At 35.2% G+C, this 144,179-nt stretch overlaps 2 protein-coding genes across 4 annotated transcripts; one reads left to right on the top strand and one right to left on the bottom strand.

Moving 5' to 3' along the window:
• The first annotated feature begins 15,793 nt into the window (after positions 1-15,793).
• LOC106870928 (broad substrate specificity ATP-binding cassette transporter ABCG2) lies at positions 15,794-60,589 on the top strand. Of its 3 annotated transcripts, XM_014917167.3 has the most exons (17): positions 15,796-16,211; positions 21,755-21,814; positions 23,696-23,810; positions 25,270-25,422; positions 27,001-27,158; positions 29,942-30,093; positions 41,434-41,538; positions 41,828-41,885; positions 44,754-44,862; positions 45,667-45,732; positions 49,183-49,265; positions 50,543-50,632; positions 55,972-56,096; positions 57,056-57,210; positions 57,936-58,025; positions 59,788-59,852; positions 60,408-60,589. In XM_014917167.3, the coding sequence occupies exons 1-17, from the start codon at positions 15,940-15,942 to the stop codon at positions 60,568-60,570; spliced, it is 2,019 nt and encodes a 672-aa protein (XP_014772653.2). In that variant the 5' UTR covers positions 15,796-15,939; the 3' UTR covers positions 60,571-60,589. The 3 variants fall into 3 exon arrangements, with proteins under 3 accessions (XP_089204915.1, XP_014772654.2, XP_014772653.2); XM_089348789.1 differs by lacking the exon at positions 41,434-41,538 and having other exon boundaries at positions 15,794-16,211; XM_014917168.3 differs by lacking the exon at positions 45,667-45,732 and having other exon boundaries at positions 15,794-16,211.
• A 13,530-nt stretch (positions 60,590-74,119) lies between these two features.
• On the bottom strand, positions 74,120-132,539 carry LOC106870932 (phosphatidylserine synthase 1). Its single transcript, XM_014917172.2, has 13 exons — positions 132,327-132,539; positions 101,448-101,539; positions 98,381-98,425; positions 94,487-94,605; positions 92,302-92,460; positions 91,536-91,687; positions 91,046-91,105; positions 89,665-89,746; positions 86,731-86,843; positions 84,394-84,459; positions 82,260-82,359; positions 80,785-80,841; positions 74,120-78,716 (listed from the first exon to the last, which is right to left on the bottom strand). The coding sequence occupies exons 1-13, from the start codon at positions 132,515-132,517 to the stop codon at positions 78,516-78,518; spliced, it is 1,437 nt and encodes a 478-aa protein (XP_014772658.1). The 5' UTR covers positions 132,518-132,539; the 3' UTR covers positions 74,120-78,515.
• Positions 132,540-144,179: the final 11,640 nt, after the last annotated feature.

The raw sequence follows: 144,179 nt of genomic DNA, 5'->3' as shown, positions 1-144,179 counted from the left end.
TGTTGTTCATACACCTGTCTTTGTCTTTTGTTTTTCTGTAAATTTCAACTATATATATATAGCCTAGACAAGAAGATACTTTCACACACACATATACACACAATAGACTTTTAGTTTCTGCCAACCAGGCTTTTGACAGCCTAAGGCTGTAGTAGAAGACATTTATCTAAAGTGCCTCACAACCATGCGTAAAACTCTCAGCTCTTGAGTCACTTTGTAACTTCTGCTGATTAAAATAATATATGTATATATATTATTTAAGCTAAAAATGATCAATACTTAATTTCTTATTCCCTTGTCATTCATTTAACTTATTGCCTTTCTGTACTCAACTGATGCTTTTTTTCTGAAGCAGACATTTATTAAGTTCTAACAACAGGTTATTCATATTGCTATGCCTAAAATAATAATAATAATAAAACTAATAATAATAACATCTCAACATCTTAAAAAACGGCAGTAGCCCAACATGTCATGTATGTAAACAACAAAATGAAACCATTGATCATGTTGTCTCCATGTGCAGTCTTCTTCCACCTACAGAGTATTTCAACGGGCATGACAGAGCAGCACAGAATATTCACTGGGTAATTTGCAAAGACTTGGACCTGCCCCATGATAAAAACTGGTGAGAACACAAACTACTGCCAGTGCTTGAAAATGACCACATTTCACACCTTTGGCACTTCACCGTTCAAACTGACAGAAAGATAGATGCAATTAGGCCAGACATTATATTGAAGGACTTCAGACAAAAATCATGCCTCCTCATCGATATGGCTGTCCCAATTGACATAAATGTATCTGTCAAGACCTACCAAAAACTGAAATAGAAATTGGCAAAATGTGGAACCTGAAGACTAAAATGATACCTGTTGTCATAGGTGCCATAGGAATGATAGCAAAAGGGGCTGATTACTACCTAGCTCAGATACCAAGAAATCCCAAAATGGAAAAAATTCAAAAAATAGTGTTCATGGGAACTGCTCATATCCCATGTAAAATATTGCCTATGTAATCCCCAAAGTATTTTAATCCATAGACAGTGTCAAAATACTTTTAAATGTACATCACATCAAACACCTTTTACTGTGATCTTAGCATCAGACTATTATCTTATAAATAAATTATCTTTAAAACAAACTTCTAATTTACATTTTCTGACAGACATTCTCTAGAACAATACTCTGTGCAAAACCAAATATATGGCACCCTAGTCATGACACCAACTTGAACTTCTAGCTTGTTGTCTCTTGAAGCCTCTGGATGAGACTTGGAGTCAACTTGTACAAATACAAAGCAAAAGCCAAACATATAATAATAATACCAAGTCTTATAATTCATGGAGAGTAACTCTGTGAGACCTTTGACAATGGGTTGCTGTCTGTTCTCACAGAATTAACCGGAGCAATTAAGATTGAGAGCTCTGAGAAGTAAAATATGATAATAAAGAAGAAGAAGATGATGATGGTAGTGGTGGTGGTGGATGATGATATAAACATGGCTGTATGGTAAGGAGCTGGCTTTCCAGCTACATGGTTCCAGGTTCAGTCCCACTGTGTAGTACCTTTCAGCAAGTGTTTTCTATTATAGCCATGAGACGACCAAAGATTTGTGAATGGATTTGGCAGATGGAAACTGAAGGAAGCCCATCGTATATATATATATATATATATATATATATATATATCATCATCATCATCATCATCGTTTAACGTCCGCTTTCCATGCTAGCATGGGTTGGACGATTTGACTGAGGACTGGTGAAACCGGATGGCAACACCAGGCTCATATATATATATATATATATGTATGTGTGTGTGTGTATATATATATTTATGTGTGTGTCTGTGTTTGTCCCCTGACCATCACATGACAACCGATGCTGGTGTGTTTATGTCACCGTAACTTAGTAGTTCAGCAAAAAAACTGATAGAATAAGTATTAGGATTACAAAGAATAAGTTCTGGGGTCGATTTCTTTGACTGAAAAACCATTTAAGGCAGTACTCCAGCATGACCACAGTCAAATAACTGAAAAGAATAAAAGAATGTGTATGTGTGTGTGTTTGTCTCCCCCTCCACTGCTTGACAACTTGTCTGCTTGTGTTTTTGTCCCTGTAACTTAGTGGTTCAGCAAAAAAGACTGATAGAATAAGTACCAGACTTGAAAAAGAAGTACTGGAGTTGATTCATTCAACTTAAAATTCAAGGTGGTGCTCCAGCATGGCTGCAGTCTAATGACTGAAACAAGTAAAAGATAAAAGATACACACACATAATGGGCTTCCAAAGAGTTTCTGTTGACCTAATTCTACTCACTAAGTATTGCTCAGCTCAAGGTACCATACAGCCGAATCAAACCCAGAATGATGTGACAGAGAAATAAATTTCTTAAGCATACAGCCATGACTACAGAAATGTTTATTACTGTTTATCTTCTCTATAACCAATGCAGTACACATAGTTTATCCAAAAGAAACTGAAGATTTAAGTTAAAAAAATTTATTTCTTTATTCATGATTTAATCAGTTTGGCATGCTGTTCCAAAAATTCAATTTCTTTTAGGACAGACTGGGTATTTATTGATTTTATTTGACAAGATACAGTTTTATCAATTTTTTTTAATATGATTACTGTGCATTTATTAAGATAAACCACTGAATAAAAGCAATTTTATAGAGTTGGCTTTACTGATCAGTTGATTTAGGATTGAAATAAATGGAAATCAGCTGTTGGGGAGACTTACCCAACCTTGTAATTTCATTAATTTTATTTAAAGCTAATTTAACGAACCACCCAATACTTTTAACATTATACAGTTTTATAAAGTTAATATGCTGTCAGATGTAGCAATACCTTCCTGTCTAACTCATAAATAAACCAAACTGAATTTTAACTCTTTCATATCTAAATTTGCTTTCAATTATATTTTATTCTTCAGAAAGCTAGCACATGAAAAGAGGCTCAAATAAATTTTCAGGTGTATCTGAATTTAAATACAATTTTCTGTCGGTTATCTCAAAATTAAGCTAGTGGTAAGGTTTGTAACAAATAAAAGAAAGAAAGAAAGGAAGGAAGAAAGAAAGAAAGAAAGAAAGAAAGAAAGAAAGAAAGAAAGAAAGAAAGAGAGAGTGAGAGTGAGAAGGAAGGAAGGAAGTAAAGAAAGAAAGAAAGAGAGAGAGAGAGGGAAGGAAGGAAGGAAAGAAAGAAAGAAAGAAAGAAAATATGCGACTTGCAGATTAGAAAGTGAAAGATAAAGTATAAAGTCAAAAAGCTTTGTTGTTGAGTGATATATGAAGCATAGTACAAAATGTTAAATGTAAAATTCCTATAGTCTGAAAGATGAGGGATTAATTAGAACTTTTATGACAAGTTCATTAACCTTTTTAATTTCAGGTTTGCATTTAGTATTTGAAATGTCACAGGTAGCCTAAAAGAGACCAAAGGCCTCAATTAATCCCTTTAAAATCAATTTGTTCTATTGCAATACTATAACATAAGTTACAGATTCTAGATTACAGATTCCAACAGATGTGAATGTGAAATAATCAAATTAACTGGCTAATTAGCACACCTTTCACTTTACTTTTCTTCTGTTTCAATTTTTAATTGCAGTTACTTTAGTAGACTTACATTATTAAAGTCCTTTAGAAATATATCAATTTCACAGTGTTCTTTTTACTCTCTCAAATAAAATCAATATTTTAAACTGTTCTCTAATTTATAGTCTGACACCTAGATCAATAAATTGCATGTTGAATTTTAACTATATTTTCTGCTCACAATCAATAGTACTTTCTAAAAATGTAATCATAATGTATTGTTGTAATGGTTTTATTTTTTAATATGAAAAATTTCAAAAGAAAGTTGTCATTGAATATTACTAAAAAGAAATATCTATTATCTGAAGTGTACAGCCTGCATGTCTCAAATATTAATCTCATAGAAATTTAACCAAGTCCTGCATGATAAATTTAAAAGTAGAATCATTTTTGCATTGTTCTGTGTTAGGTTGAAAGACTTTTGATGTCTTGAATCGATGAGGTTGAATGCATTTAGACTTTCAAATAAATAAAATATTGTTTTGAAGGTCATGTTTATTAAATTATTAAATTTACTTAGTTTGATTGATCAGAGATCTCTAAAAGTTCAAACTAAGTAATTTTATGCAAAAGTACTATTAACATCTTGTAAACAGTTGTATAATCTCATGTATTAGATTATCAGATCATAAGAAAGCGGTTGCCAGCATGCTTGATGCAGTGAGCCAAGAAATGTCAGTATTAGCTGAACTGTTGAGGTCTAATAAAGCTGAAACATGGAGCTGCCATTCTACTGCTAAAGATCCAACTCACTCTTCACTGCATTCCTTATCAAATTTATTAAACATTTTAAAGTTGTTTTTTGTGCTATTTTATTGATTTATTTATTCTGATCAAAATTAATCATTTCAAGAATGATCGTTCCCATTGCTGAGTGTGTATTTTTCATGAATTTCTTGGCTCCTTTCATAAAATATACTAACACTCATTTTACTATCAAGTTTTCATGCAGCAGGTGTTCTTTGGCATTTTCCCCAGTTATTTTAAGTAGTACATTCAAATGTCTAGCCAGAGTATCATAACTTTCCATGTAACGTTCTACTTAGCTAAGACAATAACTACAAGATCTTCTGGAAATGTCATAAAAAGTATATTATCTGAGAAAAACCATTTTATAATTTTTTTTTAATGGCTTAGACAAAGAAGAAAAGGAAGTATCATTGACTCATTTTAGTGCCTCAAAGAAGAAAGTTATTTTCAGCTGGATATCTGGTCCAAATACTTGCAAAGAGTAGACTCCACTAAGACACCTAAAGGTTAAATGGTGATATTAAAACAGATGATAGATAAGGTCTACCAAAATATGTCATTCATTTGCTTAACACTACCAAAAATCAGGGTCAAGTACACACTCAATAAATCATTGTAGTTTCAAACAGTTACTATAAGTACACGCCACCTGAATATTCGGTTAAAAGAAAAATAGTTATTGATCATGACTTTCATAAGTTATGCCAACCTCCTGTATAAGTTACAACAACAGCCATGTATGTTCTCTGTATAATAAACAATAAACATCTAGTCTCAGATGGGACTATTGTAGTGATGTAAAAATTCAATGGAATACCATGTAGGCAGATTCCCAAGAATTCAGTTTGTGAAAACATATTTACATTGATGTCTACCAGTTATTAATATAATTGAAATAGTCAGTCTTGATGTAGAAATAATACTGTTGAGTTACACCATATTTCTGGTAAATGTTTAGCAAACATGCCATATTATGCATCATTTAATTTCATAGAGTTCAAATTTGACAGATCAACACCTCCAAATCATATAAGGGCTACACTTTTGCCTGTAAAGGAAACCAACAAGCACTTGAAACTTGTAAACATATCATTTCATGTCTTACTGAAAATATATGGAATATAATCCCAATATTATTTTTATTGCAAGACTGTTTACAAGCACATTAACTAAACTTTCAGTTCCTCTACATATTGACATGGTCTGGGCGGATTCTTACTTTAAGCCTCTAGTTGACCAATGTCAAATCAAATCAAATTTATTGGTAGAAGAGCACAATGTACTTAAGCCATGTAAAAAAACCCAAAAAAAACCCCCAGTTATTGTTATATACAGTTTTATACATAGTTGCCACAGTTGTTCAGAGCCTCTTTGAACAGAGGAGTGGTGGGCAGTTGAATGACATCTTGTGGTAGCTTGTTCCACGGGGCTGCGATACTTTGTGAGTGGAGTTTGATACATGGAAACTGTGCACAAATTAACTGAATATCATCTTCATAATTATTACTATGCTTGTGTGAACGTATATGCATGCATGTGTATGTGTATACCACTGATTTGTTGAATTGATAGAGTTCAATAAAGCAAATACTTGACTGAAATAAGTACTGGGGGTCGGTAAAACAACTAAAACTCTTAAAGCCTCTGCATAGTCTCAATCCAATCACTGAAACTAGTGAAAGAATAAAAGAATGTCCTGTATGGCAGTGCTACTCAAAGTGGTGGTCCGCGAACTGGTGCCAGTCCGTGAGCCATCAGCTGCTGGTACACGGCCAAGTTTCCAGAAAAGAAAGAAACATTAAAAAATGCTTATAAAATGCTTATGTAATATTGTATTATTTGTTTACAAAATAAATATAAGGTAAAAAAAATTGTCAACTTTTATTATATTCATTATATATATTGTTCCCGGTATAAATTAATATTACTAAGAAATATTACCAGTCCCTGGCACATTGAAAAAAAAAAAAAAACTGCCAGTATGCCATATCAGATAGTTTGAGAAGCACTGATGTATGGAACATATCAGCATTATGAATCTATTCTGTAGACAATACACAGCTCTTGAATGGACAGACAAGTTTCACCTATGAAAATTTCTGCTGATACAATATTCTTAGACTATGTATTCCATACTTAATAAAAACTATGAGTCTTTTTTTTAAAACACACATCGTTGTATGCAATCATGTGGTTTTATATTCAATCCTGCAGTGTAGCTCCTTGGGCAAATGTCTTTTACTATAGCCCAGGATTGATTTATGCTTGAAGTGCATAGTACTTACATGTGTGTGTGTGTGAATGTTTGTGCAGTTGTAGGTGTGGTGGTGTGTGTTTATGTATGTGTATGTGTGCACATGCGCATGTGTCTTTGTGTTTATCCCTCACCCCATCCCCAGTGGTTGATAGCCAATGTTAGTCTGTTAATGCTTCATAACTTAGCAGTTCAGCAAAAGCAGGCTGACATAATAAGTACCAAACTTCAAGATAATCATTTTCAACAAGACTCTTCAAGGCTATGCCCCAGCGTGGTCGTAGTTCAATGTGTGTAGCAGGTAAAAAAGTAAAATTATGTTAGTAATATATTTATTTAAACCAGTATCTCACACTTGTAACAAACTTCACTACAACTTAGCTCATTTACATGGAATGGAAACTGAGGTCAGGGTTTTGTTGTTCTTGTTCCCCCTCCACAAGCACACACACATAATCTCAAGTAGTCAGATGGAACTCATAAATCTTGCAGACTCTGCTACACTACTGAGTTTATGTAGTTGGGATTTAAATTGAATTTCTGCTAGTTCAGTGTTTTGAATTAGAGGAAATCATGAGATGAATAAATTTCCTGTGAAACATTTGTACAAGAAAAACATATGAATGTTGTAATGTTGCAGCATCTTCCACAGTATTTTCATAGAGAATGTGACATGTAGGACTAGCTTAAACTGAGAAATGAAACTGGATTCCATATTGTTTTTCTATATTTTAATGGTGACCTCCACCCCACCTCCTATTTTTGGTCATTCAATACATTTTTCTTGTCTCACAGAAAAATCCCGATTCACAGACCATTTGTTACTTGGTTGATTTAAGGAATAATGGAAAGCTTTAATACAGACACGAAATAATAATGGTACCAGGCTTAGGTACAAGGCCAGCAATTTTAGGAGGTGTTGGTCGACTACATAAACACCAGTACTTGACTGCTTCTTTATTTTATCGATATCGAAAGGATTAAAGGTAAAGTCGATCTCAGCAGGGTTTGAACTCAGAACATAAAGAGTCGGAAAAAATACTACAGGGCTTTTTATCCGATGCTCTAATGGTTCTGCCAACTCGTCACTCTCACACCGAATAATAATGGTGGTTTTAAATTTAGCGCAGCAATCTTGAGGAGAGGGGATTAGATAACACCATCGACTCCGGTACTCGACTTGTACTTTATTTTAATGATCCTGAAATAATGGGAGGCAAAGTTGACTTCAACCTGATTTGAACTTAGAATCAAAAGAAAACGAAATTATGCGCAAGAAAAATGTGAATAAAGGGAGATAATTCTTGTCAAAACAGAAAGAGTTATTTCAAATTATAAGAAGCCATTTTTTTTACAGCCTTCCCGTTTACGTTTAAGTTAACTCTTCTAAATTATTGATAAAAATCTCTTGTTCCAACGATTAACACACATGACTGAATGTTCAAAAGACTCAATATAAACCGATGTGTGGGAAAGCAAACATAAAAATAATTCATTTAAAAGAGGAGCTGCGTGAAAAAAATCAATAATTTTGCTGATGGTCTTTATTTTAAGGTTCATCCGTAAAATTATTGATTAAATTATTGATTGTGTGACGTTTGTGCCTTTCTAAAGAACAATCGAAGCGTTATTGAAACAAAATAGCTACAACTAGGAATAGAGATTTAATCATTGATTTAACCTGCCTGGAGCTACCCTTTTATAAATCTGCATTCACGACAGCAAATCGATATAATAAATATTGATTTCTTACATTGTTGCGGGACCGAAATCTCTAAGAAAGGGATAAGTCAACTTAATCAACCTCAGTTTATGATTGGTACACATCTAATATCCTTCGGAAGGCTGAAATAGAAAGGCTATGCTGGCAAGTTTTGAATTCAAAACACAAAGATGTAACTAAATACCATAAAGAATTTATACTGTCACCCAATAATTTGTCAGCGAACACGCTTGTATTGATATTCATAACGTCTACGTGTTATTGTAACATATTACATTTGGAGAATAAAAACAAAAAGAAAATTATAAGCTAAAATTTTAAACGCATTAAAAGGAAGTTTTTCTCTACTCATTGCTTGAATACTGCTACATATATGAGACCATACCGTATTTGTATTCAGTAAGGAGAACGCTTTCCCGGGGGATTTTCTCTTAGGCATGTTTTTATTGATCACTCTCAGACTTGCCGCCTATGCAGAATTTGCTTTCTCGAGGCCGCTTAATAAGACTGAAACTTGTCTGTTGCTTTCACCAGTTAACTTTGAATATACTCTAATCTAAATGTCTATAAGTGTCCAAAAATTTAGAGTAATTCAGTCTATTGGGGTTACCTCCCTTGTTAATTTTATATTTTGAACACATACAAGGGATTCTTATCAACTAATTACTTGGATAATCTCAGTGATCGAAGTTTTTCAACTCACTATATTACGTATGTGAAACTCTATAATATACACCATTACATCTCGTATATTGATATCACTAATATTGCTACACATTGTTACAATCGATTCCCTGTGCTCAATCTCGGGAAATAGAAAAAAAAACCCTTCACACAAAGCGCTCCAGTATTGGAAATATTTTCCATAAGCATAGTTTTAGGATGCGCATAATTAAAAATAAGTGCAGAGAAACAGTAACTGTCGCACCCTAAATGGGTTCACCCAGTCAACACCAGAACCACCAAGGGATGACACACTAACATCATAACTAAACCTATGTTGTATCCCAAACAAAATACACTTACATACCTCACTAACTACAACCACACTTCTCCAGACTTCACATTCTGCTCCATATATCTATATACCATAATCACACAGTAATCAATTCCCAACCAACTTCTCGTCATGCAGCCAACGAGGGTGTCTTTACGATGTCACTCAATTCACTAAAATAATAGCTAAATTTCCCTAAAATCCCACACCACTGACTTTTTAAAAGGACTCGTGGATCTATTTTAAAACGGGGGTGCCAGTTTTCATTTATGTTTTATGTAGTGTTTTTGGTACCGAAAGACTTTCAAACTTCGTATACTTATCTATTTTATGTTATAGAACAGAAAAAAAATTTTGTATTCGAATTTATTTCATGTAAAAAATTGTCTTATTTCGATAATTTCTACTAATCACTGACGTCTATTCAGTTGAAAACAGTTAGCGCTGTAACGGTGTATATCGTATTAATCCCCTAACCCTAAAACTAACCCTAACTCTAGAATCCGAACTCTAAAATTGTTACACACATAGATACGCACAGCGTAATTTATTATATAAACAATATATGCGTATAAATTACGATTAAACCGGATGAAATATGTCACAGGGAATAACATTTTTATGACCGCCCAGCAGTAACTCTATTCAGCTGAATAGACGTCAGTGATTGGTTGAAATTACAGAAATACGACAACTTTAACATGGAATAACTTGCGAATTCCTTTTTTTTTTTGTTAAGAAGACTAAGAGTAAAATATGTTTTATATGACACATTCTACCAGTGTCCCAAGTTTCAAAGTGTTTCATTAAGAAAATACTGGTGCCCCCGTTTTAAAATAGATCCGAAACCTTAGTCTAAATTTTTCTACCAGATTCTTTCCATTGTGAGGGTCAACCGTCAAACTTAGATATGTTCTATTGTTTAAGTGAACATTCTTGGGTTAAATACAGGCTCACATAGATAAGCTAATTTACTTCCTATTTTCTCCGACTTACATTCAGCCTTCCAATATGAATAAATACGAACCCTCTCGGAATATAAGGGAACAGTCGTTTTCGCTTTGAGACGCAGTTATTACTAAAGGTGTGCAAGCTTTGTCATTGTTATTTTCTTCTTACCACTATAAAACCGCCGACTACTACGACATTTTGTATTACTGACCCTAACGTCAATTTCACAGGAAAATAAAATCTGTAAGAAATAGCATGTTTCTGTTGATTTTTATGGTGCATATTACACTACCTTACGAAGATTAAATGATATAACAGTAATGTAGTTAGTTACAGTTCCCTGCGCATGAGTAAAGGACAGAATGGTTACGTTTGAAATGTTTGCTGGATTAGGCCTGACCCAGAGCGAAACAACAACGATAGCGATGACGATTGAATAAAATCATTTTCATAAACTTAAAAAAGAGAAAAAAAAAAAAATCCCAGTATTTTTTGGTTATCTCACCCCATTAAAAAATTGGGTTACCACCCCCACCCACCCCCGTTTTACGAGAAATATGGTACTTTTGGTTGTCTCCTTCAACTAAAAAAAATTGTTTAACCCTCAATAAAACAAAAAAAAAAAAAAAAAAAAATGAAAAAAATAAACATACAAAGTGAAGAGACGAAACATCGTTTTGAATCTGATAATACTAGCTGACGTACCTGGTAATTCTAATAACACCAATACAAAGTATGTAGCCCTTAAAATGGTTTTTGTGCATTTATAGAGAATACCGAACTGTCTTATACAGGATCTTGTTTTTAGGAATTCCCAATAAGTTATGACTACCCAAATTGTGAAATCAGTTATGTAATAACATGAAATTAGTTACCCGATAGTAAGAATTCAAATAAAGTAACCCCGAAAAGGGCTTTAATGCGTTCCCAGAGTATATAGAACATAGGAGGAAATACTAATAAGGTATGTATAGTAAAATCGTGAAGTATGTTACGTAATAACAGGCTAATCAGAAGATATGAGATAAAGTAAATAACTTTGAAAAGGGCTTTTGTGCGTTCCCAGAGAATATTAGCCCTAGGGGCGCTAGTATTGGTATATTCGTGACTAAGTCACTAACCGAAATAAGTGGATCTATTGTTTAGGAAAATACTACTTACTTATATAAGGGTTATACTGGATAAATTGCGAAAATAACTCTAACAGCTCAAATACTAAGAAATAAGCATACTCAATTTCATTTTTACCAAATAATTTAGGAAAATGAATGGGTTATTTCCCTTGGCTATATATAAGGATCCCTTCCAGGGGCGAATGGATTATTTCCCTTTGTTTTTAAAATAAAATGTATTAGATATATATATAAGGATCCCTTCCAGGGCCCTATTATCGATTTATTTCAGCTATCTGAATATGCTTTGAGGTTTCCAGACATGAGTTCTACTCATGTGTCAAGTTTCATCAAAACCAATAAAACGATGTAGGACGAGTTAGCTAACAACTCCACAAACACACCCACAGACAGAATTTCCCACATATATAGTAGATTTTTATAATAAATCATACCATGCCTATTGAGGAGGCCAAACATCAACAGTGTGTTGAAGTATTGAATCAAAAGGATCTAACTCTTTTAATCTAATCTCTTGGAAGAGACAGAGTGAATTGGGATGAGAGGGTAGCAGGAGAAGGAGCTATGGAAAAGACAGTGTTGGAAGTATTTATGGAAGAAAGACAGTAATAGTAGTGAGTAATGGAACAGTTACGTATTTGCTTGGAGTAGACAGAGAGTTGGAGACAGTATTGGATAGATATCGAGATATGTAATGGCAAGAGACAGTGATGGATGTCAACAAGTGACCTGGAGGAGAGGAAGTGACGTCCTCACCACCTTTCTAGGTGGTGAAGACGCGTTGCCTAATGGTTAGGGTTTTACGGCTCATAACCAGGTTGTGGGCTTAATATCTGAACTGGACGGCAGTTCTGTCTTTGAAAGGGCGCAAAATAATCTTGCCCCTAGAACATTGTTTGGCGTGTTGTCTCAAAAGTAAATGAAATGTAGTTATCAATATTATGGAGGCAAGCATTTTTCTACGTCGATTTAATATTTTTGAAAGCAGTAAATGCCTTTCGAGGATTGGAATGTGGGGATTCGAACCCTAACTGCGAAACAATTAGTTAGGAATCATCAGTATGCCACTAGTTCCACGTGACTGATCTATAAAACGACCAATTAACGTGAAGCTGTAGCGTGATGTGGCTTCTTGGATGATCTGAAATTCGCCCGTTTTACCCTAACTCACGAAGGTAGACCACCTCGAGCAAGAGATGAATTCGGCCACTTACACAATGTACTACAGCTAGCCTTCAACAAGACACAGTCCGGTTCTCTTCTCCCAGCGACGGCTGTTGCATTTGCATCTAATTTTTTTCTTCTCGATAGCCAATATAGCAAATCATGTCCATCAATAAATATGTTAAAAGTTCGTGAGTTTGTTTCATTTATTATGCATGCAGCCAGCTAGACCATACGATGATAGTCTTCAACAATAGAACACACACCAACAATCCTCACGATAAAAAAAAAAAGTATTACGCTTCATTAACTAGAGTTGTCTCACTGTTGGCCCACAAACTCGCTGTCATCTTACCTCTCTCTGCCTTTTCTATCGATCTTTCAATGGCATTGGCTCCTCAGAGCTAGCTGGCCTCATGCCACATTCACTTAAGCTTTTGCGAGCCACTCGTTTCTTTTCTCAAAATGCTTGTTGTACCCATCTCCACAACCCTGCACCAATTACTATTTCCTTCCTCAAATGTCGGCTCTCTGGAACTCTTTCTCTACTCATGTGTTTCCTGCGTGTGTTGATTTGCAAAGATTTAAATAGAACATTAATGACAATCCCACAGGTCTCAGAGGGTTTACGAAAATCATTTGCTTACCTCCAGACCCAGAACATAAAAGTCAACTTTGTATCGTATGAGAGACATATATTTCTATGCGTCTAAATATGATCGGAGTTACCGTCGAATAATTGTCGTCTGATTTATGACACTACACTCTTCAATATTTTACTATTGCACTTACGTAGAAGTTGCGTTGTTACTCTGTAATGTCTTTGATTTGGTAAAATGCTTCTTGTCTTATGAAACTACAACTTCATTAAAAATACTTTCAAGTGAGTCTGACAATAATTTTGTTTTGTGTTTGGAGTTATATTGATGAATGGTTTTGAAACAAGCGAAAGTTGACGACGTAAGTGGAGATTGGACGCTATTTGACTAAGATGCTACTGAAGAATACTGAAAGCAGTGCTGACGCAGTCACAACATCACTTCTGAATTGTTTAGCAATATCAACTTTGATTTGTGAGTGCTTCTGCTGCGAATTAAAGCTTGCATTGATTGATTGATTGATTGATTATTAATTACAATGTTGACAAGTGCATGGAACAAACGATGTTTCAATTAGGCTGAAAAAAAAAAAAGTTTATGCGTTGAGATTGATTGATTTTTTGACCTAATTATCTGAGGATCATTACATGATTTCAACACTCGAGGAAAATAATCTTTTTAATGTCACTTGATGGGCATTTTCTGTGATCACACCTATACTTCTCACATATCACTCCCCACTTCTGCAAAGAATCTACAGAAATAACTTCCTGCTAGGCACGATTCTTTGAAATAACAGTAGTACTCCCAAAATATAACTATAAATGTTAGCATTCTTTACAGCTATACAGTGCTTCAGCTGAGAGTACATCTATTCCCATGTCCGGCGTTTTATTTTCTAGCAGTCATATACCTTTAAACATTATTCCAAAAATGAAAGCATCCATTATTGAATTTTTCACAAACATTCCAGACGACACTGTCTTGAAGTTGTATTTAAGGCTTGATTGTTCCAAAGATTCCCTTCGATGTTTTTGTATTCAGATTATTTCCCGTTCTGTTACGCATTCTGTAGCTAATTAAGTTCATTTTTTATTGACTGCTAGAAGAACGGATGAAAGAAGGAGAGAGAGAGAGAGAGAGAGAGAGAGAGAGAGAGAGAGAGAGAGAGAGAGAGAGAGAGAGAGAGAGAGGGGCAGGCAGACAGACAGAGAATCAGAGAGACAGAGAGAGTAGGGGAGTTTATCTCTCTGCATTGACAAGTAGAGAAGGTGAGATTTGTGTAGTCGCGCGATGACAGACCATACGTGAAGTGTTCCTTTGACCAGATGGGGTGTTGATCAATTTTGGATTTTTTCACAAAAAATTTGAAATTAAAATGTTTTTTCCCCTCATTTCTTAATTTCCGTATTTCTCCAGAAATTTCTTTATAATAGTAATCTTATGCTGTTTGAAAGTTGTTTCTATAAAATTTCATGAAAAGATATTCCTTTTCCTAAAAGTTATGAGGAGGAAAAAACAGATCGTGTGAACTTTCCGACAGTCCTCTCCCCACCCCTTCGGAAAACACTTTCCCCAGAAATTTTTTTATAATCGTAATTTGTACCATTTGAATGGTATTTCTATAAAATTTCATCAATATATATCCATTTTCCTGAAAGTTATGAGGGAAAAAATCGGATCGTGTGAATTTTCCGAAATCCTCTCCCCACCCATTCACCCCATTCGTTTGCGCAAACTTTTTTGTTTTCATATACCTATTAGACTGTCTTTTTTTTCGCTTTGGTGACCGAGCGCTAAACTAGATCCCGAAAGTTATAAGGGAAAAAACGGATCGTGTGAACTTTCCGACGGTCCTTTCTCCACCCCCTCGGAAAACATTTTCCCCACAAATTTCTTTATAATTATAATCCATGCTGTTTAAAAGAAGTTTCTGTAAAATTTCATTGAAAGATATCCATTTTCCTGAAAGTTATGAGGGGAAAAAACGGATTGTATGAATTTTCCGAAATCCTCTCCCTACCCCTTCGGAAAACATTTTCCCCAGAAATTTCTTTATAATCGTAATTTGTGCCATTTGAACGGTATTTCTATAAAATTTCATCAATATATATCCATTTTCCTGAAAGTTATGAGGGAAAAATCGGATCTTGTGAATTTTCCGAAAGTCCTCTCCCCACCCCACGTTTGTTTGCACAAATTCTTTTCCCTATTCGTTTTCTACACACTTTTTTTACACCTATTAGGCAGGGTTTCTTTTTGTTTTCGTTAACGAGTCTTAAACATTATATTGACCCACGAAAGTACTCGTTCCACTTTGTACAATTTTTCTTACAGGCCCTGCATACGTGTATGAATAAAACAAAAATGGTGTCCTAAAGACAATGTTATAAGAACGATTTCATATAATATATATGTTTGTATATGCGCGTACATGTAGTTATACACATAGGTATTACATGATGTTAGATACCGATATAGGCGAGACGAATGGTAGTATTTTGCAACAACACTGCTTCAAAGTTTATTCATGAATCTGAAAAGTTCACTGCTCGCACGCTTAAGCTTGTCATCCTATGAAACGATATTTCGAATATATAAACGTCCAAGGAGAAAAAGAAAGAGAAGAAAGAAAAAAAGACAACCGAAAATTTTTTGATTTGTTTTCGATCGAGGGAAAGAGACATTAAACAGAGAGAAAGAAAGAAAGAGTTAAACAATTGGCTTGTGTAACTCATTCGTTTTCGTGAACGGTACAGGTTTAAATGGACCAAACAGCAGCTAATGACAATAACAATGACCAGGACAATAACAATGACCAGGACAATAACAATGACCAGGGCACAAAGCTATATTTGGAGGATCCATCGGAAACTGTGGAGGATTCAACTTTCGATATAGACAATTTCGATTTCAGGAAATTGAGCCTGAGTCAACAAACTATTATCAGTGTTCACGATGTCAGCTATGTCGTTAAGACCAGAAGCCTACCATTATGTGGGGAGATTAAAGAGAAAACTGTCTTATCGAGTATTACGTAAGTAGAGTTTTGTACTAAAACTGAAGCGATCTCTGTATCTTTTTAGTATTTCTCTTTTCAACCATAGTTATGTTGTTTTTTTTTATCATGTTCATATTAGTGGTGACATAATTAGTGGGGCCGCGATATGGACGTTCTTTTCTTTGTTCCTTCCTTTAGCTGACTCTAAGTGAGTGAGTGAGTGAGAGAGAGAGGGGGGAGGGGGGGAGAAATCGATCTCATTGCTTCAATGGTACTTTATTTGTTGACACTGAATGGATGAAAGGCAATCACATCACTTTCACTTTTATCAAGATGGCGTATCCTAGTGATAACGGCCTAAATCAAACACGTCAAAACTATGAAACGATTGAAAACCACGCGCGTACGCCCACACACACACATATATATTCATGTGTGTGTATATAACACACAGACACACTCATCTCGATTGATTCATACCAAGACACAATGAATTATAGAACTCAATACGTAAATCAGAAGACTGAAAATTGCCATCGTTCTTTCAGCTGACAATCTGACTTGGTTTCCTTTTAAATCGTACGATGTTTGAATATATTTTCAAATGTTATATGAAAGCAATCCAGTTAAACGCTTACCTTAAACTTGAAAAGAAAAAGCCATTTGAGCGATAAAAATATGTGTCATGTTCCTATCACTTGTTTCTTTTTCCAAACACATCCAACGTGTTAAGGATGACGGATATGAAAGTCGCATCTACCTTTGAATCGTTTCGATGTGCTTGATTTAGACTTATCTCCAAGATATGTTATTTTGAGTGACAAAAGTAAAAGGGTTGTACCAAACTCAAAGATCACTCAAAGTTGTCCTTGGTGGGTTTTTAACTCAGAGCGCAGAGAGCCGGAACAAATATTTTAAGGCGTTTTTTGAAACACTCTAACGACTTTCTTGTACGTTCAAGGTTGTTATTAGAAATTTGAACAAATGTGTAATCTAGGTGTTAAACTGGTGTGGAAGTATTTTATCAAATGTTGTCTGCTTTAGAATTGTGAATGAACTAACTGGACAATAAACGTGAATTTTGTTTCAGAGTTTGCCTTCATGTTTGTTTTTCCGAACTATTTCTTTATTATTTATTTCAATTTACAAAGATTTCAGGGGATTTTTCGTCTTATGATTCAGAAAGCGAAACCATTGAATTTAGCAGAGTTTTTGACAAATGGTCGAAAACTCAGTAAAAAGACAATTGTTTTTGAAACAGATTTTTATCTCTAACATCCAGTTTCGTGTTTAGTATGTTTGAGATTGAAATACACATTCGATATCAGTTCGTTTGTTGTGTTAACCCTGCACTTACGAGAGCTGGATTCGTAGCGCTATTACTGCTGGAAAGAAATCTTTCCTTTTCATATTGTAACAGATATTTAGCAAAATGACCTGACAGCTGATCAACAAAAGAATTAATTCTTATATTTTGAGAGTGTTTGTAAAAATTTAACTTTACTCCTAAGTGATGACGCTTTAAAACAAGAGTGGATTTCATAGGCTTTTGTTTCTTTTGAAATCTCTAGCAGAATTTGACAGAAGTCACCTGTCATTACTGTTGCTACTTCTCTCACTGAGATCTGTTGTTGCACAAGTTCTGCTACCTGCTGTCCAGAAACTCCAGAGATTTCTTGTGAGAAATTGTGCATTCATTCTTGACAAACATTTATCAGGCCATCCCATAAGTTCTGTCCGATTTTACTTTTTTTTAAATTGAAAGAAATTTAATAGTATTTTAGAATGTCTAATGGAATTAAAAATTATTTTTATGCATTTGTGTACATTTCAACTAATTAAATATTATTTTACAGACTAACAGAATTAAAATTTCTTTGATTAAAACCCTTTCTAACATGGAAGTATCCAAAGAGCATTTGAGGCACATAATGCTTTATGAGTACAAAAAAGGAAACTCTGCAGCCAAAGCGACTCGAGATATACATTCAGTTTATGGGAAAGAATGCTTGAATGAAAGAAATTGCAGAAGATGGTTTGCAAAATTCAGAAGTGGAGATTTCAGCCTTGAAGATGAAGATAGAACAGGACGTCCAGTTGAGTTTGATGATAAGCTCTTTGAGGCATTACTTGAAGAAAATCCTGCATTATCAGTTGAAGAATTGGCAATAAGGTTTAGTTCAAGCCACACAACTATTCATCATCATCTTCAACAACTTAGAAAATGGGTGCCTCATGAATTGTCCAAAAGCAACTGTAAATCCCAAGTTGACATCTGCTTTTCTCTCCATTCTCGCAAACTCATTTCACCCTTTTTGGATAGACTTGTGACTGTGACAAAAAATGGATCTTCTATTGAAATGTTAAACATCGTAAACAGTGGCTTGGTAAAAGGGAAAAAGCTCAACCACGACCGAGAAAGGAACATCATGCAAAAAAGGTTCTTCTCTCTCTCTGGTGGGATTGCAAAGGAGTAATTCACTTTGAATTGTTACCACTTAATGCAACATTCAATTCTCAAGTCTACTGTCAGCAATTAGAGCGTTTGAACCAAGCTTTGAAGAAAAAAAGACCTGCTTTAGTGAATTGAAAAGGAGTGATGTTTCATCAGGACAATGTGCGACCCCACACTGCAAAGATCACATCACAGAAGATCGAAGAGCTTGGTTGGGAAAAAATTCCTCATCCACCTTATTCTCCCAACCTTGCTCCTTCAGACTACCATTTGTTTCATAGTTTATAGAATCATTTGGGGGACATAACTTTCGCAAGCTAGGAGGAGGTCGAAACTGACATTTCAGAGTTCTTCGCTTTGAAACCAAAAGAGTTTTACATTGATGGGATTAAAAAGTATATAAATAGATGGAAGGAAGTCATAGATAATCAGGGAAAGTACATTGATGATTAAATTTCAATTAAATATAACATTCGGTCACTTGTTTTCTTTATTGAAAATTTGGACAGAACTTATGAGATGACCTGATAGTATCACTTAAAACTCACGTGGTTCTCCAATTCCTCGCAATTTGGTAAACAGGTCCCTAAGTTCAAGAAAAGCTTGAAAGCAAAATGTAATGTACAACCCCAACCATGGAGGAACATGGCAGCAGTGCCTGAAGAAATAACAGCAATAACTATGTAGTTATTTCTTCAGATACTGCAGATATCACGAAAGCAAATGTCAGCTTCTGGTTGCCAAATCAGAATCTTGTCAAAAACACCAGAATTGACTGCCCTTTCATCTGCAGTGGGTTTGGGTTATTCATTGATATATGCTGTTAATATGTTAATATTATATGATGCATCTTTCAAAACTTCTGTTGCTGAGTTATTGACTCCAGTGTAGTTAGGTTTAGAGATGCTGTACTTTTGAAGTTCTTGGCCATTTATATCGCCAAGCTTGTTGAAGAGGGTTGTATTATAGATTTCATTTGTGAACTCTGTTTCCGTACTGGAGTATATCTTGAGCTTGATGAATGAAATCTTTAGCAAAGTCATCATGATACTTGTGCCAAAACAGAAGCAAGCAGTGTTCACAACATTTTGACACTATGCTGAAATGAACCCTAATAAAAGCAGTTTGAAGTAGAGAAGCTTCTAACTATGTTACATCCTGTTGGCCATCACTCTCTAGCAATCCAAGTATTAATTTATGTCTTGCTCTCTAGAGATGGAGCAAACTTTATCATTGGATCTTCAAAGATCTTGAAATGAACTTGAATTTCACACTGTACAGAGGAGTCATAGAAAGAAGCCTTCTGGTTGATTAGTTTGTACAGTATTCTCTCTTTCGATGGCACTGTCAATATTTCTATGAAGTTGGCTTTCAACAGGAACATATTTTTTGACACCATTGCTAGCTGTTCAGTATATAAGTAAAACAGAACTTGATGGTGGAGTGATATTTTTGCAAAGATCATACTGGCATAGCTTGGAAAGGGTTGTAAGCATTGCATACTTTATATTTAGAGTTAGCTGTGTTGCATGTATTCCTCAAGTAAAATAAATTTGTTGGCCATTTTTTAAGTGGATAGCAAGTTATTGAATTTTGGTGTATCTTCATGAATAGAAAAGCAAGAAAGTTCCAGAAGGCCTCATTGCTGCAAATGCATTGTTCATGATAGAATCAGTAAATTTCGCTTCATCAGAACAAACATTGCAGTGCCAGATCCCCTGAAGAGATGTTTCCAGACACATTTGATCAGCTTTATTGAATTACAGAACACCAAATTGATGTGTATATTAAATAACTTGATCAGGTGTTGCTAGTTGGGAACTATCCTTTTGTTGTCTATTTCATGTTGTCTGACCAAGATTTGGAAAGCTCTCATCTTCCACTGTTTGTTTTCTGAAGACAGACACCTATTTTTATGCTTTGATCACCTTACACACTCACACACACACACACACACACACACACACACATGCACGCACACACACATGCATGCACGCACGCACACATGCACGCGCGCACATGCACACACACACACACACACACACACACACACACACACACACACACACACACCACATATCATCATCATTATCATCACTACCAGCACCACCACTACCATCATCATTGTTTTAACGTTCACTTTTCCATGCCTGCATGGATCAAACAGAATTTATTGAGGTACATATTTTATGGCCAGATGCCCTTTCTATTGTCAGTCCTCATCTGTTTCAAGCAAGTTAATATTTCCCTATGATTGGACATATTTTCACAGGAGATTGGAAAACAAAGGACACTGTTTGAAAGATGGTGATGCTTCTCTACAACTATTACACAATGTCAAGTCAAGGAGACACACATACCTACACACACACACACACACACACCAGATAAATGTTGCTATCATGTTTTCCAAGATTAGTCTAAATTTAATTATCCTATCACACACTTTAACTACCTTGATCACTTTATCTACCCATTTTCAACCAAAAGTATTTCTGCACCTCCCACACCATCACCATTGCCTTCCCCAAAAAAACTACATATACATCAACAACAAAAAAGCTAGCTGTGGACTCATTGCTCAATAGGTCTTTTAAACACCAGCGTGCGTTATGTGTTTATAAAATACTGATGTCGGGCAAACAAATGAATATATGTAAATGATATTTCTTCCTTCTTGGTGTTGATTCTTCGAACAGAGTGGTGACATTTAGTAGAGATGACCCGGAAGTTGTTCCTCTTCAATTACTATTGTAAACAGCAGTAGCTTTCTTCAACCGAATACACGTCATTGATTGGCTGAAATTACCCAAATACGACAACTTTAACACAAAATAACTTCTAAAATATGAAATTTTGTCAAAAACATTCAGAGTAAACTGTGTTCTATGTGAGAAATTCTACCAGTGTTTGAAGTTTCAAACTGTTTAGTTAAAAAAAAGTAACTTAAGAATCTGTGACTGAGATGGAATAGGTCCCATTTTTGTGATCTAAAGTTAACAGAATGATTTGCTACAATGGAATTTTCTTATGTCTTCAAATTTTCAAGGATTGTTGTAATTTCATATTACCAGTGTCTTTTGTTCGCATTAAAGTTTCTTTTTTTTTTTACATGTCTGTGCAGTGGAATTTTTCCATCTGGCATGAATGCTATTATGGGACCAACAGGCTGTGGGAAATCCTCGTAAGTATTTATTTCCAAACAGTTGTAGTTTTAGATATTTATTTAGTATGTAGATTAAGGGAAAGAGGGCAGTGTTCATGGCTTTTGCATATTGTATTAAGTAATCACTTATTAGGAAAATGTAGTCAAGAAAGAAACCCCAAAGAAATATAGTTTTGGGGAAAGAGGACTAGGAAACAGTTGAAATGCTAAAGGAATTTGAAGTTCAGAAGAACAGGAAATATAGTCTTTGTGTAAAAGTTAGATAGGATACAGCAGCATGTTAGATTGTCAATCAGTTAGATGGATGTTTGTGTGTGTAGCAATAGCTATTGTGCATTCATTGTTTACACTAGGCACACTTTATAGAATGTCCACCTACTTCTTTTCTGTATACTTAACATAGCATTTTTCCTGATAGTATTAGGGTCTTGTCTTCCTTCTCACTCTCTGAAACTTTTGCTTTTGCTAAATTCACTTTATAGTCATTCAGTTTCAGATTTTGGTTCCCTGTCTGGAATTTTTTCCTCCAAAATGTTCTACAGATCATTTTTATAAGAGTTGCTATCAGCATACAGGAGTTTCCAAGGATAACCACTCTTAAATTACTCTGTTATGGCTTAGAAGACTATTGTAAACATGAATGGTCTGAAAACTGTTATCTGTATGCTAAATTCATCACTGAACTCATCACTTATTTACACATTGCTGATTGCACCTCTGTATAAGGTTTGTATAGCTATCACAAACCATTCATATACCCCCAGCTTCCTTGGTGACCACCATATCACAGAACGATGAATGCTGGCTTATTCCTAGCTAAGCACTTCTCTTGAAAAGTGGCACCGATGGTATCTCATCCTGACACAAAGCTAAATAGCATTTCATTCACATTAATCCTGCTCTTAATTGATTTTGCAATAACTCTATAACTTCTATAACCTGTTCCAACAGTTTGATGCATCTGTGCTTTCCTCTCTCTAGTGCATTTCTTTTGTTTGTTTAGCAATTTATGATACTACTGTGCTAGTCATTAGGTATGATGTCTTCCTGTGTTACTTGATTGGCTATACTGGTGACAGGCGAGCTGGCAGAATTGTTAGCATGCCAGGTGAAATGCTTAGCGGTATTTCATCTGCTGTTACATTCTAAGTTCAAACTCTACCGAGGTCGACTTTGCCTTTCGTCCTTTCAAGATTAAATAAGTACCAGCTACGCACTGGGGTCAATGTAATCGACTTAAATCCTTTGTTTGTCCTTGTTTGACTCCTCTATGTTTAGCCCTCTGTGGGCAATAAAGAAATATATACTGGTGACAGGCTGTACCCTACTTTGCTAGATATTTTAAGCATCTTGGCAACTGTCCATGATGGGCTAGCTGCTTTCCCTACTGTTACATCTTTAATCACTGTATCTACCATACTGCTGTCAACTTGGATAGTTGATCCCTCTGTTGGGTCTACTTCTCTCCCATGGCTGGCCCTCTCTCTCCCACACATTCCCTACATTCAAGAATTACTCAGAGTAGCACCAGAGCTTCCTCTTATAAGTAGCACAAGAGCCTCTCATAATAGGATTTGAGCCTCTCATAGTAGCTTTTGAGCCTCTCATAGTAGCATTTGAGCCTCTCATAGTAGCATTTGAGCCTCTCATAGTAGCATTTGAGCTTCTCACAGTAGCATTTGAGCCTCTTATAGTGCTAGAGCCTCTTATAACGCCTCTCATAGTTGCACTAAAGTATTTCACAGTAGCACTAAATTGTAAGCATATGTGGCTGAGTGTGTCGGTTCCAGCTATAATGTTCTGCTTGAAGTCTTGGATAATTTTTGTGACTGGATTTCTATTTTTGCTAACCACTTTCCATTTGTAAAAACCAATGAAAAGAATACCTTTCTATTCTAGCTTGTTGAATGTTATAAGTGGTCAAAAAAATCCAGCTGGATTGTCAGGTATCTTATTAATCAATGGCCGTTTACCACCAGCCAACTTCAAATGTCAAGTTGGTTACGTAGAACAGGTGAGTTTTTTGTTTTTGGTATATTTTCTAAGATTATCATCATCATTATAATTATGTTAGTTTTCATTGGCCTTGCTCTTGTATAATATTAGCTGCTGCAAGGTTGTCAACATCATTTTCATCTTCCATCATGTATATACACTTGCCAATAAAATTTTCTACCACATTCAGTAATGTTCACAAAGCCTGTAACTGTATACCATTTATTGTTGTGCACCACCATCAAGAATATAGTTTAGATGTTATAGGTTGTGGTGTCATCTAATGAGACTCCGCTCAGAAAGCTGTAATGTTGTTTGGTAGTAGACCTGAATGAAGAATATATAAAACACAATGTGGTTACTTTAAATATGTTTATTGTGGTCACATGTATATATACACAAGCTGAATAGAAGTGGTTGATGTACATTTGTTCATATATCTACATGCCTCTGCATGGGTTATATGTTAGCTGTTAACCCTGGCGAGAAGCTCACAAACAGTGATGTGTTAGAACCAGTGCAGAGTGTTGGTGCTGTGTTGATGTTGACAACGTTGGTGAGAGACATCAGTGGTGGCGACAAAAATGGAGGTCGCTGCAACATGGTCAGTGATTAGACCTTAGAAAGTTTGGAACCAACTGACGTTGAGACAAGTAGGTGGTGAGCTTTTATATATGACGGGTAGGTTCAAATGCAGTTTTGGAACAGACTGTCTCACATGACTTATTTGAAGGCTGTGATTGGTTGGGTTGCATATTGGCGCAAAATAAAGTAAGAGACAAATTGCGCCAATACCAACCAATCAGAGTGGTAGATACAACGGGGTCCAAACAGCACCCAAGGGTTAGCTGTTACCTGCTACGTTCGTATGTCTTTATATATAAGAGAGGAAGCTCACTAGAATTCATTACAATAGCAAACCACCTTTCATCTCACTCCAGCATTATCTCATTTGTGAGCTTCTCTAACTTAATACTTCCTTTCAAGTCTTCAGACTCCTCCATTGGTACATTTATTTTACTTTGCACTCATAATCCATTCACATCACATCCCTCCTGAGTACATCAGCCTGATGCATTTAAAGCTTATTTGCTCTTTCAGTTTACTTGTGCACAACAGTTGAATTAGTGTAGTAAAATAGGCAAACAATGAAATAATTTAGTCTCACATCAGTTGATGTTTTCCTGTTCCAGTAGGTGTTAGGGTGCTCGTAAAGAAAAAAAAAATCAACTGTTTTAACTCAAAACAAATGGAGATCCAGATACCAATGGCTACCAGAAACAAGATGACTCCCTTCCTTTCTATCTAAGCCAAGCACCCTTTTTCCTGTATCTCTTTTTCTCTCCTTCAATCTTAAATTGTCTGTCTCTCTTATTCTTGTTTTCTCTTCTGTTTCTCTTGCTCACTATCTATCACTTTTTCATTCTCTTCCTCCAGCTATCTCTTTTTCCCACTTTTCATTGTCTTTTTCTTTATAGGATGATGTCATTATGCCAACTCTCAGTGTGAAAGAAAACTTGTGGTTTTCTGCAGCCCTTCGTTTGCCTGCCACATTTTCATCAGCAACCCGTGAACAAAGGGTGAATGCATTGATAGAAGAATTAGGGCTCACTGACGTGGCTGACTCCAAAGTAAGTGTTGATGTTACTCATTGTTTAATATATTCCTGTAATTATGATAAAGAGAAAAGAGGGCCAAGGACTGAGTTATACTGAACTTCTGTTTGTAAGCTAAATTCATTGCTTAACTCATTGCTGACTCTCACTTTGCTGACTCTACTTCTCTACATAGCATGTATGACTCTCACAAACTAGTTCTCTTTCCCTGGTTTCCTGAACGACCATTATATTATCTTATCAAAGGCCTTCTCCAGAATGTTAGGTGTCTTCCTCATTAGCAGTAAGGCTAAATGACCTTACTGATATTAATGACACATCTCGAACTGATGAGGAACCCACTATATGATCTGCTAGAAATAGCAGCCAAATCCTCCTCAAACCATACCTTATTTCCTCAAAAATGTAAATATATTTTGCATAATGTAAACCTAGATACACTGTCTGAAGAAAAAAAAGATGGGATGTTCACAACTGGAATATCTTTAATCATAAGTCTGCTTGATTAAAGTTGGCTTGAGGCTAAATCATAAAAAACAACAATGATAACTGATCATGATACCTCTTATATCGTTTGAAAGCAGAGAGTTCTTTCTATCATCTGCTATGGTATTTGTTATTTACATTTCTTCAGTATAGTTTTATGACATTTATATTTATATCATTAGTGATAGGGAAGATTGTATGACATTTGTGTTGCAACTGTCCATAGTTTGTGTGTCATATGGAATTTCTACCTACATCTTTTCTATATTTTCATGCAAAATTTAGATCTATTCTTCACCAGAGAAAACATCTTTTACTCTGCTGAAGTTCAGGATCAGACCAAAATTTGATGTGCAGTAGAGACATACTAATTTATGGCTAATATTATCTTTGGCCAATATCCAATGGTTATTTATGGAATAAGATCAGCAACAAGCATGTTTGTATACTTATTTAGAAAAACTACCTCATACAGGTACATAAACAATAAATAATTCCAAAGATAAACAAGAAGAAAAATATTTTAATCAAATCAACAGTATGATGCAGGCAACCAGAAAAGTTAACCAGTACAACTGTTGACATTAGATAAGCATAAATAACAGTGAAACTTACCCATCTGTAGAAACTCTCTGAAAATCTGTAATGTTTTAATGGAAAATACTTATTGACACCTCTGTCCTGTAACAAACAAACAGTGTTGAAGCAAAGGAAAAAAAAAAATAGATACATACTTTCAAAAGCATGTCATCTATCCACATATTGACAATAGAAATCAAGTGAGTAATATAAAATCTAAAGTAAGCTCTTCAGTCCTTCACAACAGCATCGTACATCAATTTCTATCTGGTTAAGTGATTGCTTAGAGGCTCTCCTATTGGCCTAATTAATCCCTTTTCTATATCTATAGAGAAGCTGTTTGTTCTAAATAGATTAAAAGATTCTCTAAACTTCTAGTCCAGCCTGATTACTTCCCAAAGCAGGTCTAATATATTTTCACATGTCCGCAGTCTACAGGCAGGAAATTTTTTCATATATTTCTCCTAATGAATATATAAAAAGGCAGAATTACATTGGACCTTTTCTCGTATTACTGTTTATCACTAGGTTGGCAGTGAATTAATACGAGGTATTTCGGGTGGTGAACGAAAAAGGACTTGTATTGGTTTGGAACTAATCACTTCTCCACAGATTTTGTTTCTTGATGAACCAACCACTGGTCTTGATTCCAGTACAGCATACAGTGTTATGCATCTTCTAAAAAAGTAATTATGATTTGCTATGTATTTTCTCTTTCTTTCTTTCTTTCTTTCTTTCTTTCTTTCTTTCTTTCTTTCTTTCTTTCTTTCTTTCTTTCTTTCTTTCTTTCTTTCTTTCTTTCTTTCTTTCTTTCTTTCTTCCTTCCTTCCTTCCTTCCTTCCTTTCTTTCTTCCTCTCTCCCTCCTCCCTCTTTCTTTCTTTCTTTCTTTCTTTCTTTCTTTCTTTCTTTCTTTCTTTCTTTCTTTCTTTCTAGCATTTTGTTTTACACAAAGTTACAAGGCAATACATGACTAATTCATATCAGTGTGTATAAAAAAGTATTACATTTGACTGAGAAATCTGAATTCTTGAGAGTTAAAGAGCATCAACAATGAGGGATGAAGCCAAATAGGCAATGGAGAATCTTGTGAAGGCACATGGAAGGTGCCTTCACAACCAAAGAAACTATGGGAGTGGCAGTATTTTATGATTGAAGATGTACATGATAACCTGACTACTGCAGCAAAATATCTACCATTCAAATCCTGACTTGCCTGGACTTGTATTATAGTAAGGATGGACTGTACTGTAAATAAACAGCCTCACCCTCTTGTACTTAACTTCTTGGGTCAGTGCCAAGATGAGCTGAAACAGCTGAAAGTATACCAAGGAAGCAGTGGGATGACCAGGGACATCTACATATCTCACCGTGCTCAGAAATAACATTATTAGACCCAAGTTCTATGGTATGCTGCCAGCAATTCACATCTTTCTGACTGGTGAAAGTTGACTACTGATGGTTGTTTCCTCTAAATGGGGCACTGGAATCCAGTCTTTATATGCGGAGGATGATAAGTCTTGAAAGAATTTCACTGAAAATTTACAACTGATTGGCAGCCTTCCATCTGGTTTAGCTGGCCTACCACCAATGCTGTTGCTCAGAAGTGGTGTACTTTTGCATACAAACAGTCGAGAGCTGGGTGCCAGGTGGGTGTACATGGAAGACAAGCTGTGTTGAAAAGGAATTACCAGAACCTCCTACTATAGACATTGTCTCTCCCTAACATCCCCTACCTTTTCATATAAACATAAACAAAAGTTACAATGATGGTAATATTAAAGAAAAGATAGGCTTAGATGTGAATTGCTGGCAGCATACCATAGAACTTAGGCCTAATTATGGAGTCACTTATGTGTTGTGTTTGACTCAATTAGATTAGTGCAAGTGATATATTACTTGGCTCAGTTTGCTACCTTACATTCATCATACATTATTTATATAGCTAGCCAAGACAGTACTGTTGAAATAGATGTATTATGGGATTTAGATTTGTTTGATTTCAGTTTCTTCAACTTTTCATTTCATCAGTTTGGGACTATATAGAATACACACAAGTATGATATTGGTGTTATTTGATCAGACTGTACTTTTCCTGTAAAAATTATTCTTGTGACTTATCTAAAAGCCTGTGATATCTTTTGTAAAGAAAGAAATTAATTTAGTAAACTAATGAGTATATCAATTACATAACAACATTCTGCTTGCTCAGAAAATTTTTTTCCAAAGAAATAAGAAAAGTAAGTTTAAGTAAACTCTTCTAATGTGGAATCTGTAGCATGACACAAGAAGCCAGCACCATTTTGTGTGAGATCTTGCCGGCATCCATTACCATGTCTGAGACAAGAGCGAGATCTCGCCTACAACCATGTTTGCCATGCGCGAGACCACAGCGAGGCTCTTGTGGGCAACATCTATTTAAGGAGGCGTATTAAGGTGATTCTCTCTCTTGGGTTCGTGCTCACACTGAGCAACACTGCAAACTGGCAGCTCACAGCAGATTCTGGTCCTGCTCTAACTTCACCTGTTACCTCCAGAGGTAATGTATCTCACGTGAATGGAGTTATAATGAGCCGCGCGCTGCGATACAGATGGTCGCCGGGAGTGAACCACATGAATGAGAACTAAATCAACAACCATTGAATTGCACCTGCTTCTTCTTTCAAGTTCTAGATCCTAAGACTACAGAAGATAATTGTAATGGGAGAAGGAGATACTCCGCAGGTATCATGAACCTTCGAGTTCCATTATAATCTAAACTGTAAGAAATCATTGGAGTTCATGAAGTAAGTTAAAAAATTTCTTCAAGTCAAAATTTGATTTCAATAAATTCTAGTATGTAATATCTGTGAAAGCTATATATGACTGAATTGTTTTGATATGTGACTACTTGCAAGACCACTAGTTTGTTTGCTGCCACTGACACTGTTGAATTCATGGCTGGTATACTTAACTCTTGCTACCTCACTACATCTAGCTTACTACCTGAAACAGTGGAAGCATTATTTTAGTTAGTGTTTAGTTAGTTTGTAGTGGCTAATTTAAGTCCTGTTGTAGGTGTAACAATAAAAACCCAATCCCGTGTATTCATCATCATCATCATTTAATGTCTGTCTTCTATGCATAAAAGGATGGTTGACAGAAGCAGGCCAGGTAGAAAACTACTCCAGGCTACTATGTTTGCTTTGGCAGGGTTTTTATGGCTAGATGCCCTTCCCAACACCAAACACTCTGCAGAGGTTCTAGTTACTACTCTTCGGAATTACTTGGTTTCCTGGCGATCCTTGATTATATGTACTTTTTTATGGGGCTTAATATCTATTGAAATGGCATTGAGAAGGACATAATTTACAAAATCTTATTTATTATTCCTATAAATTTGATGTCTCATATTTCAAGAGATGTTTCTTTTATTGTATAGTTATTTATATATGTATCTATAATTTTAAAGTTTGTTTCTTATTTACACAGGTTATCTAAGAAAGGAAAGAATATCATTTTTTCCATCCATCAACCACGTTATTCAATCTATAATTTATTTGATAACATCACATTATTGTACAATGGAATTCTTGCCTTTCAAGGACCAAGAAAGGAGGCACTAAGCTATTTTGAAAGCATAGGTAATTTGAACTTTGTTATTATTCCTATTTGATAGAATATAAGTAGACTGATTAAAATATTTAATTGGTTCTTATTAAGCCAGCTATTATATAGGAACCAAATTCCATTTGGTCAGGATGTTGTGCTGAAGAGAACTTGTCCAATAACCCATAGGAAAATGGATATAAATATGATGATTATGTAATCACACATAACAACCAGCACCCTACTTCAAAAGCATTATGATATATATTATGATATATATTATGATATATATTATGATATATATTATGATATATATTATGATATATATTATGATATGTATTATGATATATATTATGATATATATTATGATATATCTTATGATATGTATTATGATATATATTATGATATGTATTATGATATATATTATGATATATATTATGATATATATTATGATATGTATTATGATATATATTATGATATATATTATGATATATATTATGATATGTATTATGATATATATTATGATATGTATTATGATATATATTATGATATATATTATGATATATATTATGATATGTATTATGATATATATTATGATATGTATTATGATATATATTATGATATGTATTATGATATATATTATGATATATATTATGATATATATTATGATATGTATTATGATATATATTATGATATGTATTATGATATATATTATGATATATATTATGATATATATTATGATATGTATTATGATATATATTATGATATGTATTATGATATATATTATGATATGTATTATGATATATATTATGATATATATTATGATATATATTATGATATATATTATGATATATATTATGATATGTATTATGATATATATTATGATATATATTATGATATGTATTATGATATATATTATGATATATATTATGATATATATTATGATATGTATTATGATATATATTATGATATATATTATGATATATATTATGATATATATTTAACTTCATGTAAATACATTACTGCTGTATCTTTTAGAGTGTGCTTCGTTTTGGATATATGATCCACTGACGATATATATATATACTCTTTACTCTTTTACTTGTTTCAGTCATTTGACTGCGGCCATGCTGGAGCACCGCCATTTGTCGAGCAAATCGACCCCAGGACTTATTCTTTGGAAGCCTAGTACTTATTCTATCGGTCTCTTTTACCAAACCGCTAAGTTACGGGGACGCAAACACACCATCGGTTGTCAAGCGATGTTGGGGAGACAAACACAGATACACAAACACACACACACACACACACAGACACACACACACAGACACACACACATATATATATATATATATATATATATATATATATATATATACATACATATATACAATGGGCTCTTTCAGTTTCCGTCTACCAAATCCACTCACAAGTCTTTGGTCAGCCCGAGGCTATAGTAGAAGACACTTGTCCAAGGTGCCATGCAGTGGGAATGAACCAGTAACCATGTGGTTGGTAAGCAAGCTACTTACCACACAGCCACACCCGCACCTATATAGTTATATTTTGGGGTGGGCAATTTTTTTTTTTTTCTTTCCAAATAAACGCACACACTATATATTCCTTCTTCACTTGTTTATTACTGTCCTTATTTTAATTGATGTCCATTGTCTGGAAATCTTTTGTCACACATCTGTGACCTTTTCAGCAACACTTTCTGTCAGAATGGACTAAGAGAAGCAGGAGGATGGACAGTGTCACTGAAGAGGTCACAAATGTGTGATAAAAGATTTCCGGACAAAGGACATCAGTTAATATAAGAACAGTAATAAACGAGTGAAGAATGAATATATACAGCTTGAGTTTATTTGGGAAAAAAAAAAAATTACCATTAAGGCGCAGGAGTGGCTGTGTGATAAGTAGCTTGCTTACCAACCACATGGTTCCGGGTTCAGTCCCACTGCGTGGCACCTTGGGCAAGTGTCTTCTACTATAGCCTCGGGCCGACCAAAGCCTTGTGAGTGGATTTGGTAGACGGAAACTGAAAGAAGCCCGTCGTATATATGTGTATATATATATATATATATATATATATATATATATATATATATATATATATATATGTGTGTGTGTGTGTGTTTGTGTGTCTGTGTTTGTCCTCCTAGCATTGCTTGACAACCGATGCTGGTGTGTTTATGTCCCCGTCACTTAGCGGCTCAGCAAAAAGAGACCGATAGAATAAGTACTAGGCTTACAAAGAATAAGTCCCGGGGTCGATTTGCTCGACTAAAGGTGGTGCTCCAGCATGGCCGCAGTCAAATGACTGAAACAAGTAAAAGAGTAAAAGAGTAAAAGAGTATCCAAAAATATAACAATATCTATTTCAACAAACGGTTTCATATCAGGAATCTTACAACACACATTCATAAACATATATATATATATATATATATATATATATATATATATATATATATATATATATATATATATATATATATATATATATCAGGTCATCCCATAAGTTCTGTCCGAATTTACCTTTTTTAAAATTGAATGAAATTTGATAGTATTTTAGAATGTCTAATGGAATTAAAAATTATTTTTATGCATTTGTGTACATTTCAACTAATTAAATATTATTTTACAGAATAACAGAATTAAAATTTCTTTGATTAAAACCCTTTTTAACATGGAAGTATCCAAAGAGTATTTAAGGCACATGATGCTTTATGAGTACAAAAAAGGAAACTCTTCAGCCAAAGCGACTCAAGATATACATTCAGTTTATGGGAAATAATACTTGAATGAAAAAACTTGCAGAAGATGGTTTGCAAAATTCAGAAGTGGAGATTTCAGCCTTGAAGATGAAGATAGAACAGGACGTCCAGTTGAGTTTGATGATAAGCTCCTTGAGGCATTACTTGAAGAAAATCCTGCATTATCAATTGAAGAATTGGTAATAAAGCTTAGTTCAAGCCATACAACTGTTCATCATCATCTTCAACAACTTGGAAAGGTTCCTAAACTTGGAAAATGGGTGCCTCATGAATTGTCCAAAAGCAACTGCAAGTCCCGAGTTGACACCTGCTCTTCTCTCCATTCTTGCGAACTCATTTCACCCTTTTTGGATAGAATTGTGACTGGTGACGAAAAATGGATCTTCTATTGAAATGTTAAACATCGTAAACAGTGGCTTGGTAAAAGGGAAAAGCTCAACCACAACCGAGAAGGGAACTTCATGGAAAAAAGGTTCTTTTCTCTATCTGGTGGGATTGCAAACGAGTAATTCACTTTGAATTGTTACCACTTAATGCAACATTCAATTCTCAAGTTCACTGTCAGCAATTAAAGCGTTTGAACCAAGCTTTGAAGAAAAAAAGACCTGCTTTAGTGAATTGAAAAGGAGTGATGTTTCATCAAGACAATGTGCGACCCCACACTGCAAAGATCGAAGAGCTTGGTTGGGAAAAAATTCCTCTTCCACCCTATTCTCCCAACCTTGCTCCTTCAGACTACCCTTTGTTTCATAGTTTACAGAATCATTTGGGGGATATAACTTTCGGAAGCCAAGAGGTCAAAACTGATATTTCAGAGTTCTTCGCTTTGAAACCAAAAGAGTTTTACATTGATGGGATTAAAAAGTATGTAAATAGATGGAAGGAAGTCATAGATAATCGGGGAAAGTACATTGATGATTAAATTTCAATTAAATATAACATTTGATCACTTTTTTCTTCATTCAAAATTCGGACAGAACTTATGGGATGACCTGATAGATATAGATATTGATATAGATATAGATATATATAGATATAGATATACAGATCATCATCATCATCATCGTTTAACATCCACATTCCATGCTGGCATGGGTTGGATAGTTTGACTGATGGCTGGTGAGCCAGAAGGCTGCACCAGTCTCCAATCTGATCTGGCAAAGTTTCTACAGCTGGATGCCCTTCCTAACGCCAACCACTCCGAGAGTGTAGTGGGTGCTTTTATGTGTCACCGGCATGAGGGCCAGTAATACATATATATATACATATATATATATATTTATATACTAGCAGCTAAGCCCAGTTTCACCCGGTCAGTTTGGATGATGTGGCTGTAAAACCTGCTCTGTGTAAGCATTCGACTTGTTTGGGCATGCTTATGTTTAAAAACAATTTTAAAATGACTTTTTTCTGTCAAAACGCTAAAAATAACTAACCAACAAAAAAAAACAACCAAGATTCAACCAAATCAAAAAATAAATCCAAATACTAAGCAAACAAAGGTGAACCATCTCACTTCCATTGTGTGTGCACACGCACACACACACACACAAACACACACACACACACATTCACATACCCCACTTTTACATGCACACACATATATATTCACACAGAGTTGAAATGCTGTTTGATTTATTTTTTCAGCATACAATTTTCATCATCCCACTACCAAGTATGACATCACCCCTTCATTCCCTCCTTATCCATCTATCACCCCTTCCTTCCTTCCTTATTCATCTATCACCCCTTCCGTTCTTATTCATAAACACAAGAGCATTATTATAGTAGATTTATCTCAGTAACCATGGGAGCTATGAAAGAAATACAAAGCCCAGCAACACCACCAGATCATTCTACACATCTGTGTAATTTTTCACACAATTCCACCCAGCTGTTCGACCATGAATCCTAGAACAAGAAAAAATTGCCCATGTCAAATTTATATGTATTGATATCGTTATTCAATGAGAATACAATATACTGAATTTCTAATAAATGCTCTTGGTAGGGAAATGTCTAAAACAGTAAAGGTATTTAGACATTTAATAAGAGCGATTATATATTACATTCTAAAATAAAGGCAAAATATAAAAGGCAAAAATTTAACTACTTTTATTTTCTGCATTTATGGATTTCACATTGAAGAGAACAGAATTATGGGATCTATATTACACCCAACCATTATGGATTACCACAGAGGATTTTACTACGGATTTATATTTTTCTTCAAAATTTTTAGCACAAGGTTGTACCAATGCATATCTACGCCAGTAACTTTTAAACAACATCTTTAAACAATATCATTTTCATATATTTTTAAATAGCAATTGATTGACTACATGGAAATTCACCCTCTTTCTCTTTGATGAGTGGATGTATTACCTAATAATGATTATCAATTTTAGATTCCATTTCTAAGGGTAATACATTCACAAAACGATTGTAAGATATTTTAAACTTTTTAAATAACCATGCTTTATATATTTATACATCTATCTATTAATACAATATTATTTTGGATATATATCTTCTGTGATGATTTTTTGATGTAATTTTCCTGCTCTTATTTTATAATATAATGAGTGTGTGTGTGTGTGTGTATTAATCAAAGTGTACAGTATTATATATCCATTATAGCTGATCTTACCTATCAGTTTCACATTAGGGGTTGAATGAAGTGTTAGGTAACAGTCCAATTATGTAACCCTGCGCTCTTCAGAGATACCCATTATGGAATGAAATATAGCAACTACTCTCTATTGTTGGAGGTGAATAGACACATTTGGTTTGAAACAAATCAAGCAAGGGATTAAGTCAAAAGTTATGTCTCTTGGTATCAAAGACATCAACTCTGGGGGTGGTTTTGTTGCAAGTTGGCAAGGGTTGTCTGGAAAAGGGTTTATGGGAAATGTGTGTCTTTAAGGTTGGTGTTCTTGTGATGAAAATGGAATGTGTGTAATGGTACTATATGTATAGCCTTTGTGGGGGTGGGTGATACAGATCTGTGTTTGTTTGTGTGTTTTCTGTCTTTTATGTTTGATTAAATTCTTGGGGCATTTATGTATGCATGTGGTATGTAGGGATACAATATGTGTTGGGGGCTTATATTGGAGGGGGTGGAAAAATGTCCATTGGGTGGGTGTCTGCTGTGCAGGAGCACAGGGCATGCATGTTTATTTGTGGATGCATTTGTGTATGTTCTGGTCAAACTCTGCTGGACTCCCAGTTATTGGTGGAGAGCTGAAGTAGGAGGACTGGTGATTATAGTCACGATGGGGCATATAGGTATGATAGGATATACTTCCTTTCATGTGGGTAAGGGTTAAAGATTTCACTTCTGCTGTTCAGGTAGATGCCTGGTGCTGAGAGCTTTTAAAAATTACTCTATTCTCAGCTAGGCATAATCTGTACTTCCTACTGCTATTAAAGTATGACTTACATTTCTCTAGAATACTCCACTTTATGCTGTACTCGGTGATGATTTCTTTCGACGACCATATGTACTTGGCCAGGGTTGTGGTGTTACATCTCTCCAGACCTCCAACTTTGGCCCTCCACCAGCAGCTGGGAGTCCAGCAAGGTGTTTGACCAGAACATAAACATACACTTCAGACCCCCCCCCCCCCCCACCCCCACCCAATATAAGCCTCCACATATTATACTACTATGCACACTACATGCATACATAAAGGCCCCAAGAATTTAACCAAAACATAAAAGAAAGAAAACGCACAGATCTGTACCCCCTCCCTCGCAAAGGTTATGCATATAGTACCACTAAAAACCAACCTTAAAAACACACATTTCTCAAACTCTTTTCCAGAAAACTCTTGCCAACTTGCAGCAAAACCACCCCCAGAGTTGATGTGTTTTGATACCAAGGGACATAACTCTTCAGTTAATCCCTTGCTTGATTCGTTTCATCTTTTTCACAGCAACCACAAACCAAATGTCTATTCACCTCCAGCAATAGAGAGCAGTCGCCATATTTCTTTCCATAATGGGTACCTCTGAAGAGCGCAAGGTTACATAGTCAAACTGTTACTTAACACTCTGTTGAACTCCTGGTGCAGAACCAGTCGGTAAGATCAGCCGTAATGGATATATAATACTGTACACTTTGATTAATATATCATTATCATCTTCATCATTTGATGTCCATTGTCCATGCTAGCCTGGGTTGGATGGTTTGACTGGGCTGGCACACTGGAAGGCTGTGCCATGCTCCAGTCTGATTAACATGGTTTTCTATGGCTGGATGCCCTTCCTAATGCCAACCACTCCAAGAGTGTAATGGGTGCTTTTGCCACCAGCACGGGTGCCATTTGCACGACACTGATATCTGCTACGACTGCGATTTTGCTTGGTTTGACATAATGCCAAAGGTCTTGGTCATTGCCTCCGTGAAGCCCAACACTCGGAAAGAGCTCATCCACTTTGCTTCCATGAGGCCCAACACTTGAAAGGAACTTGGCTACCTCACCTCCGTCAGGCTTGCTTGAAAGGAAATCAGCCACCTTACCTCTGTGATACCCAGCACTTGAAAGGAACTCAGCCACTTTCCCTCCATGAGACCCAACGCTTGAAAAATACTCAGCTACTTTGCCTCTCTGAGGCCCAACGTTCAAAGGTTGATTTTTTTACATACCATCAACATGAGTGAAATAGGCTTGATGAGTCCTCTTAAGCAAAGCACATCATCAAAGGTTTCGGTCACTAGTCATTACTTCTGTGAGGTTCAAAGTTTGAAGGTCATGCTTCACCACCTTGTCCCATGTCTTCCTGGGTTACCTCTACCACAGGTTCCCTCTACAGTTAGAGATGGGCACTTCTTTACACAGCTGTCCTCGTCCATACGCATCACATGACCATACCAGTGCAGTCGACTCTCTTGCACACCACATCTAATTCCTGTTATGACTAACTTTTCTCTGAAGATGCCTACACTCTGTCAAACATGCACACTAACATTGCATATCCAGCGAAGCATTCTGGTTTCATTTCTCTCAAGCATACACATGTCCTCAGCTGTTGTAGCCCATGTTTCACTGCTATGCAGCATAGCTGTTTGCACACAGACATCAAACAATCTGCCTTTCACTCTGAGAGAGAGGCCCTTTGTTGCCAGCAAGGGTAGGAGCTCTCTGAACTTTGCCCAGCTTAATCTTATTCTTACAGCTACGCTCTCAGAACAATCACCTCCACTACTAACCTGGTCTCCTAGATACTGGAATCTATCTACTACCTCTAGCTTGTTCCCCTGGCAGTTGATGGAGTCTATTTTCTGCACATGTTTGGTATTTATTATGTCTGTGCACCTTCCACATACAAAAGTTAGTTTCTATGTTAACCTTCCTTTGATGTTGCTGCACCTTTTGTCTGTCCAAAGCTTACACTGGGTGCATCTTATGGAGTTTCTACCTACATCTTTTCTACAGATTGAGCAGGGCCAGCTACCTGCGGGTATTTGTAATTTGTATGCCTTCCTACTTATTATGACTTTAATTTTTGCTAGGTTAACTCTAAGGCCCTTTGATTCTAGACCTTGTTTCCATACCTGGAACTTCTTCTCAGGTAGTGATTCAGCTATAAGAGCAAGGTCATCAGCATAGTGGAGCTCCCAGGGGCAGCCTGTCCTGAATTCCCTGTTCTTACCTGGAGGACTATGAACAAGAGGAGGCTGAGCACTGATCCTTGTTGAACCCCTACTTGTACCCTGAATTCTTCGCTGTACTCGTTGCCCACTCTCACCTAACCGGTAGCATCCCTCTACAAGGCTTGTACAGCTCTCACCAACCACTCGTCTATCCTTAGTTTCCAAATTGATCACCAGCTAATGGATCAGGGGACTCTGTCAAAAGCTTTCTCCAAGTCAACAAAAGCCAAGTACAGAGGTTTATCTTTGGCTATGTATTTCTCCTGAAGTTGCCTTACCAAAAATATGGCATCAGTGGTGCTTCTACTTGGCACAAAGCCAAACTGCATCTCATCTAGACTAACTCTCCCTGATTAGTTGGACTATGACTCTCTCCGCAACTTTCATCACCTGATCCAACAATTTGATACCTCTGTAATTATTTATTTCTATCTAAGGCATATATATATATATATATATATATATATATATATATATATATATATTCAGTGGATCATATGTCTGAAAAAGAGGCACACTCTAAAAGTTAGAGCATTAATATATTTACATGAAGTTAAATATATGTCTGGTCATAGAGTGACCAATGGTTTTGCATCCATAAAATGCTTAGCTTTATAGATGACTCACCATACTCCAATGGCTGGGGGCATATAACTTCTCTTCAAGCTGGAGATAGAAAACTGTTATGGTCAGTTAATTTGTAAACAAATAATAATATACATGTCTGGACCTTAAATAAGATTGATTATTGCCCTTAGATCGGTCCGGTCAGCAAATCTTATGGACCTAAAGGGCAAACAGAAAATTGCCCTTATGTTGTTCTGGTTTGCAAGTACTTTTTATGGCTCTAATCAGCAAACGTAGAATCCCATGCCTGCTATGCAAAGCTTGCATTGTCTGCTCCTGTTTACATAAGATCCTGGTTGTTCTGTGATCCTTCACTTAATTCCATATGGACTCCCTTCATCCTTAAGGCAACACACATGACTGGCCAGGGACGTGACGTCACTTCTTTCCAGGACCCTAAAAGATGACCAGCTTAAATGCAGCTGACGTGATGTATCTCTGAACTTGAGTGCTGGTTGTATATTTTCCATTGTCTCTGTGCCTCTGGTGTATCTTCCATTGGTTCTGGGCCTGAAGTTGTTGTTGCAGCTGCTGTTGTTGGAGCTATCACCAGTGCTGTTATTACAGAGTGTGAGTCCAGCAACACTGCTGGAGCTGTAGTTGTTGTTGCAGTAGTCATCACTGGCCATAGTGTTGATGTTGCTGATGATGTTGTGGTTGCCATCGCTGTTAATTCTGAGTGTGGGACTGGTAGTTCAGCTGGTGTGGTTATCAACTCTGGCTGTAGCACTGATGCTGGTGCTGTGGTCGTTGTTGTCTGTGCTGGTGTTTCTTCCACTTAATGCATTGCTGTTGTTGCTGCCTCTGTTGTTGCCATTGTTATTGTCAATGTTGTTGGATGAGCTGCTTCAGTTGTAGTTGTTGGTGCTGATGTTTCTGCCACTAAATGCATTGTGGTCAATGCTGCCTCCATCATTACCGTTGTTGTCGTTGATGTTGTTGAATGAGCCACTGCTGCTATTGCTCTGATTGTTAGGGCTGGATACCACCATAGCCTCAAATATGACTCTCCCAGCCTCGTATTGCCCCCCCCCCACCTACTTCTCCCAACACACACACATACACATACACACACTCACACTGAGCAGTCAGTGTACTCCCTGCATGAGCTATATTCAACATTCAAACTTGACTAGCTATGTTCAACATTTAACTTTAAGCAGCCTCGTTGAACATTCAGTTTCTACTAACTATTCTTAGTATTTAACTTCTGTTTGCTACAACCAGCATTTAACTTTGGTTAAGGACATGCAATGTTCAGTTAGCTAGATAAATATTCAGACACAGTTGTGGTGTGCAAGAGAGACGATTGCACTGGTATGGACATGTGGCAGGAAAGGACGAGGATAGCTGTGTGAAAAAGTGCCACACCCTAGCAGTTGAGGGAACCCATGGAAGAGGTAGACCCAGGAAGACCTAGGATGAGGTGGTGAAGCATGACCTTCGAACTTTAGGCCTCACCGAGGCAATGACTAGTGACCGGGACCTTTGGAAATATGCAGTGCGTGAGAAGACCCGGCAAGCCAAGTGAGAGCATAATCTGGGGCCTCTGCCAGAAGTGTAGCCAGCTCACTTATTCGTATCTTTACTTCATTGGACACTAAACTCTGCTTGCGAAGTCCTGTTGAGGCAAGTGAATTTGAAATCAAACTAAATTCGACGACTGGCACCCATGTCAACCTCTCCTTCATTGGACACTAAACTCTGCTTGCGAAGACCTGTTGGGGCAAGTGAAATCAAAATCGTAATTGAACTATATTCAATGACTGGCACCTGTGCCAGTGGAGCAGTAACAACACTGTCCGAGCATGATCATTGCCAGAACAGCTGTCTGGCTTCCGTGCTAGTGGCCCGTAAATAGCACCATTTGAGCATGATCGTTACCAGCGTTGCCTAACTGGCATTTGTGCCGGTGGCACGTTAGAAAATCATTCGAGCGAGGTCGTTGTCAGTGCTGCTGGACTGGCTCCGTGCAGGTGGCACATAAAAAACACCATTTTGAGCGTGGTCATTGCCAGTTCTGTGTGACTGGCCCTCGTGCCGGTGGCACATAAAAGCACCCACTACACTCTTGGAGTGGTTGGTGTTAGGAAGAGCATCCAGCACTGTAGAAACTCTGCCAGATCAGATTGGAGCCTGGTGCAGCCATCTGGTTCACCAGCCATCAGTCAAATCGTCCAACCCATGCTAGCATGAAAAGCGGACGTTAAACAATGATGATGATGATGATCTATGTAGATTAAGCCTTTAAAATTCAGCTCAGCTTCATTCTTAGACAACATACCTATAATGGGTGTTTTATTTTGAAGGTTACATTTGTGAAGAACACAACAATCCAACTGATTTCTTTCTAGATGTCATCAATGAAGACAGCATAGAACCTACAACCAGCAATCTATCAGTGGTAGCTCAAGGTTTGGCTTTTCAAACTCGCTAAAATTACCTACACTTACTTCTGATATCCATTCAACCTCTCAACTTGTATACTTGTTTGTTTGTTTGTGTGTGAGTGTGTGTGTGTGTGTGTGTGTGTGTATGTGTGCGCGCATGCGAACGGACGCATGCATGCGTGTAAAGTAACTCCCAGATAAAACACTATATAAGAATGTCTTTACTGTATATATATGTGGTGCAAGCATATGTTGGTTTTGCAAATCCATTTCTTTAATCTATGCTAATTAGTCATAATATTTCCATTTCCAGAGATTTCCAAAACTAAGAAGTTTCAACATTACTTCAGAAAATCTACTTACTACAAATGGTAAGTATATGTGTGTGTGGGTGAGAAAGAAAGAAAGAGAGAGAGAGGGAGAGAAAGAGAAAGACTGTGTGCATCTTCCTCATAGTAAATTTAATTTTTAGTCAGAAGTTAGAAATACATTAGTTAATATTTTATAAGCTGTTAATTTCGATGATGTTTTTTAAGATGAAAGAAGTCTGGACACATGCCTTTCTCAAAAGCAATATAATATTTTGTTAAACACTTGGTGTTAGGAAGGGCATCCAGCTGTAGAAACTCTGCCAAATCAGATTGGAGCCTGGTGTAGCCATCTGGTTTCACCAGTCCTCAGTCAAATCGTCCAACCCATGCTAGCATGGAAAGCGGACGTTAAACGATGACGATGATGATGATGATGATGACTTCTACTTGGGCATCAAAATTGAAGCAGTGATTTTAAACTGCTTGATAGTATTCATCATTATGCATAAAAGAAATATGTTCAGTTTATGTTTTATAAATATGAATAGATTTTTGTAGATTCTAAATGCAGCCTCCATTTGTATACAAGGCAATAAGTTTTCCCCAATATTACTCATTTTGATCAGAAGTGTGCTCTCTGAAACTATAGCTAAGTTCTTGTTTTTATTGTAAAATTTATCTCCGTCAGTGCTTTTTACATTCCCTATCACATCATGTTAAGGCCACACGCAGTTAAAGACCCTCTTTCTATTGCATAAACGTTTGCACGATAAATATGTTGACTGACAGTGTTTCATCAGTGCCAGTGACATGTAAAAGGCACTTGTGCTGGTGACCTGTAAAAGACACCCGGTACACTCTGTAGAGTAATTGGCATTAGGAAGGGCATCCAGTTGTAGAAACTAAGCCAAAACAGATGACTGGGGCCTGGTGTAGCCTTCTGGCTTACCAACTTTGGTCAAACTGTCTAACCTATGCCAACATAGAAAACGGACATTAAATGATGATGATGATGCAATTACTAAATTTGTTGGTATATGCTTCTAATAGAATTGATAATAATTATGTATTACAAATTCTTTTATTAAGTCTGTATAATAATGAGGGTTCTACAATAGATTCTCGTAGAGATGCAGCATGCAAGAGAGAAGACTACGTTGATTTGGACATGTGATACATATGAATGAAGACTTCTGTATAAAGCAGTGTTGATCACATAAGGTGGATAGCATCTGTGGAAGAGGAAGACATTGGATCAAGTAGTGAGGGCTGATCTCAAGATTTTACGCCTCATGGAGGAGATGACATTGGACCAAAATGCTGGTGATATGACATTCTTCACAAGACTTGCCCACCTCAGCAAAACAGAATTCTGGAAGCTCTGTGTGTTCCACCCATATGTGACATTAAATTTTTCACACGCCTTACCCCAGTAAAGCAGATTACATCTCCTCTTCTTCATGTACTATGCTTATTTTTCCCTCTCCACTCATGCAGTCCAGTCTTGTCCTTCCTGCCCTGCCAGCTGTATCATTGCTATCCTGTTGTCCCCCACTATATACCCTTGTTTCACCAATCACTGCATTTCCCCTTCCCCTTCATGTGAACTCCCTACTCATGCACTCTGAGCAATTCTCTACCATCCCATTTATATTCACATTCTTGAGAGTATGTCCTGGCACATCACCACCATTTCTCTCACTCTGACTGGAGTAACCATGTATCTCCTTAACAGCAAGACACCTGTTTCTGTCTCTCTGTCATATTCACATCACCTGGCACAAAGCCACCTCCTTTAATACCCCCACCCTACCCCAAAGGATTTTCATCTTGCAAGTACTTGGTGACCTTGCTGGTGCTATATAAAATACATCCAGTCCATTCTCTAAAGAGGTTTTTGTTTGGAAGAGCATCCAGCTGTCAAAACCATGCCAAAGCAGATCTCACCAGTGCTTGTGACATATAAAAAGTACCCACTTCACTCTATAAAGTGGTTGTCATTAGAAAGGTCATCCAACCATAAAAAACATCCCAAAACAGACAGTGGAACTTAACACAGTCCTCTGGCTTACAGCTCCTGTCAAACTAGTAGATGCTAAATAATGACAAAGGAGGAAGAAAAAGAAGAAGAAGAAGAAGAAGAAGAAGAAAAGGAGGAGGAGGAAGAATAAGAAGCAGAGGAGGAGGAGGAAGAAGAAGAAGAAGAAGAAGAAGAAGAAGAAGAATGCTATTATTTAGTTTGAAGTCAGTACATTGCAATGCTTGTTCCCTGTTACCTTCGCCAGGCATAGAAGACTTGCAGTGTTAACACTGCAAGTTAATAAAACCCTTATCAACTATACAGTGATACCACTACTTATATCAGTTAATTACACCACTAGCAGTATATATTTATAGCTAGATAAACCTGGTCAAGAACAGAATACATCAGTGAAATAGAGACTACCAATCAACCAGCTGTTTGTCTCCATGAAATTATCCCTTCCTGCTTTAAAAAGAGATGATACATTAAGATAATGTTATCCTGAATAAAAGATAAGCCAGTTATGGCTGGGCCACCTTTGATCATAGGTTTGCTTCATCAAGACTGACCTGGGGATTAAACAATAACCATTACTTTTTAAACCTTTTTTTGGAGGGATGTCGAGCAAAGTTATCATTGATGGCAATTAGCAATTACCAACTTCAAATGTAAAGACAAAACCAGTGGTTTTCAAGCTGATACATACCCTCTCCCCCATTTCTGAGGATTCTAATACAAATGAAACATTGACAAATTGTATATTAAATAGTAGAAAACAACATAAATATGTGTCTCTGTGAATGTGTATATTTTTAATTTGTTTCTTTTTTTCAATGAATACTTGAACTCTTTTACTGTTTTGTAGTGGTGTGTTTTACTCTGTTCATTTATATTTTTTGTTTCAGTTTGTCTGAAACTACTGCTGTCATAGAGGAGGAATTTGAAGAATACTGTAAAACTTCTAGTCTTAAAAGACATTCACGAGTGCCCTACAAGGTATCATTTTTAAGACAGGTAATTCAAACTTATTTTATATTATTTCTTCCTACATCTTTCAAGTTGTTATCTGTGAACAGCAACTATATTGTGGTCCTTCACAATCAATGATGTTTCAAGACAATTTCTGGACCCATGATCCCAAAGAGTGTTAGTTGAATGATAGCTAAATTGCTATATATCATTCTATCAATCATATTCTAATAGCAATGAATTGACCTGGCTCAAATTTTCTTACTTTACATTAGTGGTACCCAGGCAACCCAACTGAGTCAGTAGAAGTGACAGCATTAGCACAATTATCAAATATTAAATCAATAATTATTTCACTGTAAGTATGTTTACTACCAGTTCTATCTAGAGATATCCACAGAAAGTTGTCCAATCGATGCAATTGTTGAAAGAAAACAATCGCATCACCAAGTAGATGTCAAATTTGTTCACTTTGACTACAGATGACGCACTTACTGTTTGGGGAGATAAAACCAACACCATGTGTAATTTAGCTGCTAGAACATTAACCATATTACCATACATTTAAATTCAGCTATAATATTGCGCCTTGGGTAAATTACATAATTCTGCTTATTTCAATGTACTTTGGTAGCAACAGGGTTTATTTTTATTTCATGACTGAGCTGGGAGAACATCTAGTTATATATTCAATTGCTCCTTTGATGTGCATAGGTTCAGATTATTAAGCAACTATCCCAACCATGTTAACATGAAATCATGGAAATGAAGGAAAAACATAGAGCAACACTTAGTTACAAAATAAGATATGTAAATTTATTTTTCTTTCTTTCTGGGGGTTTGTTTCAGTTGGAAATTGTTAGTGTACGGGCTTTGAAGAATTTGTGGCGTAATCCTGAAGCATCAAGTTTACTTGTAAGTATCTTCTATTAGCTAACCATCATAGAATAGAAGGTTTCTTATGATTTTCGTAACTGATCTACTTTTAGTTTTCAATTGTTATAACTTTAATTCATTTATATTATTATGTCTTTGGGAAAGGCATGAACATCATTGCACTTAAGTGACACTCCTCTGAAATTAATATGATGTATCGATTATTTACAGATATCATTAACTTATTTGTTAACCATATTCTTTTTGAAAATACTGCCCTTGTTTCAATAAATTTGGAAAATAACGAAGAATTTAGTAGAATACCTTTGTCATTATTAAGTTGGTCTTTTAGAACAGGAATTCATATGAATGAAATTTTGATGGTAGGTTTTAAATCAGATCACTTTAATCCTTTAGACTTTTTAAACTGGTCCTATCCAGCCTAAATTTTCTCCTTGTTTTATGCTCAACCCAGTCAAATCTGGTTTCTCACACCCACCCTCAATGTCATTCTGAAAATAAACAATCACATCAAAATTTCAAAGCTACAAGATAATACATAATTAATGAATGAATAAGTCTTACATCTGGCAGAAAAATCTGAATACAAAAGGGTTAAAATAGGAAGTTTGTATTATAGAAACAAAGGCAGTCTTAGGAAGATTGATATCAAAAGGGTTAAATGCAACTCATCAACCAGAAAACAAATAATTATCATTGAATCTACTAACAAGCTAAGTCTGTAATACAGATTTAATTCTAGCTGGAAGCCATATCATTGAACTTCTTACGTCTGAAATTTTCAACTACAGTTACTCCGGACTGACTTATCACTGAGACTGCATAAAGACATCATCTTTAATGGTGAACTAACAACCAATTAAATATAATGAGACACTTTCATTTGATTTCAAGTAAAAAAATATTTATTTGATGTTTAAATATGTAGTTTAACTACAGGTTTCTCTAAAATAATCTGAACTAGATTGAATGTTGCTCCAGTCGTGACTATATCAACTTATTTGCAGACAGAGGACTACATTATCCAATGAGTCCTTCCTTTTTTTAAACTGGATGAGTGTGATTTGAGGGAAACTTGGCTACTATTTCTAGTAACTTCTAGCAGCCACTTAAAGGCTTCCTTTGGCTTGTAACAGGTCCATAGGCAATGAATGGTTGAGAATCGTTGGCATAGAGGATTTCTTGTTGATATTGTTATTGATGGTGCTAATGATCTTTTCTGCATGTAATTTTTGTGTAGTTTGGATAGGAGATTTCTATTTAAGCTTACAAGTTCAAACTTTACTGAAGTCAGGCCTTTAGTGTACCTTCCTATAAGTTCCTATAACTAGAGTCATGGCAACTTTAGCCAGGAAACAATTATACTTTAACTCTGTAGCATTTAAACCGGCCATGCCCAGCCAGAACATGCTACCTGTTTTATGCTTAAACTGGTCGGATCTGGCCTCTCACATCAACCCTACAACACCATTCTAAAAATTAACAGTTACTTCATCAAAATCTCAAAGCTACAAGATAATGCAAGATTGATTTAAAACAATGAGAATAAATAAGCATTACTTTTGACAGAATTATGTGAATGCTAAAGGGTTAAACAAAATAGACAAAATGCAGCAATCAATTGCTGACTGGTAGCTGAAGATAGCTATAGACAAATGCATCACTATACGTTCTGGGAGAAAAAGCTCAGAATTTACTGTCACTCTCCACAATACAAATCTTATGAAGTCTGCTGGTGAATGTGACTGAGGCATTATGATTGATGATTATCTGCACCAGATAAACCAGGTTTCTAAAATCATTAAAAAGGCCAAAGTTATCTTAACATCACTCAGTAAGATCTTTGTCAGCTACTCACTGGCTACCTATCACTTTAATCACATTTAAAATCTTGTCTTAGGATTATAATTTTCCAGACTTCAAGTATAATTTTTAGAGTGTGTGTATCTGTGTGTGTGTGTATCTGTGTGTGTGTGTGTATGTGTGTGTGTGTGTGTGTGTGTGTGTGTGTGTGTGTGTGTGTGACTGTGAAAGAGGAAGACATGGTAAAGCATGACCTCCAAATGTGAGACCTCATGAAAGTGACAAGTGATTGTGACCTTTGTCAATTTGCTGTGCTTGAAAAGACTTGTCAAACCAAGTGAAATCATAGTTGTGGTTGATGCTGATGGTACATTACAGCACTCGTGCCAGTGACATTCAAAAGGCACCCACTGCACTCTTGGAGTTGTTGACATTAGGAAGGGCATCCAGCCATAGAAACCATGCCAAATTCAAACTGGAACCTGGTGTGGCTCTCTGGTTTACCAGTTCCAAGTTCTTTTACAGGGCTTAGAAAAACTGAAGGATTGCTGTAATAAGTGTGTGAATCTGAGAGGGGAATATGAATGAAATCATAATTAATTGATGCTCCTGTATTTTCTTTTACCCAAAGCCAGGAACTTCCTAGCACTCCCTTGTATTACTATTAAAAATATACAATCTGAAGATATGGTTAATAGATTGTAAAGTTATTATTGTATTTACAACAACTCAGGCATTTTGACACTTGTTAATTATAGTCTCAGTTGATCACAGTTGAGAAACCATCTGTAAAGTGTATTGGTGGTTGCTTCTGACAGGATCCTGTGGAGGTGATTCCTGAGGACTTACAGGACCCTCCCAGGAATAGTGGCTGGAGAAGATGGATGGATGGTTTGTTGATTATATTTATATCAAGCTATATTAATAATTTCGTTTTTGGATTTGGTTTGCAAGATTTTTTATGTGATTTCGTGTGTTGAAGCATATTCTGTTGTGTCTGGGGAGAGTCATTTTCTTATTGTGCCTTAAAATTTAACACACTCACTGTTAAAATTTCCACTTATTTCTTATTTTTATTTTCCTAAAATTTTCGTTGTGTCTTGCAACCTTTTCAATAGTCTTGACTCTCCTATTTACTGCACCATATATTCCAGAGGTGTATTTGTTGTTGTTGTTGATGGTGGTGGTATTGTTTTCCGGTGTCCTGGTGTCAAAGTCCTCTGGTAGTTTACATTCTGACATGACAATCCCGTCGATATTGTTTGGGTATCTGTATTGATTCTTACCATTCTGGGCTCGTTGTTGTTGCTGTTTCATCCACTTCAGTTTATTGTTGAAGTGTTTGTAACAGGCATAGTTAACCCGGTGGTATTCTTGTTGGATGGTTGTCATGAATTTGTCTCTTTCATATGGAGTAGTGGTGGTTTTAAGTTCATGCAGTAGGACTCTCTTTTGTTTTGAGAGTCAAGACTATTGAAAAGGTTGCAAGATGCAACGAAAATTTTAGGAAAATAAAAATAAGAAATAAGTGGAAATTTTAACGGTGAGTATGTTAAATTATAAGGCACAATAAGAAAATGACTCTCCCCAGACACAACAGAATATTAATAATGTTTGTGTTCTATATATATATATATATATGTACATAATTTTTTTTTTTTGTAGATAATAATTACCATCTTATTTGCTGTTGTTATTGGTTTAATCTACTTTCAATTGGATGATTCAAGAATGGGGCTGCAGAATAGGTAGACAAACTACCTTCTTTCAGATTTCTCTTTGATTTCTTCTTAGAAACTTAAGATATTCATTTGTTTAATATTTGGGGAACTCAGTAAGTTTTACTGTCCTGGAAGAAACAAAGTACTGGTTTTATTCTATTAGGCTGAAAAGATAAAGGAATAACTAAATGAAAGCAATTAACCAATTTTGCTGCTTGAAATGTGTACGAGAGCTACAATTCAGCAATGAAACTGAGCTGATAATCTTGTAATGATGATTATGTCAGTATGTATATAACAAAAGAAAAAAAAAATTCTCCTATCTCTTTCCTTAAGTAAGTTAGAGTATAGAGACTATTATTAGTAATAATTTCAAGAGCTAAACAGGACCTCATAAACAGACTAAAAACCTCATTCCACTTGAGGAAGGGAGATTAATCTCAAATTCATGAAGACTCCAAAGTTGACATTCCATTAACAAAAATGACCAGCTTATTGACTGGAGATAAGGAGACAGTCATGGACTCATGTTTCTGGCTCAGTAACCATCATCAGCACAACAGTTGTCTGTTAAAAAATGGAATCCATGGAAACTAGTGGTGGTCTGCATTAACAAAAATTCTATTGTGAAATCATGAGTTTGGATAGATGGGTATGTAGTGGAGAGAAGAAGAATCTGATGTTTTGGAACTGATACTTCATCTGAGAGGAAATTAAATTGTCAAATGAGGGATAGCATTGAGAATATTTACAAGATAAAGGTTGTAAAGGTAGGGAGTGGAGTAAACATAGGAACTGAGTGTGAGCAATGTAAAAAAAATGCAATCAATCCAGTTTTTGTATTGTCAGGACAAACGTTAAATTTGTGTGTGTGTGTGTGTGTGTGTGTGTGTGTGAGAGAGAGAGAGAGAGAGAGATTCTAATTGCATAGTTTGCGTGTGAATGAGTGTGTGTGTGTGTGAGAGAGAGAGAGAGAGAGAGAGATTCTAATTGCATAGTTTGTGTGTGAGTGAGTGTGTGTGTATGTGCGTGTGTGTGTGAGAGAGAGAGAGATTCTAATTGCATAGTTTGTGTGTATGTGTGTGTCTACATGCCTCTTGGAATAATGAAAGTAATTATATGGGTGTGTGTGTGTGTGCATTGCATTTCTTATTGATATGTATGTGGAGATATGCACACATGTGCTTTTGTGTGTGTAGCTACACATTTTAAAATATTCCTTAGAATACATAAAGCAACTTAACTGAAACTATTTCTCACCAGAACCTGTTCAGTAATCTCATAACAATGGTTTTCTGCTGCAGGAATGGTGTCATCTTCTTCATTATTGTGAATCAAATGTTCTCCAGCTTGTCTGCACTTGATCTCTTTCTTAAAGAACGCGTACTTTTCATGTAAGTATTACAGAAATATTCTTTGTTTCCATAGTAACACCCATTTCATTGTTTATCTCTATGCTTCCTATCAAAGGATGTCTTTTTAGCAGAAATTTTTATCCAGGTTATTCTATTAATACATGCTGCATCACTTGTATTGTCGCTCTCTGCACTACAACAAACATCATCATCAAAGAGTTTAGTAATATTGATGGTTACCTGCCACAACTGAAGAACTGATCTTTGAGTAGTTCTATGGTAGATTACAACTGGCATTGTTTGCTCTTACTTTCTCCAGGTTCAAAGACTAAATTGAACTCAACACTGCAAGCAAATGAATCTTCTACATAGCTTCTCTCTCTTTTATATTTTCTACACTTTATATATCATTATTGTTATGCAACAATAAAAAGGCAGCATTTATATAAATCTGAACGATGTTTTACGTGTAGAACACTGAGATTATAATTATCTAATGTGTGCTTTACCATAATGTTCAGCATATTATGTCACTAGGTTATGACTGTATCATGAAAATATATGCTACAGTGTGTGTGTGTGTGTGTGTGTGTGTGCATGCATGTATAACATCATCATTTAATGCTTGTTTCCCATGCTGGCATAGGTTTGACAGGAGCTGTCAAGCTCAACTATCTGGTTTGGCATGGTTTCTATGGCTGAATATCCTTCCTAATGAATAAATGAACAATTTATTTATATATTTATATATATGTATTTGCATGCACATGTAAAGGCATTGATTGGCAAAATCATTAGAATCCATTAAAATCTTAAATAAAATGCATTATCTTTCATTCTTTCAGGCTCCTTAAAATATTAGTCCAGTACTGGTGCAGTCCTTCCCTCTCTGGCTGTCACTTCCAGCATATTCTACTGCTTCAAGAATCGAAAAACTGAGAGGGAGCCTGTGTCTACTTGCAACTGCATGAGCCCCTAAATCAGTTAATGAAAGCATGATTCATTAATTAGTACATGCTACCTTGAGTTTTTTCTGAAATATCCTTGAGAAACCTTGCTAAAAAACAGCAACAGCAGCAGTGCCAGTAGTAACTGTCTGTTAGGCCTAAATTTTTCTAAGATATGGCTAAGGAAAATACCTCAGGAATGTATTCTGCATACTAGATGCACATAAGATAGAATCTCATATCTACATTCTCTGTGCCATCTCATATCCACCATCATTGTCACACCACTCCTTATAACTATTCCTAATATACCTCTGACTGCCATCTTTATCATTGTACATCATCTTGCACATCATCCTTCCACTTTCTCAGCTATCCTACCTCGTGGTTCCACATTTATCTCTTTTGTCTCACCTTTGTCACCCCCTTCAAACCAATATTTCTCATCAACCAAACATCCACATATTCACGTCATTCATGACATTCACCTTTTTTCCCATCTCTAACCATCTGTTACTCTCTTCTGACACTCTTAGGAAACTGCTCCCTTCCTCCTCTTAGTACACTATTCGTATTTTCTCTTATAATCACTTTCTTGTTGTCTTCAGATGTCCTGGTATCTCATCACTACCATCTAAGTTGACATAGTGGGTTTAACATTTCATTTTCTTAAAAACCTTGCTTGCTTGAAAATCTAATCCTCCTCTTTATTTTTCAGGTAAATAGCAAACTGATTTGACAACAGAAAGTCATGAAGCAACAGAATCATTCTACCATTGTTGTTTTGGCATGTGCTGAGCACACTGCCAATAAAATTGCTATGTTGACAAAATTTCCAAAGGCAACAGTTTATTGTATGTATAAACAATTTTAAGAAGAGGGAAAGATTGATGGAAAATATCACAAGACTCAAAGTGATTCCAAGTGCAATCCAAAGTTTCTCGCTGGTCTCAAATGCTCGATTGAAGCCAATGCATCCACATCCATGACAACTCTTGCAAAGAAACGCAATGTGTCCCTTTCCATGGTGTCTAGATTTGTGAACAGGAACCTTGGCATGACTAGCTGTGTTTCACAATGCCGTCACCTCATTACAGGTGAGGCTAAAGCAATCAAAGCCAAGAAATGCCCCAAGCTTCTGTTATTCATCAAACATCAAAGTGAAGGAAAAACTCTTGTGTTTGTAGACGAGAAGTTCCCTGTGGACGCTGAGGTGAATCACAGAAATTCTCAAGATTGCATACAACCCTTCTGATGTCCCTCACCCTGTGTTTGAGACTAAGAATCTTGCTTCTGTGATGGTATTTGGAGCCATAGCAAGTGATGGAAGTGTCATGGATCCACACTTGAGTCTGGCTTGAAGATCAGCACAAAGGAGTATCTGGACATCCTGAAGAACTCCCTGTTACCTTGGATGGAGCAGAAGTTTGGGCTTGACAATGTTGTGCTTATCCAGGATTCTATACCATGCCATGGGTCAAAAGCAACATGGGCCTTCCTTGGTGAGAAGGTGCCATTTTTTGTGAGGGCCAACATCTGGCCCAGTAATAGCCCAGGTCTCAACTTTCTTGATTACTTTTTATGGGGCATACTTCAAGCAAGGACTAATGCTTCACCACACTCAAGTGTCAACAGTTTGAAAACCTGCATCATGCGTGTGACATTCAAAATCAAAACGGTGGAGGTTGCAGCAGCTGCTAAAAAATTTTCTTCTCAAGTGGAGGCAGTAAATTGCCAAGAAGGGCAGTCTTATTGAGTGATAAATGTTTTTGCTGTAATAAATCTTAATAATACTAAAACTCTAAAAGATGTTTGTTTGTACCCAAAATATCTCAGAAATAGTATGTTTTATTAAAATTTTTTTCTTACATATATATTTTCATACTTACTTTATGCAGTGCAGTTTGAGGTTTTGTGATATTTTGAACTTCTATTTATTAATGAAAATGATTAAACACAATTTTTGTTTGTTATTTCTTGACAAAAAAATCATGACTTCTATGATGTCAACATACATACACACATACAGAATACACACACATATAATGAATGTCATGGCATGTGACTCAACACAAACAGACACACGCTATCTGTAACATATACATACACATAGTCTTTGCACTGTCTCTCACTCTCTAACAAAAAAAAAAGAATGTAAACTTTTTGATGTACACAAAATTTTTATCATTTAGAAATATTTTTAAGTGAATGTGATTTCAAAAATGTAAGTTCTTTGTACAGTAAGTATTTATATTTTAGCTTTCTTTAAACAGACAATATTTTAATGTTTTTCTAAAATTATTTTCAAGTGAATACCATTATAAAAATTTGTTTTGGCATATTTAAAAAATATTTTCAAGTGAAAATGACTTTAAAAATATGGTAAATATTTCGTAAAAGACCCGTTCATAACCTCTGTGTGAAATAATTTTTTTCCCATAGGTTTTTTCAAGTGCATTCAATGTATCTCACCTCCAAAGATTTGGCTGGTATTTCTAGCACGCCCTGCTACCACGTAACAACTATGTGTCATAAAGGACCTATTATGTGGTAGCTGGGCATGCAAGAAATAGCAACCAAATCTTTCCTTTTCCGGGGAAAGGAGCCGTTTATGCATGATTTCGATGTCGCATTCATTGAAAGCATGCGAAATAACATGGAAAAGAAAAAATATCCACAAAATAAAACTCTGTTGCTGGGAAACTCAGACTTTGCAGGTGACCCAATGGGTCACAGGTAATCTAGTGTTACATTAAAATTATATCTATCTACTACTATTATTTTAGTATTTATAACCAGTTTTATGCATTGTAAAAATTGTCTCAATTTATCTGCAAGACTCTGTATATCCTCTGTAGCAAGATGCCTGGGTTTGTCCCTCCATCATACTTTAGCCTCTCAGCATCTCACATAAAATCATCTTCCTGTCTCTCAAATACATCTTTTCACTCAGTCAAGGAGGCTTTTCCCTTTCATTCTTTTGTCTTGCAAGTTACTTGGTGACTTCAACAGTGCTAGTGCCCCCCCCCCCCCAAAAAAAAAGTAACCAGTACGCTGTAAAGTTGTTGGTATTAGGAAGGGCATCCAGCTATAGAAACTGTACCAAAGCTAACATGGAGCTTGATGAAGTCTTACAGCTTGTCAGATTTTGTCAAACTGTCCAACCCATGCTAGCATGGAAAATGGACATTTGATGATGGTGATGATGATTATGTTTTATGAATTTATTAATTAACTTTATTTTGTAACTGTATTTGTTAATTAACTTTATTTATACAATAAGTTGAAAGAACTTCCCTCTCAACATACAAGTAAGATAATTCCAATAAATCAGCCACTCAAAATTTTTGGAAAATTTATACAATAATAAAAAGAGCTGTTTATTAATTAGTTTTAAGTATCTAACATTTATTATAAGAAAGTAATTATTAAAGTCTATACTATCTTTAAAATTCCTATAAATTATAATTTGAGTATATTTTAACTACTTGTTTCAATCAGAAATCTAATTTTTCTTCAGTATGACAGCATTTTTTAATGTCTTACATTTGTATCCCTTTTCGTCTACTGTTTCCTTGCAATACTGTCTGTCAGTTTGTCTGTCTGTTTCTGTCACTTGTCTCTCTTTCCATCTCTTTGTTTATTGTTGCCAGTCTTTCTATTTCTCTGTCCTTATAACTTTTTTCTCTCACACTCATTTTTTTATTGATTTTTCTGTCTTTCTCCTTTCAGTCTCTCTCTCTCCCCTCACCCCCTCTCTCTCTTTGTTTGTAACCCTTTTCCCAATTATTAATACTTTACATCTTTCTCTGGCATACTCTGTTACTTTTACTTTCTCTGCAGTGTTGTCTCTCTTTTTCTCTCTTTTGCTCTCTACTTTTATTCAATTGTTTCCATTAAAAATTATTACAAAATTTTTCTATGAGATACTTTGAGAATATTAATGAAAATGTTTACACTATATCTATTTATTATATCCACATTACTTAAGAAGTTTTCCATTTCAAGTTTTATACATATATTGACAGATAATCACCAGGCAGTATTTCTGCTAGTAAAAATAATGAAGATAGGAGATATTTTCTGACATTTTTCTATTTATAATAAACCCCATTTTATTATTATTTTTAGATATCATAAATATAAAAAAAACAGATTTAGGTGCCATTTTAGTGTGCAATCTACCTGGCCATTTACATTATAGTGTACAGTCTAGCCCTAACCCTAACTATAGCCTTAATCCTAAATCTAACCCTTACTCTAACCCTAACCATAACTCTTACTAACCCTAACCCTAACCCTAAACCCAACCCTAATTTTAATGTAGTGTAGCCTACAGAGTCTGTGGGAGAACATATGCTAAAGTAGCTCACAAACTTTTTGATAAATTTTCCACTGATCAGTTTTGATTTCTGTTATGCTTGATTTTAGTCGTGAGAATTCCCGTGGTTTCTATCGTTGTTCATCCTATTTCTTGGCCAAAGTAACATGTGACATTGTACCCATGCGAGTTCTTCCAGTTACAATATTTTGTATCATTACATATTTGATGATTGGTAAGAAATGATTCTGTTAACTTCAAACTGTTAGTTGCATTTGATATACTAATACATTAAGTCTCCATTGAAATATCTCTTTTTGCCAATGTAATATCAAATCGCAGAATATTTGATACGTAATTTTTCATTAGGGTGTCCTACAAACTTGTTGGATTGATAAAAGAGAATCTTCATGTTGGAATTCAAAGTAATATTACAATTAAGTGGTTCTTATGAGTTTTTCTGCCACAGTGAGAAGTTGTGAATTTGGCAACTTCACTAGTCAATTTTACGTTACTGCTGCTTAATGTGGCTTTTTGTCCCTATTTTATGGTACCTAATTACAGCTGGACATACTAGGGTCGTTTGAGAGTCTTGGGCACTGACACATTAACCCTTTCGTTACTGTATTTATTTTGAGATGCTCTGTGTTTCTTTCAATTAATTTTAAATATAACAAAGAATTTAGTAAAATAACTTAGTTATCATTAAGCTAGTGTTAGGAACTTAAATTGTGACTAAGGTTTGGTGGAAGATTTTAATTCAAAACTTATGAAAACAAGACATTTGTACTACAGAGCCAGAGGTGGTTTCAGCCGGGTTGGTATCGAAAGGGTTAATGTTGACAGGAAATGCTGACCTTTAAGTGGGTTGTCCACTACTTTACTGAGATTGTGAGATAAATAAAGGAGGCAGATGGAGTGTCAATGCTGAGATATAACTGTCAACCATTCAGCCTATAAATCTTTAGCTTAGTATTTGATTTGCTTACCCAGTGGTGTCATTTAAGCTGTATGGGATTTTAATTATAGACCATCTTAGAAATACAAATGAGTTTCCTAAATTTTATTATCAGTTGGAGAGAATTGATAGTTGGTGAAATTTAGCAGCCAACTACTTTGGTTTACATTATTTAAACTGCATGACAATTGATTCTGTTTATCTTCCAACCTATTTTATTTTTCTCCATTTAACAGGATTCAAGAAAGATATAGAACACTTTTCTGTATATTACATAACTGTCTTTTTCACCACAATAACAGCTTCCTGTGTTTCCTTTTCTATAAGCTCTGGTGTGAGTGCTTTTGCAGTTGCAAACACTCTTATTGGCCTCGTTTTCGTTTTTATGATGGTAAGTTTTCTCTGAATTATTATACTATTTATGACTATGAGAGAAAATTGCACCATGTAGTTTTTCTTTTTTTTTTTTGTGTTATGTTGTCAGTTGTCAATAAAATAATCATCAATGATATATACAGGGTGGAATCAAGTAGCTATAACTTTTCTTCCATACAAAATAAAGTTTGTGTGTCTAGAAAGTAAGGAATACTTCATTTGTGAAACATAAATTATATAGACAAATTAAAAATGCTGAAGTTATCCAATTTATTATAAATTTAATTGTATAAGATCAATAGTCTGTATCAGCCAGATCTGGTTCAGTAAAAAACAAATTGTAAAATATGTTAGTGTGGTGTGTGGAGAACAACTACAAAGGAAACTAAGAATAATATGTAACATTTTGGATGAGGCAATTAATTGGAGAATAATTAACATTTGATATTCCTTCACATTTTGATTTTTTTTGTTTTGTTTTTTGTTTTTTTAACTTTTTCTGCTTAATTGATTTATCAGTGTGCATATGCCTGCTCCGTATGAGATTTTGAATATGTATGTCAAAGTTATGGAAATAATCAATATATCAATTAGTTTATCAATCAAAGGAGATTTAATAACTGAATAAAATGTTTGAATCACCAACATATATGCTACTATGTTATTTTGATGTATTATTATTGTTGAAGTTGTTGCTATTGTAGTTGTTTTAAACTTTATAATCTGTTTATGTTCATGCAGCTTTTTAGTGGATTCCTTGTGCATATAGATTCTTTACCCAAAAATTTCCAATGGATCAAATATTTAAGTCTCACCCGTTATGGAACTGTTGTAAGTTTAATATTTTTATTATCATATATACTTATAGATATGTCACAGCCTTTACTTAAAGAAAGCAAACAAACATATGTGGTTTGCCTATCAAACTCTGCTTTAGGCTTGCAATTTGCAGCATGTGTTAACATGTTCAGATACAAGCAAATAATTGAGTATGTAGTATGGGATGTCACTTTGCAGTTGATACAGAAACTGGTGTTGTAAACAAATATATACTGATTATGTCCTGCACAAAAACAGACACAATTACTTAAACAGAATTCAGATTAATGATGTTACACCTGAAAACACATTTTAAATAAAATTTGATTCTGCTACAAAATAAACATGCCAATGGTGATGCACAGTCTCATTTGTATATAAGCCTTCCATGTGTGTAAAGTTCTGTAATTTTAATTTTCATTAGATGCTGCATATATTGGCCTATTAGTCTTGGTCACAGATCATAGAAACACATTGCTGTGATGTCTATGGTTCTGTGACTTGGTCTAAAGTGTCTATTTAAATCAGGGTTTCTCAACCAGTTTTTATCTATGGACCCCTTTAATTACTACTTTATTCTGGTGGACCCCCATAGCCATTTAATATTTAAAAACTAGTTTTATAGAAACATCTGTCAGAATTCTTTAGTTTTTTTCACACATTCCCTTGTGTAGGTTGATCTATGTAAATGGTAGAGAAAGAAGCCAAGCTGTTTCTTACAGTATACACCAATAAATACATCTAAAGCAAAATTTTTTTCATGGCTCCTTAAAATATTATTGTGAACCCCAAAAAATCTTATATGGACTCTCAGGGGCCATGTGGACCCTGGTTGAGAACCACTGATTTAAATGCTACCATGAGTGTTGTTGGATTTCCTGTCAACATTAACCCTTTCGATACCAACCCGGCTGAAACCACCTCTGGCTCTGTAGTACAAATGTCTTGTTTTCATAAGTTTTGAATTAAAATCTTCCACCAAACCTTAGTCACAATTTAAGTTCCTAACACTAGCTTAATGATAACTAAGTTATTTTACTAAATTCTTTGTTATATTTAAAATTAATTGAAAGTGTACACAATATTTACAAAAAGCAACTTGCAATACATCATCAGGTCAAGACTGAATCCAAAATATATGATAAATTCAAAGGAGTGTGACTTAAGTATAAGCACTTTGTTTAATGTTTTACTTTCCTTGTTTCTGATCTGTAAATGAGTTAAAAGATAATCAGCCTTCTGATCAAGAGGCTATAGTTTTTATGTTATCAGTAAACAAGTACCATGATGAGGTACAGTTCACTTCTGCAGGAAGAAGGAACTCAGCTTACAGTGTTGGCTTAAAATTCTACTATGGATGTAACTTGAAAAGAAATGGGTTTTATCAAAATGAATTTCCTTTGTCTTAAGTAATTAGATGTGGATATGTCTTTTTACCTGTGTGTATGCGTGTGTGCATGCCTGAGTGCAGGTATGTGCGTGTGTGTGTGTGTAAAAACAATAAAAGTATCCCTGATGCTTTTATTGTGTTTATTATTGTTGTCTGCCTGTGTTTGTAAAAACTATTCCTTGTCATAACTGAATAGTGTATCTGTACATGTATGTTTGTGTGTCAATGGATATGTATATGAGCATTTATCTATATTTTAAACAATGCCATAATTCTACAAACTGCAACAGCCCAGTTATCCATTATTCAAGTTATCTGTGATTAAGTGTTTGACCATAATCCTTTCTGCTACATATTTCGACAATTTGCCATTTATCATTTCAGCTACTATCAATCAATGAACTAAAGGACATGACCTTCTGTCCCATTATCAATGGAGTCAAAAATTGGTAAGTTAATTCATGCATTGGTTTTCTTTCTCTTTTTAGATATAAAATGTATTCTTGCTTTACTTTTAGGTGAATGCTATCCTTGTTGGATTCTTGTTGATGTTTTACTTTTTCTCATCAATTTCATGATTGTTTTAGTGAATTTCCTTTGTTACTTTCATTATCACAAATGTCATTTTTATCAGTGTTGCTATTTACTCTCAAGTCATTCCTAGTTGAAAAGACATGTCAATCAACAGAGTTTTAGCCATGGCCATCCCTTACTTATTGAACAGTGTGCTTAGGACTACAGTTATGTCTTTCTCTATTTTTTTAAATACAGTTGAGGGTGATTTGGCTGCTATTTCTTGCAGTTATTAGTGTCACTGACATCATCATCTACTACTGCCATTCTCTACCACCACCATCTGTTTAACATCTCTGTCGACTTGCCAACACTGATTAATGTAACATTATCAGAACCTCTACTCATCAACATCCTTACTTGTCTTTAAATCATTAATAATTGCTGCCATCATGTGATGTAACCTTATTTATCTTTTTGGACTATTTCAGTAATATAAGTGTCATAAGAGGCAATGACTACCTTGACGAGCAGAATATCGAGTACAGTGAACCTTGGGATCTCTGGCATAATCTTCTTGGTTTCTTCTTTATGATTATAGTCTCTTTGATTATTGCATACATAACATTGCTTCGTATAAACAAAATGAAGTGAATAAATAATAATGATAATATGTGTTTCATTGTATTACAACTCTTAATATAAATTAATATCTTGCAGAAGAGAAACTAATTGTATAATTGATGAATATTTTAAGGGAAGGAATATAGTTATTAGAATTGTCTTCCATCCATGTCCAATGCCCTTGACATTAAAAAGTCCTTGATTTATTGACCCACTTATTCTTATCAGCCTTACTCTTTTATTCCTTTACTTGTTTTAGTCATTGGACTGTGGCCATACTGGGGCATCATCTTGAAGGGTTTTTAGTTGAGCAAATCAACCCTCAATATTTATTTTAAGTCTAGTATTATTCTATCAGTCTCTTTTGCCAAACCAAGTTGCAAGGATGTAAACAAACCAACACCTGTTATCAAGTGGTGGGGAGACAACACAAGCATGCACACACACACACACACACACACACGCATACATGCACATATACACATATATGTATATATGACGGGCTTCCATATTGTTTCCATCATTCAAATTTACTTACAAGGCTATAGCAGAAGATAGTTGCCCAAGGTGCTGTGCAGAGGGATTGAAACAAAAACCATGTGGTTGTGAAACAAACTTCCTACCCACACAGCCAAGCTTGGCCTATGTTTATAACTATTACTTAATTTACCTTGATGGTATTTGGTATCTACAATACCAAAAAAAAAAAAAAAAGTCAGGGAGGGGACACATGTACAATAATATGAAACTATACTATATCAATAAAACTATTGAGATAAATATAGATTTAAAAGAAGGAATGAGTTATTTTTACTCTTGCAAGCATCAAATCCCAGTATTTCTTCTGGAAAAGGAATAAGACTCAAGTTCAATCCCTTGTCTTCTGTCAGGTTTTATGGTCCATATTCACTTTTATGAGGGAAAGATATTTTCTCATTCAGGTAAGACTTGATAAAATGTACAAGAATCATCATTGTTGAAGCAGGTTCCCATCCTTAGCATTGTGAATTACCACAAAATATAAGAGTGAATATACATAGTTTACTAAGAACAGTCACAAAGTAATCCATGTCATTAGTTTGGTTGGTAGGTTTCCTAATCAAATCATTTATAAATTTTCAGTAAATTTCACATACATAAATTTTAAGCCTTAGACAAGAATATTCAGAATAGTGTCTTAATTTCCTATATCTTGTATCTCTCATTGGCTTATTCAAGAAATAAAGAGAATTGACTGACAATAAAAACCACTGGATTATCATTATTATTATTATTATATGAAAACTCACAGCTTATTTTGCTGGGTATGATGGAAAGTGTCAGCTGTCCACAGCCAGCAGACTAAGGTGGCACTTGTTTACTGGTCATGCTTCAAGAAGCCTACGAAGAATTCTTGCAGTTCCAAGCAATGCTGATTTTTGTAGGTGTTCTACCTTCACACTTGCACCGATCTTTTTCAGCCATGTTGGTTGTTGAGTGCTGATACTTCCAAGTCTGCTCTCTTCATTGACCACAACCTTCGTATTTCCCACTTTAAATCGTCGTAGTTGCTTATTTTTTCTTCTTCTTTCACATTGATCCTGTTGTCACCAGGGCATGTTATATCGATTTTCATACATGTTCTTTCTTTTTTATTCACCACAACAGTGTCTGGTTTCCGATGTCTGGTCAGGGGATTGCACTGGATCATTACATCCCACAAGATTTTGCAGTTCTCATTTTTGTTGACTCCTTCTGGGATTTGCTCATACCATATCTTTGTTCTTTGTTCTTGTAGTCTGTGATTTCCACAGAGCTTCCAGTGGATCATTTTTCCACATTGTCGTGGTGTTGTTTGTACTCGCGTTGTGCCCCTCTCACCATACATTCTGTATTTGTCGCTATCTGTAGTGTTGTCAATTCTGCTCTTCATATAATTGGTCCTTAACATTTGTTCCTGATCTGTGCATATGAGTGCTTCTGTCTCTATCTTCAGGTCACTCCTCGTCCATAGCCACCAGTCGTCTGTATCTGTCTTGGCATTCACATCTCTTGCAAACTGACCATACATTTTTTCCTTCCATGCTTTTTTCTTTTTTTGTTGTTGTTTATTTCTTGTTTAAATTTTTCTTTAGTTACACAATTTTCAGTTTTGATGATGCAAGCCTTCTTTGTGTGTTTCAACTGTGGTTCCATGTTTTCCTCTACTTCAATACAGTCCTGGCAACTGATCAAACCTCTCCCACCCTTTCTTCTGGACAAGTAGAGCCTATCAGTGTTACTCTTAGGGTGGAAGGCTCCATGTACTGTCAATATTTTTCTGTTCTTGCTATCCATTTTCTTCATTTCTCTCTTTTGCCATTTTATAATTCCTGCTCCATACCAAAGTGATGCTATTGCCCACATATTGACTGCTTGAATTTTATTCCATCCAGTCAATTTTGAGAGTGACACCAACCGCAGTCTTTGGAAATACTTCATCTTCAGTTGCTCTTTCATTTCCTTTTCCATTATCTCGTTGAACTCTAGTACACCAAGGTATTTGTATCCTTCTTTTTCAATTTGTTTAATCAGGTCTCTTTTCAGTAATTCTATCCCTGCTAGAAACTCTACCATGCCTCTTTTTATGTAAATTATTCTGCACTTCTTGAGTTCAAATCCCATTCTAATATCAGTACTAAATCAATGGACCGTGTTCACCAAGGAACTCACTTGTGTCTCATCTTTGCCATACAGTTTCAAATCATCCAAGAAGTGGAGGTGGTTGATTGTTTGGATTTTCCTTTAGTTGGTACCCCAGATTAATTTTCCTGAGTACCAAGGTCAGGGGTATCATGCAGAGAACAAAAAGCAACAGAGATAGGCTGTCACCCTGGGAAATCCCTCTTCTGATACCCAGGGTGCCCAAGCTTTTTCTGTAAGATACTTCTCTGCCATCCATGATTCTCTTACAGTTTTGAGGACTGGGTTGGTATGACTATCATGCATCTCCCCAGGACATTGAATTGAAATAAGAAACAAACCTAAAGCATGAATTTAATGTGACCAAAATAATTTTAAATACAATACACCAAAAAGGAATGATATTGAGTAATGTTAGAGTTTTTAATTCAAGTTATTAGTAATGTACAAAGTTTGCAAAGTGAAATTGATAATTGCTTTCAAGAATAATCTAATGTTTTCAGTAGGACTCTTCAGAGAACATAATTTACCACATTAGGTGTTTCAAAGTATTTATACCTGCTTTCCTGTCTCTTGCACCTGAAAATTAAAATTCATATTTAATGCAAGAATGAAATGAAGACAGGCACTTGCTCCTGTGTATATATATTTGTGTGTGACCTTTATTTTTAACCAAGGTTTACAGATATATATATTGGTAATCAAAATCCAACATTATCCATTTAGTCAAATCATGCATTTTAACATATTTAATAATGATTAGATATACATTGGCTGGTTGAAGTTATCTGGTAGAGTTGATTTTGTTTTGTATAGTGTGTGTGTGTGTGTGTGTTTGAACTGAGATTTAAAAAAAAATCCAACAAATTATTATTCAAAGATGTGGTAAATATGTACATTTTTTTCTTATTGAGGTACACACAAACACATTTGAAATTTTTATCCTATTAAATACTGGTGAGATATTAAAAATACCAAAAATTGGTGTTTGTATGTACGACTAGTCACTTTATACCCTCCCCCAGAACTTTTTCAAGTATCATAATAATCATCTTTAGAAAGAGTTTTAAAATAAATCATAAATAAATTTGACATAAATATGTTTAAATTGTGCAAGTATTGCTAATGAAAGATCCAAATTATTTTCCTTGGCACTTTCTTGATGAGATCAAGGACAAATGTGCTTAGAAAAATAAATTTGAATTAATATTGATTTTAAATTTTGGCACAAGGCCAGCAAGTTCGGGGGAGGGGATAAATTGATTACATCAACCCCAGTGTTCAACTGGTACTTATTTTATTCTTTTCTACTCTAGGCACAAGGCCCAAAATTTTTGGGGAAGGGGGCCAGTCGATTAGATTGATCTCAGTACACAATTGGTACTTATTTTATTGATGCTGAAAGGATGAAAGGCAAAGTCAACCTTGGTGGCATTTGAACCTAGAAATGAACAAAATGCTGCTAGGCATTTTGCCTGGCATGCTAACAGTTCTACCAGCTTGCCGCCTTAAAAATTGGAATTAATATTAGTTAAAGGAAGTTGTAAAAAACAAACATCTACTATATATATACTGGATAAATGTTTGTAAGGAGTGAAATGAGTTTATAAGTCTGGTAATTGGCTGGGAGTCTGTAATGTTATATAAAAGAATCCTCTTCATTTTTTTTGGTCAAGAAACCAAGCTATTGCAGGCCCCCAGAAGAATCAGCACCCACTCCTCATATCTAGGTACTCTCAAGTCCTATAGAGTAACTGATCTGCCAGACAACTAAAAAAAGAGTGCCTGCAGCAGATGTTAAATCACAACCCATTGGTTGTTTATTGTTTACAATATTCACTAGTTTAATTTGTGTCTGTCTTAGATTACTTTTGACAAGGTACATAGTCTTTGTATTTTAGTTGACAAGTAATTGTGAGTTAGTGGCATTCATACCTTTCTTGAGTAACATACATAACTTCACTGATTACAACCATGTAGTTTTATCTTACTGAGCACTTACTTCCATAATACTCACTATTTGCCTTTTATATTAAAATAAAATCTAGTTGCAAAGAAATAACAAAGTAAACATGTTTCTCTTCCCACTCTTAACATTCCAAGGCTAAAAAGGAAATATTAAGTCATTGCTATATTAACTTAAAGTGTATTTATAACAGAGACATATTACTATGCTGTATTGGATTTATGTTTTATAAAAAATAAAACAAACGAAAAAGATTGCTTTAAAATTTTGTTTTGCCCAGAGCAAGTCAGATAAAGCATATTGACACTCAGACCTTGCATTTTTGCTTCTTTATTTTATAAGTGGCATGATGATGTTCCTATGAACTGGTTTAACCTTAGGACTAAATAGATGTATATGTTTTATATATTATATAAGACTCACTCCTAAAAAGACTGGTTTTATTACCACCTCCATAGAATTCTTTAAAAAAGGAAGGCAGACTGGTCTTGTAAGAGTCAATGCTAATTATAAAACATATTTTCTTTTATGCGTTGAATATTTTGCCTTGTATTTTGGTGTTTTCCAAGTTTTTTTTTTCTATTAGAAACATATAATACCAAAAACCATCAAAACTTGGTTTGTATAGAAATTAAGAAGAAAAGGTGGAAAACAACAATAAACAAAAAAGTTTCAAAAAGCCAATATTTAGAGTAGGGGCTTTTCTTTTACGTTCTTATGGTTATGAGATAATGGGTAGAGTACGTCATATAGACTAGGGGGAATAACTTTGCCTGTTTAATTTCTTAGTAAAAATGTATATACATTTTAATTCTATAATTAATCTTAATTTTAAAATATTTATTAAGCATGGCTTAAAACCAGTCTATATTTGAATTTTTATCATACAAACAATACGGATTATCCTGAATCTCATCTATTCTACAAACATACAATGCAATAACTTAGTGGAATTTAGACTTCATATAATTTAAAATATTAAAAAAAAAGATGATTATTAAAGAAGTATATATGTGTGTGTGTATGTATGTAAATACATTCTTTGTTGAGACATATCAGAATGACTTGTCTTATAGATGGTGCTGTATAAAAATTATCAATATTAAGAAAAAATTGATTTTTTTTGTAATTTAAGATATGTCAATATATAACAAATGTTTTAAATAACTGCAGAAAATAATACTTGCTTAATTGTTTATATCAAATTTCCATAAATTATTCATTATACAATATTTAAAGAGGAAATGCTATACATGTATCCAGGTACTGAATATATCTGTATGATTTCAACACCCATCACATCTTGGAATGGAGTATATTGGCTAAAGAAAAGACATTGGTAACAGAATGTTCTGTGACTTATGTATGGATAAAACAATAGAGATTCTATTTGCAAAAAGACCCACTGATAAATAAGAGCTTGCAAATCAGTGCATGTAACGATAAAATATATTGAACATATATGTATTATCAGCCAATTTTGTACCCTGGTGACACAGGCATATGAACTTGAAATTTTCTAGATTCATAACTTGATTACTTTAAGATAATTATTATTATTTTGTTGATTACTTTCATCAGATATTAGCTTGTCAGTAACAATCATAAAAAAACTGAACTTGGCTTAATAACAAACATATAACTTGATTGGTTATTTGTAACTGTTTTAAAGACATAATTATTTTTTTAAGATTACATCTAAATAATAATGGAAATTATACATTTTTTCACAAGGGTTGTTTTACATTATAATTATTTAAAGTTAGGTAATAAGTTAAGAATTACATTATGGAATACTTAGATTGTAAAACATTTCTGCATATAATTGCATAAACAATAGGTTTGGTTTATTTATATTATATAGCGAGTTATACTATAAATTGAGGTTTGAGAGGGAATATGACTGCTAGGAATTTGATCCTACCCACATATACTATATAACAATGTGTAACAAAATGTTTATTTTATTTATTTTTGTCTTTGGTTAGTAAGTGTTATTTCCTATTTGCTTCTATCTACAAATCAAAGGAAATGACTACTATTCCCTTGAAATTTTGCCTTTGTGACCTGGACATCAATGTCTTGAAACTGACCTATTTTCCATTACATTTCAGACAGTTTCAGCACCAAGATGCTGAAGCAGAAATATTATAGAAAATTTTGTGCTTAATACCACAGATTTGCTTGATCTCAACCACTTGAGCCTGTCTCTTAGTGGCTGACAATATGGGCATCTCTGATGATGAGCAGGGGTAGTATCATAGCCATGTGCTGAGGGGGATTCTTTGGGGTTTGAAAAATGAAACAAAAGCAAAATTTGAAGGAAATATTAATCATTTTTCATACTTTCTAGGGATAAGCAAATAGCAAATAACAGTTGCTACCCAAGGATAAAATTCCTGTTACATAATGTAATAAAAGTTATTTCTCTACTACCATTATAACAGGAAAGGTTCACTATAATAGTAAATATCACCTTACCTTTGCTTAGGAAAAATAGCTTCATTGTAGTTTTTAATAGGATGCACTGCAAAAAATATCACTATTAATTTGTGAATGCTTTTTTTTAATGTTAGGTTGTAAACACTAATGACAACTAAATAGAACCAAGAGAAATTTATTTAAAAATGCTATTGTTTCTATTTTTATGCATTTATTTATTCATCTTCATAAGATTAAATGTGTTCAATTATGTCTTTGTTGCATAGTTAAGGTTGTTGAAAGCATAACACTCAAACTTGTTAAAAGTATAACACCACTTGAATACATGAATATTCTAACAAATAGAATAATGTAGATTGTTATTAAATTAGATGTATAAGACAGTTCTGAAGACAATTAATTTTTGTAGTCATGGAAATGGATATTTCCTATAAAACTTGTTGCTGTGTGGTAAGTAGCTTGCTTACCAACCACATGGTTCTGGGTTCAGTCTCACTGCGTGGCACCTTAGGCAAGTGTCTTCTACTATAGCCTTGGGCTGACCAAAGCCTTGTGAGTGGATTTGGTAGATGGAAAGAAGCCTGTCATATATATGTATATATATATGTGTGTGTCTGTGTTTGTCCCCCCAACATCGCTTGACAACCGATACTGGTGTGTTTACATCCTCGTAATTTAGCGGTTCGGCAAAAGAGACTGATAGAATAAGTACTAGGTTTACAAAGAATAAGTCCTGGGGTTTATTTGCTCGACTAAAGGCGGTGCTCCAGCATGGCTGCAGTCAAATGACTGAAACAAGTAAAAAAGCATAAGGTGAATATATATATATATATATATATATTATGATTTTGAGACTGGTTTATTTTTGTAATAATTTTTTTTCTCTTTTAGATATTTTTATAATGAGGAATTACCAAGAATTTACTGTATAAATACTAAATATCCTATATAGTCACACTTTCAATAGTTTTTTTTTTTAGAACATATATATGTAGGTATGCAATTTTTTCTAGAAGTTTTATAAATTTAGAATATTTTATAAGGACACCTCTTATGAAAATAAGTTGCTCAACATGTTAGCTAAAATGTATTTACATACACTTTCTGAAAAATAAGCACTATTCTTCTCAATTGCATTTGCTATTTATTGGCTATAAATAATTATTATTATTCAAGATACTGGTTTGGTATATTTTCGATTATTTATAATCTAGGCTTGATGTCACTTGATTTCGCTTTAGCCTATAAATATTTATTTTTAGCCAATTCAAAGAATTTATTTGCTTTGCAGTAATATTTTATTTCTGATATAAAAACCATAAATCACATGACATAATTTCCTTATGAAGAACAACATAGGAGCAACGCTTATTAATTCACTTGTTGAAATATTTTTTAAAAAAATTTGTTTTGGCTATTTTCTGTTAATTTGAAAATGTGTAAATAAAGCAATTAACATTTGGCTTTGATAGCATTGTGCTCCATGAGGAGAATTCAAGCAAGAATTTGAAATGTTTGATTTATTTGTAGAGCTAATAAAAATAAACTCTATATTACAATATTATTAAGTACTTTATAGAACAGTGGTTGTTTTAGTTATATAACAAATATTTCTATGTATATACATTTAATTAGTATGTATAAGTTTTCATTTATAAGAGTAATATTGTGATGTTCAGGCTTAAACAATGAAGTTGACTACAACCAGGAATTAAAACTTATTTACTGACTCATGAAGAGATTCTCTTTATCATTTTTTATCCCCCAAAATGGCAAAATATATAAAATTTAAAGAAATGAAGCAGTGATATATCAGTTTTAGATTACCTTAAGCACCAGTCTTTTGCATTTACCTAAATACGAGTCATTATCTAATTAAAAACTAATCTTGGTGACTATCTTGACAAAGGAGCTACAATTTGACAATGGTTTCCCTGTTACATTCTTCACACCTAGGAAGACTTGAACTCAGTGCTGCAAGTTAAAAACCATTCATAGTGCTTCTGCTGCATACAGCAATGAGATGTAGCTATACAGCATACACACACCTAGGGGAACAAGATCAGCAAAAGTTAACTGTTTAAAGCATGCACAGTTGGTTTGATGCAATAAAAAAAAAAAATCATTGGCTCCACAGGCTGACCTTACTTACTATCAACTTTTAAGTCCTGAATTTACCTCTTTAAGATTCTTAATTGTCCCTTTCTTATGATCCAATCAACATGTAGCAGAGATGGAAGAATATCAAGAAGAGGCAATATTTTAGAAACTTGACTGAACACAATTAGAATAGATTTTTCACCATCACAGTTTCTTATGTTAACCACCACCGAGAAATGTTTTGTATAAGAGTAAAACAAATGATTTCAAATATAAATTTATGGTACAAGGTTACATCTCATTGCTGTATTTATGAGGTGATTTAATTCAGAACACAGAGATAAATGTAAATGTTTCACCCAATTCTCCCACATCATATCTTGCAAATAAATTAGGGGAAGAGTGACACAATGACAGATGACAAGTGGTGTTAGGAAGGGCATCCAGCTGTAGAAACTCTGCCAAATCAGATTGGAGCCTGGTGTAGCCATCTGGTTCACCAGTCCTCAGTCAAATCGTCCAACCCATGCTAGCATGGAAAGCGGACGTTAAACTATGATGATGATGATGATGATGATGATGATGATGCTAAAAATTCCATGATTGCTTCTCCAACATTAATGAAGGCTATGGTTTGAAAATTGAACAGGAATCAAAGATCCTGGAGTTCTGTGATGCAAATAATTTAACAATTTACAACACAGACAAATCTGTGGATGATGTAATGTTCCAGACAGGCATTTTGTGGAATAGTACTGTAGACAATGATAAAAGCTAAGAGATAGATTTGGAAAGACTTGAAGAAAATGGGGCAGTGAAGAAGAAAATAGAATAGCTTGAAGGCAAGTTAAACATCAAGTATGTTCAGTCAGGAAAGAAGCTGTGAGCTATTAGCACATGATCTGCAATGTAAGAGATCAGAGATATAGGCTGCTCCAGACAGCAAGGTTGTGTGAGAAAATTGTATATAGAATAATAGTGCCCTACTTGCCCTCACTAAAGCCAAAAAGAAACATTCATAAAAAGGCTATTATGAATGAGTAGAATGCATGGGGGAAGGGCATGTCTCAAATAAACCCAACAGAGACACCAGGTGTTCATGCTTACATCAGTAGTCAAAAGTGCAATTAATACTGGTGGTAGGGAAGGAGGATGACCATCAGGAGTACTTAATGAAGTAATCAGGCTTGAGAGAAAGGTGTTGCACCAATGAGTGGCATAGCAGAGCAAGGAAATACTTTAGAAGAAGAAAAAAAAAACTACTTCTGAGAAATCAGATTGATAGAGTAGGTTATGAAAATTACTGATTAGGGTGAGAATTATCTTAATTGCAATGCAGTTTGGGTTTATGCCAACAGTACAACTACCAATGACCTCTTCCAAGTGAAACAGCTACTGAAGTACATAGTTATGAGTATGCAACCTGAAGGCTTTTGTCTGGTAGTCAAACATGGGTTATGAATGTAGGGAATTTGCAAAGGCTGGAAAAAAAAAAAGGCAAGCATGCTCCACTGGATGGAGAATGTTAGTTTATGTGAATGATAGAGCATGTAGAGTACTGGAAGTGAATGGAATCTATGGAAGGAGGCCAGGGAAGATATTAGATAAGGAGCAAAAATTGCTCTCAAGAAAGTGAACTACATGAAAATGATGACCAAAGATGGCAACTTGTGGTGAAGCACTGTGACAGAGAACTATGTAACCATGGAAAAATGGATTTAAAAATGGTGATGAAGACTGGTACATATAATATATACATTTGATGCTCTCTTTACTATTGTTTATATTAAGTCTCCATTATTTGCAACTATCCCTATTACTACTCTTGTATTTACTTGTGTATGAGATGGCATCATATTGGATTCATTTACTAGCTGTTGCTTTTTTTCCTATCATTCTTCATTCCAACTCTCGTTATCACCTGTCTTTATTATTGTCCATCATTCATTCATTATGGATATTACTGTCTTCCATCTTCCCCATCACAAGGCTCGTTTGTAGTGAATCCTCTTGATCAATAATCCTATGTAGCCATCTACCACTCTCTCTCTCTCTTCTGTTGTCTGCCACAGATAAAACAGGTCTCTGATGCTAGAGAACAGAGACTACAGGGCATAGAGGGGATTATTTAGTCTTGCAAAAATAAAGTAACCTCTTCAGTGCTAGTGTTACAATAATGTGACCCTAGTACACTTTGTAATGGTGTTTGGAAGGGCTTATATCTGCAGAAACCATGTCAAAATTACAGTGTATGACTAGGACATGGTCCCTGATGACTTGTCCAATCCCATGCCGGTATGGGAGAGCATACATAAAATAATGAAGAAACTATATATATATCATCATCGTTTAACGTCCACTTTCCATGCTAGCATGGGTTGGACGATTTGACCGAGGACTGGTGAACCAGGTGGCTACACCAGGCTCCAATCTGATTTGGCAGAGTTTCTACAGCTGGATGCCCTTACTAACGCCAACCACTCTGAGAGTGTAGTGGGTGCTTTTACGTGCAACCGGCATGAAGGCCAATCAGGCAGTACTGGCAATGGCCACACTTGAAATGGTTTATTTTATGTGCCACTTGCACAGGAGCCAGTCCAGTGGCACTGGCAACGATCTCGCTCGAATGTCTTTTCATGTGCCAGGAAGGTAACGATCACACTCAAATGGTGCTATTTACATGCCACCGGCACAGAAGCCAGACAGCTGCTCTGGCAACGATCATGCTCGGACGGTGCTTTTAGTGCTTCACTGGTACAGGTGCCATCACGATTTCGTTTTTGCTTGCCCCAACAGGTCTTCGCATTCCATAATGGTTACTCCTAAAGAGCACAAGGTTACATAATCAGACTGTTACTTAACACTCTGTTGAACCCTTAGCGTGAAACCAATTGGTAAGATCAGCTGTAATGGATATATAATACTGTACTCTTCAAGTAATATATAAATTTACAGTGAAGGTGCATGGCTTAATGGTTAGGGTATTTGGCTAAGGATTGTAAGATCACGAGTTCAATTCTTGGCAGCACATTAAGTCCTTGAACAAGATGTTTTATTTTATGTTGCTCCAGTTCACTCAGCTGGCAAAAATGAATTGTACCTGTATTTCAAAGAACCAGCCTCGTCACATTCTGTGTCACAATGAATATCACAGAGAACTATGTAGAGTGCTCAGCCATTTGCATGTTAATTTCAAGACCAGGCTATTCTGTTGATCAGATCAACTGGAACCCTTATCCTCAAAACCAACACAATATCAGTATATATATATATATCATATACATATAAGATGTATATATGCAAGTCAATACAAAGTAGACAATATACACAATACATTATAACTGTCGAGTCAAAATGTATTTTATTAACTAAATTATAGCTGATTTTCCTGCGTCTCTTCAAAGGTAAAAATGATTTTTATTTTGCATTTTGAGGAGAGAAAGAGAAATATTTCAACAACTACAATTATCAGGCATCACCTTGTTATAAAATGTGTGTGATGCTGTATTTGTTCAAGAAAAAAGCATACAGATACAAATTAAGTATTCTTCAGGAAGTGAAGTGTGTTTATTTAGTGACTAGAGTATATATATCTGGTCTGGTTAAAGAATCAGAGGCTAGCTGAGAGCAGATTCAGTAGGAATTGAAACAGAATTTGTTGTAAACTAGTCACCAAATAAGGGACACACAATTTTATATTATTACATGTGGAGCAACTGATAGAAACATTAAAAAAAATTGAATACCTTACAGTATTTGTAATCTAAAGGGGCACTGCTTTACAAATCAATATTACAAGTAGATCACCTGGTTAAACTTATCAAACATGAGTAAGCAAATTCACTACTTTACATTCACATACACACACAAATATATGTATGTATGAAATAAACGTATAAAACACAACCTGGTAGCTTCTATCAGGCTTTCAGTCGTGAGCAGTTCCAGACACTTTCACCTTTGAGAGAAAAACATTGAGGCTTCATCAGTTGTTTGTTGGGACTTGTTTTCTGTTGAGTAGACAAGAGGAATATGGAGTAAAGTACCTTGCTCAAGGACACAATCGAACCCATGAGGTCTGTTCACATACGCTTTTCTGTGCTGGCATGGGTTGGTTAGGTTTTCTAATGTGGGTTTATGGCTAAATGCCCCATCCTCTTCTTTCCAACTTCTTTTTAGTTGCCTCTTAAAACCTGCAGAAACATGGGTGCACCTATTCTAAAATTGGAATTTATATACACAAATACATAAACACTACTGGTTTTAGTCAGTGAACTGTAGCTTACAAATATATATACATATATATATATACATACGCACACACACAGTAATATATTTTGATATCTAATATCAAGGGTGAACTGTTTACTTCGAACTTTTGCTAAAAATAAAGAATATTTTGACAACAACTGGTATTGGGTCTTTTATTCAGTGCATGTTTAGTGTACTCAAGTACACAAACTTACAAAAAGGGTTTTATATATGATTGTATGTATGTAGACACACACACACACAATGTTTATATTTTGCACATTTTTAATAAGTACCAATTTGTTTAAACAAAGAAAAAACAAAGCAAAGCAAAAATATTTGTAGATAACATTCAGTGAATCAAGGACTGTGAATCTTCTATCAGTAATCTTAGTAGAACGCCTCATAAGGAACAGGAACAGAATTGCCAAGGCAAGAATAAGGCAAAATAATTTTATGTTCTAGAACATACTTCTAAAGGAACATTTGTTTTTAGAGAAGAAAAAAGAAAAAGTCGAGGGATGAGATTTTTCTTTGACTTAGATCTAAACCAATTTTCAAGAGAAGTGTAACTGGTAACAATGACATATTTCCCTCAGTATATTACCGATTTTAATAACTGTTAAATTATGAAAGCTAATCTCAGATATTGAATTCAATTCACTGAAGCCTAAGATATTTTATTTAGCTCACTATTTACTAAGAAAATCAAGGAAAAGTATAAAAAAAAACAAACTAAATGAAATTATAATAAGACTGATACGAAAGTTACATTATATGAATGCTTTTTAAAATTTTTGTTTTCTTTTTTAACAACAAGTGTTGTATATTTCTACCATTTTATTTTTTGCATTGGGAAACAAAGGTAGTCATAAGTATTGACTTTTAGATTATCAGTGAAAGCCAACAGTTCATATCCCATTAAGAGCAGCAATGTGTTGTGTTCATAGTGACAACATATGTTCAGTCATTGAATATCATGATCTATCAAGCATAAAATCACTGCTTGAAAAATGGGAAAACTGTTATTAACAGGTGTTTAATTAACTTGCAGTGTTCAGTTCATGTCCTCCACTGATCCGGGAGTAGGAAATGGAGAAACCAACTTCATTTTCTTCTTTAATAGAATCTCACAAATTTCAATCTCACACCTAACACATCTAAGGAAGAAAATAGCAATTGAGATTTGTTGCTCTAAACTAGATCTGGTAAAAACTAACCAGAGTGGTGAGAAAAATAAGTGCCAAATGAGGAATTTCCACTAGTTTAGAAATTGTGCAACTAAAGTTTCTACTTTAAACTTGAAGTTACATTATGATGCTACTGTGTCTGTAGATTTAGCAATGAAAAAAGAAAAGAACAAATATAAATTAGATTAAGGACTTTGTTTTAATGTTTATAAATGACAACAGAAGGGGAACTAAAGAAATTTGAGACAGTCTGTTTACAATCACCATGACATTTCTGTATTTATTAATTTTTTTTTTGTAAAAGACTAACATAAAATTAAAACAAGATATATTTATGTATAAAGTGAAATATTTGCAACCTTCTCCTCCCCAATGCCAGTAATGGATAAATATGCAACAAATACAATCAGTTATGTAAGTGGTTACCCATTTATTTGTAGCCAGCAGTACATTAACTATTAAGTGCACTAGATGCAATTTTTTTCTGAAAGTCTCCAGTCATCGAACCACCATTGGATGGGAGTAAAAAACCCTCAGGTTCCAATGGAACTATATTTCAAATAAAATGCAAATTGCTCTACTAGACATGCCTGAGGCATTGTGCCTCATGGATAACTTCTTAGAAGTTTCAAATCCCAAGTCAATTCAAGTTGAAGCCAGCCTGACATTTCAACCTGAATTGCAACATTGAACTTCTATTGGAGCAACCACAACAACAGAAACTTCCTTTAACAGACAGACAATCATAATTAAGAAGAAATATAAAACTGACATTCTTTAAATATCTTTAATCTTATGTATAAATGTGTGTCTGTATGTCAGCTTCTTGATGTGATAGGATGTTGAACTCAACTGAGGCAACTATTCCAGTCAAGTCATTGTGCTGTGCCTCTGACCAAGAACTTTCAAATGCCATTAAATTCACCAAGTAGTGAAAGAAATGACACAGAAAAGTAAATCTTATGGTTACAGACAGTAGCACTGTATAAATGATGACTGTTTTATTAGTTTTACAGTGCCAAGTTCAAATCTTGCCTTAGGTATTAGCCTGGAATTATGGGCTCTGTGTTGATTTGCCCAAAATACTCTCTACGAAGACAAATGGATTATGGGTTTCACCAATTTATACACACAAATATATACAAGTGTGTTTACTAGAAAAATTACACAGAATCAATTTATGCATTTTTGCTAGTTCACTTTTAGACAGGGGTCCTTTAGATATCTCAGTTGATAAGGTGTCTGACTTTTGGTTGGAAGGTCAACAGTTCATATCCTGTATGTAGACATCTTAGCACAAACCACTTTCAGTGACACATCATAATTCACTGGTGTGGTAGCCAATCATTGTTGCTTTGCCTACAGAACAAACCATACAGAGACATACTATAAGGTTTTTCTAAATGTTGAATATCAGGTTTGGGCTGAAGAATAGTATATTAATAGATTTGTTTCATATGGGTGAATCTAATCAAGTTATGCTTGCCCATGCTAATTAATAGGTGGTGCAGAAACAAATGAACAAGATTACACACACACAACCAGTAAACATTTTCTTTGTCATATTTATAATTAGAAGAAATACAAAATTCAGTTTTAATTAGGTTTTTTTTTTCATTAAATAAACAAAATGTGGAGAAGAGTTAAGTAGCTACTTAGGATTGCTGCAGTATTGTCTCTCTATGATATTAATCTTCTCTCAGCAAAAGTATTAATCTACAGTTTATATAATCAATATATCTAGTTCCTGACAGACAAACAAATCGATAAATAATAAATAAATATAAACACAAAAAAATTTAAGCCTTTGCAGCTTGGGGCTTTTTCAGAGGTAGATGAATTGCTTAGCAGCAAACTTAAAATAGGGTAGATCACATCAGTGTATGTGTCTAAACACATTTAAATAGTACGAGACAAACATAAAGCCAAAGAAATGCTGAGAGAAGTTTCAAAAGCATTTACAGAATGATAACATCTTTGTAAATTTAATTTCTTTATCTATTTCAAACAACTCCAACTCTAGAAGTTTTCAAATTTTCTTGTCTTTATTTACATATATAAGAGACTTCTACTTTTTTTTTTAATATTTGTTCCTATTTTATTATTTAGTGTTGGAACAAATAAAATTAGCAGGTTAACTACATGATTGGAAATAAATTATTTGATTAAAGAGAGGAAAATTAAAGTGAGGCCACTAAAGCTTAGAAAGAAACCCATCAGTTAAGTAATTGTTTCAGTTAAAAGTTAAGTGCAATAGCAACCAGCTCTGTAGTACTTCATCAGTTTGTTTCTTTAGTACTGCTCAATAATTTGTGATAGGATTACAAAGAATTAGTGTATCAAGCCATGACCTAATAATCTAGTAGTCTGAAGATCCTTGATAAACATCAGTCCTGGCAATTCAATAATAGAATTTCTAGGACATTATTTGATATAATCAATGTAATAGTGAAATTTCCACCAATAAACTCCTTTAACATATTTAAAAAGAGTGTATCAGATATTTTAATTCTTAAAAGATGAAATGGTCATAGCTTGAAATACTGATCAAATAAATGCTTCATTCGATCAGCTAACTCCATAGGTTTGCTTAAATAAAGCTAACTTAAATCCTCTTGCAAACTTCAACTAGATAAACCCCTGTTCCTGGATAAATTGCTAGTCTACAACAGATGGTCTTGTACCTGTTCTCTCCAGCTAGGTAAAGAGAGGTAAGTTGAGAAATGTATTTTAATCCAAGATACAATGAACTATCTATTACAACAGGATATGAACTGATGACTCTTGAGACAGGAGGAGTTGAATGGTGTCTCCAATTGACCCATTTAACTTCAACAAACTGCATATAATATATGCAGATTAAAAACTTTATTTTATTTTAATTTTTCAGGAAGCCATCAACTGATTAAAGTCTTTGGTTACAAAGAGGGAGAAATAAATACAGTTCTTTACAATCTTACATAAAGTCAAAATTAAAAAAAAAAAGGCTTTTAAATAAAAGGAGGTTAAATCTCATAAGTTGCTTTGTTTAATCCTTCTTCCTAACCTCACAACATTGTTAGGATAATTAACTGGGCAAAAAATGGAATGTCAATGCCAATGTACAGACTCATTGGGCTTACAGGAATTATAAAACAAAAAAAAAACAAAAACAAAAAAACATTGCCCAATATTTACGTGATTGTCTGTTGTTAAACAGTTACAGCCTGTTGCAGTATATTTTAATTTAATTTCCCAATGAAACCCACTACTGGCTTCCTTGACAGTTACTTCATGATAATATAGCTCCCTTCCCATGTGCTTTTATTATATCTTGTGGAAGGGAGAAATGAAGCAAAATCCAATCTTCAGATTAGCCTGATTGCCTAGAGGCTTCCGTTAGTCACGTTACTCTTTACCCTATGATGTAGCGGACTACGACTGAGACTGCCTGTTTCTTGTGGGGCGCTGTTACCCTCTGATGCTTCTGCAGAATTACTCTGCACATGATGTGCCGAGTAATTTTGATGCACAGGTGTTGTACGATTTGTACTGTCAGAGTCCATCCAATCTGCATTCATTTTGTGCTGCAAGAGAAAATAATTGCATTTAATGTTAAGTGTCTGTGGGTGTATGTGTGTGTGTATATATATATATATATATATATATATATATATATATATAAGTGTGTGTGTGTATATGTATAAAAATTCACACACACACACAGATACTACACACAATTCATTCCTACATACATTATCATCGTCGTTTAACATCCGCTTTCCATGCTGGCATGGGTTGAATGATTTGACTGAGGACTGATGAAACCAGATGGCTACACCAGGCTCCAATCTGATTTGGCAGAGTTTCTACAGCTGGATGCCCTTCCTAACGCCAACCACTCAGAGAGTGTAGTGGGTGCTTTTACGTGTCACCCGCACGAAGGCCAGTCAGGCGGTACTGGCAACGGCCACGCTCAAAATGGTGTATTTTATGTGCCACCCGCACGAGGGCCAGTCCAGGGGCACTATGTGTGTGTGTGTGTGTGTGTGTGTGTGTGTGTGTGTGTGTGTGTGTGTGTGTGTGTGTGTATATGTATAAAAATTCACACACACATATATGCATACACTCAGTCACACATAGATACTATACACACAATTCATTCCTACATACCTATATGTGTATTAGTTCTACACTTTAATCATTAGCCCTGATCACCATTAGCAGGACTTACATCCTCACAGTTCAATTAACATTTTAACTAGGAGTGCCATTTATGCTGACTGTACCACTGAGTCTTTTGCAGCTTGCTACTATGTAACAGAATATGGCATGGGGTTCCATTTCAACCTTGGGTGCAGCATTTATGGTTTGCTCTTAGGCTTACAATTAACTGCCTTCAAGGTATTGCTCTGATCAATTAAACAACCAATGCTATTAACATCAGATATTACCATATTCTATTTATTCTTTTACTTGTTTCAGTCATTTGACTGTGGCCAGGCTAGAGCACCGCTTTCAGTTGACCAAATCGGTCCCAAGACTTATTCTTTGCAAGACTAATACATATTCTATCAGTCTCTTTTACTGAACTGCTAAGTTTTGGGGATGTAAACACACCAACATCGGTTGTCAAGTGATAGTGGGGGGACAAACACAGACACACACACATATACATATATACATATATATATATATATATATATATATATATATATATGACAGGCTTCTTTCAGTTTCCATCTACCAAATCCACAAGGCTTTGGTCAACCTGAGGCTATAGTAAAAGACACTTGCCTTAAGTGCCACTCAGTAGGACCGAACCTGGAATCATGTGGTAGGGAAGCAAGCTTCTTACCATATTAGCCATGCCTACGCCTTACCCAGCCACTATATTTCTCCAAAAGAACATGGGTTGGATGATAATACATGGAATTATAAGTCAAATAACGGAACTATTATGTGTGGCCCAACATTTTTTAAATGTTATTCTAATCACATGGTCACAAACTACCGGCTTTCTCTGTCACAAAAGCATTCTAAACATTTTGAATTGTATTTGCCCTCTTTTCAGGACAATACATTACCTCCACTAAAAACAAAAACTTTTCTTTCACATCACACATTGAATGGTCTTCATTTCTCCCTAGAACAGCATCTTCTTGAAATTCTCTTTCCATGCATATATTACCATTTTCTCAGTCCAATCAATTCAAATGAAACATCCTAAACTCATAATTCTACCCTCCACTATTCTAGCTAAATCTTTGATGAGCAAGTAACATCTATTTCATCTGAATTATATCCCTCAAACAAAGCCAATTGTGAATTCATTTTAAGCATGAACCAACCTGAGACAATACACATTACATCAACTATCAAATTGATTAACCTCAGTCTAAGAAGGACAAAGGAAGTTAGAAACATTGTCATTTCTGCAGGAAAACTACATTCTCCATCTGTCTGTCTGTCTCTGTCTCTCAGACACCCCTATTTTCATTGCAACTAAGAAAATTTAATATCAGCCTACATTGGCCCTCATCTAAGTATTCTAATCAACTCTTAACAGAATCTACATAAGCTACAATCACATATTTTTGAAGTCACGAAAGTAACTAAAATACTCACAGAATCAAAGATCAAAATTATATTTACCTCATTTCTTTTAGCAAACAGTGCACATGAGTAAACACAGGCCAAACTGCCTAGGAGCTGAAAGAAGAGAAAAATATAAAGTAAATAGTCTTGAAAGCAAAATCTAACTAGCTGAGACTGTTTATACTTTTTGATCACAATGTCTCCATATTCTAGTAGAAAAATCTGTAATTAAAAGAATCTTTGGATGGAAACACCAGATTGAATTTGTCAGCAGTATGTACAAACCAAAAATGTCAGTCTTCTGTGAAATAATGTCAAATACATTTATACTGGAGTTTTTTTTTTTATATATGGCGCTTGCAGATTTTTCTTTTTCAAAATTTTGAAAACAAAGTGAAGTGTAAGGACTCCATACTTTCCTTTAATATTTTTTATTTAGAAAAAGGTGATATTTGTTTGAACTACTACAGTTGGTTAATAGCTTATCTTCACCCCTAAAAAATTTCCACCACAACAAAATTATGGGGATATATATATATTTGTTAGTTAGGTAGCTTCTAAAATATAAAGCTCACAACAGATTCTGAAATTGGGACTTATGCATTTTATTTGTGTCACCCATCTTCAAAATCTTGCTCAACAATTCAAACACCTTCTTAGGATCAAAAATAAGGTGCATGTATGTGTGTGTGTGTGTGTGTGTGGATGGAAGGATGGACAGATGGATGGATAGAAACATATACACAAAGCAAAGAGTATCTTCAAAATTATTTCATGATCATGTCATTAGTATTTCTATGTATATATATTGATACAAGAATTTACTATGAATATAAACCTGAATATCAGAGTAATAGTTGAAGATGTCAGAAGATGGATGGAGCACAAAGAAGAGAGCACATTATAGTTCAATAATTTCACATCAAATATCTCAAGATAGAAGCTTTCCAGTATTGTGTATACATGTCTATCATCATTGCTTAACATCCACTTTTCCCTGCTTGCATTGAGCAGATGGAATTTGTTGAGGTAGATTTTCTTTAGTCAGATACTCTTCCTGTCACCAGTTTCAAGCAAGGCAAATGTATGCAACAATTTTTAAAGTAGGAGGCAATGAAATAAGGCAAGTATATTAATAAGAGTTAATTCTAAAAGAAAATTTTAAAAAATAGACACAGCAGTGTGAAAATGGAGTTTGCTAAGTAAGCACATGGTTTCAGGTTTCATCTACTGTATGTGTCTTCTATAACTTTATACTGACCAATGCCTTGTGAGCGAAGTTGCAAGACAGGATACATATGTGTGTGTGTGTGTGTGTGTGTGTGTGTGTGTTTGTGTGTGTGTGTGTGTGTTTGTGTGTGTGTATATGCATGCATGCAGGAATGTTTACCTTGAGGTCAAGTTTCTTATAAACAATACATTCTGCAGCTCAGTCTGAATACTGCCTTGAAGAATCTAGTCCAACTCACACCAGCCTGGGGAAAAGCATACAAAAACACTGATGACAATATTAATAATGGATCTATACTTACTTGAACTCCAAGCCAAAAGAGAAGCCAGATCATGACTGTTTTCTTGAAGAGGTCCATTCCAAATTTGACACATACAATAGCTTCTGTTAAAGTAATGGCACTAAAAGTGGAGAAATTGTTAATAATTCAGAAAAACGTTTTGTAAAATATCCAAAATAGAAGAACATCAATTAAGATTTTGATATATTTTCATTATCATGTCCTATAATCTATTTAAGGATTGAGCACCATTATGACGATTCAAAGTTTCAGAATGGTTTTCTTGTGTTCTTAGGGAAGAAAGTGAGCCTAGTAAAAGAGGATAATAAAAATTTTGTCATTTATATTATGAAACCAAAACTGTAGTGAAATTTACCTCACACAAAGTTTATCTTTATAGATATATGGACAGGGACATTGAGATTTTAAATTATAGAAAAGTCTCTCTATATAAAACACATCATAAAGATATTTCTCATTCAAAATATTTTTTAAAGCTTTAGTGTTATATTTCAAATTTATGTATATTCTGATAAATACTTAGATGACTGTTTGATAAGTCTAAAGTTGTGCTGTTTTATGATGGAGATCCTAGAAATCTCCAACCTGCAGAATCTCCATTATGACTATATGACTAGTTCTTTAATCCATTAAGAGATATTATTGATTACACATTTAGAAAACAAAGTTTTCACAGCAGAGTGACTTGTTTAATAAACACACTATTTGGTTCTTTCACAGAGTTTACTAATAGAAACATTCAAACCAGAACAACAACTCCCTACCCACCCCTGCTTTTCCTGCAGGTACTAATCTAATGATGTTCTAAGTATAGACTATATCAATTTCACCACTCTGGGACAGTTTGTAATGGTCATGAGAACTCTTTCCACCTCCTCTTCCTAACTTAAAAAAATTTTAAATCATAATTTTGGAAAAATACCAGCTTGGACATCTGCCCAAACAATATCTCTGGACAGTTTACTTCAGTCATCTTTTATATTGGACTGATGGACCCAAGCTATGAAAATAAAAGAATGGGTTATAGCACAACTAGTCAGCAAGAAAATTAACTTAGATGAGATGCAGTTTAGCTTGTGACAGGAAGAGCACCACTGATGCCCTCTTCCTAGTGAGATAACATGGTACTACACTATGTAGTCTAGTGGTCGTTAAAGAAATTAAGTGTAGATGAATGGTTTGTGAAAGACAAGTCAGGTACAGAAATGCTGTTAGCAATGATCATACCCCTATTTGTTAACATTCTCTAGACTATAACTGATTTTTAAGACTGGCTGTCCAAGGGGACTTCCTCTAAATGAAATGTATAAGTCTCATAGATTTAGACAAGAAATTCCAAATGTGGAAGGGAAAGCCTAGATTCAAGTAAACCTTACAAAGACAAATGTCTTGGTTATCAAGTAAGACTCCACTGCGGTGTAGGTGATGGCCAAGCTTGATATGTAAGAAAGATATATGTAGAAATGCCATGTGGTGTAAACTTAGGGCATACAAGTGATGCAGCGGGATTGCTGGAAGGCTTAATAGAGAATTATTGTTTATAGCAGATATGCAGGAGTAGTTAGCAGTAATAAAATGAATTCTTTCAAATGCTTGGAAGGTCTCCTAGAAGTAGTTGTTAGCTTCTGTTACCTAGTTAATTAGTAATTAATTAGCAGTGAAAGTGTACGGGCGGGGTGGTAGCATAATAGCCAGAAAAAGAAAATGGCAAGAAAAGTTTATGTATGAATTGAAAAATTGCACAGTAGTAAACATGGATACTAAATGTGGAAGATGTGTGAAGGTTGGAAAGAAATGAAACAAGCATGCTCTGCTGGATATGTAACATTAGAGTGCATGAGGGAAAGACTAGGTACAAGAAGAATCAGATGTGTGCAAGAGAGATGGCTATATGAAACAAATGGAGGATGACAAATAACTAAAGAAGAAGTAATGGGCAATCTGTGGAAGAGAACAGTATGGAAAGAAATGGTGAAACTGATCTCAGGAAGCTGAACTTTGTAAAGGAAATGACAAAGATTGCAACAAGTGGTAAGATGTCTCCAAGCAAAGCAAAAAATGAATACAAAATAATGATATTGGACTAACTGTATGAAAGTGTTACAAAAGAATCAGAATGTTAAAGTACACTTACCAGAAAACCCAGCACTGGGTCCCAACCCGCTTACATTGTGTGTCAGTCACATACATATAATATTGTCTGTAAAAATGAAATGAAATTGGTTTGTTTTGCAATATCAATAAAAATATGTCTCATTTATAGAACAATATCCTATTGAGGATTAAAATGGGACAAGAAATGGTAACTGTAGTATGAATTATCATCTTAACAAAACTATATTTCATAAGGATGATACAGCTAAAATATTTTAGGGAAAATTGTGAGAAAGATTGTGTGTAAGGTGGGAGGGGAGAGAGAGAGAGAAAGGAAAATAAGAATCATAAAAGTACTGAGATAATACTTGAAACATGAAGAGAAAAAAACTAACCACAATAGTGATTCTTAGAGAGTGGAAGACAAAAACCAGGAATTGGGAAATATAAATCTAAAAGCAGGAAAGGAAACATTCTGGAAGCTATACAAAATGGAGAAATTTTAGAGACAGTAGTGCTCAAAGTAGTTTAAGTTACTCAACTGAAAGAAAACTGAATTCTTTTGTATTCCTGAACATTAACAAATTAGCTAACACAGTCTTTCTTGTAATTTTATACTGTAAAGAAGAAAAGCAGCCAATATTTTAAGCAGATCCTTTCATGATGAGTGATAATTGCTTACATATTTTTCTGTCATTTGTTGAAGCAGATCTTCACAACTTTTTTTTTTTTTATTCTACTATTTTACTAAATAGATATTTAGAAATCTTTCTTTTTTAACTGTATCTATTTTGTTTGTGTATTATTAATATGGTTGCAAACCCAGATTTCATCGCATAAGGATCTGAACTTATAAGAAAACCAGAAAAATAGCAAGTATTAAGTAATGCAAAAGGTTTTTTTTTTCTTTTAAAGCTGAACTTCTGTCTAGGTAAAAGAATAATAGACCCACTAAGAAAACTTGAACCACTTATCTATTGTTTACCTTTTGGCTGTGCTAGCAGTTATATAAGAGAATAAGAATGAAATTAATCAGTAAGCTTGGAACCAAACCCATATGTAACTTTCTCAAGGCTTACCACCACTCTACAGTGGTGATGTCACATGACTGAAGAGCCTGCTTTGCTGAACTTATGAAGATTTCTTGCAACTTACTGTTTCGATATTACTGGATAAACTGTACAACATCAGTCTGACACCAGAAACTGGCATCTGAATAACATTAAAAATGATATCCAAATTCCAGGATAAATACCAGCAAGCAAGAAATATTTGACACAATAGCCCTGATCTTTGATTGGAGTAATTTCACTTCCCTTAATTGACTAACCTACTTGGGAAATGTTTGAAGATAACAACATTAATTTCCTTCCCTTAAAACACAGGGTATTTGTGTCTAGAGATAAGAAATAAACTACATCGGATAGACTCAAGTTGTAGAAATGACCTACATCTCTTAGATATTCAAGCTGGAGAGCCAGGAAATGTCATAGAAAGTCAATTCAGACTAAATTTTTTTTTTTTCAGAATTAAAGTGTCCAAAATATTTCCTGAGGATTAACCCCTTGAACAATCTTAGTCACTGACCCAATAATAAAGATGGCACAAACATGTGATATTAATCTCAAAGCAAGGAAAATTTTAAATTTCATAGTTCTGGTTTTGTTAATGTAACTGGTAAACATCAATTATAGTACCACAGAAAGAAACAAAATAAATTAAAATTAAAAAGTGACTAAAAGTAGATCCTCACCACCAATTTTACTTCCTCACTGTCACTTTTTAAAATCAATTTGGTAACTAAGTACCAAATCTGGTTTTAAGATATTTTTCATCAAACATTCACATATATTTCTTCAACATAAGCAGTTTAATCTATTTGGAAAAAACCATACTTAGCCTTGCTATAAAAATTGCTTTCAGTTAAAAAATATAAGTTAATGGGAGTACATGAATAGAACCTAACAATTATGATTTCATGTCTCTTTAAATTCTTCAGGCCCAATATACTCTGAATTAAACTTGGAAGCTTTTTAAACATTCTGCCATGGCGATGATCTGATAAATAGTGCAAAATTCAACTACACAGCCATGAGGTAATTTATTTTGTGCATATATAAACATAATAGAAGACACCATATGCTGTATGATGACAATATAATTAGTATTCTGTAACTGCTACTGGCAAAATGTAAATAAAGCTGTCATGTGACCACAACTGTAAAGAAGGAATAGACAGCATATCATGAAAGTATTGTACCAAAACTGATGTTCATGCACACATATGTGCACATGCACACACTCACTATTACAAACCAGTGTTTAACATCCATAATTGCTGGCTCCATTCTAGTTCTGAGACTCAAAGTAAACTCACCTAATTGCTGGTGCAGAAACAAGTGCAATAAGCACAGTGCGTATCACATTGACTGGATGTGCAGGGGGAATCATAAATATGTGTTTTAGGAAGAACAGATTCAATTCTGCAACCTGAAATTGAATATAAAAATTTTACAAAATATAACCTATACATTCTTGTATGAAGTAAGAGTGTGAGGAGAAGAGTCAGGAAAAATGGAGAAAGCAGAGTTATTCACTTTGTATAAGGTGAACAACGGCAGTTAGATTTGAACTTATAAACACAGTCAATAAACCAGCATCTTAATTTCCCAACCACTATGCATATGTGTATATACATTTATTTCAGCTAAAGGGATTCCTTCAACTTTGGTTGAGAATTCACTTAAGAGTAAGTCAATACTAAATTGAAATCTCTACTGCTCTGTATTAACTTATGGGGAATATTTAGGCTTGAGATAATATCAAATTTATAGCTGATTGTCCAAGACAGTGCAGTATTATTCACAACAAATTTTTGACAACACTAATTTATGCAGATGACTCATACTAGCATGGAACATGGACATTAAATCATCATCATTTAATACCCGCTTTCTATGCTAATATGGGTTGGACAGTTTGATTGAGGACTAGCAAGCAGGGAGGCTGCACCAGGCTCGAATCTGATCTGGCAAGGTTTCTACAGCTGGATGCCATTCCTAATGCCAACCACTCTGAGAGTGTAGTAGGTGCTTTTTACGTGCCACCAGCATGGGAGCCAGTCAGGCAGCACTGGATCAATCATACTCGAATGATGCTTTTTACATGCCACCAGCATGGGAGCCAATCAGACAGCACTGGCATCGACCACGTTGATTATGACAATACACCCCGCCATTCTTTCCTAATCTTTCCCAACCATGCATCTTCCATTAGCAATATAGACAAGCATTTACCAAGCTTTCATTGATTCCATGAACAGACACCACAAAAGTATCTGCTAATAGGGCTATATCAATCTTGTCTCTCTCAACAGAAAGAAAACACAAATACTACTCGTATTAAGAAAACATCATTGCAACCCCACCTTAACACACAGCACACAATTAGAACCCTCACAATTGCACCAAATGTTGAGCTTCACTAAAATCAAGAATCTATCTTGGCAAGCATATCCTTAACGAAGCTTGGACTATATTCTAACAACTGACTCTTCTCTTCAAGGGTCAGAAGCATTTCATCAGTTAAGATCCATTGTCCATGCTTGCATGGGTTGGGCAGGTTGATCAGGGCTGGCAGGCTGGAAGGCTGCACCAGACCCCAGTCTGATTTGGCATGGTTTCTATGGCTGGATGCTGTTCCTAATGCCAACCACTTGGAGACTGTAACAGTTGCTTTTATGTGCCACTGACACGGGTGCCTTTTGTGTAACACCAGTACCTGCCATGACTGTGATTTTACTTGGCTTGTCGTGGCCTTTGCCAGTACCGCCTGACTGGCCTTCGTAGGATTTTCGAGCGAGATCATTGCCAGTGCCCCTGGACTGGCTCTTGTGCGGGTGGCACATAAAATACACCATTTTGAGCGTGGCCGTTGCCAGTACCGCCTGACTGGCCTTTGTGCAGGTGACACGTAAAAGCACCCACTACACTCTCTGAGTGGTTGGCGTTAGGAAGGGCATCCAGCTGTAGAAACTCTGCCAAATCAGATTGGAGCCTGGTGTTGCCATCCGGTTTCACCAGTCCTCAGTCAAATCGTCCAACCCATGCTAGCATGGAAAGCAGACGTTAAACAATGATGATGATGGGTCTTCTCAAGCATGATATAATGTCAAAGGTCTTGGTCATTCGTCATTGCCTCCATGAAGCCCAAAGTTTGAAGATCATACTTTATCACCTTGTCCCATGTCTTCCTGGGTCTACCTCTACCACAGGTTCCCTCCACAATTTGAGATTGGTACTTCTTTACACAGCTGTCCTCATCCCAACAGTTTCCAACAATTATTGGACACTCCACAAAGGTTAGGTAGGGGCTACAATAGAGTATTGCTCACACATCTGGAAAGATGTTGCTGCTGTTACACAGATACCCTAGGCTACATTTAATAAAGGGTTATAAAGCCACTCACAAGCACACTATAGTTCCTTCTCTCTGATCCATGGAGTTGGCTGAGCTCACCTCCAACAAGGCATACATGTCTCCTATCAGTCTTATATCTACCCACCTCACCACAAGCAATGCACTAAACACCACTTCCAGTCCTCCTTAATGTGAACACTGGCCTTCTGAAACTTCCTTTCTTCTCATGTCTTTCTTGCAATTGTTGACATACAATGGTTTAAGAAGAATATTAAGGTCAATCAATCTTACTGATCAAGGAAGGATGGCAAAGATCATGGGAACAGTCCAGATTCAGCAAATTAAAAAAAATATATGTATAGTAAATAATAGCAGAAAAGTAGACAGAAGGTGCTTGAAGTATAGGCAACTTGAATCATCTAACTGACTACCTCTACCTTAACTAGAAGCTTTACAATAATGAAGTCAATTTGACTATCATTTCTCCCATTATAATTAGGAGGTAAATATAATTCTACATTAGCTTTACTAAGTTTCTGTGTGGAACAATAGAAATAATTAACCACTAATGTTTCATTTCTCAGTTACAGCCATTTCACTCCACTTATATCTAATGATCCTGAGAAATACATGTATGTCTTATTTTCAATCCTTCAATCTGTTGCCTTAAGCTGATGTAAGAAAGCAATGTCAATCATTCACTCAAATCAAATGCAATACATGACTTGTACAACTTTTATTAACTCCAGAAAGGTGAAAAGCAAAGAACAACACACTAACAAGGTCTAAACTTAAAATGTAAGAGATACATAAGAAAAATACTGCAAGTCATTAAGCCTGTTACTACCATTTCTTTGACAACATATATGAAAATGTTACAAATACAACTTACCTGCCATATAACAACTAAAATACCTACAGCCAACACTCTCATGTAGGAGGAATTGGGATCAAGCCATCGCACATGAGTCCAGCTGAAAAAAACCAGAATAAATATAAGTATACTGAGAAAAATTTATAGGAAAGTGGTTATACACCATTAGGTGTACACCCACTTTCCTATATTAAATTCTAAATAACAACGAAACGCTGACTCTGAACTATCAACACAACAATATTTATTTATGGTGGAAATAGGCATGGTTGCTGAGACGCCGGAATGTTGTTGTGAGCTGTCCCCAGAGTTGGAATGTTGGAGAGACAGTTTGACCTGACCACGCTCATGTGAGAGAGCTCTGTTGGACCTGTGTTACCTCTTCGCCGGCCGGCGAGAAGAGAGTGAAAAAAGCGGGAACGTTTAGATGTTGAATTCCACGCATGTGCATGGGACTCTTCCTGTGTTCCTTCCGGAACTATTCCCTGCGGATGCATAGATGAAAACGCAGTAATGGCGACTGTATTTTGGCGCCAAATGACGTCACTACAAATTCAAGTAATGGCAATTTTTCAGTTTATCATTACATTAGAATGTAGAAATAGGCCATGTATCTGATAGACAAACTTGCTTTCACCAACACACTCCTATTGGTGGGATATTTCTAAGCTGTGTCTTCCCTATTACAACAGCTTTTTCTTATTGATGATTTCAAATCATCTAAACTAACATTCTACTGTCTCACAATTATACAAATATGTACACATACTTATGAAAGCTGTCTTCAGCTATATTTGGTGTGTTTTAACATTTGCATATTTTAGATGATGCTTGCTGCAGATTAAATTATGACTGGTAAAACTGTTATATAATACCAAATTACTGGCCTTCATAATTGAGAAATAAACCCAACTTTGAGCAATATTTAACTGAGTGCATGCCTCACAAAAATACTTCCCTTATAATGTGGGGTAACCATGTACCTCCTGTATAGCAAGACACCTGTCCTTGTCTCTCTATCATATTTTAGCCTATCAGCACCTGGTATAAAGGTACCTCTCCCACCTCCTAATACAACCCCACCATTTAGTCATGGAGGATTCCACTTTCCTGTTCTTTTCTTGTCTTACAACTTACTTGGCAACCAGTGGAACCAAAAAGAAAGAAAAAAGCACCCAGTATACACTGGAGCTTGGTGCAGCCCTGTGGCATGCTGGGTCTTGTTAAACCATGCAACCTATATCAGCATGGAAAACAGACATTAAAGTGACCATCTAGCTTGAGGGTTGTGCAGTAATTAAAATGACAATGGAAAGATGTTTAAAGCATTTGTCACAAAACTGTCAATAGATGTAGACTTTCAGTATATATATATATATATATAATCAGGTAAACTTACCTGGATGGTGTAAACTGTAGAACTGCTCGGCGTATTTTTCCAGTGGTGGAATGGATATCTCTGTGAAACAAACAATCAGGATATAAATGTGCATGTCTGTAAAATAATCTTTGTGAATGTACATGCAACCTCTACATTACTTTAGCACTGTAATAATTATAGTAATCATTGTTTTGGTATCCATTTTTATATGTTGATACAGGTTAGTTAATTTTACACAACAATACTTTATTGATCATATCAATTGCCTATCATCTTGATTGAGAGGTTTTACTTTTAGACCAACTGTTCACACAGCCAAGTAACTGAGTCAAACAGTTAGTCTTACAAATCATTGTACTTCTTTTAACATTAATTTAAATAATTTTAAAAATGAAACAAAGGACAAAAATAAGGTATCAGTTAAATTCTAAGTAAATTTACATTTCTATATCACATCCTAAATGTGAATGAAATTATAAATAGAATGGGTTGCAATGAAGTTACTTACTTGATACTCTCCCAGTAATATGTTCTCATCTCCAGTTTTTGACAAACCAGCATACCAAGGTAAATACCAAATCCGTTACAAACTAACACATCCAAAACCAGAGCATCCCACCAACATTCAGCGAAATTGGGGAGAAGATGTACAAATGCTGCCTAGTAGGAGAAATGGAAACGTTTCTTTGAAGAATGACAAAATGGTTGACAATTTATTTCATACATACAATGCCATTTTCTGATAAAAGTATTTTACCATTACAACTGTTATAATAACACTTATTTGGTTTTGTCAATAGCTACAGTAATTTACACACCATTATCAATTCCATATAATATTTTCAACTTGTATCATTATCTGATATTCAACAGTTTCAAATCTGACTTTTAACAATGTCCTATAAGGTTTTCCTTCATGGTAGATACTTTCCACCACCATTTCTGGTGTATCATCATCCAGTAAATATCCATTTATACCAGTACAGTCACTTTCAAACGCCCTGCTGCTTTAGTACAGTTAACAGAACATCAATCAACATGATTCATGACTGCTCCTTCAACAACAGCACAAACAGATATTCTATTTAATCAATTGTGTGAGAGGAAGAAGAGGAGAGAGAGAGAGAGATGTAAGCAGACAAAGAAGCAGAAGCAAAAAAGATCTTGCTTAGATAATGTAGAAGTGTCATGACCAGAGAGGTTTACAATGGAAAACAAACAACCAGAAAAAAAAAAAAAAAAAAGAAGCATTTTGTAGTAAATAATCAACTTACCTCAGTAACTTCCCACAAGATGCTGATTGTCCAAAGAATTCCATAATGCCGGATGAGAAGTGCTTTCAGAGCCCAACCAAAAAAATGGGAAAAGGCGAAAAAGTCCACATGCTCATACAGCCGAGACCAACTGATATCCGAACAGTTAACAGCATATTCCTGGTTTTAAAAGAAATAATCTTTGTCAGTATCTACCTTAAGTAATTTCTTTTTAAATATATTTTTATCAAGGTATTTCCCTCCAACTCATATGAGCATGGAAATGTGACAGTACTATACAGGATGACAGCACTATATATATTCATGGATGTTAGGAAGGGCATCCAGCTATAAAAAACCCTGCCAAAACAGAAACAGAAGTCTGGTGCAGGCTCCTGCTAAACCATCCAATCCATGCTAGCATGGAAGGTGGATGTTAAACGATGATGATGTTGAATACATCAGGTATAAGTTACATCCAGCTCTGCAGCCAAAAGGAATTGATCTACATATTGACTGTTGACTTAATAAATGAAACTATACTTTTGCAAGTTCACAAACATATAACACTAAATGTGCACACACACACACACACACTTTGTTTATGATAGATCTTCACAGGACAGCAGGCCTGCAAGGCTAATAAAGACATTTGAATACTAATTATAATTTATTCAGCAATATTATTTTTATATCTGCTTTTCTATGCTAGTATGAACTAGTTTTTCTTGTTTTGTTGGAGTGAGAGAGGCAAGAGAGTTTATAAATGATAAGAAAGCTTGGAGTGTTTGTGGACGGATGAGCGAATTTGATGTTGTTCAAAGGGGTACAGAACCAGCATATGCTATCAGGCCCCACTGCTGATATTGGGGGTTGCATTCTACGCCTTGACCCAAGCATAGAATGGGGCTTGCTTCTTTGAGCTGGGAAATGAATGGAATGCCTGGCGTGTGTCTTGTTGTGGCTACCCACTCTTAAAAAAATGGGGAATAGGCCTGGGTGTATGTATGTGTATATATATATATATATATATGAACTAGTTTCAATATAGCACCTTGCCAATTGCTGCAGTCCCTCATCATCTTTCAGAAGCCTAATATGTTGAGATCAGACCTCACTACTCTTTACATCTTCCTCTTCTGTATGCTCATTTACTTCCATTATTTGATACTTTTTCACACAACTATCATTTTCATATGCATTACATATCTGTAGTAGTCTTCTGTTTTGTATGCTACAGTTATTTTCAATGCTAAGTTTCTCTCAACACACTCATGCTCCCTAACTCATGCATATTGACATTACACTTGGGTGAGCTTGCTTGTCTGATTTCTATCTAGCATTTACAAATCCTTGATATTCAGGGCCTATTTCTGATGACCTTGCAATATCATACTTCATACACAAGCATCATATTACAATCTGACCTTGGAGAGAGAAGTCTTTTGTTGCCAACAGAAGGAATAGTTCCCTGAGCTTGTCTCAGCTACTTTTACATTGGCTTTCACTTTTGATTAAGTCAGAAAAGCCATTAGCTACTTCTAGTTGGCCGCCTGAAAAGTTAGAAAGATTTTATTTCTTAGGTGGCTGTTCCTGCTAACTACTTCTATACATCTGATACAGAGTATAGAATTCCTGCATGTTCAACATGGTTACTTCGAAGACAGTAGCAATGGTTTCTTTCCTGCCCAAACTTTTGTCTACACTGAAGTGACCTTTCAAATCTAGATTACCTCCACAATTAAACGCTTTTCACAGACTCAGATATGAAAACTATGTCTCTGACAGACAATTCCCACAGACAACCAGTGTGTGTGTAAAGAAACTGAAGAGTTTATGTTCAAAGTTACAATCCACTGACTTAACTTAAAAAAAAGAATTAACCAAATTGAATACATTCAATCCTTTAGTATTAAACCAACCATATCGCCCTATCTGACCCAAATATTTCAACCTGTTTCATGATTAAACAGACCAGATCCAGCCTTTCCCACCTATATATACTACAATGACATTCTAAAAAAAAAAAATGAAAAAAAACAAACAAACCCCAATCTCATCATTAATACCTTGAATGATTAATTCAAAACAATGTGAATAAATAAGCATTACATTTGACAGAGTAATCTCAATGCTAAAGGGTTAAGGATCATCTAAGGCTGTACAGTTCCACAAAGCTGAAGAAACCTGCTACTTCTATCCTTACCTTTTCATCAGGTGTACCGTTTTTCAAGTCATGGTAAAGCCAACCTAAAATTACACGTGCATCATGTGGGTTCTGGAACAAGAGGAACACCAACAACATGAAGTAGAGGACACTGAGTCCTAGAAATAGAAATATAATATTTAATCAGTGAAGAATTTGAAGAGGAGAATGAGACAAAGAAAGTAACACAATTCATTGAGTGGAAAGAAGTTGAGTATGTGATATTATGAAACACACCTAGTATATATATATAAATATATATTATGATACTGTTGTCAATAGAGTAATAAATTATGGCAGATTGAGGAAACATTACAGCTGACACATAATGGGAAATAGCCAAAACTACAGTCATAATAGTCTTAGCAAACCAAAGTATATGATTTTTTTTTTATTAGTTGATTTTTAGTTACTAGAAGGTAATACTCACTGGCTATATTACTAATATATTATTGTTCAACAATTAGTTTCACATATCAAAAGATTGTTTGTTGAAAGAAAGAGAGAATATATATGAGGAGAGAGGAATAAGTGGAGAAGCAGGAGGAGAAGGGAGAGAGAGAGAGAGAGAGAGAGAGAAAGAGAGAGAGAGAAAGAGAGAGAGAGAGAGAGAGAGAGAGAGAGAGAGAGAGAGAGAGAGAGAGAGAGAGAAAGAGAGAGAGAGAGAGAGAGAGAGAGAGAGAGAATCACTTCTCCCACCCATTATTCAACTTTAGTAGGTTAGGTCCTATTAAGTAAATAGTTCAATAGTGATTGTATTGTACATCAATAACTATTGATTTAGGCCTTATTTTGGAGCAGTAGTTGGACTGAAGACAGTCAAATTAATGGCAGTATGGGAGCAAAACCTTGTTTTGTTTCACCTCAAATGATATATGCAGAATAAGCACACCTTGCATATAAATATTATACAAATAGGCAGAGTATCATTTGAACTCATGACATAGTAGTTATTCAATATCTTAAGGAGTAGGAGAAGTAATTTTTTAAAAATGAATACAGACAGTATGGTTGCAACAGTAAAGTACTGGACTGCAGAGTACATAGTCACTAGCATTTACAATATGCTTCTAGGTCAGATCTATAATTTAGCTGGGCTCATATTGTCTGACTAACAGGCACCACTCCAACTTGATTAAAAGCTGGAAAATAAATGACAGTTGTTACACAACTTATTATATAAGATTTACACACGAGAAAAATTTCTAAATTCACAAAATCCATCCCACTCATGCCAGTACAGAATGAATAATAAAATGGTTTCAAATTTAGATACATGAAGATAATGATGATGATGACGATAACAAATTTCAGGAGAGATACAACAAATTCAATCAAACCCTACCATCTTACTCATGCTTGTTAGTTGCTTGACTTTAACCAGTTGAGCATGTCCCTCAATAACTGATGATATGTGCATCTCTAATCACAAGCAGGAGTAGTGGGAAAGCATCACAGCCATGTGATGAATGGAATTCTTTAGAGTTTGAATAATTCACTTCTGGAAATATTCATCATCCTTAAACAACCCTTATTCAGGGATCTTTTGAGCGAGATGGGCCACCCGACCTGAAGAAAATTCTAACTGGGCTCTATCTGCAAGGTCACACGCTGTTTATCTTGAAAATGAGATCACCATGTCATGCACATATGGTTGTGATGCATGTGCCTAATGTACTCTTATCAGAGGGGTAGTCATGAGGAGTATATTGGGTTTAGTATATTTGTATCCCATGTCACTTTGATGGCATGCACTGCTCTGTCACTCAATAATAATAATAATAATAATAAGCCTTTCTACTATAGGCACAAGGCCTGAAATTTTGGGGAGGGTGATAGTCGATTACATTGACCCCAGCACTCAACTGGAAAAAACAGCAAGGTAAACTGATCAAAGAGTAGATGACTTGGAATTCCAAGGAGGGAAAAATAATGAAGGAGCTGAACAAAAATGTACATTCTACAAATATCCGAACACAAATGACAAACTATTTGTGTAAAACGTGTCCAAATGAGAATGAAAAATAAATGCATGGCCAATTGAAAGATACTAAAAACTCAACGGCAAGAACATGTTGATGTTGTGTACCATTATCATCAATGTCAGTTACAGTATATAGGTCTGCGGTATTGTACTGAATTACAATAAAACTAATATTCATAAACAGTAATGTGATAAATATATTAAAAAGAAAAAATAATCCCATACTGCACAATAAGTCAGACACCCAGCAACAACACATCACAGGAGATTACTGAGTGTCAAAGAGCAGTCATTTATGTTGTCACTACTTTTCTAACTCACGAGATCTGTTACATGCCCTTGTTGACTATAATGGGAAAGTAGCAAATTGATTCTATTTGTAACAACAAAATCCATGCAAAAAATTGGTTGAAACTTCAAACAACTGAAGCCTGGATCTAACACAGCAGCCAAAACAGTCAAACTAATGGCATCAACCAGGATAAGCCATTTACAGGATACATCATATATAAATAAAAGATTATCTTTGGATGCACTATTACAGCTTGTATGGAACAGCAGAAGTAATAACATTTATAACAGAGGTATAACAATCCCTATTAGATATAGTGAAAGGAAAATATTTTAGTGGTGATGTCATACATATAATGATGATGACAAATGTTACATCCTGGAGTATTTCCTGAAACAATTCATCACATTGCATCAGGATGTTCACAACAGCTTTGACAAAATATAGTTGAAGATACAACATTACAAAACTGCACTATTTGTGCCAAGTTACTAACTGTTGACTACAGAGAAAAACAAAACGATTCTCTGGTTCTCAAATGAACTTTAACTTGCTTCAGAAAATGATGATGCAAAAATACTGAAGAGCTTTAGTAAATATACAGGCTGTTAAATTAGCACATAAACCTGACATCATTCTCCTTGACAAAATGACAATAACATCTAATTAGCATAACTAAATAACCATAATGTTAAACACAAGCAAGCTACAAAACTAAGTAACTACGTTAAAATGAAAAAAAAAAAAAGAAAATTAAAATAGTTAAGAAATGTGCCTGTCATCTGTTTGGTAAAAGGACATGACTAGAGAAATACACACTCATTTCTGTCAGTACATAGACCAATTACCAATAAAGAGAGACATAAGCATGTTCCAGAAAGAAGTAATACTAGGATATATTAACATTGTTAAGGCAATGTATTTATTCACCTTGAACAACATTGCTATTCCAGAATATTTTCTATGCTTTCTATTGAATGTTCTTGCTAATCTTCAGCAGGTTCATTAATCACAAATATAATCTTTTACTCTCTAACACTTTTATGCATTTTTTCTGGAATGTGCCAAATTCTTGTCCCACAAAAGGAAACTCTTGGTGTATCTTTCAAATGAAGAATTAAAAATACAAAATCCACGATTGGTTTCTGATTTAGACACAAAGCCAATAATTTCTAGGGGAAATGATTAGTTGATACCACTGACTTTGAAACTATTTTATTGGCCCTGAAGTAAAGCTGACTTCAGTGGGATTTGAACTCAAAATGCAAACATTTGGAACAAATACTGTAAGGCATTTTATTTAATGTAAAGATTCTATCAATCCACTCTGCAATAATAATAATAATAATAATAATAATAATAATAATAATAATAATCTTTTCTACTAGAAGCACAAGGCCTCAAATTTGGGGGAAGGGATTAACTCGATCACATCAACACCAGTGCATAACTGGTACTTATTTAATCAACCCTGAAAAGATGAAAAGCAAAGTCGACCTCGGTGGAATTTGAACTCAGAACATGAAGACAGACAAAATGCTGCTAAGCATTTTGCCTGGCATGCTAATGATACATTAACAATAACAACAATAATAAAAACAAACATAACATGACTTACCAAAAACAATCCTCCATATTGCAGGGTGAGGTCTTGTAAATGGACCTGGACAAAGAAAGAAAAAGATTATTATGCTTATATATATATAATAAGATTTTATTTTTCTGGCTGATGTTGGTGTCATGTAACTGGCACCTGTGTCAGTGGCATGTAAAAAGCACCCTTTCAATGTTGGGCCTCATGGAGGCAATGACAAGTGACTGCTACCTTTGGCAATATACTGTGTTTGGGAAGACCCATCAAACCAAGTGAAATTGTAGTCTTGGCCAATGCTGGTGTCACATAAAAGCATCCACTATACTCTTGGACTGGTTGGTATTAGGAAGGGCATCCAGCCATAGAAACCATGCCAAATCAGACTGGAACCTGGTGCAGCCCTCCAGCTTGCCAGTTTCAGTCAAACTGTCTAAGCCATGCCAGCATAGAAAGCAGATGCCAAATGATGATGATGTTGATTTTTAGTGATAATATCTAATGTAATCTATCATCCACACATGTCTGACAGACAGGGCTATGATTAAAATTTTTTTGTAGCAGTTATATCATGTCTGTAAGTAACTGACGCACATTATCAGGCAGACCAATCACTTTTCTCACTATAGTTTGATGTTCTAAAAAGAACAGTTAAATTTTCCCAGTGCTTGACTGGTATTTTATTTTATTGACTTTGGCAGCATTTTGAAGGTAAAGACCCAGAAGAAGTGTCTCCAAGCATTTTGTCTGCCAGCTCACTGCCCTGAAAAATAATATGACTTAAAAACATTACAAAAATTTAAGAAAATGTTAAAAAAAAAAGATAAGTCTATGTTATTCTTCACATACTACAAATTATTACCCTAAATGAAATATATACACAACCATGTTTCTTAGTGTGGTAATCATTTTCATGCAACCCAAAATGGGCCAGACAAAGACAGCAAGAACATGAAATTAATTTATATTTTTTTTTAATTAATTTTCTTTAGCTTAAACCTATTCAATTTTAAATTCTTCTATTTAGTTGTTGCTGACATGGGGTAAAAACATGACAGGAGATCGTGCCAGAGAAAATGAAACTTCAGCTCAGAAACATTTGAATTTTAGCAAATAAATCTTTTTAAAGTATTGTTTATGCATTGATCTAAACTCATTTTCATATATACATTAGGTATTTATGCATAAAATTCTGTCTCTCTCTCACACACAGTTATATGTGCACTGCACATATAACTGTGTGTGAGAGAGACAGAATTGTCTGTATGAAGGTAATTTGGATGTACTTGGAAGTGAAAAAAGGTGTCACCAAAATTAAACTCCAAGAGTTTCAAGCTTTTCAAGATTCAAGTAGATTTGTATCAGCATTTTCTCTTGTTGTCTGAGCCGGTCTCAGGGTACTAACTACTACTTTTTCACATATAAACACATACAACAGAGTCCCCCAACATTTCATTTTTATAATTTTAAGTATATTTGTTATTTTTGTTGTTTATGAAAAATTGGTACTTGAATAGTTTTTTCTCTCCCTCACTTCCTTTGGCTAATTGTCTTTATTTACCTCAATAACTATCTTCTTTTCCATATTAGTTTTTTTTTTTTTTTCCTGTTTGTACTACCCAAATGACACTGTTGAGTCTTATCTGTAGCAAACATCTTTTCACCATTTTGATACCAGCCTACCTGAGACTATCATACAAAGTTCTTGTTTTAAAGTGATCTATTCAAAACCTCTCATCAAAATTTCATGTTAATTCACGTTCCAACCATCAGATAAATAATAACAAATGTATTTTACTAAATTTTTCATTATTTTCATATTTAATTGAAACAAAGAGAGTATGTTTCAAAAGAAATATGATAATGAAAGGGTTATATGCAGCAATGGCTCCAGCAAAACTGAAAAGGCACTTCATAACAAATTAGTCATACGAAAAATAAAAGAGATAATTATTTTAAAAGGCTATTGAATTTTAAAAAGAGAATACAAATGGAGCAAGTTATTTGGTTACAGAAATTATTGCACAGTAAAAGAAAAAAAATCACTGTGTTGGTGAGAGTTTAATAATACTAGTGTGTAAAATTATAGTGGGTTAAAAATACAATAAGTTGATGTACTGATGATATATGTCACATGATATGAAAGATGATTTGCATAATAAACAGAAAAATAGGAAAATCTTATACACAGGTTGATGAGTAGATCACATGAATAAATCTCATATCTTGCTGTTGCAAGATTTGTCAATGAAAATGGAATCCAAGAAAACTCTTTTCTGAGATAAGTAAAAGTATTTGATAAATTTTATATTTTGACCCCATGTCTAGAAACAAGAGATCTCTCCTGAAAAACTGAGTTGGCATCTCCTCTGATGGTGTCCCATCAATGTTAGCTCTTTAAGTAGCTTTATTTCTCTTGTAAAATGAGAAAATCTTGATATTGTTTCAGTTAAAAGCAAACAAGGATATCAGCAAATTTCAGGCCTTATTGAAACCTATCCGGAAGGACAATTGATCAAAATTGAACAATACTTTTTCTCACTTTCAACAGAAGGATCTATATTCTGAATCCCTAAGACAAGAGGAAGAATTTAGTGAGCTACAGTCTAACCATGTACTAGAGATGAGATTTACTGATCTACTCCTGAATAAGCTCTAAGGTTCTGTAAAAGACAATGATCCTACCATTCATAAGATAGCAATAAGTATTGCTCTAATTTTCCACTTACAAGTGTAAGCAAGTTTTTACTTATTTAACAAGTTGCAAGAACAAAGACAGGAAACCCCTTTCAGTTGAATATGAAGTATCTGGGTATCAAGACAAGCACAAGGGTCTCATTAGAGAATCAAATTTCATTATATAAATACTAACAGTACCTTGACCCAAATGACATATTGCTTTGATTTACTTATGCCTTTTCAACATTATCAATAAAAGATTAAGCTATTGTAGTAGTTATCTATGGCAACATGAAAAGTTATGACAATGACATTCACTTTATAAGTGTTATTTAGGATATTGGTTATTCATGTTTTGAAAAAAAGCTGAAGAACAACAATAAAAGAAATTTTTAAAAAATAATAATAAACTTACCATTAGGGAATGCCAAAACACTGATGATGATAAAAATGAAGACCATGCAACATAGACCGGTCCAAATATTGTCATCTGAACTGACATCATTTCTGTAACAAAAAGACAAACAAACATGTATATATATATATATATATTTTTCTTTCACTTGTCCCAGTCATTGGATTGTGGCCATGCTGGGGTAACTGCCTTGAAAGGCTTAGTCAAACAAATCAACTTCAGTACTTAGTTTTTAAGTCTGGTACACAAAACAACACTGACTGCTACAATGGTGGGGTGATAAGGACAAGCACAAAAACACATACAAACATGTGAGTATCTATGTACACACACACACACAATGAGCTCTAACATAATTAGGCATTAATCAATCCAGGGCTATAGTAGAAAATACTTGCCCTGGTGCCACACAGTAAGACTGAACTTGAAATCATGGTGGTGAAGTGGACTTTTTAATCACACAGCCATGTGTGTGTGTGTGTGTGTGTGTGTGTGTGTGTGTGTGTGTGTGTGCTTGCGTGCATCAGAGCCACGATTTGACTCACAAGAAACTAGACACATCAGATGCCCTACTACCTCTTTTATTCAATATCATAGATAGGATTTACCAGCAATGTAATGCTTTCTTGTGATGAAAATCAAATATTTCCACAGGTAAAGGATATAGATATTTGTGGAGCTAACTAAAGATATTGCTGTAGGTCACCAAAGGAAGCTTCTAACTGACAACTGAGATAAAGTGTTCAACAGCTTCAATTCTGGTAACATATCTATGGCAATTGGTAGCAGCAATTTATTAGAAGATGAAGGAACTGCTCTGTATGTGTGTGTGTGTGTGTGTGTGTGTGTGTGTGTGTGTGTGTGTGAGCAGGAGAGAGAGAAAGAGAGAAACAGAAGAGTAGGAGGAAATATTTAAAGGTTTGACTGCCAGTAGAGTATAGTTAAAAGGCTTGCTCACAGTGTATACATTACTTTTTCACATACTGAAGAGAGCAATGGTTGGATGTAACAAAGGCAACACACATGTAATATTTCCAGTTCAAACTTAAAAAATATAGAATTAAACAGTCACTTTAAGAATTAATAAAAAGGTTAATTTGGATGCTGATCAGATTGTGTAGCTTTCTGAAGACCAAGATAGCAGTCAACATTTGTATGTCTATAAAAGTGTACACAATGAGGTTTATACATGCACACGTACTCTCGATTCCCGAGAGTACATAGGGGTGGATGGGGTGGACATTTGCTTAAATTCTTATAAGCAGGTGGGTTGGAAAATCGGTAATTGTATCGTGGTAACCATATAAAATTTTAAAAGTTTCTAGGTTGTCTCGCTTGAATTTTTTTAAAACCTGTCATTTACTCTCGGGTCCCAAATAATGGGGGTGGGTAGGGGTGGGGAGTGCTGGAATAAACGGTGGGGGGGGGGGATCAGTAATTGTATTGTGTGTGTACGAAAATTAGGAAAAAAAGCATCTTAAAGCACATTTAAAGACACAATGAGGCAAAAGAAATTAACAAGAAGCAAGTGAAATTAGCACATACGTGTGCTTCAAAAGTTCACTTTAGTTAAGATATACATTTAGATAGAAATAAGACATTTGTTAATTATGGGATTCTTTTTTAAATGCTGTGGACTAAACGGATATTGATATAAGCAACATGTCTTAAAAAGAAAGAAAAGTAAAACAAAATGAAAAGAGTATAATTACTATTTCGTGAATTTGCAGTATTTATTATACTATACATGATAAAACATAACACTCTATAAATAGGTATAAATGATAAATTCATGATTCTGCAGGTTTCTCGGTTTCAATATTCGTTTCTTTCGATGTTTTTCAGTGAGAGGAAATGGGAGACAGGCAACAGTGGGGTGGTTGTGAGGAGGAAGAGCAGAGGGCCCACAGATTGTACCCTGGCAAGGGCAGTGTGGATAGTGGTGAGGAGATATCCACATAGGTGAAGTGACGAGCCATGAGTTGGAGACTGAGTCTCAAAGTCATGGTTGTCACTGCAAAACCTGTGCAGACAGAGGAATTGGGAGTAGGGGATGGAGAGCTTGGTGTGGGTAGGGTGGGAAGAGAAGTTAAGGTAGGGGTGTATTTGTAGTGGATGGAGGTAGCAAGAGCAGAGTAGTGTATTCTGATAGAAATGTCAAGAAATTCGATGGAAGAATTAGAGATAGTGCAGGAGAATTCAAGGGCAGGACAAAAGAGAGGAAGGAGTCTAGTTATCCACAGGAGAGTGAGGTCGCACTGAAACAGTTATCGATATAACAACTGTATAGTTCCGGAGTGAGACCAGTGAATTGTGAGAATATTAGGGCCTCAATGTAGCCAACAAACAGGTTCGCATAGCTGGGGCCCATTCTTGCCCCCATGGCCACTCCTGAGAAGCAGTTGAGGGAAGGAGCAACTTTGGCCAGATGAAGAAGTGTGGAGGTATCAGGTTGGGAGTCAGAAGATCCAGAAAGTGTTTCAGCGCAAATCCTTCATTGTGTGGGATCACCATATACAAACTCGTTGATATCAAGAGTGAACAGAAATTTAGAGGGGACAGAAGGGAAGGAGAAAGAGTTAAAGAGACAGAGAGCATGGTTAGTGTCATGGATGTGGGAGGTGTATGCAAGTCAGGAGAAAAAGTATATACATGAGTAGAGTTTGAGCATCTGTGTACCTATATTTAGATGTGGTTGTGTATGTAAATTGGATGTTTATATTATGATTATGGTCTTCAAATTCCTAGTCACCTCAACCATTCATTAAACATGAAAGTAAAGAATCTCAATGAGAGAGGGGGGAGGGGAGGGAGGGAGAGAGAGAGAGAGAGAGAGAGAGAGAGAGAGAGAGAGAGAGAGAGAGAGAGAGAGAGAGAGGGGGGGAAAAACCATTTAGATTTCTAATTAATGTTATGTTGGACAATATTGATAATTATCTTCAATACAAAAATTAATTCAATATTCTAATGAAAGATTTCTAAAGGAAACCAAAATATTAAAACAAGAAGCTGAAACTGCCACCAGAAAAGCTTTCCAATTTCAGCATCTAAAATCTCTTAGTTGAGGAAAAAATGTGAATCTTTCCTGTAAAACTCTTTAAATTGAAAGCATTTAGTTTCATGGTTTCTGATTAAGGCACAAGGCCAGCAATTCTGAGGAGAGGTGGGGCTAGCCAATACCATCAACTCCCAGTCATTAACCAGTACTTTATTGATCTTGAAGGAAGGAGGGAATGAAAGGCAAAGTTGGCCATAATTACCATCAATCATTACTGATCTTATGAAATCTGCTGGTACAAGACTAAAGACATAATGTGAGGTTTTTGTATTTTAAGTACCATTGTTTGTTTCAGTTTTCCTGGTTGACAACAGATTTCACTATTTGTACTTGACAGCTGAGTGATTGGAAAGAGAAAATCAGTAGTAAAACATTCACTGTAATAACATGTAAATTTTAAATTTCTGAAAAACAATCCCAGCATGCAAAATATGCTTGAGAAGTTGTACAACTAATTATTAAGCCAAACTGCAAGTTCACAGTAGTCCAGTCAGTGTTCATATAAATTTACCATACAGTACACTAGCTGATGTAAAAATGAACATGTATTGCGTGTTGGTGCCACATAAAACACACCAGTATTGGTGCCAAATAAAAAGCACCCAGTGTACTCTGTAAGTGGTTGGCATTAGGAAGGACATCCAGCTATAGAAACCATGTCAAATCACACAATGGAGCCTTGATGCAGCTCTCCAGTTTTTCCAGCTCCCATCAAACCATCCAACCCTTGCCAGCATGGAAGGTGGATGTTCAATGAGAATTGATGATGATGATATTACAAAAAAAATTTAGACACCATTTAAATGAAAAACAATAGTTAAGTTCATGTTAATATATTAGGTACAGTAAAATTTTAAAACTAATTCTCTAAAATATGTAAATTTTTATTTTTACACTAATTAACATTAATTTTCTCATCAATACTTCATATGGTAAAGTCTATACTTTGCTGAAAAGTCTAATAAGATTAAAACATGTCTAGAATTGCCTCCCATACTTGCTGGAATAATTAAAATAATATTGACAAATTCTGTCTTTTCAATACTTCTGGAACAATCAATTTGTACAGTTTGATCTGTGATCACAATATCAATTGAATTTCTAACCAAACAGAACTGTTATAGTTACGAATAATTATTTCTAATTAACACATTTTATGCAGTGAACAATAAAAAGCTAACACTAAATTGATTTTCATGTAAACAGCTTCTAAATAATTTATTCTTTTACATAGATTTGGATTTAGAAAGGTTAATATCCTTTATGTTTAACCTCATTGTAAAATAAAAATATGTATGTAGGTCAGAAACTGAAAAGAGAAAAATAATAGCATACAGAATAATCAATTTGTAAAGTTTGGCTGGCAATCACAATATTAATTAAAATTTCAACCTAACAGAACTGGTATGTTTATACTTGTTGCATACATCTTTAAAAAATTTCTTTTATTTATCATAATGTAGGTTAGAGTTATTTACTGAACTAGTTCACATTACATTTCTGGCACTTACTTTAGCAACCTTGAATGTATATAAACTGAAGTGAAATATAAATATGACATCGTCTCCTTCATTGGACATGAAATTCGGCTTGCGAAGACCTGTTGGGGCAAGCGAAAGCGAAATCGTGATAGCATCTGTGCCCAGCGTCGCCTTCCTGGCACTTGTGCCAGTGGCATGTGTAAAGACATTCGAGCGAGATCGTTGCCAGTGCAGCTGGACTGGCTCCTGTGCAGGTGGCACGTAAAATACACCATTTTGAGCATGGCCGTTGCCAGTACCGCCTGACTGGCCTTTGTGCCGGTGGCACGTAAAAGCACCCACTACACTCTCAGAGTGGTTGGCGTTAGGAAGGGCATCCAACTGTAGAAACTCTGCCAAATCAGATTAGAGCCTGGTGTAGCCATCTGGTTTCACCAGTCCTCAGTCAAATCGTCCAACTCATGCTAGCATGGAAAGTAGATGTTAGATGATGATGATGTAACTACTGAAAATTTGGATACTAAATGGGTTGCCTTAAAGCAGTAGCTCACAACATGGGGTCTGTTGATCCTTGGAGATCCACAACAATAGTACTATGGGTCCATAAGATGAGTTCAAAATTTATTGCGTAGAAAACCTGGTATTATTGGGAAAATACATAAAAGAGCCCTTTTAGTGAAAGGGTTAGTAATCACTGCTTCCAATATAGTTGTATGAGCAAAAGTTAAAAATAAGAACCAAATTTCCTTTAAATTACATTTGTTGTTTTAAAAAAAGGCATATCGAATGTGTTTCTAGATACAGTGTTTAAAAAAAGATTGGATGGTCACAAACGGAATGCTTCTGATCAAAGGCATATACAACCAGAACTGACCTTGGGGTAAAGAACAACGATCATCACAACAGAAAAGGTCAAAATTCTAGACATCCATTACACTGAAATGAATTTTAATCTACTCAGAAGGTAACAAAAATAAACAAACATGAACAGCATTTGATACAGAAATATACTGGTTTCAAATTTTGACAGAAGGACAGCAATTTTGGGGGAGGGAGTAAGTCGATTACATCAACCTCAATGGTACTTATTTTACTGACTTGAAAGGATGAAAAGCAAAATTGACTACAGTGAAATCAGAATATAGAGAGGAGCAAATGCCGCTAAACATTTTGCCTGGCAGCTCACCGCCTTAACACAGTATTAAAAAAAAGAAAACCATGATATAAATATACAAATATATATAGTCAGGAACTATGTTTCAACTCGCATTCTATCCCTCACTCATCTAAAAAAATACCTACTGCCAAAAAAGAAGATTGAATCTGAAAGTTGGTTTCATCATGTGAAGACTTCCTCCATTTATGGTTGACACTCTACTCCAAACCATACAGCACCCGTTCACCTCTTTACACTTCTTCACGAACTGCATTCAGACACATCAACATTTCAGAACATTATAACAATATCTTTTCCAGATAATCCAAACATAAATAGCTGTAAATATCAACTGCAACACTAAGTCATGATGGATTGTCAAACATCTCATAACCCCCCAACCACATCCCTATAAGCAAATTAAAGCTATCAAACCACACAGAAAGAGAACCTACTTTGTTTTTGCTTTAGATACAGCTAAAGCCAGTAACTCATATATTGGAGTGGGTAAGCCGATTACATCAACCCCCAGTGCTCAACTGGTGCTTAATTTATCAACCCTGATGGGATGAAAGGCAAAGTGGACCTCAGTGGAATTGGAACTCGGAATGTAAAAACATGAAATGCCAGTAAGTATTTTGCTCGGCATGCTAATGATTCTGCCAAATTGCTACCTTATGTTAATTCAATAACTCATTATATTGAGAATGGAGATAGAACTTTTCATGGCACATGGATGGTGATGTTGAGGCAGAGGTGGAGTGAAATAAGACACCACATCCACCGGAAAGTTTGTTATATGCCTCTAAATGAGGATGCATAGGACTAAAGTAATTACATTGTCTGTAGGGAAGTTTATGTTGCAAATGTAGACAGAATTGAAAAGCAAAGTTGGCTTTGGTGGGATTTCAACTTAGATTGAAAAGACAAAAAGCTATGATGTAAAAAACAAATACCCAGATTGATAATGCTCACCTCTGTGCTAAGCTGTCAGATACTTTAATTAATGAGTGTTTCTTCGTGAATGAGCTGGCAGCGATGGCTCACTAATTAACAGATGATAATAGGGAAAATGGCAAGAGGATTTGCAAGTAGGCTGGAAGAAGTTGAAAGGAAAATAATCTCATCTTAACAGACAGCCTTAGCAGATATGCATAGATTACATTGTTTAGACTGGTGTCTTAAGCTGTTTGATCTATTAATGGAAGTTGGCTAAGAGAGGACAGGTCAGAACACCTACTGTACAGTATTAATACATTGTTACCAACTGTTACAGACAATAATACATTACTGATAATCTCTGCAGAGAATAGGCGTACAAGGTGAACCGAAAGAAAGGGAGAAGCCAGTAGGTCTGTGGAGTTGGAATCATTGATTCAGAGTTAGAAATTGGGTTAAGCAGAGTTGGAATCAGAAAAATGCATTTACTTTCACTATATGTAAATCGTAATATAATGCTGATGGTATTTTATCTTCAATGAAAATAAAATAAAATAAAAAAGTAGTGTTTCTTGCTAAATAATAAAATCTTGTTAGATGCTATTTACTGAACTGAATTTTGCTGAGCAATAAGTAAATAGCTAGAGAAAAAGAGACTTAACTAGTAATTCACATAAATGAGGCACAAGTAATATCTGAAACCTCTGAATTACATTTTGAAGCATAGTTAAACAAAATGGAACAGGCAAAAGCGAAGCAACACCACTTAAATGGGTGAAAAAAAGTGTTAAAAAATTCAACAAATTTCTTTTTAATAAATTAAAAGTAGAAAATTATGCTTGCCCAGTGTGCAAGATTAATGAAGCACACAGAAGGGCTGAGCAGAAAAACTGAATATAAGAGGGATGAATTGTAGTGCACAAGAGTGATGACTATGCTTGTATGGACCTGTGACGCATTTGAATAGTGAAAGATGGGTGAAGAAATTCCAGGAAATTCATGTGAAAAGAACCAATGGAAGAGGAAGACCAAGGAAAACATGGGCAAAAAGTGGTGAAGCTCTAACTCTCTAAGTTGATCCTCACAAAGGAGATGACAAAGGAATGAAAAGAGTAGTAGGGTAATGTCCAACTGATGCAAGCACAGAAAAATGGTTAGCAGCTGTGATAGTCGCTTTGTCATCCTAGTGACTAAGCTACTCCTATTAACTCTTAGCTGACAATCTGATACTTCATCTACCAGAGTATCCAAAAGTGAAATTCTTCATTCCTCATGACAATAGAACGTATTAAACTCTTCCTCTAACTCCTCTCTAGACTAATTTTTGCCAAACACACACCATCACTAACTTCTTCAAATTCTGGATTTAACCTAGAAGAGAAATAGCTCAGTAAATATAGTACTATACTTATTACCTTGTGTTCTCAAAGTACAGTCAGACATTGTTTCTGAAACTTGTTATGGTGTTCTTAGTAGATATGCTATACCATGCAGATAGTGTCTCTTGCTTTAACTTCAATAAAGAGATAACGATGAACAAATCCTACCACCTTATGTAGAAGTATGCTGATCAAGTGGATATGGTATTGGTATAATAGTTCAGAGACACTGGGTTAAAATCCACTAAAGGCATTGTGCATTTGGGCAGCACACTTCACTTAAACTTCAGGCAACTGTCTATAACTGGTGCCAAGTCAACTGGGAATACTTGCTATAACAAACATTCTGGTGCTCTATCTAGTAAGGAAATTTCTCTCATTTGGTATCATCAGTCTGATGTTAAACACAAGCTTTTAAGGTCTTTGGGAACTACATGAGTTATTTCCAATACTTACTGACCTCCTGGATGGTTATTGGAGTGATTATTTCTTTAGCCTATTTTTTGACAAAAAAGGGGGATCTATTTTAAAACAGGGGCGCCAGTTTTCATTTATGTTTTATGTAGTGTTTTTGGTATGGAAAGACTTTCAAACTTCGTATACTTATCTATTTTGTGTTATACAACAGAAAAATATTTTTGTATTCAAATTTATTTCATGTAAAAAATTGTCTTATTTCGATAATTTCTACTAATCACTGACGTCTATTCAGTTGAAAACAGTTAGCGCTGTAACGGTGTATATCGTATTAATCCCCTAACTCTAAAATTGTTACACACATAAATACGCACAGCGTAATTTATTATATAAACAATATATGCGTATAAATTACGATTAAACCGGATGAAATATGTCACAGGGAATAACATTTTTATGACCGCCCAGCAGTAAACTCTATTCAGCTGAATAGACGTCAGTGATTGGTTGAAATTACAGAAATACGACAACTTTTACATGGAATAACTTGCAAATTCCTTTTTTTTGTTAAGAAGACTAAGAGTAAAAGATGTTTTATATGACACATTCTACCAGTGTCCCAAGTTTCAAAGTGTTTCGTTAAGAAAATACTGGCGCCCCCGTTTTAAAATAGATCCAAAAAGGGTTCCTTATACGCATTAAAATATGGTAAATTCCTCATCTCAGAAATATAGAACTGCAGGGTATGAAATGTTTTGGTACTATCTATTTGGTGTTGCCGATTCAACAATTGGCTTATTTGATATCAGATGTTTTAATGCTTCTCTCATTCCCTCTGTGTGTGCATGAGAGAGAGAGCATTTTTCTGTGTTTTCAAGGAGAGGGAAAACATGTTCAATTAATAAACTGTAATGTCTGGCTGTCTCTTTGCCTCCAGTATGCAAGTACTGTCACCAATACAAACTGAATGTCATGTCAGACATTCCAAATCTGCTAGTGTCCAAAGAGTTGCATGTAAGAAATGTCTTCATTAATAACAGGAAAGGGAGTGATGAGAAGTGCCTATTTGTGTTATGGTAAAACATCCCGATAGAACCTGCTCCTACTCCAGCAACAGATTAAAAATGTAAAAAAACCTAATTTGTTCAAAGTAGTTGTCGATTCACCACAAACTCTGAAAAAAAAAAAAAAAAAAAAAAAAAAAAGGCTATGGTATATAAATGGTCAATAAAGTCCACAAATGACAATTGCTTGAGTTTAGTAAGTTTAACTACTAGAAAGAAAGAAAAATGGAAGAAAGAAACAGACTGGAGAGAGAGGGGATAAAAAGTAACATCAAAATCAAGTGCTAATATCAAGTTCAGTGTCATAAATTAGATTAGGCCAAAGACTAAAATAGTCTGGTATGTGTGTGTGAGAGAGAGGGAGAGAGAGAGAGAGAGAGAGAGAGAGAGAGAGAGAGAGAGAAAGAGAGAGAGAGAGAGAGAAAGCTAACTAAAAAGATGATGCTATAGAAAAAGCTTAAGGCAGAATTTAAAAAGGAGCAGGAGGAAGGAAAAATGGTGAAAAATTAAAGGAAAAAAACTAACAAAGAATGTGAAAATGGATTTTTTTTTTTGGTATTAAACAGTGAAAGTTTGTTAGTTTAAACTCCATAATGAAAGGCATTTTTTTACTTTAAGGAGAGTTAGAGTTAGCAATACAAAAGCTAACAATAATGAAAACTACAGTGCAGTCATTGCCTCATAACAGTAAAGCTACCAACCTCTTGGATGGCTGATTATGCAGTACATTCTCAACACTTGAGTTGACCATTACTAAGTTTGCTGAAGTAGAGTTCTTTGTGTACATTTTAGTAAACCACCTAACTAAAAGTGCCTTACAGCTAATTGTCAGAAATAGGTGCTAGTTCTTGTAGGAAATTTTTTTACTTCTCATACTTTCTTGAAGATAAACCATTGGAGTGTGATTTAACCCTTTCATTACTGTATTTCTGTTGAGATGCTCTGTATTTCTTTCAATTACTTTAAATATAACAAAGAATTTAGTAAAATAACTTAGTTACCATTAAGCTAGTGTTAGGAACATAAATTGTGACTAAGGTTTGGTGGAAAATTTCAATTCAAAACTTCAAGACATTTGTACTACAGAGCCAGAGGCAGTTTCAGCCAGGTTGGTAACGAAAGGGTTAAGGGACATTCATCAGTTAGAGCAAGTGCTGTAGGGATGCCTTCAGAGTGAAATAACAGTAGACTTCTAGAAATTCAGTATGAGTTTTATATGAAGGATTACATAACATTTTTGACTCAATGGCCTGCACACATGTATCCATGCACATCTAAATTTAGTTTTGAAATTGAAATCATTTGAAAATTAATAGAACCATTGGTATTCTTGATATAAAAAAAAAATTGCAAGTGTTGAATCTGATAATATAATTCTGGAAGGTAGCAGAGATGGAAGGAACAAGATAAGCTATAAAAATTAAGAAATGTATTCTAAGCAGCATTCATGCTCTGATTTTATATTAAAGGAAAAGGAGACTACAATGATGATCTGAGCTAGAAGATGAATTAAAGCATACAGCTTTAAAATACAAAATGACAGCAGTTGATATAAATGTCAACTCAAGAGATCTACTGTTGATAATTTGATGTCATATACACTCACATCCAACCCACTTGCTTCCTTTGTGGAAGCAAGGATGACTGCTTCACTAAGTTGTTTGTTCTGCCTACAATAAAAGTATGACAGACTTAGCAGCGTAGTAAGCATCATCAGCAACTAAGTTCTGTAGATCCACAAAAGCAAACCATAGAATACTGACAGGAGACTGACCTTGACCAGCAGATAAACCTATTGGAAACTATTAAGCTGAACACAATTTTACTGTCTTTTATCTTTTACTTGTTTTAGTCACTAGACTGCAGCCATGCTTGGGCACCATCTTGAAGGGCTTAATACTTATCAACCCAAAACTTAATTTTAAGTCTGGTAGTTATTCTATCAATCTCTTTTGCTGAACCATTACATTATAGAGTTGTAATGGTGGGGGAATAAACACAAACACACACATATATAGAGAGAATGTTTGAGCTAAATTTGACAGTTTGCATAAAAGAAAACAATATCCCATCTAAAAATAAAATTATTTAAAAAAGTGAAAAAAAAATATCAACTAGATATCAACCATTTTTTGCCCATGGACCCCTTTGATTCCTATTTTCCTTGAGTGGATCCCAATCCATTTGATGTCTTTATAATTATATATTATTAGGAATTGTATCTTTTTTACTCATTTGAGCCATGTGGCTGCGGTCATGCTGGAGCACAACCATGTATAAAAGTAATTGTTAAAATATTTTGTGTATTGTGGATGTATAACCAATTTATTGCACATACATTTTACTGGTCTAATGCACAATTTTTTCATGGCCCCTGAAAAATTACTGTGAACCCCCAAATCGTAATTGAACCAAATTCGATGACTGGCTCCTGTGCCAGTGGAGCACTAACAGCACCGTCTGAGCATGATCATTGCCAGAGCAGCTGTCTGGCTTCTGTGCTGGTGGCATGTAAAAAGCACCATTCGAGCGTGATCGTTACCAGCGTCGCCTTACTGGCACTTGTTCTGGTTGCACGTGAAAAAACATTCAAGCGAGGTTGTTGCCAGTGCCGCTGGACTGGCTCCTGTGCAGGTGGCACATAAAATACACCATTTTGAGCGTGGCTGTTGCCAGTACCGCCTGATTGGCCCTAGCACCGGAGGCACGTAAAAGCACCCACTACACTCTCGGAGTGGTTGGCGTTAGGAAGGGCATCCAGCTGTAGAAACTCTGCCAGATCAGATTGGAGCCTGGTGCAGCCATCTGGTTCGCCAGTCCTCAGTCCAACCCATGCTAGCATGGAAAGTGAACGTCAAACAATGATGATGATGATGATGCATCCATGGACCCAACAATCTTATATGGACCCCAGTTGCGAACCCCTGAACTAGATTATGGTTGGGAGATAACAGTTTACTCAAAGTAACTGCCTTCAGCTTCCACCACAGCCACAAGACGGCTCTGGAACCTGGTTCTTCACTGTATTCCTGAAAGTAGATGGTGTCCGTGGAAAAGGGAGACCCAGGAAGACATGGCATGAAGTGGTAAGGATCGATCTCAGGATGATAGGTTCCTCCACAGTTTCTGTCTACCAAATTCACTCACGTGGCATTGGTCATCTTGGGACTGTAGTGGAATACACATGCACAAGGTGCTGCACCTGAAACATCAATGTTACAAAGTAAACTTCTTAATTATACAGCCATGCATGCACCTTCAAAAACCACAGTCATCTATTCTCAGATCCTCATGTCTTCACTGATTGGGCCATGCATATTGAAATCCTCCAGAAACCTTCATCTGTGCTACCATTATTCCAACCATACACCTTGATTAATGGTGCTACAGTGATGTGCAATGAAAAACAAGACAACTAATCATCAAAGCAGATTACACTCTAATTGTTAGTCAAACTATCTACAGCTGTAGCTTTCCAACCTGCATGTCAGACAGTTTTCTTATTTCTTACAATTAAACATTAATTGCCTACTTTACCTGATTGCTTGTGTTTACAAATACTTTTTATTTTACAGCAATACAACACTTAATTTTACAAACAACTTATTTACAATGTTGTTCCACTTTAGTGAAACAAAAGTGTATTGCCATCTACAAAAGGTTGAAAAACACAGAACTTTATTGACAGAATGGGTAGATTGGTTATCAAATTAGATGTAACAATTCTCCCATGACAAATGTTAACAGTGTGAGACATGGACCTAACTTAACAAGTCAGTCAGGTGAATGGAGAAATGTAAAACCATACGTCTTTCACTCAACCAGGTATGTACATGGGAGTTTTCAATATAGATATCACACAACTATTATTATTACAGTCTTTCTTACATAAAAGGGCATCAAGCACAAGAAATAAAATATTTTGCTCAAAATTTTATTCCCTTATTTTTTTCATGTGCTATTCACCATACTATTATTTTTATTGTTTTAAAATGTCCATTCCTCAAATATCTTTAGTTACCTGATTTCTAAATACATACAACTCTTTAGTTTGGTTACAACTTTATATATATATATATATATATATATATATATATATATATATATATATATATATATATATATATATATATATGTATATAAATATATATATAAATCATTATTTCTTAGTTTCAAGCCCTTTTTATTTTCATGATACTGTGTATAAAGAAGTGTAGACTAGGTCATGAAATTACATGCTTTATTACTGGCATTGCTGTTTACACAAATCAATACACAACTTGGTAACCTTGCCAGGCTCCTATTGAATGAATTGAGTAAGTTTAGCTGATGGATTTATAAGTTACAAGAAATATCACTAGATATTAAATCTCTTGAAATTTGTCCAAACAAAATACAATAAAGAGAGCATATGTGTGTGTGTTTACGTCCATTTTTGCATGCTAGTATGAGTTAGATAAATTGAGGCATTGTTTTACAATAAAGTGCCCTTCCTGTTGCTAACCCATACCAGTTTTTCATGTAAGGAATCTTATTTCAGAACTCTTTGAAGGCACAAAGTGAGCAGAAGATTGGTTGAAAAAAGTGGCACCTATCATAACCACACATAGCTTGCAACTTTCAGAGAGTGCAAATGTCAAACCAATAGTCACACAGATGTACATATATATAAGACTAGTCAGTTTCTGTATACTAAATTCACCTTGAAGGCCCTGGTCAGCCTAGGGCTATACCAGAAGACACCTGCTCAACTTGTTGTATGGAGGGACCAAACCCAAAAGGTGGTTTTGAAACAAACGTTTCAGCCACACCTGTGTCATACATGCGTGTGTGTGTATGTATATTGTGTGTTGTCTCACTGTGTCTTTGTATTTACATTGTTTGAACTATGCACCTGTTGTAGAATAAATACTACCTATTAATATTTCATCTAACACATGCCAGCAAGACAAAATAAAGAAAATAGAAAAGGGAGGAGGTAAAAATGATAATGGTGCATACGTAGAAGACCAAAAAAAAAAGTGAAAGAGTAGACACCTGAGAAAATGTAAAAGAGAGAGAGAGACATTAAAAGCACTTGTACATGTGAGAGAGAAAAAAACTGAGTATTTGCACATCATGTTGCTAATAATCTCAACAAAATTCTGGATTTTACAACTCTCAGTTTTCAGTCATAGTGAAGTTAATAGCATAGTCAACCAATAATGAACAATGCTGATCCCAACACAGCATATTTATTAGATATTTCTCACAATATTGTGTAGCAGAATAAATATTTATTTTTATCCAAGTTCTCCCTCCTCTATCACAATGTGTGTGAACCCCCATGCATCACCACCATTGCCAGCACACCTAACAGCTATCTCTAATCCATCTACTGTCCAGACTACATTATATTTAAACTTTGCAAACCAGTCAGTTTGTCTGCCTTGAAAGTAATTTCGGAGTCGTAACATATATTAAGACTGCAAAATATACACACAGCATTAGCATACATTTTGCCCCCATTTCACTATTGCAGACAAAATTTCCTTCTTCAAATATTCTCTCATCTAAAGATACTTGAACACAGAAAATAAGACAGTACATAAACAAGACGCCATGATTTTATCTCAATCTCCTCCACTCAACTGAAGTTTATTTATAAACTGTCAGTGAAAGCAGTTATAAACTTCAATGCAGCTTCATGTAAATTAACATCATACAAATATAGAGATATGAATGCAGTGCAGAGAAAAGCAATAGTTTATATGTTGTATTAGGCATGTAGTTATATGAAACCAGTGATGCCAGCATTGAATTTTATTTATATACACACACACACACACACACACACATCATCATCATAATCATCATTTAACGCCTGCCTTCCATGCTAGCATGGGATGGACGATTTGACTGAGGACTGGTGAAACCAGATGGCTACACCAGGCTCCAATCTGATTTGGCAGAGTTTCTACAGCTGGATGCCCTTCCTAACACCAACCACTCAGAGAGTATATTTTTGTGCAGAGATAGAAGTATCATGTCAAGGCTGAGTAGGTATAGATCGAGAACTGAGTAGAAGTAAAAGGGGAATGTCAGATGGATTGAGTAATAGGACATGAGAAACAGTCTCAACAGTGCACAGTCAAGTTTGAAAAGAATCTACATTCTAAGGTCCTTACTTCTGTAACAAACACTTAAACATTTACTTCTGAAATATCATCTGTATAAATAGAAGAAATCAGAAGTTTGTTGATTTTATACTACAGAAAAATAAACATATGGTACATGTATAGTTTAGAAGTGTATGATACAACAAAAATAAGCCTCAAAAGCTATTATCATTAACGTCTAATGTTCCATTATAGACATTTGTAATAATGTTGTATTGGGTCTAACGTCCTAAGAACTAATGTTAATACTGAGAACAGGAATAAGAGGTGTTGAAAATATTCAATTTTTATCATCATCACTTTTATGTCTCATGCTTGCATGGGTTTGATGGATCATCTGTAGCAGTATCTTATCATCTGTTGCAGTCCTTTGTCATCATTGTAAAGTTCAGCCTCTTGTATGTTTTTCTCTTCTGCAGTTTCTTTACATCTGGTTCATTTGGCACTTTATATCTAACTGCCATCATTCATATGCACCATTTAACAGTACTAGTAATTTCCTGTCTTGCACACTACATCTCGTTTTCTCTTAGACCCATTTTTTATGGGTTCATTTGTACAGTCATTGATACACATTGACAGTATGCCTCCAGTACAGTATACTCGTCTCATTTCCTACCAAGCTTTACATTCAATATGCATGATTTGCTGCCATGCAACACTGTGCTTAATACACGAGCATCATGCAACCTGTCCTCTACTTGAATGGAGTGTCATTTTATTACTCACAGAGGTAATAGCTCACTGGTTCATAATGTTGAACTTCTAGAAGTCTCTAATTGTAGGTTTATTATCCCTGTCAATTGCTTCCATAAGTTGTTTGAAAGTTGTGAGGTAATATGCTTTCTCATTAGCTATCACACCTTGATTCATTGGCTGCTGCAAAGTACTCTTGGGAATATATTCTATTCTCACATTATCAGAAAACTCATTGAAGTTCACTAGGATGGCTTGGTGCATTGTCTAAAAGAAGCAGTGCAGTGTTGAAAATATTGTCTGGCACTGTACCTTTCTACAGTAGGACATAAAATGTTTGCAAGCCACTCTTGCAAACCATATATATATACACATATATATATATATATACATACATATATACATATGCATATATATATATATATATATATATATATATATATATATATATATTAGATAAATATTCACTGCAACCTAAGAAAATATACACAAACACGAGTATACACTATATAATTTATGTATGCAAGTACATATGATTATAATTTTTCAAATTGTTAACTAGTTTGATGTTAGCTAAATCACTGACAAGTGACCTTTCAGCTAAGCAGAAAATGTAATTTTTAGAGTGAAAGTACAGACTGTATCCTGAAATGGCCATGCTTTACAATTCCCTTGAGTGCAAAATGCCATAACCTGAGGTAACTGCAACGTAAAGACGACCTGTACGCATACACACATATATATGTAAATGACATTAAAACCTTCCTTGGTTGATGTGAAACAAAATATACATGGTTTTAGATGTCTAGCCAAAGACACTTACTTTAGCTTTCTATAAGTAGAAGCCTTACTTGATTCAGCTTATATAAGCAGAAGCTTTACTCGATTCAGCTATATACAGTATATATAGTTAACATATCCAAATAAATGTCAATTTCAGAAGTAATGAACAGAAGAACATCTTTAATATAAATACACACAGATGCTTATATTTGCTGGGTCAAAATGGTGAAAAAAGAAAAAAAGAAAACAAGACATTTGGTGTAAATTCATCCCGTGGATCAACCATCTGGTCTGTGATTAACGATTTTAAAATGACCTACAGCTACTTTAGATACATTAGCTGCAATCTCAGACAGCATGGAAAGATAAGTTTGAAATTATACAACTGACTTAACTTTTCTCTCAAACTTAGTTTCCAACTATTCTGGTTCTTTATCTACTGTCTTTTACATGTTTCAGTCAATTGTCTATGGGCATACAATCAGAGTTGGTGCAGTGGTTCATAGCAGTCAAAATTTCCTCAAAAAAAACATATACATATATAGGTGCAAGTGTGGCTGTGTGGTAAGAAGTTTGATTCCCAACCACATGGTTCTGGGCTCAGTCTCACTGCATGGTACCTTGGATAAGTGTCTTCCACTACAGCCTCAGGCTGTCCAAAGCCTTGTGAGTTAATTTGGCAGACAGAAACTGAAAGAAGCTGGTCATATGTATGTGTCTGTGTGTGTCCTCCACCACTGCCTGACAACTGATGTTGGTATGTTTATATCTCTATAACTTAGCAGTTCAGTAAAAGAAACTAATAGAAACAGGCTTTACAAAAAATATTTACTGGGGCTGATTCATTTAACTAAAATTTTTCAAGGTGGTGCTCCAGCATGGCCAGTCTATTGAGTGAAACAAGTAAAAAATAAAAGATATAATCACACCCATTCCTATTCACCATTTTATTTCTGTTTTCCATATTGGTAATGGGTTGGATGGATTTTCGGTTTCCACTCACAAGGCTTTGATTGGCTGAAAACCCTTAGTTTCCTCTCAAACATTTATAATCCATTCATCTAACTTCTCTGCCCACATGGGGGTAGAGACCTTGGGTACCTCCCCTATAGAGTGCTATCCAAAGCAACCATCATTACACTTTCCTAACATCTATAAGAACAATTGAAATAATTAAAAAATAATTACTTATATTATAAATTACTTAAGGAAGGGAAATGAAAAACATTAAAAAACAACAAAGATTGTAAAACAGAGAAATGTGAAGTAGTTGCATTTTCCTTCTAAATTGCTGTAATCCAAAAGTAAAATAATAATTGCCATAAAATACATAGTGAAAAGTGAGCATAAATGAAAGTAGTGGCTGGAAGTGGAAAAAGAAGTAAACCTAGATCAAAAAAATGGAAAATGAAAGTAGGAAAGGAGATGACTTCTGTGAATAAGGGGTTTAGAGAGAGTGTGTGGTGCGAGTTTTGAGTAATGCTGATGGTATTATTTTAATCAAAATATAACTGGAATTTTTAAGATGTTACTATAATTTTAGATTTATCTGAAACTGTTCTGAAATACTTCTGGTCACATATATAGATGTATTTGCATAAGAATCACTTGGCCTGTTACTGCATAAACTGTACGAAAATAACAGTTTCAAGACATTCCTAAGATGCTCAATCACAGTCATCAATTCAAAAGAGACTTGTGGGAGCTTATATGAAAAGATAGTAAGAAAAAGAAACATGAGTAGATTGCAGAATCAGAACACTAACAAGGCACAGAGCAATAGTTAAAGTACAAAATAAAACTATGGAATGAAAAAAGAAAAAGAAAGAAAGAAAGAAAAAGAATGAAAGCAGAGCTGAGCCAACAATAACAGTAAGATTTGCTAATGAGATTCAAGAGTAAAGAAATCAAAGAATTGATGAACAGCTACAAGATTAGAAAATTATACTGAAGAACAAAAGAGAGGCATGGTAAATAAATGAAAGAATAAGAGATTAAGAGCTACTGAGAGAATACAAAATGAAAGAAAAAGTAATGGTGACATCAGGAGATTAATAGCTCCCACGATAAAGGTAAAGTTCAGATTTTGTAACAGTAACATTTATCAGAATGCCTGAAGGATATTATGAATATGCCAAGTCACCTCATTATACCAATTTTAAGAACATTAGCTCATATAACTTACTACTTTAGTTTGTTTCATGAAAGGTTGGGCTAAAATAGCTGAATCACATGATCAAATCCCTTTTGTTTTAAAGGATATGGGTTATTCTACTGGTACATTTTTTATATGAATCCTAACAGAAGATGAAAGATAATTACTCAATTGTATGTCACTGATTTAATACTGACTAATGAAACTAGTCTTAATCACTAAGCTAACGATATATCTCTGAAAAAGGGGCACCCTCGATAGAATTAGAAAACGTTGTTTATGCATTGTTTGGGCTATAAAATGCTGTAAGAAGTGGAAGATATGGAGCATATACATACAATAGGAAAATAGACAAGCTTCAACATTAAGCATGGAATTTACAAGAAAACTGATAAAAAACTTTATCAGCAGTGGTCAAAGTAACAATAATATTCAGGAATGCAGCCACTGGATAAAGACTTCTGATTCTTCCTGTTACTTCTTTGAGTTTTCATTCTTTGTCTGCTTATGTTTGTGTTCATGATTTGAGCATAATTTTCATATATACATATAAACACAATAGTCTACCATATAACTTCTGTTAAGCAAATTGAACTTACAAAGCTATGATCAAGAGAAGGCTATAGTATAAGACATCCACTCAATGTACTGTGCAGTAGGATCAAACATGAAATCACATGGTTGCACAGCACACATAGCCATAAGTAACTGCAGAACATTGGAGATGAGGAATCACATTGTCCTTGGCTGCCAAGTCTCAACCAAGAAAGAATACATTGACAGGCATAAAGCAAATCTAAAAAATATAATTTTTAACCAACAAAACTATTAGTTATTACCACTGCTCACTCAAGGTTATAAAAGTTAGTGGTGGAGGGTATCAAATCAACCTCTATGTTACTGGTACTTATTAAATCTTGAGGGATGAAAAGTCAAGTCAACTGATTTTGAACTCATAATTTTATTAATATGGCATCAAAAGTCAACTACAAACAGATGATGACAGGTTTTTATTGAATCTGTATGGAAGAAATTTGACCCAGCTCTACACATTTGACAAACTAACTTTACAGTGCAGTTGCTTCTAAAATGTTATTGTGGACCCTACTTACAGCTAGGTGTAATGGATTATTGAAAGGCAAGAAAATGTCATTGAAATAAAATAACAAGTGAATCTATGTCTCATCAATTTTATTTCAAATTATCCTGCAGTATTGTGTTCTCAATTTGAAAATAGGTTGTAGGACTGATATTGAAGTATTCCAATCTCTATATTAAATATCAATAGTTGGAAGTTTTACTTCTCTTAATTTATTCAAATAAAAGAATTGATAAATGACAACATGTAACCTTCAGAGGAAACAGCTGAATACCAAACATTTACAGACCACATCAAAATGAAGCTGAGAAAAAAAAAAACTATTCTGAAATATCAGCCATGAATCCCATTATAATAACATATAATTTCAACAACTGCTGATATTTCCTGTTCTAGGATGGTTCTTCTTCAGACTTTAGTTTCAGAATTATGAAATATGAGAAGCTTCTTAATATTATGCCAACTGGTGGCTGCTGAAACTGAATAGTCTATCTCTTCTTTCGGTATTGTTCTTCTCATAGACCTTTCAGTTAGTATGGCATATTAAAATGAACCGCTTAATATGCCATACTAACTGCTGATGTATGCTAAACATTACCTGACTACTGAACACCTGGTAACAAAACAGCTCAATTAATAATTATATGACTTGATAACTTATCATTACCATCTGATGGCTGTTAAAATATTTCCTATATGCATGAGAAAAACTTGATCTCATTACAAACTATTTCCTATATGCATGAGAAAAATTTGATCTCATTACAAACAAACTACATATTAATTTCTGGTTAGTATAGCACTCTACCACTAATACCATATCTCTCTCTCTCTTTTGCTAAGTGGAATAGAGGATAGTTACAGATTTTGTCCACAGATATAAACTCTTAGTTTTCTGACTGCTATTAAATAACCTCTTACTGTCTGCTAAATAACATTATTGCTGTTTACTTACCAGCACAAGGATATGTTGTTTCCTTTGGGCTAGTAAGCTGCAAATCCCTCCCCACTCAGGCCTACTTGAAACAGTCTTGCTCCTCTTCCCATCATCTTATCTCTCAGATCATACACCAAACACTTCACCCAATCCTTCTCTCATAGAACAGCAATAATCTGGAAAGAAAAATTCCCAAAATGTTCACTAAATATCACATTCTTTCTTCATCTACCAACTTACTGAAAAAAATTTGAGGACTACTACATATCGTGTCCTAGAAATAACTGGTTTCTTACCCCCACCCTGTCTGTCTGTCTCTCCAATATATTATATATGCATGGCTGTGTTGCAAGAAGTTTGCTTCCCTACCACATGGCTCTGGGTTCAGTCCCACTGCGTGGCACCTAGGGCAAGTGTTTTCTACTATATCCTTAGGTTGACCAAAGCCTTGTGAGTGGATTGGTATACGGAAACTGAAATAAGCCTGTTGTGTGTGTGTGTGTATTTGCACCCCCCCCCACTGCTTGACAAAACCAGTGTTGGTGTGTTTATGTCCTTGTAACTTAATGGTTCAGCTAAAGGGACTGCTAGAATAAGTACTAGGCTTGAAAATAGGTACTGGGGTTGATTCGCTCAACTAAATTTCTATGAGGCAGTGCTCCATCATGGTCACAGTCTAATGACTGAAACATGTAAAAGCATATATATATATATATATATATATATATATATATATATATATATATATATATTGCTGTCAACTAAACAATCAGCAGATCTATTTTAAAACGGGGGCGCCAGTATTTTCTTAACGAAACACTAACGAAACACTTTGAAACTTGGGACACTGGTAGAATGTGTCATATAAAACATCTTTTACTCTTAGTCTTCTTAACAAAAAAAAGGAATTCCCAAGTTATTCCATGTTAAAGTTGTCGTATTTCTGTAATTTCAACCAATCACTGACGTCTATTCAGCTCAATAGAGTTACTGCTGGGCGGTCATAAAAATGTTATTCCCTGTGACATATTTCATCCGGTTTAATCGTAATTTATACGCATATATTGTTTATATAATAAATTACGCTGTGCGTATCTATGTGTGTAACAATTTTAGAGTTCTGATTCTAGAGTTAGGGTTAGTTTTAGGGTTACGGTTACGGTTAACAGTCTAGTTAGGGTTAGGGTATTAATACAATATACACCGTTACAGCACTAAATGTTTTCAACTGAATAGACGTCAGTGATTAGTAGAAATTATCGAAATAAGACAATTTTTTACATGAAATAAATTCGAATACAAAATTTTTTTTCTGTTGTATAACACAAAATAGATAAGTATACGAAGTTTGAAAGTCTTTCCGTACCAAAAACACTACATAAAACATAAATGAAAACTGGCGCCCCCGTTTTAAAATAGATCCCAATCAGCTGTATTGGATTTAATCCCAGTTTCAAAGTGGCTGGGTGAGTGCTTGTTGTGTCTCTAATGTAAAGATTCAGACTAACTTTGTATTTTAAATTAAAAAAAACTCATTAATTATCTAAACTTCCTACTGCTCTCACTTGACAACTGTATCTCCTTTGGGTAACCTTTTACAAGTCTATTCAATCAGGCCTCTGAATGCTAAATAAGCCATCCTTTGGTTTGGTTTATTTAGCATTCCAGCACATCTTCAACTAGTAAATAAATGTATCTTCTAATCTTCAAACTTTTAAGGATTATCACTCAATTAATTTCATATGAATTAAAAGACTGAGACAAAATGATTCTGGATAGGATGTTACTTTACCTCAGATAACAAATCTGAAACCTAGTTGTATGACCACTAAGTGACTGGAATAGTGCTTAATTAAGTACACTATGTCAAAACAATGAAGTCTGCTGTACATTTCAGCTCACAACTGGATATCATGTTCACTCAGCCCTTTCACAACTACACCTCATCTTCACCACTAGTGAATATTAACTGGTCAATTTCATTATACCAACATAGTGAGTTGAAAGAAGTCATTATGAAAAGAGACTTCCACTACGAAGCAAAAACACAATAAATGACTTTCTTTTTACTGTTACTTAGACTGGGAAGAAAGGAAGTGCCTATAGCTCTGCAGAATATTCAAAATTAGCAACAAGTTATTGTTGAGCCACACATCAGCCATGACCATTCACTCATTTTGCATGTTATGGACTACATTATTCAATCTTCTTGCTGTTTCTTAAGACAGTAGAGCACATATACTGACAGATATTTGTCTGCTATTTCTTAAAAATCGATCAACCACATAATGGGTCTTGTTGGTTCATGATGCAGCTGATATTCAGTTTGATCTTCTAAAGGTTAGGATGTAGTGGGTGACAGACAAGCAAGGAAAGACAAAAATTCCATGTGTGCAGCTCTATGAAGAAAGGAGCAAGTTGTTTTTTGTATAGGTTGGTGACATAAATTGTTAATTTAAAGAAAAAGAAACTATTGAAGTAGATGAAACAGAAGACAACATATCTGCAACCTGTTGGGGACTCAGTGATTGAACCTGATAACATATTTTATTAGTCAAAATTTTTTTTAAAATAGGCACAGACATTGCTATGCACAGACTAAGTGATTAAGAAGCTTGCTTCTCAACCATTCAATTTTGGGTTCAGTCCCACTGCACAACACCTTAGGCAATTGTCTTCTACTTTAACCCCAAGTTGAGCAAGGTTTTGTGAGTGGATTTGCTAGATGGGAACCAAGTAGATAAGCCACACCACCCAGATAAGATTTCACAATGAATGAAGATAAGAATGAGTAATAATATTGCCTACCTTCATCTATAATATTATTCTGATGCAGCTTATGTATTCAATACTATAACTATGAAATGAAATTGAAGTCTTAATCTAATATATCTACATGAAAATAAAATCAAAGCTATAATCTTCTATAGACACAACTTTTATATTCTTCATGAGACAATTGACTAGCAAAGAAATATTTTCAATTAAATATATAATCAAGTATAATAGAACATGATAAGAATTTAGAATTATCAAGAAAGAGAAATAATTCTTTTTAGGAACAGCGAACTGCATGCATACATTACATACATATGACATCAACCACATTATTGCTGTGAGAGAAAGAGAAAAAATATGCTGTTGTAGAAATCATCTGCCCTCTAGACACCAATGTGGTCAGAAAAATACAAGAGAAAGGAGACCTCTATGGACCATTGGTAAGGTGTTTGCAAATCCAGTACCATACATACACGTCAGCTTCATAACTATTATTGTTGGAGCAATAAGATATATACCAACCCACCTGGAGCAAAGCGTGATTGAACTTCAGTTGCTGGGGAGAAAATGCAACTCCTTAATTCACATGTTACAAATGATCACAATATCTGGGACAATAAAAATCTGCAAGACCTATTTAAGATTTAAAGGGTGATGAGCAAAAGATGCTTTTCTTCACAACTTTACTACCAAGCAGGTGGCTGGTCAAAATTAAATTAAAGAGAAAAAGAATATACACACATACATATCACTTTATTTATTTACTGCTTTTAGTCATTGGACTGCAGCCAAGCTTAATCACTACCTTTATGAATTTAGTTGATCATACCAACTCCAGTACTTATCTATACCTGACCCATATATTTCTGATATATATTTTTTTAGAGTTCACAGTTCAATGGAGCAGATGTTAAATTACTTCATTCACTGGGATAATTACTTCATTCAAGTTCAGGTACATGTAATTTTCTGTGATATGAAAATAAGAAGGTAGTACAATGTATTCAGATTTGCTAAAAAGTTTTACAAATGTAAATGTACCATAGCAAAATAGTATAGATGTGGTTTTCAATTTCTTTCTATACTTAAAATTATTTACTTCTTGAAAAGAGATAAAGATAATAATTAGATAACAACCCCCAAGTTTGAAGAGGTGATAACTGTATAAAAAGAATAGAGATTTCAAAGAAGTTCTCTTTTACCACTTTTACTGCTACCTATTAGGCTTTACACTATCTTCAGAAAAAAAAATCAAATATCTCTTGGTCATCTAAAAAGTACCAGCATTTTACAGTTTTCAAAATAACAGTGGAATTTCTGCAGGGTATGCTAGTTTTGGCTATTCCATTATATAAGATGTAAATGATAAAGAATGAGAAGTAGCTCTTAATTGTTAAAAATAACTTCTGTGAAGAGTGGCTAGATCATTAAGACTGGGTGGGGGTGTAAAACACTGAAATATTGATGTGAAACAGCACACTTCTCTAGGAGATCTTACAGTATTATTTCAATCAAACCTACATATTTTTTGGTGAAAATCTTTACTTCACACTTGAGTAATTTGTTTCTAAAATAAGCCAAATGTAAAACTGCTGAAATTATGCTACAATCTATTAAATATAATTACTGTCCTATCCACAAAAACAAATACCTGTGCGAGATCTCAATTCACAAGTGGTTAGCCAACACACTACACATCAATTATATTACCGGCATTAATTTCAACTTTTCCAAGTCCAGCTTTGGTTACAAATTGATTGGTACATTAAGATGTCTGATAGTGAACTAAAACACGAGACATGCCAAAAAAAAAAAAAAAAAAAAAAAAAATCCTGCCAAGAACAACACAGAAAACTACATTTCTGCCAAGAATAAGAGGTATTTTTAGGTGTCTAAGATCTGACACGTCAAGTGTATAAAAGTACCAGTTTAACGTATGTGTGTGTGTGTGTGTGTGTGCACATCTTAATTCTTGGTTGAAATCATGTCATGTTTGTCCTTGAGAAACAAAATATATGTCAACAGGGTTATCACTAATGGGATCTCCTGATTATGAAAAATCAAACAAAGTATGCACATCAGAAGTTTTGCTTTATCTATTTCAGTTGTTTGAGATTAAATACATAACAAAGGTGTGTGAAGGAATTATGCCAAATATAAGTTCTGAAAAGGTAAAACCTGTCTGGTCCATGAAAGGACAGTAAAAAAAAGATGGTTGAGGCAGAAGAGCAAGGAAGGACTGATTTGGTTTCTAAACAAATAATAAACCTCATAAGTTTCTTGTAAAGATGTCTGCAATGTAACCACATAGTTCTGCATTTAATCCCACTGTACAGTACCTTAAATGTCTTCTACAGTAGCCTTGGCTTGACAAATAACTTGTGACTGAAAACTGGTATTGAGAAACTGTAAGGAAGCTCATTATCATATACATATGTGACAGTTGTGCCTCTTTATGCCAATAATTTAGTTTGACAAATATAAATTGATAAAATAAATAGCAGACTGAAATCAGTACTGGGATTTGTATGACTGTCTAAACCCCAGAAAGCAACTCCCCCAGAGGCCAAAAGAAGGGAAAGAATAATAAGGGTGGTGGGTATAACAACCACCAATTTAGAACTACCCAATCTGCTAGAGACCATCCATCAAACAATCTGCATGAAAGAATTAACCCAGTATTATAAACAACAAATACTTTTAACTATAACCCTCATAATCTGTGAAGTTGAGGAAGTGGTGAATAACAAACCAAAAGGATTTTGTGTTCTACTGCATACATCACGATATTTCATTTCTGGCCCAGTTCACTGTACTGTATAAATAAATTTTTCACCCCAAGTCAACACTGATCAATAAATCATGATCAAAAATATTCTAGTCATGACCACTCCATCTCTTTTTCTTTGAACAGTTTATCTATAACCAGTCTCTTAAAAAAAAACAAAAACAAATTGCAGAATGCGATGTGCGGGCATTTTGGCTGTTATGTAATAAATACAGCTGATTTAAGTGTTTTAATATATAATTGAATATTCAAAACTAGTATATCCCCTGGAGAAATTCCAGTTATTTTGTATAGATAACTGAGAAATGTGCAATTTCTTTTGTATTCTTTTCTAAAATGCTAAAATGTTTAAAGTGCAATGTTCTCTTTTAATTATTTGCTGTAGATGTGCGCAGAAGTTCACTTGGTGCAAATTTTGTATTTCTTAGCAAGGCATGGGCATATCAAGATGAGTAACGATCTTTAATTTTTTAAAAAATTGATTCTGTCTTGAAAACTTTGTGAGCACACATTTTTTTCCCTTGTGCACAAGTTATAAAATTTGTTTAAACAGTACACACTGAAGGTACAGCTTTGGGGAAACATTGGTTGAAAGTGCTCTGCCCTAATCCGACTGCACCAAACATGTTTCATGATAAAGCATAGGAGGGGAAGAGTTTTATGTCAAGTAATAGATGTATTAAAAATCCAAAACCTATTTCTACTTGGCTATATCACTTTATACTCTGGGCCTACGGCAATTATTTGAATAATTTTAACACAATTATGGTTTCAGTTTATTTTCTTATTTTAACGTCCAGATAACTACAGCTGTTAAACATCATGAATTAAGAGTTAGTTCATTAGTGGTGTTGGCCAGATTGTCACCACCTGATACTTTTAACAGGGCTTTCGAAATTATAATTGCATCTTAATTACTTGCAAATTCCGCGGATACAATGAAATTGCATACAACATTCCATATCTACCAAACCAGTTTTTTTCTTCTTTGCCCTAACAGTTCATCATTATCATTAATTAGAATTCAATTATCTTCTAAGTATCACTCGGTTATCTACTCTCTGTATCACTTCCTACTAAAGAATAAAAAAAATTAAATCTCGATGCCGAACCAGATAGCGATGTTTATATAGAACACGTTACATATTAATAGAAATAAAATTAGGTCTAAATGTAGGTTTCGAAAAAAAAACACCATCCGGATAATCACAACCCAACTTTCCCGCCGTTTATTTTCAGTTTTGATTTTTCGAAATTGAATTTAAAATCACAGAATGTCTATGGAAATACAGATTTCACCGATATTATTAATTTTAATTTTACAGAATAACGCTATTAAAAAATGGCTATATTTTACAGATGACCACAGAATATAACCAAGTGCAACAATTAGGAAAGTACCTGAAATCTGCTCTCTAATAATCTAGAAACTATTCCCTCTACATATGCTGCTTATGCGGTCGAGAAAGGCATAAGCATCACAAATAGCTAGTTCTGAAGATTTGAGGTCAAATATCAACGTTAGAAACGACTGTTTTATAGAAAAGTGACTAGTTGACAACGATAGAATATGGGCTTGATTTAAATTGCCGTACAGTATTTTAGAGACCCTAAATCTAATCAATAATTAATCAACTAGATGACTTCAATTTGCAATTAATGCTCTCTAATATAGTACACAAGCTGTTAAGAATACCAAACATGACACTGACATCAGGGAGGAGGGTCAATATATGCATTCATTATTTATATACTTAATACAAAATTTTTCTCTAGAAAGGTTTGAAACTTCGTACATATCAATTACATAAATGTGTGTGGTGTTAAAGAGCCCTTGAAACTACGTTAAGGTCGAAGGGGCACCATGAGGAATCTTAGAGGTTATATATATTGTATGTTCTATCGTAGTTAAAGTACGTATTTTTTTTTTTGTATCTCGACATTGTTAGATTTAAAAGTACAAACTCGTAAGAATATGTATAGCAAGTACTCCGCGTTTCCCAGCTTGATAAAGAAATTAAATTATACAAGTAATTTGAATGAATATATAATATATATTTTAATTTTTCTATCCCAAAATCTGATTTCATGTATGATGAAAAATATAAATATAGTACAATGAAAACAAAAAAGTAAAAATTTACATTAAACACGAATTTTGAAGTGGTTTTATTTAAGTGAACACGTGAGAATAAAAGCGGGAGGGGGGGGGGGGTGAAAAATATCAGCATAACTTGTGAAGAATAACTATGAAATTGTTTCTACACGTAAGCGAAGCAAATTGATCCTGATGTTTATATTATATAAAAGAAATATGACTAAATTCTCCTTGTAATTCACATGCCATCTCGAATGAACAAGTATTTCCGATTGTATATATCTAGAACCTATACAGTCACAGTTTTGTGTACGAAATTTTAGAAAGGATTAATTGAAAATATTGTTCAGATTCTCTTATCTATAAAATAGATTATAGTACTCTTTTCAACTAATCACTGGTGATACACGTGTGTGTATTTAGTTATAATTCAAGATGTCCTTAAAATTTATAAGTAAGCATTTCCAGTGTTAAGAATAATTACACGGTACTGAGAAAAAAAATGTCATAGGATTCAACATTGAACCAATTTATTTCTCCTTTTAAACTATCAATTAGCATCTACAATAACGATCAGCAAGGAAAAGCTAGCAACATCATTAAACAAAGCTTTTCTTGAAATAAATTTGGTAAATTTGTTTTGGATTTACGAAGAATAATATGTTTAGCTTTGGATAAAGGAAAAAAATATTTTACATAAATTTAGTTTTCTCAACTATATTCGACATACTTCTTGTCAACACTAATTAAACAAGGGTATAAAATGTGTGTACGACTATTCTTTCTACTTCGTAGATATATATATATATATATATATATATATATATATATATATGGTACTACTAAAGCAGCGCGGACCCGAACGCGCAGTCGCGCGTCCGCGCTAGCTAGTCTTGAGTGGTCGATCCTAACCCTAACCCTAAACACGTATTCATTTGCACACGCGGGTAAGGGATAGGGTTAGGATCGACCACTCAAGACTAGCTAGTGCCTATATATATATATATATATATATTATATATATATAGGCAGAGGTAACGTAAAAACGGAATGATTGGGGTGCTTATACACTCTGGTCATAAGACTATTAATTATGCAGTTACGTTTCCGTTAAAGTGGACAGACAATGTGTGACTTAAAACATGAATCAACGTATCGGTTTTTACTAATTATCTATGTTGCATTCACGTGGTTCGATAAATAATAATAGAGTGATTGTGAAAGTATACATTACACACGGGAAATCAATGCTGAAAGTAGGGTTACAAACAACAGCAATATAGAAAACGTAAGTAACCCCTCCACACACTATCTACGAGCTGAATTAAATTTTAATTTACCGAGACATGATGTTAAGTTATACAGGAAAGGTAAATTAAAGCGACGGAATTAGATGACAAGTGCTTGTACGCGCGCGTGCGACAGAATGAATGCACAAGATATAATGGGGTGACTGATGGCGTCATGTATTATAGTAAAGTGTATATTTTGCCGTTTTACACGTGAATGAGCTGTTGTAATTTAGCGAAACAGCAGAACTTCATCATATGATGAGATGACTTTTAAAATATAGTATGGCTACGATAAAAAATTTAAAAAAGGGGGGGGGGGCAGTGAGACTTGCACGGGATTCTTTTCCGTAGAGGAATAAAACATTTAAGAAAATGAAAACATGTAAATATAAATCGAAGTATGTCCACTAAGATGTGAAATTGATAACGAAAGGAATATTTTTTATATTACGGTAGTTAATTATCAGGCAAATTTTGGCTTAACTTTGAGTTAACAAAGGGAGTTTGACAAAAGGAAAAGGGGGGAAAAAAATCGTTCATAGAATTCCATGTTAGAAAAGATGTAGTTTAAAGGACCGGCTTATAAAGATATTAGACTCACCTCATGAAAGCCACGTAAAGTAGACCGATGATGCACAATGTCAACAAACTAATCGTGTGAGGCTGGTAAAAAAATTCCAATGTTATATCATCGACAGGCTGTTCGTTAATAGCCCGAAAATGTTCTTTTTCTTCTTTCGCGAGTGCATTTTTATTGATGCTACGTCTGCCGCTGGCCCGCACAGCAGCCATGGCTTTCTAAGGAAGAGGAGACAACTCTGCAACAAGGTTATCCCGTTATAGGGTTATCTGTCTGTCTGTCTGTCTGTCTGTCTAACTCGCTAGCTAGTTAGCTTGCTAGCTAGTTAGCTTGCTAGCTATTCCAGCTGCCTGGCTAGTTATTCACCTCATTGTCCTCGTGTATATTAAGTAATGATTGGAATTATAAATTTATATATATATAAAAAGATTCTCACGTGCCCTATCGACCTGTTTAGAAATAGTAGCCAAATCCTCCTAAAAATTACATTCAACCGTTGTGAAAAGTGAAGGATTCATATAGACTGGATAGTGTAGCAGTTTTATATCCTCAATACCCGGGATAAAAGACAGGATGGTCATAGCTGAAACGTTTTAACCATAGGCCCACTTAGTCACAGCTGATCTACGGTTAGTCAGACAAGAAAGGAGGAGAAGAATAACGAGGCATGACGACCTAAGTTGTTGTGTATTTTTCACACTTGTATGGTTATAAATTATGCTGAAAAGTGTAAATTGAAGAGATATGGAAGTATAGTGTATATTTTAGTGTCTTTTGCGACTGATAGGAAAAGCCTTTAAAGACCAATTTCTTCATAATGTGCCCCTTCAGCACATTTATAGGGAGTTGTACAAAAGTGTCAGACAAAAGATGTGGGTTTCCTTCTAACTGAATACCCACTCCTTTTGTCTTTTACTGTTTTCAATCATTGGACTGCGGCCATGCTGGGGCACCACTTTGAAGGGTTTAGTTGAACGAATCGACCCACATTATTTTCAGTTTGGTACTTATTCTATCGGATCTCTGTAACTTTTTCTAATTAAAAAAAAAAAAAAATAAATAAATGTATCACAAACTCAGATTCAGCGAGAAAAAGTATACCAATATACCAAATTTTAAAACTTTCACTTCATTTTAAAATTTCCAAATCTGTGACCGCAACAGAAAAGATCTCTAGTTGTCTATCTCTTTCAGTTTTCGTTTTTCTCATGGTAAACTTTCCACCTCTCTATACATTTTTACCACATTTCTTCTCACTCTCTATAAAAGTATATCGCTCACGCTGAGTATGTGTGTGTTTCTCGGTGTGTAGGCGCAGTGGCCCAGTGGTTAGGGCAGCGGACTCGCGGTCATAGGACCGCGGTTTCGATTCCCAGACCGGGCGTTGTGAGTGTTTATTGAGCGAATATACCTAAAGCTCCACGAGGCTCCGGCAGGGGATGGTGACGAACCCTGCTGTACTCTTCCACCACAACTTTCTCTCACTCTTTCTTCCTGTTTCTGTTGTGCCTGTAATTCAAAGGGTCAGCCTTGTCACACTGTATCACGCTGAATATCCCCGAGAACTACGTTAAGGGTACACGTGTCTGTGGAGTGCTCAGCCACTTGCACGTTAATTTCGCGAGCAGGCTGTTCCGTTGATCGAATCAACTGGAACCCTCAACGTCGTAAGCGAACAAAAAATATGTTTGTAAAGAATTTCATTAAGGCGACAGTGATTTAAAAAGGCATGGCTGTGTGTTAAGACGCTTGCTTCCCAACCACATGATTCCGGGTTCAGACCCACTGGGCAAGTGTCTTCTATTATAGCTTCGGTCCGATTAAAGTCTTGTGAGTGAATTTGGTAGACGGAAACTCAAAGAAGCCCATGGAATATATATGTTTGTGTGTCTGTGTTTGTTTCCCCACCATCGCTTGACAACCGATGTTGGTGTGTTTACGTCCCCGTAACTGACCAGTTCGGCAAAAGAGAATGATAGAATAAGTACTAGGCTTACAAAACATACCTCCTGGGGGTGGGGTTCATTAGTTCGACTAAAGGCGGTGCTCCAGCATGGCCGCAGTCAAATGACTGAAACAAATAAAAGAATATAAGATTATTTTAATAGCATACTTTTCTGTTAGTAAATTCTTACACACACACACACACGGACTCACTTCATGCGGGGTGGGGGTTAAAAATTTTAATTACAATTTTTTTTTTTTTGTTTTTGTTGCTTAAATCCCAGCAATGGACTACTGCATCATCATTCTATGAAATGTATTTATGAGGAGAAAAATACTGAAAAATGTCAATACATGTCAGAGTGACAAAGACACGAGGAAGGTAGCAGGTGGTCGTGGAATGTGCTAAAAACAACAACTAAATCTCCCTTAAGTCACACACCTTTTCGTCTGAAAATTATTTTGAAATTACAAACAGAAACAGATCGCAAAATCGGACTATCCGTATCTTAAAACTATGATTAAAAATAATTTCGAAATTTTAGGGTTTATGGAGGGGCGGGGTTAATGAAGAAATTAAAAAAAGATTTCACGATTGCTTTTAAATTATGTTTCATTTTCTGTTTGAAAATAAAGGAAGTGGGGATTGTACTGATGATTGCCAATTTTCAAAGAGTTTTCGCTCTTTTTTTTTTAATCTTGAAGGCTTCTTCCGTCGTTTTTAAGTGCGTAGTGAAAAAAAAAAAAGAAAAAGAAAAAATTGGCCAAAATGATCCGGAAGGGGGATTCATAAATTTTCAAAAAAATTTTCATAAGAAGTCCTCCTCACCCCTATCGTTTGTAAAGATGTGGTGGGCAAAAAATTTTTAAATCCCCGTCAAAATGGAGAAAATCCAACATATGGGTGTGCCATTCCGAAAGCCCGCAAAGGCAGTCTAATGTGAAAATGTCCAGCAACGACGGGATACTCAGCTAGTAGTCGTATAAATGAGTTACATAACGAAGACTCTAACATCATCACGCTTCAAATTGGATATTAGTTGACGTTTCAAGGTCATAATTTACCACAAAGTATTTACTGTTGACCGCCTAAGTTCTAAGCAGCGCTGGATTAACCATTAAGCAAAATAAGCGCGTGCTTAGGGTATTAAGGGAAGATGGGGACACCACAGAAATGGTAAATGGTTTACGGCACATAAAACACACATCATTTTAAATTTGCTAAAATAATATTCGAAGTGGTTTATATGACCCGATGTGCTCATGGTGTCATATTGAGGATCTGATCAAAGACTTTGCAATTAAAAAAAAGTACGAGAGAACTTTTCAAATATAATGTGGAAGTATACAAAAATAAACATAATTTTCCATTTTACTGTTAATTTTGTTTCATTTTGAAAAACGAAAATTTATTGGTTTATTATTGGATCTTTCTGATTTGACGGGCACCATTTGTTTTCTTAACGAAACACTTTCAAACTTGGGATACTGGTAGAATGTGTCATATAAAACATATTTTTCTCTTAGCTTTCTTAACAAAAAATTGTACATCGCAAGTTATTTCATGTTAAAGTTGTCGTATTTCTGTAATTTCAACCAATCACTGACGTCTATTCAGCTGAATACAGTTACTCCTGCTTTTGTAAACAATAATTTTTGCCGGTGTCAAGAGTGTTATTCCCTATTTAATTATATCATTATTCCCTAGTAAGAGTTTTAGGGTTAGGGTTCGGGTTTTAGAGTTAGGGTTAGGGTTTTAGGGTTAGGGTTGGGGTTAGGGTTATGGTTATGGTTATAAGTTATAGGATTAGGGTTAGGGTTATGAGTGAGGTTATGGCAAAAATAATCATAACCCTAACCGTAACCCTAAAACTAACCCTAACTCTAAAACCCGAACCCTAACCCTAAAACCCTAAAGCTAAAACCAGTACAAACGCACGAACGATGTCATAAATAACAGTACCACGGATAGTTGTTGTTGACAAACTACGGCACTAATTTTATTCAAGGGAAAAGATCCCATGACACCGTTAGAACATGTTGTTTACATTCCACGGCGTAATTGTTTTCACCTCAATAGACGTCAGTGATTGGTTGAAATTACCGAAATACGACAATTTTTTACATGAAATAACTTCGAATACAAAATTTTTATCTGTTCTATAACACAAAATATACAAGTATACGAAGTTTGAAAATGTTTCGGTACCAAAAACACTACATAAAACATAAATGAAAAGCGTTGCCCGTCAAATCAGAAAGATCCTTATTATTGTTTATATTTTGAGTTACATATATATTGGGGCACCAAAATCTTTTAAGTGCCTAGGGCCTCCATGGATCTTTAATCCAGTCCTGGTTCTATCCTGCTGGTTATAGTCTCACCATTTAACTCACCGAAGTCGTACAGTACAGGCTCGATCAGTATTGCTGTAGCTGATTGCATTAGTATTTTACTAGTCAACGGCACACTTACAAAAATCCTCGTTGAGTTAAAACCCAATGAGAATTGATATTCATTGTTTTCTTATTATTATTGAAGTTTAATCCTTTCATCTGACTCTGTATGAAGATACAATACTGCAGACTTCTGCTGCTGTACACCAAGTGAGCTTTAAAGTTTCAATTCTTTTGGCCATGCTATCGATATTTGTTTATTGATTATTTATTGCGGTACACTAAAGAACTTGCTTCTTCTTTCTTTCTTAATTTCCTTTTTTTTTTCTTCGTAAGCATAAATCTGATATTTTCAGAAGGTCGGTATCAGGTTTTTGACTTTCCCTATAGCAGGAAAGTCCAGCGATTTTAAATGAAGGGAATTTGTTGCTATTCGCTGCTTAGTAATTCCATACACTATAACTGGCATTAAATTCATTCTTGAACATTTCTCACCGTTCTAGTACAGTGGAAGAAGAGAACAGGGCGATCTTTCGGTACGAGTTCCTAATTATCGGCCTTTTCCGTAAAAAGTGTCTTCGGCGATCTTTACCAAAGATCGGCCTTTTCCGTAAAAAGTGTTCGAGAGAAACAGGGAAACGACGTCGTAACAGCGAAAGACATACAGAGAGCGCGATTTATTTTGAAGGGTTTAGAGTTAGGGTTAGGGTTAGGCTTACGGTTAGGGTTTGGGTTTTAGGGTTTACGTTAGGGAATTTCGTCCCTAACCGTAACCGTAACCCTAACCCTAAAACCATAACCCTGACACTAAAACCCAAACCCTAACACCGTAGTTAAGATCGTGCGGGTGTTACGGAAAACGCCGATCTTTGGTAAAGATCGCCGAAGACACTTTTTACGGAAAAGGCTGATATTTAGGAACTCGTACCGAAAGATCGCCGAAAACTGAAGTTTACGTTATGAGTGAGGTTATGGCAAAAATAATCATAACCCTAACCGTAATCCTAAAACTAACCCTAACTCTAACACCCGAACCCTAAAACCCTAAGCTAAAACCAGTACAAACGCACGAACGATGTCATAAATAAGAGTAACATGGGTAGTTGTTGTTGACAAACAACAGGACTAATTTTATTCAAGGGAAAAGATCTCATGACACCGTTACGGCATTAATTGTTTTCACCTCAATAGACGTCAGTGATTGGTTGAAATTACCGAAATACGACAATTCTTTTTTACATAAAATAACTTCGAATACAAAATTTTTTATCTGTTCTATACCACAAAATATACAAGTATTCGAAGTTTGAAAGTGTTTCGGTACCAAAAACACTACAAAAAAAATGTTGCCCGTCAAACCCCAAAGATCCAATTCCACTGTTAAGGAGGTGTAGAACATCGTTAATTATGCATAGGCTAAACAGACACGGTAATATATTTATATAACTAGCCGGAATAAAAATTTCCAGCGTACTTGTGTACTGTGCCCATAGATAAAGTGCAAATTTGATATGTTAAGTACAATCTAAATATCACGTATATAACTGAGGGAAAACATCTCTGGGCAAAGTAAACATATGTTAGGCTCTCACAGATGTAATTTAGTGAATTGAAAAACTTCAATCACCTGAAATTATCCAATCAATCATTAGACAAAATTCCTTCTACGTGGTTGGGAATTAAAATGTAAAAAAGAAAAAAACAACATTAAAGGACATAACTCTAATAGATGCTATATAATACAAACGGAAATAGATCTGCTCTTTTAAGTCAACTGGTGGAAATATGTTTCAGTATTATTAGACCTCTTTAGTGAAGCATATACTACTCAGTCGGCAAGATTAAGAGTGATGAATATATACTGAAATAGAAGGAAAGTAGTGACGCTAATTATGAACATCAACGATATGGTTGAAAGCAAGTACCTAAGGAAGCCCTATGCATATTAAATGAAACACATTAAGGGTCACCCATATGTAATATAGTTAAGTTCAAAAACCTTGATAATCTGAGATTTGCAGATTTTCCGCGAACAATTTTTTAAATTTCTGTTTACCATCAACAAAGATTTAAAATAGCAGCGTAATGTGGGATTTGACTACCCTGTAAGGTAGCCAAATTGGCCGCCCCCTACCTTAAATGTAACATCCCTTTGATCACAACCAATATAAGTATATGTATGAAACGGCCCACGCTAAGTCATAAATGCGAATGTTAGCGATCAACGACTATTCTAGTTCGTATTCCCAGAAATTATCAAAACCTTTCCCGTGCTTGCAGAAGGCGTGTCATTTCTTTAGATTGTTGTGACGCCATTTTGGAAATCTCCAGCACGCATGCGCAGGGTTGGAATCTTTAGGAAGGCTTGCCGGAAGTTCCCTCATGCGCATGCGCAGAAAACTAGCAGCAGCGAAATTCTCTTGTACCTCTTTTTTTGACGCTAGTAGCTGAACGATACAGACATGTCTCCAGTAGCTCTCTCGAGCTGCTACCTCGTGGCGCACCCCCGCTATGCATGAACGGGCAGGATTGACTCACTCCACTAGACTACTGCGGGTAAGCTCCTAGATTGCCGATTCGCCCAGAGGAAGGAAATGTTTTATATTGCGAATCAAAGAATAAATGTTTATACTGTTGAAGTTAACGAAAAATGTTGACTCCTTCTTCAATTAATATTTAATGTGAAAGACGTGAGCAGCACCTATCCAGTGCGAGAGTCTCTCATCCTGTTACAAGATGTACTGACTTATCAACGCCTGTTTCCTATCGTCCACTTTTCATATTCATGTTGATATCATTTGACTATCAGACTATCCCAGTTAATCTTCAGCTTCTTTGTAAAGCCAGTTTTCATAGTCTAGATAACCCAACGTATGCTTTTCTGACTTGGTGCGTATGTTTCATTATTGTTTGTTTATAGTTATGTTCATATAGTATGGAGTTTTTGACAAGAACCTCCTGATATATTTAATTCCCAAAGAGTAATCCAGTAACTTAATTTATATTTCATTTCACTTATAACTAATACTTACTGTGTCTCTCACATTTCTTCGCCCTCTTTCTTTAACTTCCACTATTTCCCACTCGTTTATCTTCCCTGCATCTATCCCTTTGTCACTGATTTTTTTTCTAATCCTTCAATCTCGCTGTCCCCAACCCATTTTTCCTCTTTCCACGTGACCGGTGTCCAGCCAGCCATGATCTTTCTTTCTTGACCTGACTGCCGACCGTCAACACGTCTTGTGTCTATGTTCCTGCCTTTAGGCTTTCACTCCATACACGTCAGCTAAATTTCACTATTTTACGACGATGAATTGTACGTTAACTATATTACTGTAGCTGTTTCGGCCATGAACATGAAACAACTCCACTTACATTGCAATTTTATTATTTGTGGGTTTTGTTTTTTTCATGTCCTTGATCTCAATACAGTCTTGTAGTTTTAGTTTCATTTATTATCCTATATCCGCATTTACTATTGATCTTCTCATGTCTTTCACTCAGTAAAGCAAAAACAGGTGTTTGACCTAAAATATATATACACCAGCATGACCGCAGCCACTTGGCTGAAACACATAAATAAATAAATAAATAAATATAAACTCGATGAATTTGTAAATGTATTATCAATTGATGATTCATTGCGGATACTTGGGCAATAAAATTTGTGTAGCAAAAAAAAAAATATATATTGTTCATTATGTTTTGAAGATTTCATATGAATAATTTATTCTGCTTGTTTCGTTATGTTTGCATTACTTTCCAATGTTTGTAATTTGATTTCGTACGAGGTTTAATTTTGCTGGAATATATAATATTTCACTTTTTGGTGACTTACAAGTACATCCTATTATGATATCCAATTCTACAAGTTCTATGAAAATATTTCTACATGAGTCAGCCATGTTTATGTCACCCATTGATACATGTGTGAATTGGGACTCGTCATTATTCTTCTTCTTCCATTTTATCCCCTTCGTTTCAAACCGATTTCCAGCTTTACTATAATAGCCATGTTTGGCTTCGCTTGCAAGTTCAAAATGATTTAGTTTCCGAAGAGCTACTGGAATTAGCGAAAATGGATTTTTTTTTTTTTGCTAAAACAACAAATCTCTAAAATATAACTGTGTGTGTGTGTGTGTCTGTGTGCGTGTATGCGTATGTGCGTGCGCGCGCGGTGTATCACACTCTAGAGTAATCTATGATCACGTATGCAATCATTTACTTGGAATTTTGAAAATGGCCACACTATTTGTGATTTTGACCAATCTTCAGCTTCCTGGAATAAGAAATGCGTTAATTGCAACCGGAAAAGCAAATACATAGAACACAATGAACACAACAAAATTGTTATATTATGCCAGAAAAAATAGAGTGTGTTTGCGAGCAACTTCATGCCAATCACTTGAGCAGCCTTCTGCGGATACGGTCTTAGCCAGCGGTTTCCTACACGTTTATACTCATGAGAAATCTTTGAAATTGTAGCGAGCCTTAGGATTTGAAGTCCTTTCGCTAAATTAGAAGTTCACTATCATGAGTGATCCACAGTTTGTGGCATGCAATCTTCACATGAACACGCTATTTATCAACCAATCAGTTTGCAGATCACGCATCCAGTAAGAGCATCATCTCAAGTGTCCCTGAGGTTCGCATCCTTTTCTTTAGTTAAACAGATTAGTGCTAAAAATCAACCAGAGCTCTTATGGCATTCAAAGACAACATTATTTGGTGTTCTCGCGAAGCTAATCAAGGACAAAACTTCAACAAGATTCAGCGTTCTTGTATCTTTTAGATAACTAATGGCCGAGCAAACACAATTAAGTCGATCCCTATATCCTAATCTGCTGTTAAATGTTCGCGAGTTTTGCTTTTGTTTGTAATGTACGTAGACAGCCCAATGTCACGCGATTAATACAACTACACCTACCGCGAAAAAATAATTTCATTTCTCAAGGAGGCCGTTCAGAAAAATTGTATCTCTTAATATTTTATTTCTCTGTCCGTCGAGGTCGTCTCAGCTTTTCATCCTTTGGAGGTCGATAAAGTAAGTACCAGTTGATCACTGGGGGTTGGGGGTCGATGCAATCGACTTACCTCCTTCCTCGAAATTACTGGCTTTGAGCCAAAATTTAAAAGCAATATTTTTGTTCCTCTGTCATAATGTTATAGAGATCGTCAAACATATTTTTCTGATAATTGATTGAAGCAAAATCTAATTTAAGCATTTCTCAAGTTTATTGCAGAAAGAGAGAAAGAGGTAAATAAATGAATAATAATAAATAGCAGAAATGAAATTGTATGTTCATGGAACACATAAGGATGGTTTTAAACGCATAAGAAAAAAACAAACAAAAAAACATATCTATATTCATGCACATAAAAAAAAATACGAATAACCAATCTCTCTCTCTCTCTCTCTCTCTCTCTCTCTCTCTCTCTCTATCTATCTATCTATATATATATATATATAAATGGCCCAGTGGTTAGGGTAGCGGACTCGCGGTTTCGATTCCCAGACCGGGCGTTGTGAATGTTTATTGAGCGAAAAAGACCTAAAGCACCATGAGGCTTCCACCACAGCTTTCTCTCACTCTTACTTCATGTTTCTGTTGTGCCTGTAATTCAAAGGGTCAACCTTGTCACACTGTGTCACGCTGAATATCCCCGAGAACTACGTTAAGGGTACACGTGTCTGTGGAGTGCTCAGCCACTTGCACGTTAATTTCACGAGCAGGCTGTTCCGTTGATCCGATCAACTGGAACCCTCGACGTCGTAAGCGACGGAGTGCCAACAACATATATAAAACACAGGATGTGTATATGTGTGTTTGTCACGTCGTTAAAACTCGAGATCCACCCAACCGATTTTAATAAAATTTTACACATGCAGTACATAAGGTCTATAGGAAAGTTGGTTATACATCATTAGATGTACACCACTTTCCTATATAAAATTAAGAATATAACGGAACGCTGAACTCCAGACTATCAACTTAAACAACATTTGTTCAGGTGGTAAATATATACATCTTTAGCTCTTGTTTGTTGTTACAGCTTCTGTGTGTGTGAGCATGGTTGTTCGGACGTTGGTATGTAGATGTGCCGCGAGCTGTCTAGCGTAAGTTCGAAAGATGGTGAGAGACAGCTAAACACGTCCATGCTCAATCGCTGGCCAGCAAGAAAGAGACTGTCTCCAGAGTTGGAATGTTGGAGACACTGCTTGACACGTCCATGCTCATGGTCGGCCGACCGAGAAAGAGAGAGATCAAAGCGGGAAAGCTTGGTATGTTGAATCCCACGCATGCGCACGACGTTACTACAGGTCCATGGAGTATCATAGGCCAAAAACGTTTTCAACTTCTGGCCTAATACAGATAAACCGCATTTTTAAAGCAATTTCGCAGCGCTATGGCCCGTAACTTGAAGAGTAACCAGTCGCTTTCCTCCAAATTTGCAACATACATTTATCAGACTCCTCGAATTGCTGTGAACTAAAAAAAATTTCTGACGCCGACTATGGACCGCCACCAAAAATGCAGATTAATCAGATTTGAGTATACTGCATTGGGTTTTATCTTTGTTTTAGGCCATTTTCCGACGATAACATATTGACAGTACTTATGCATTGTAAGTAGCGTATAATATTTCATGAAAACCTTTTTGTCCAGTTTGGCAGAGGAAATGAGAACATTAAAATTTTTGTTGGCGCCCTGTTGATGCTTCATGTTACCATTCCACGCACCACTGGGGCCATGTGCGTGCGGCTGGGTAAAGGCACAACAAACCCATTCATTCATTCTCCAGAAGTGCCCTGTTGATGTTTCACGTTTCCAATCCTGCGCAACGCAGCATGGCATGGCAGCAAGTCTGCTTTCTATGTCATCTATGTCTGAACTATATAATGCAAAATATTCATGCAAAAAACATAAACTGCTAACTGTTGTGACTCACAGCCATTCGAGTTTGACCGCGTGACCACTTCCGGAAGCTACACTCGCCACCTGCCATTAGTCCCCCCGCCCCGTGTTCTTCCTCCATTTAGTAGGACGAGTAAATACAGGGTGTCCCAGAATTAGTGATGATTTGAGTGAAATCGGATGCATTTTTTAAAAACTCATTTTTATATATGTATATCATGTTTGATATGTGTTTGTAGTGAAGCTACCTATCGCCATTAGATACAAAACTGCTATCGCCATTCTTCTCATTTAAATATAAACAAGCGCGAGCGTAGCGGAAAACACCAACCTTGTCATCACGTGACTGATTATTATTTGAAGCGGCAACTTCTTCGAACCGTTCCCGCCAGAACGCAAACTGACCAATCACGGCCCCTAATAAGGTCACGTGATAGAGTATTTTTCTGAAGCCTTCGGGAGCCGATATTTCGCTATAAATAGACCAACTCATACCCAGCAAATTTGTCTCAGTTCAGTTCTCTTTGAGATCTGTGCCGTGTACCACACGACAGCAGCAGCAGCGATCAGCCAGCGACCACTTCTACAGTTTCGTCCAACCACGACCCACCGCCGT

This window comes from Octopus bimaculoides, chromosome 3, assembly GCF_046866305.1.
Source record: "Octopus bimaculoides isolate indiv1 chromosome 3, ASM4686630v1, whole genome shotgun sequence".
Taxonomy (NCBI): domain Eukaryota; kingdom Metazoa; phylum Mollusca; class Cephalopoda; order Octopoda; family Octopodidae; genus Octopus; species Octopus bimaculoides.
The sequence above is the reverse complement of the archived record's forward strand: the minus strand, read 5'-3'. Positions and strand labels throughout refer to the sequence as shown.

Bases quoted from the DNA above. Each gene is read 5' to 3' on its own strand.
- LOC106870932 (XM_014917172.2), bottom strand. From the start codon at position 132,517: ATGGCTGCTGTGCGGGCCAGCGGCAGACGTAGCATCAATAAAAATGCA. The intron at 91,688-92,301 runs GTAAGTTGATTA...TTCTCCTACTAG, and splicing joins TCTTGTGGGAAGTTACTGAG to GCAGCATTTGTACATCTTCT. The intron at 86,844-89,664 runs GTAAGTTGTATT...ATTCAATTTCAG, and splicing joins TTTTAGTTGTTATATGGCAG to GTTGCAGAATTGAATCTGTT.
- LOC106870928 (XM_014917167.3), top strand. From the start codon at position 15,940: ATGGACCAAACAGCAGCTAATGACAATAACAATGACCAGGACAATAAC. The intron at 45,733-49,182 runs GTAAGTATCTTC...TTTTTTTTGTAG, and splicing joins CTGAAGCATCAAGTTTACTT to ATAATAATTACCATCTTATT. The intron at 58,026-59,787 runs GTAAGTTTAATA...TTATCATTTCAG, and splicing joins TCACCCGTTATGGAACTGTT to CTACTATCAATCAATGAACT.